Source organism: Homalodisca vitripennis, chromosome 5, assembly GCF_021130785.1.
Source record: "Homalodisca vitripennis isolate AUS2020 chromosome 5, UT_GWSS_2.1, whole genome shotgun sequence".
In the NCBI taxonomy this organism is placed as follows: Eukaryota; Metazoa; Arthropoda; class Insecta; order Hemiptera; family Cicadellidae; genus Homalodisca; species Homalodisca vitripennis.
In genome coordinates, this window is record NC_060211.1 from 170,070,866 (window position 1) to 170,191,801 (window position 120,936).

General features: G+C 33.0%; 6 protein-coding genes across 7 annotated transcripts; 4 read left to right on the forward strand and 2 right to left on the reverse strand.

Moving 5' to 3' along the window:
• Positions 1-21,455: 21,455 nt before the first annotated feature.
• On the reverse strand, positions 21,456-23,171 carry LOC124363140 (zinc finger HIT domain-containing protein 1-like). Its single transcript, XM_046818280.1, has 3 exons — positions 23,012-23,171; positions 22,703-22,793; positions 21,456-21,733 (listed from the first exon to the last, which is right to left on the reverse strand). The coding sequence occupies exons 1-3, from the start codon at positions 23,169-23,171 to the stop codon at positions 21,505-21,507; spliced, it is 480 nt and encodes a 159-aa protein (XP_046674236.1). The 3' UTR covers positions 21,456-21,504.
• A 3-nt stretch (positions 23,172-23,174) lies between these two features.
• On the reverse strand, positions 23,175-38,511 carry LOC124363141 (general transcription factor IIH subunit 5-like). The gene is made up of 2 exons (XM_046818281.1): positions 38,333-38,511; positions 23,175-23,361 (listed from the first exon to the last, which is right to left on the reverse strand). The coding sequence occupies exons 1-2, from the start codon at positions 38,365-38,367 to the stop codon at positions 23,175-23,177; spliced, it is 222 nt and encodes a 73-aa protein (XP_046674237.1). The 5' UTR covers positions 38,368-38,511.
• LOC124363139 (meiotic nuclear division protein 1 homolog) lies at positions 23,584-29,291 on the forward strand. The gene is made up of 5 exons (XM_046818279.1): positions 23,584-23,675; positions 25,316-25,452; positions 27,381-27,486; positions 28,532-28,678; positions 29,045-29,291. The coding sequence occupies exons 1-5, from the start codon at positions 23,586-23,588 to the stop codon at positions 29,180-29,182; spliced, it is 618 nt and encodes a 205-aa protein (XP_046674235.1). The 5' UTR covers positions 23,584-23,585; the 3' UTR covers positions 29,183-29,291.
• Positions 38,512-46,332: 7,821 nt separating the features above from the next.
• LOC124363142 (hydroxyacyl-coenzyme A dehydrogenase, mitochondrial-like) lies at positions 46,333-78,869 on the forward strand. 2 transcript variants are annotated; one of them, XM_046818282.1, is made up of 8 exons: positions 46,333-46,419; positions 57,519-57,682; positions 59,024-59,140; positions 59,859-60,017; positions 63,864-64,001; positions 65,095-65,257; positions 66,210-66,326; positions 78,115-78,869. In XM_046818282.1, the coding sequence occupies exons 2-8, from the start codon at positions 57,566-57,568 to the stop codon at positions 78,237-78,239; spliced, it is 936 nt and encodes a 311-aa protein (XP_046674238.1). In that variant the 5' UTR covers positions 46,333-46,419; positions 57,519-57,565; the 3' UTR covers positions 78,240-78,869. The 2 variants fall into 2 exon arrangements, with proteins under 2 accessions (XP_046674238.1, XP_046674239.1); XM_046818283.1 differs by lacking the exon at positions 46,333-46,419 and adding an exon at positions 52,165-52,235.
• Positions 78,870-79,035: 166 nt separating this feature from the next.
• On the forward strand, positions 79,036-100,678 carry LOC124363710 (probable Xaa-Pro aminopeptidase P). The gene is given in 9 exon segments (XM_046818973.1): positions 79,036-79,127; positions 90,325-90,560; positions 93,672-93,851; positions 95,707-95,752; positions 95,755-95,817; positions 95,909-96,022; positions 96,864-97,113; positions 98,388-98,508; positions 100,502-100,678. Coding segments are annotated over 9 exon segments (1,227 nt in total). The 5' UTR covers positions 79,036-79,087.
• An 11,115-nt stretch (positions 100,679-111,793) lies between these two features.
• LOC124363957 (yrdC domain-containing protein, mitochondrial-like) lies at positions 111,794-115,370 on the forward strand. The gene is made up of 3 exons (XM_046819227.1): positions 111,794-111,894; positions 114,240-114,504; positions 114,686-115,370. The coding sequence occupies exons 2-3, from the start codon at positions 114,252-114,254 to the stop codon at positions 115,213-115,215; spliced, it is 783 nt and encodes a 260-aa protein (XP_046675183.1). The 5' UTR covers positions 111,794-111,894; positions 114,240-114,251; the 3' UTR covers positions 115,216-115,370.
• The last annotated feature ends 5,566 nt before the right edge of the window (positions 115,371-120,936 follow it).

The window sequence follows — 120,936 nt, forward strand, 5'->3', positions numbered from 1 at the left end:
ATTTTTTTAAAAATCTTTTAATAGCCAGACTAAAAAATTAAAAAAATTTGATCAAAAACCCCTTCCACCGTTTACAACCTTACTTTCGTTATGTGGGGGAAAAAATATTTCCCCTTTCAAAAAAATTAAAAAACGGTTTGGAGGGGGGGATATCTTTTTTAAAAGTTTTAAAAAAAGGGTTTTAAAATTAAGTTGCAATTTTAAGGTTTTACCCCTTTTTTTCCTAAGGGGGAAAAAACTTATTTAAGGTCCCCCTTTTAAACCGGGGTTTTTAAACGTCCCCCACATTTTTTAAATTTTATAAATTTTAAACCAAAGTCATTTAAGGGGTTTTTTCGGGTTTTTAAAAAAAAATTTATAGGGCCCTTGGGGGTAATTATGGGGGGGGAAAAAAAAAGGAGGAAAAGGGGGGTTTGTTTGGGTTTAAAGGGGAAAAGGGGGGGAAGATTTTTGGGGAAGTATTTGGGGGGGAATTTTGGGAAAAGGGGTTTGGGGTTTATTTTTCCGGCCCCAAAAAAAGCTGCTTTTTGTATCACCTCGTCTCCCGGTGTGGGGAATTCTTTTAATTTTAATTTTTTTCACATCCCCCGGGGGGCCCCCGGGGCTCTCCATGTTGGTTTATAAAAACATGGGTAGGGTTGACCTATAAGGGGGGGCAAGATCCCCTTTTTTTTGGTTTTTAAAAAAAAAAATAAAAAAATTTTGGGAATTTTAGGTGTGGGGTTTTGAAAACAATTTGTTATGTTAAATTTTTTTTAAATTGGGTTTTGGGGTTTTTTTAATATTAGTTTAAAGGTTGGGTTTTTAAAAAATTTTTTTTTTAAAAAAAAATTTTTTTTGGGTAAAAAAGGTTTTTTTTGGGGGGGGTTTTTTGGGGGTATGATGGGGAAAAAATTTATTTTAAAGGGTGGTTTTTTGGGGTGTTTAAAAGGTTTTTTGGGTTTTGGGAGGTTTTTTTTAATTTTTTGGGGTATTTTTTTTTGGGGGGGGGTTTTTAAAAAGAGGGTGGAAATTTAAATTAAGATTGTTTGGGAAAAAAATTTAGTAAGGGGAATGAAGGGGGGGATTGGGGAATTGGGGGTTTTTAATTTGGTTAAAGGGGGTTTTGGGTTTTTTTGGGTTTAAAAGGGGGAAAAAATTTAAAAAAAGTGTTTAGTTTTTTGGGGGGGGGGTTTTTTTGGGTTTTTAAAGGGTAGGTTTTTTAAGGGGGGTTAAAAAAGGGGGGAGGGGAAAAAGGGGGGAGTTTTGGTGGGTTTTTGAAAATGGGGAAGGGTTTTAAAAAAGGGGAAATTTTTTTTTAATAAGGGGGGGGGAAATTTGGGGGTGACCAGTAGGGGGGACTTTTACAAAAAAGAAATGTTGGGGATTCGGGGTTTTTCCCTGGGCAATTCAAAAAGGACTTTGGAGGACGGCGTTGGGGTTGGGGGGGGTTTTCCCTTTTTCCCCAAAGGCCCCCTTTTTAACCCTCAACAAGGGTGGGGGCCCCCCCCCCCCGCCAAATTGACTGGAAGGCGGGGTTTAGAACTGGCCCCCCCTTCCCCTTCCGGGAAAAGATTTTGGGATGTAGGCCCTAATTTTTTTCCTTTTAGGGAAAACCGATAGGGGGGGGCCCCCCACCCAAAAACCAAACCCTCCCCCGAAAAAACCTTTTCACCCGGGGAACAGCGCAAAGGTTCTTAAAAAGGGTTTTAATGCAATTTATAAGCTTTTTGTCCAAAAAAAAAAAAGAGTTATCTGCACAAACGCAGCTCCGGTGGAAAGGGGTTTGGGGTTTGGGCTAAAAGGGAAAATTTTAATTTGAAAATCAAAATACAAATTTTAATCACCAAAAAAAATTTTCATATGGAAAACCCGCTTTTTTTTGGGAAAAACAAATACTGAAGTTGGTTTTTATTTAGCTATAAGTAAGTTATAAAAAAACGGGGGTTTTTACAAGCACAAGGAAAATTAAGATATTTTAAAAAATATAAAATTCGGGTAATTCTTTTTAAAATTTTGGGCTTTTTAACTTTTGGCCTCCAATTTAAAAGATAGTTAAAAATTTTTAAAAAATTTTAAAAAAATTTTAAACCCCAATTAAAAATTTCCTTTGTAACCTGACTTTTAAGCAAAAAGTCCCTACGGGGAATGACAAGGGGCTCATTCTCCTATAAAGAGGGGGCCTTTTTTTTCCCCCCCCAAATTTTTACTTTTAGAGTTTTGCGTGTATTACATACAAACCCCCGGGCTTTTTTTCTTTTTAACCCCTTTCAAACCCCCGCCGCTCTTTTCACCCTTTTGCAAACAATTCCCCACAAATTCTTCCTTGGGGAATAAGGAAAAATTTTTAAAAAATTTTCAAGGGGTCTAGGACCTTTTTTCCAAGAGTTTAAAACCAGAAAAAACTAACGGGGGAGGGGGGTATAAAAAAAATGCGATTTTGGGGGAAAGTTTTTCGGGTCATTAATAAACAAATGGGGAATTTTAAAGTAAAAAATAAATTAAAAAGTAAGACGAATTACCCCACCCCCTCCCCGCAAACCCCCAAAAGGAAGTCCAATATCCAATTTTTCCCCGAGAACATCTAGAATTGGTTTTACTCTAGAACAAAATTAAGCAATTTAAAATTTGAAAAATTAAAAGGAAAAATTTTCCCGATGTTGTCGTAAATGGTAGAAAAAAAAACAAAATATTGTGTTCTGTGAAGAGGGAAAAAAAAACAATACACGTAAAAAATAGTGTCAAATGCAATGCAGAGTGAGGGGGTTAAAAGGGAAAGATTTTTTTTTTGGGGGGCCCCCCGAAGCCAGGATAGGGGAAAACCACAACCCAAAATTTTCAGCAAGGGGGAAAGCCCAGACGGACGTTGGAGAAGAAAATTGGTACGGGCGAGCAAAGTACGGTAAAAGGGAAAAACAGGCCCCCAAAACACGAAAAATAGATTTTCCATGAAAACCACCAAAACAGGATCCCCCGTTGACCAGCCGGAAAAGGGCCGGGCCCCAATGGCGTGAAGCAGACGAAGCCGTTTTTTTGGAACCGAATGGAAGCGATCGGGCTCGCTTTTGGGAGGTCCGCATGTTTGGGGGGGGGGGGATCCAAGAAGCGTGATCACTTTAAAAACCCGAAGGCGTAAAAACGTTTTTTAAGGGGAAAAATTTTTAATCGTGTAAGAGAAGAAAACCTTTTCTGCAGCAAAGGTCCTTCAACCAGGGGGTCCCCAAAAAGAGAGCCCCCAAACGGTTTTTAATTTTTTTTGGGGGGGGAAAAGGTGGGGGGACAGAGCGTTCATTTTCCCACAAGTTTAAAAGGGGGTTTTAGAAAAGTGCCCCCAAATTTTGGGCCCTCATTTTAAAAGGAATTACCCTAAACAGCTTTTTCCTTGTTCAAACTGTGAAAAATTTTAGGGGGCGAACCGCTCTAGACCTCGGAGAAGGTCAAAACCCCCGTGATCTGTGCTTTTCAAGCCGCCAAGAAACACCATTTACGGAGGCGTAGAAGCAAGTGACAAAGGGGTTTCTCTTTTGGGACGAAGCCCCGGGGAATTTTTGTGCATCATAAAGGAGATCCCGACCCCGGGGGAAACGAGGCAGTGGGGGGAGGGGCCGGGGGTTTCCCTTTTTGCTGTATCCGGGGGGGCCTTTTCATTTTGAAAGAAGCTGTTCGGGGGCGCCCCCAAGTACACCTTTGCAGAAAGGGGGGGAAAGGGGAGGCCTTTTAAAAAAATTGAAAGTTTTGGGGGGGGGGCGGGGTTTGGGGGGGGGGGGATTGGGGGGGGAAAAAAAACATTTAGGGGGGGGGGGGGGGGTTTTTTAAATTGTTGGGGAGGGGGGTTTTTTAAAAGGGGGGGGGGGGGGGGGGGTGGGGGGGGGGGGTATTTTTTGGGGGTTTAAAGGGGGGAGGGGAGGGCTTTTTGGGGGGGGGGGGTGGGGGTGGATTTTTGGGGTTTTTTGGGGTTGGGGTTTTGTTTTGGAATTTAAAAAAATTTTTTGGGGGGTTTAAATTTTTAATTTTGGGGGGTTTTTTAAAAAAGGGAATTTTAAATTTTTTTAATTTTTTTTTTTGAATTTGGGGAATTTAATTATTTTGGGGGTTTTTTTTTAAAAATAAATTTTTTTTTGGGGTTTTTTTTTTTTTTTTTTTAAAAATTTTTTAAAATTTGGGGGGGGTTTTTTTAAAAATTTTTTGGGGGTTAAAAATTAATTTTTTTTTTTTAAATTTTTTGGGGAAATTATTTTTTGGGGGTTTAAAAAAAAAAAATTTTTTTAGGGGGGGGGTTTTTTTTTTTTTATTTTTTTTTTTATTTTTAAGGGGAAAGTTTTTATTTTTTAAATTTTAATTAAATTTTAAAAATTTTTAAAATTAATTTTTTTTTTTTTTATAATTATTTTAAAACCCCTTTTTTTTAAAACTGAATATTTTAATTTTTTTGGGTTTTTTTAAATAAAAATTGGTTTTAAATAACAATTAATTAAATCTTTTTTTTTAATTTTTAAAATTAAATTTTTTATGGGGATTAAAATGGAATGTTTTTAAGAAACGAAAAATTTTTTTTAAAAGGGGAAAGGCAACATTGTTAAGTATTGCGAACTCCATCCGTACATCCAATCAAGGGGAGCATTGACCAAACAATTATTACAACAATTTACTCATTTCATTGAAAGTATAAAATAGGGGTTTATAAGTGTACTATAAACAGTAAAATTTTCAGGTAATTAGATTCTGAGAAATATATTAATAGATTCTGTACGTACAAAAAATTAATAGGGCAAGGTATAAAGTCCCAGTGCTCCTCTTAATTTATATAGTTACTTCCTGTTACATATAACCTGTAATATATTGACTGCTTTAACGTTTATGCTGAAATGAGGAACCCAACATAGATCAAAACCGAGAAACCCCATTATGTAGTTATTGCAGTCTATGGGTCTTTACCGAGGCGCCAACGGCGAAATCCGAGGGATGAACCTTCTATATTTATTAGCCTGTCACCAGATAAAGACAATATGAGTAAAATCACTATGCTAAGGCGTAAATAAAGTTTTACGAGTTTTCGATCACTGCAGTCCTGTCTGCATCACCAAAGTTTATTAAAAGACTGTTGTTGTCTTATTTTTGTAGACCATTTACGTCTCATTTAAGAGGAAATAAAATTCGATTTGTATCATTATAATTCTAGCTGCTTGAACTCGTAATATATTTTGGTTTTCAGTAATAATTACCTATTTTTGTTTAATTACTTCTATAAAGTGGATTTACATAACATTTTGAATTCAAAAAATATGTAGAAAAGGCAAGGTCAGAGGTTGGATGTGCTTTATGAAAACAGATTAACCTCGAGTGGACGTTTTTTGTTAGACTCGAACAGTATCTGAACCAGACATCTCACCTGGATTCCTGGTCTTATCGATTTTAGGGAGAATGAACTCGTTGACGAAATTAGCACGACAATTTTTTGCTCAAGAAGAGCACTTTTTTTTGGACTTGAAACTTTGTGGTTTAAACCCAAATCACCTGTCTACGAAGCTATTAGGAAATGGTTCAGAGACAGGCCACTGTTGTTTGGTGGCATTGTTTTTCTGGACAATCATTTGGCAAGAAGATCATCACAGGCACTGACATCCAGTTTCATGAGCTGGCAGGTGAAGGTTTCATTTCCCTTATTACTGGACCAAGTTCAATTCAGAAAATACTTAAACACTTTAGGATTCTTTACTGAAAGGTCCGTAGTATTGACTATGCAATCAGCCGGAGGAGTCCGCTAAACACATTAATTTTGGAAATTTTATTTGGAACCTCGCACTAGGTGATCTCAGAACAGTATTGTGCAGAAGAAGCTCTTTTTTTAGGGATATGCAGGGACTCCACTAGTGGATTTTGTAAACCGTTAGGTTGACGGCGTTGGGAACTAAAGAGTCCTTTATATACCTCATATGTAATCTAATTCTAATCTAACAGTCTCTGAAACCTCAATTTCCGTACAAAATCCCAAGTGGCACAAGCTCAATTAGTTCGAAACTGGATTGTCTGTAATGGCCAGCGGGTACTGGCAGCGTCATATTAACATCATATGAAAATGTTTTTTCTGCACCTTCTGATATGGATTAGAGGTCCAGCGGCAACGATGGTGAAGTCCTGGTGAGAACACTATCGGTATCTTGTCCTTTGTGTAACCTTGTGGGTTACATCATGGAGAATGAATTGCATCATATTAAATGAGGTGATGATTGAAGAGAAGAATACATATATAAGAAAAAATGTATTTTGTAATATGCTATTATATACAAATTAATAGACTTTGGGTATACAGACCCTAATAAGTTGAAAGCCAAAAAGTGAAAAAAACCTGTGGCCCTATACATTGTGGGAAACGCAAATGTTAAACTAAAGCTTCAGGTTCATCGTTGGTATAACTTCTATTTTTCATGCCTTCCCCACAACTCATGGAAGTTGTATGACATTTGGAGTCAGGCTTTCTGACACGTGGTTCTGTCACTGTCCAGTATGTAACGTCTCGTTAGATGTACTGATGCTGAAACTCTCCCTCTGGAAGTTGTATGACAGTTTGGAGTCAGGCTTCTGACAGGTGGTTCTGTCACTGTCTAAGTATGTAACGTCTGGTTAGTTGTACTGATGCTGAAACTCTCCCACTGGAAGTTGGTATGACAGTTTGGAGTCAGGCTTCTGACACGTGGTTCTGTCATGTCAAGTATGTAACGTCTGGTGTAGATGTTAACTGATGCTGAAAACTCTCCCACTGGGAAGTAGTATGACAGTTTGGAGGTCAGGCTCGGACACGTGGTTCTGTCACTGTCAAAGTATGTAAACGGTCTGGCTTAGATGTACTGACGCTTGAAAACTATCCCAATGGAAGTTGTATGACAGTTTAGGAGTTCGGCTTCTGACCGTGGTTCTGTCACTGTCAAGTATGTAACGTATGGTTAGTTGTATGATGCTGAAACTCTCCCACTGGAAGTTGTATGACAGTTTGGAGGGCAGGCTTCTGACACGTGGTTCTGATCACTGTCAAGTATGTAAACGTCTGGTTAGATGTACTGGATGCTGAAAACTCTCCCACTGGAAGTGTATGATCGTTTGGAGTCAGGCTTCTGACACGTGGGTCTGTCACTGTCAAGTATGTAACGTCTGGTTAGATGTACTGATGCTGTGAAACTCTCCCACTGGAAGTTGTATGACGTTTGGGAGGCAGCGGCTTACTGACAGGGTGTTCTGTCACGGTCAAGTATGTAACGTTCTGGTTAGATTTACTGATGCTGAAACTCTCCCACTGGAGTTGTATGATAGTTGGAAGTCAGGCTTCTGACACGTGGTTCTGTCACTGTCCAAGTATGTTGGTAACGTCTGGTTGAATGGTTACTGATGCTGAAACTCTCCCACTGGATGTTGTATGGACAGTTTGGAAGCCAGGCTTCTGACACTTGGTTCTGTCACTGTCAAGTAGTGTAACGTCTGGTTAGATGTACTGATGCGGAAACCTCTTCCCACTGGAAGGTTGGTATGTCAGTTTGGAGTCAGGCTTCTGACACGTGGTTCTGTCACTCGTCAAGTATGTAAACGTCTGGTTAGATGTACTGATGCGGAAACTTCTCCACTTGGGACGTTGGACTTCCATACAAAATAATCTCTGTGAGTTGCACTATTCTACATCTTCTATAAGCTGTCCCTGAGGTAACACGTAACTTTTGGTATATGTTACATTATTATTAAGTGAAAATGTAAAATATCTAATACAAAATTAATAGGCCCGTCATTGTTTCATTCATTTTTTTTATTTTAACACATTGTTTGAAAATAAAGATAATTGTAACGAAAATAAAATAAATATTTCTACTCAATATGTTCAACCACGTTTTATATATAAATAGTAACTTAAAATAAACTCATCTGCGTCATTTAAATCTCCGTGCGTTATCAGTAAATTGACGAGTTATAACGCAATATTTGCTTTTGGACGGAAGCTTGAAAACACTTTTATTCTTCCTTTCAACAAACGCGTGGAGTCACGCTACGAAACTTTGAATGTATTGACGGAAGGTTACTAAAATCAAATCATTAATTATTTATCCCAGTAAGATTTTCCGGGAAATTTAAAACCAAATGTGTGTTTTAATAAGGCGGCGTTAACAGTAACACTTTTCAATGTCCGGTTACAGTAAAAACTAGAAGGTGGGCTTTACCAAAGGTTTTATACACACCAAAGTCGTATACCGAAATACAGGAAGGGGTGGATCGTTAATGAATAAATTTTAACCTGCAGATCTGATAGTAACAGATTTCATATAACTGAACCGATATATTATCGATGACTGAGCTTCTTTTTAACTGACGTATCCTTGTTAGATAGATAATGTAGTCTTAGTCCTGAACTCTTCCTTTTTGACATCGGCAAAGTATCACAAATCATTTTTCTATAAGAAATGCTTATCTATTAAATGGGAAGATGTATCTTGAACTCTGGGCATGCTGGTTACCACCGGTACAGTTTTTACTGGTATGAGAACGATTACGCACACTCATAAACCACACTGAAATCCGTTTAAATGCAACGAAACCAGGTTATCTTCAAATTAAATTATTTAAAAGAAATACTACTTCGTTTTAAAATGAATGAAAGTTACTAACAGTTTTATTGACCATGCTCCCAGACAGTGGTTTTCAGTGCCGATTTGTGAACCCTCAGACGGCTCAGGCGGGTTGATGAAATATGGAAGAGAGGTTACTTTCTCGGTACGCTTGTAAGGCTGAAGGATTTATTGTGCTTTGTAGTTTACCTGTGGTTACGAGTGGACGAAATATAGTTGAGCCCAGTTCTGATATATGTCTTATACCGTTTCTTACATGTCTCTAAAATATCATCCAAAAGTGCCACGGGAAAAATGATCATTACTCGTGTTGAGAATTGACGAGTAATATAAATCCAAATTTCAATAGTTTACAAAATTATAAAATTCTTGAATTGATGATAGGCGTGTTGTGATTATGATACGGGTATATTTTTATAAATGGATTGCCATGTTACTGTTTTATTTAGTTATAGTACGGGGAATACTAGTGTTGTTTTTTAACAAGTTTACACAAAGCGTTGGTTTGCCGCGTACGTGTTATCACCAAAATGAGAGTTACCCTCTAATGCGATTTTCCCGTGTATAGGTACGACGCGCAGTTAGTCCGACAAAGTAGTGCATTACATTGCTTGCGGAATTATTTTTGAACTTTTTCGTCCCGGAAAAACTGGTATAGATTACACTTCCAGTGAAGGCCAAGGCTAAGCTGTCTCGCTGTTTGGTTGTTGGAAACATCTATTAAACTTCAGCGTAGAATTGACATTCACAGTTACAATTTTATATCTAATTCAAGTAACAGATTAACTACTATTTCTAAGTCAACTGTGACTTGAATTCCATTATTAGTTTGCCAAATAAAGCCGTTTAACGCTTTATTTTTCAAACTAATAAATTGAAATTCAATCACAAAATACATACTTCGATAGGGGAGTAAATAAGTGCGTAAAGAGATTATGGCTAGAATATAATAATGATTTATCGTTTTAAAACTTGTAAATGTTTTCTTAGGTCTGTGCAAGGCCAGATGTGAGATTTGGGATATGCAAAAATGGTTAACGAACATGTTAGTGCACGCCAACGCTACAATTACTATAATTCAAAGTGACCTCGGGACTTAATGAAAGTTTACGTGTTACGCTTCCATGTTTGAGATGTTAAATCAATGTAAATACCAACCGTACGAGCCGATACTAATATTTGTATATACTGTAAAAATACCAAACTGTACGAGCCGATTACTACTATTTGTATATACTGTAAAATACCAAACCGTACAAGGCCGATACTAATATTTGTATATACTGTAATTACCAACCGTACGATCCGATTACTAATATTGTGTATATACTGTAAATAACAACTCGTACGAGCAGATACTAATTTTGTATATTCTTGTTAGATTACCAACATGTACGAGCCGATATCTAATATTTGTTAATATACTGTAAATACCAAATGTACGAGCCGTTACTAATATTTGTATATTACTGTAAAATTACCAAACTGTTCGAGGCCGATTACTAATATTTGTATATACTGATAAATACCAACTGTACGAGCCGATACTATATTTGTATATACTGGTAAATACAACTGTACGGAGCCGATACTTATTATTTTTTATAAACGTAATTTTTTTCAGGAGAAAAGTAGCCAAGTGCCCAACTATAATCCGTATCAATAATTAACTCGGGACTTTGGAGATTAGCTTGTAAAGTGTATCCTATAAATATAATTATTTTTTAGAACTGATTACTTTTTTAATTTAAAAGAAAACCATATAAAGAGACTGAAGCATATTGTCTTAAAAATAGAGTATTATCTTCTGGGATAAAGAATACATTGATGTATATCTAGTCTCGGGTTGTTTGAATAATATAATGAATAAAATCATATCTTCTTTAACCAATCGCTATCTTTCGGTTATATGTGTGATGCCCTACACGGCCAGCACAACGACGATATCAGCAAATTAAGTTAGAACATGGTTGGCAACCAGTACTGTAGTAAGCTATGTACATTTTAAAATTTTGATACGTTTTTATTTTTCGTGTCTGCATTGTGTTTGATTTACACGCTATTTTAACACCCATTGATGTCACTATGCAGAGGAATTTCATGTATATGTCTCCATACAACCTGGATGATCTGTTTAAATTGAAACCGGTCTCGGCCTGAAAACAGATAAGATAACGGGAAAACAAGGGTTAGTCACCTCTGTGTTATTCAGAAAGTTAGGGGTTAGTTAGTCTAGAGTAAAATTTATCTTATTATCAACATTTATTTTAATTGTTAAAATAAACAATAAATGGTGAGAATGAAAGAGAGGTTAGTATATAATGTTGGAGGTTTTATTTCTTGGACAAAGAGTAAAAACCTAATATATCCTCGACTAAAAATGCCCCACTGCCGAGCAGATAGTCACCTTGTGAACTAACACCTGTTTCTCTTCACAGTTTTACGTGAGTTCACTGTGTTAGTCAACAGGATTAATGATGATGTCGGTGATACTGAAAATTACAAAAGATAATTGTTTATCGTATTACACGGACGGTTTTATCGGGTTAAACGTCACAGTTCATCGGCTGACAAACGTCCCGCTTGTGAGAAGCTGTTTCCCGCCCCACTGTGAGTCAGGGAATGATATATCTTTTGTGTTGTCTGTGAACCATGGATTTGACAGCTGCGATCGAAAGGTCTATGATAAAATACGCGTATTCACTGACCTTAGGATTTTTTAATGCTGACTTTCATTTGAAGGTTGCTTTATAAATCTAATTGATTATAATGTTTACATAGCATCTTATTTATAGGAACTTTCCACCACCAGTAATTATTGTTCATCAAACTCCACAGAAAATCTTTTTAAGATAAAATACATGAATTGGTTAGATTTGGTTAGCAAGCATAAAAATAACATAGTATTGGTTGGCTTCTGATTTTAATATCAACTTGTTGAATGAAAAATTGTTAACAATTTAAAACTTTTTAAAAACATTTCTGACACAAAATGGGTTTTTTATATTGTTTCTGCACCAACCCGAATTACTGGTGTGTGGTTCCAACGGTGGGTTGTCCCCCCCCCCCCCCCCCCCCCCCCCCCGAAAGGGGCGGCCGGGGGGGGCCCCCCCCCCCCCCCCCCCCCCCGATTTCACAATGGTCATGCAATAGTAACATTTTCTCAAGTATGAACTGTATAGTAAATGGATAAATTAAATTTTGTCATGGAGTGGTCAGATCATAATTCTTTGTTTATTTCCATCCAGTTACCTGAGAAAACTGAAACAGAATCAATTTTAATAGAGTAAAAGACTTTTTTCTGCAATAAATGTCTACCAATTTTGACATCAAGAATAAAAAAAACTAAATTGGAATTTGGACCCGATCTGATAATCTGAAACAAATAACTTTAATGATTTTTTTCAGAATTCTTGTTTAATATTTAATGAATGTTTTCCACTGAAAACCATTAGTGGAAAGACGAGAATTACTAAAAAAATCTGGTTGTTATACGGGGATAAAAAATTTCAAGTATTAAGGCAAGAGAGTTTACACAGCTTAGTCGAAAAACAAACAAGATCACCATTGCTTTTAAAATATTATATAAAATTCCAGAGGAATATTTAGAAAAGTTGTTAAAAACAATTGCTAAACGAATGTTTAATGACGAACAAATTTCCAAGTCGAGAAATAAAATCTAAGGCTGTCTGGTGGAGTCGTTAACAATCTGAATTGGGATTCGGTCAAAAAGGACAAAAGTTCTTGGACAATTAATTATTGACAATGATGTGTACAATATCTGATCCAAATAGAATTGTTAAAAGAATTTTTGCTTTTAGGTTGCAGGAGAAACTTAAAACAAGATTCCAAAAGAATTACTCCTATAATGGAGCATATGATTTTTCATAATATGAAAAACAAAAACGCCTCACGAATTCAAATTTTTAACTGTAAACATACAAAGATGTATCAAAAGCTATAATGAAATTTAAAAATACAAATTCCACAGGATTGGATGATGTTTCTACCTTCTTAATAAAAAAAAGTGAATCCCTACATCTGCACCCAACTATGTACTCTAATTAATTTCTCTTTTAGGAAGAGCGAATTTCCTGTACATACGAAATATGCTGTGATAACACCGATCTTTAAAAAAAGGAAACCAGAGCTCACATTGAAAACTATCGCCCAATATCAGTTCCCATAGTTTTTTCAAAGATTTTTGAAAATGTTTTAAAATTCTCAGTTGCACTGGATATTTGGAACATTATCACTTATTTCATAAAAATCAATTTGGCTTCAGGAGAGGTCATGGCACTGAAGGGGCCCTGGCTCATTTGGTAAATGAGGTTTTTCAAGCATTGGTGAGTGATGAGTCGCGGGCCACTGCTGGTGTGTTCTGCGATTTATCTAGCGGCTTTTGATTGTGTTATACATAACAAATCTTATTAAAAAATTGGAATTATATGGTTGTGACGAGAATTAAAATGGTTTTAGGTCTTATTTACAATCAGGGAAACAAAAAACTTTGATTAAAATTGGAAGCTTATAATATGAATCTGATTGGAAGTCTGTAAGTAAGGGGGGGCCTCAGGGATCCATTTTAGGCCCAACCTTTTTTTTTATTTATATAAATGACCTACAGGATGAAACAAATGAAGGTTTAATATTCGTATGCTGACGATACAACAGCTATAGCTAAAAGACCTAAACTCTGTAAGTTTGCATTGTAAAATCTCATCACTTATATCTTAAAATTATAATAATTGGTTCAATCTAAATGGTTTCTTTATAAACAGCAAAAAATCAGAAATTGTTCATTTTAAAAACTCACCAAAATAAATTTATTCTCCAGTACGTGAATTTCCAATGATGATTCGGTTAGGTGTTTCTAATACAGTAAAGTTTTTAGGATTAAACATCGACTCGAAAAACATGAATTGGAAAACATCACATTGAAAAATTAGAAAATAAGCTGAGCTCTACGTGTTTTGCCTTAAAAGTTTTACCAAATATTGTGATGTGGTTGTTTTTCAAGTGATTATGTTAGTGTATTATGGGTATTTTTTTCCTCACATTGAAATACGGTATATTGGCATGGTGGTTCTTCCTACAAAGCAATTTCTATTATTATAATTTCAAATAAGAGCTTTGAGACATCATAACAAAATTAAAATTTTAGATCATTCCTGTAGGTCTATATTTAAACAGATGAAATTTATTGACCATTCCGTCACTTTATATATATGAGTTCTTAATGTATACCCATAAAAACTTACTTAATAATATCACACACAAAAGATCATGATTATAATACATAGGACAGAGAGACATACTTACGATTACCAATTCATAGAACTAAATTATTTTGTAAGGTCCCCTTATTACAAACGACTAAAATTTTTACAATAATAATTCCAATATCTCTATCCTCTTTGCCTCCAGAAAAATCCTCGATAAAATTAAAACATATTTTAATGACGAAAGAATTATTATTCAGAAACTGATTTTCTAAAATGATGAAACTTTCATTAATTTAACTTTTACCCCCCCTACCATATCAAAAACATTTTGATGTATATATATTATTTCTACTGTATTTATTTTATCACTAATTATTTTGTATGTGTTTTATGTGTTTTGTAAAATTATTTTATTTTAGCGTGAATAACATAGCTACATCTATCTTTATTTAATTATTCAATATGAATTATAACCTGTACTTGTACCATTAGAATTTGAATTATTTTATATACCTTACTGGAATCACTGTTTGTGCGAATAATTATTGATTATTTATCAATGAGTTGTTACTTATGTTTATAACTTTTTTTTAAAAATTAGGATTAGTATATTTTAAACTATATTGACGAGTCAACCTGGTCATTGTAGTATCTTATCTACTACAATTATGTAACGTTACGTGACAATAAATTTCTGATTTCTGATTTCCTGACACGGCACTCAGCAAATAATTGGCTGAGCGTAAGTGAAGCCTATCACAGCTGGGACTGAAAAAAGCTTTAATTTTTGTCTGTCTATTTGTCAATGATGTCGAGTGGTGACCGTAGCACGAGACCAAAGGTCGTGAAAACTCCGAGGCTTTAGTAACAACTGATCTCTTAGAATAACGGATTACTCTGACTTCCATTGGTACGTTATATCGCCAGGTGGTAGCATTATACATACACTCGTGTAATTTAGAAACATCGGATCAAAGTTGTAGAATATTATTAAAGGGAAAGAGCATACGGTCTGGACTACCTCATACCCTATATAATTACTAAAACCTACGAGTGTTTGTCGATACGAGATTTGTCAATACTTACCTTATTTGGAAACTGCGCTGGTCTAAGCCTATTCTAAATATTTATAATCTGGTATCCAGTGATTTCTGTGTGGTTGGTGATAACTCCTTCAGAATTTGACTCTTTAATCACAAAAAATTTGTTTAATTGTGATTTGTTTAATTGTGCCTAACACTTTAAAAATCATTTTGATTTGGATTTAGGATCCCTATACATCACAAACCTTCTTAACGAATCACAGCTCAGAATTATATTGCAATTATATGAAAGTAAAGCATAACATAATTAAGTGTGCTTTTAATTTTAACAGACATTGTGCTAGATTCACAGAGTGTATTATGTAAATTTAAATTGACGTTATGTTGTACGTTTTTGTTTAAAATACGGTGTCCCCCCTATTAAGCAAAAATTTTATACAATTGTTTGTCAAAATTTATATAATGTGACTAAAACTTATAAAAAATTAGTATTGTTCTATAATTCTGTAACAATCTAAAAACTTATTGTTGTATCCGAAACAACATATAATGCATTGATTTTTAATAAAAAAAGCATGCTTAAAAAAAAACTATTACACACTCTTATATTGTAAAACTTTGATCGCCCCAATATGTATAAATGTTGAGATTAATAAACAAACTACCAAAACATAAATTTCTTAAATTTCAAGGTAGTTTAATTTTTATAAGTGTTGTAAAAAATAATGTATAAACAAATTAATGTGTTTAATTAGTGCCGTTTTAAAAATGGGTAAACACTAGCACGTTTTTTCTGGATTTAAAATTTTGTTATTTACAGGAAGGTTTTAATTTTATATAGCGGTTACAGATCAGTTTAATTTTTAATCCTTGGGGAAGAGTTCTTGACCAAACGTATAGATTGAAGGACAATATGCGAGTAAGACTGTAGCTATAAACTGTTATTTTTGGCTGCTTTAAGAGTTATAACCTACAAATTAACTTCTTCATGCATCACAAAAAGGGTGCTATAGGATTTGTTGGTTCTCAGTTCGCTGACTAAAACAGAACACGCGTGCTACTGACGCTGCGAGGGTGAGACGACGGACAAGGGTCCTTGTGTTCCTGGGTGGGCTTTGTTGGTGAATGTGTGCTATGTTCCAGAATCTCATTTAGATTGCTGCTATCGACCGTGTTGAACTACACTAAGGGCCTCTTTGCGCGTTAATGTTTGAATTAATCGGGCAGCCTACTATGTCTTTAGTTTAACTAAAACCTTTGGTTTAGAATTTCGGTTCTGAAAAATTTTTTGTAAAATAAATGTTTTATGGATTTTAGTATTAATAGTGTTTGATTGTTACTAGTGTCCGTCGCGACATTCTGGCCTAAACTATATATCAGTGCATATGCCTACGTTGTCTGTTCATAAAAATCGCTATTTAAATACTGATAATACCCAATTGTATATATTTTACACATAAAATACTGTCTGAGTTTAACCACCATGGTACCTCTAGAGGAAAGCCAAGGCTACGCAAGATATAAAGTGTACGTCCTCTTCTTTGTGATGGTCACCAGCAAGTGAATATTTACGCACCACACGGGCCTTCCAGCCTTCTCCTTGACATATCTCACCCGTCTGGTTTGTTTATATTACTTAAATAACAATAGAAAGTGAGTATATATATTTTAATACGCTTTTCAATGAAAAAATACATTTGGGTGGGCGTTATGATACAAATTGGCAAATATGAATCGCCAACGAGAAAAAGCCAGAATAAATAAATATATAAAACAACTGAGAACAATCATACCACAATTTTAATATGATATAATTGTCTATATTATAATTATATTTCAAGCCTAGCATAATATATAATATATTATCAAAACGTGTTTTAATACCTTTTAAATTAAATGGGGGGTTAGTTTTCACAATAAAATAAGTGTACATAATTAATACGGGAAAAACAGAACTACTAAATTTTTTATGTTTTTTTTCTTATGCCACCTGAAATACAAGGCTACGATTCCCCTAACCACCTTAATTTTTTTTTAAAATATTTTTTCTCAATCTTTCCCTTTTTTGACACTCATTTCCCCTCTTCCCCCATAAATTTCCTAAAAGTTTCCCAAAACCCCGTCTTTTTTTCGTTTTTGATCCATTTTTTTTTCTATAATTTATCACAAATTTAATCCACTTTTGCCCCCCCTTCCCTTCAATATCCCCCCCCTTTTTTTTTCACCCTTTTTACGCACTTTTAAAAAAAAAAGGGGAAAGGGGTTACACGTAACTTATAAAATTTAAGTTTTTTTAAAAATTTTTTTTTTTAAGTACAAAAGTTCTTTATCAAAACAAAATTTAATTTTGTTTCTTGATGACTGCAGAAAATTCAAAATTTTTTAAAAATCTTTACGAAATAATAGTAGGGGAACCAAACTACAAAAGTGAGAGGTATAAAATTTTACTGTCTATATTCCCCCCTATTTGAACTTTTCATAAAGAACGAGCATCCATAACCTTCCACCACTTGTCAACATGATTGGGCATGTACAGCTTGCCCTCCTCTTACGGGACAATTAGGTCAATAAACGCGGAATTTCGATATTATATTCCGGGCCCTTTCCTTTTTTGTCTTTAAAACATGGACTTAAAATTACTTAATAGCAAATTCCCCCCCCCCCCCCACCCCCCCCCCCCCCCACCCCCCCCCCCCCCCACCCCCCCCCCCCCCCACCCCCCCCCCCCCCCACCCCCCCCCCCCCCCACCCCATAAACAGTCATTATTCCTAAATCAGTAAAAATGTTGACAAACAGAGTCATCAAATTTTAGATTCAACATGATTCGTATTGCCCTCTTTTTGGAGAAGGAGAATTCTATCCAAATTCTGTTTTGACGTACCTCCATATATTTCAATACCAAAACTTATTGATGATTCTATAACAGAGAGAAATAAATTATATTTTTAAAGTATTTAATGAGCAAAATTTTAGATATCCTATACAAAGCATACAATCCAGAAGTAACTTTATTAACTATGTGTTTCAGTATAGAGATTCCATGTCAAATTTTCATCTAAGATTTAAAACCAAAAAAATTTGTGGAACTTACTTTTTCCAAAGAGTGGTTGTTTATTTTTATTCCCGGATTTACTGAAGATTTCCTTTTTTCCTGCATTAAAAACAATAAAATTAGTTTTGCTGGTATTTAATTAATAGTTTATGATTATTAAAGAAATTATTTATGTCCAATAAATTAGAAGAAGCATTATTTTTCCAAATTATTTAATGTACCACTACTAATTTTTAAGCTTGCATCGTCAGCATACAGGACAAAGTGTTTTTGTTGGACTGTTTTGAAAAGAGAGCGGAATACCTTTTACGTAACAGCAGTGGGCCAAGGATTTGATCCTTGCGGAACACCATGTTGAATCTGTGCTAGTGAAGAATTATTGGTGACTATTTGATTCTTAATGCCTAACGTTTTATTTTTCAACAAATTGTTTTTCTATTGATTAAGTATGAACTGAACCAATTTAGAGTAATGCCATTGATTTCCAGGCTTTCAATCTTGTTTAATAGAATTTTGTGTGAAAACGCTATCAAAAGGTGTGCTATCAAACTATATCAAGAGATGTTTTTTTGTATGTCACCCGCAGTGTAGGCCACTACTGTAAGGTTCTGGCCGAAGTCCGTAATGATGGTCGGAGGCATTTCTGATCAGAATTAAGATTTTGATATGCTACTTGATAGATACTACCTCAAGGTTTTTTATTCACTACCAATAGTATAGTACAACAGACTTCCAGAATTGTAATTTAATTACTGAAAGGCTCACTCACTCTTCCTATATGTGAACAATCATTCGTTTTATATTAAAACAGCAAAACATTTAACTTGAACTGCAGCTTAACTCAAAAGACATATTAAATCAAGCCTCCCCACCATGGTTACGTTACGTGTAAAAAACTCGGTTGCTTCACCGTGCTTAGAGATTGTCAGTAAGTGCTCTAAATTGTGCAGTTGATGAGACAATGAGAATGCCAATTCACCTGGATTAACACTATTTTTGTAATTTTAGGTCCCTCTGATGTCGAAACAGTGTAATCTTTTTGTGCTTCTTCGTTCTCAACTGTTTTTTTTATCTCTTCAGTCAAACATGGCACTAGATTCCAGGAGTCAACTCTGTAACAGCATCAGATTCCAGACACTCCATTAAGAGGAAGGTGAACTGAAGCTAGACTCAGCATTCATAATAGAAGTATGTTCTGCTGAAAACAAAAGTGTCTTAAAATTGTCCTTTTTCCTAAGAGTCAACAGATAAATAAAATTAGCATATTCAGAAATGCAAATCAGCAACTCTAGAACATTGCAAAACCTGATACCTTTTGTTCAGCTTTTGATTGGCTTACATTACATTTTTTAGTTTCGTAAACCATTTGGATCAAACATAATTTTTGACAGTGATATATGACCTGGCAACTATTGATGGGAGTTGTATGCTGATCGTATGCTAGAGGAACTGACCTAAAACAGGCTTAGGATGGAGCCAGTGCCCTATGACCAATATGTACAAGTGATTCAAATTGAATATCTCAGGTTTAATAAAGAAAAATGCAGTGGCTGTTTTATACCTTTAAATGTTCATTTCCAGATTGATATAATCATCAATCCGTAGGCCTACAAGTCTTTTCATCGATCCCAAGGTACACTTTGGGATAACAATGTCAAAGTTGTCAGTTAGATTGAATAGGAATGTCATTCTCTTGTGGAGACTTACAGGCATGCACACAGTAGCTTACTTCTTCTCCAGTAAGAAACTATAATGCATACTGTACTTAGCAGGTAGACTGTATCGTAGGTTTCCTTTCAGTATGATTGTTGATACCTTTGACATATACAGTATTGCTAGTTTATTTCCTCAGTTGCCCATTTTACTGTAAAATACATTACAGTGAGGATACAGCTTTTCTCTCATTATGCATAAAGCAATGTACAACTCAATATGATAGGCTACTCACTCTCTAAGTCAAGGCACAGATTTCCTGTCAGGATTTTAACCAGCCAACAAGCAACTAAAACCGTCCCACAGTCACTCTCTTCTCAGAACTTACTTGTTATGACAGACAGTTCTTCCACTTACCCAGAGAAGTGTTTTCTATAACGACTGATGTTCTGCTTGATCTACTTTTTCTCATCCGAATCCAATAAGAACATAGTAATTTGGACACCCTGGTGGAAGAAGAGCATCACCATCCCACATTGACACATTATATAGACTTTGTCAACAACTCCTTTGGGCAACCAAGATCAGCATATGTAGCCTACCAAAAATAAACAAGTGTAAACCCTGCTAGAAGTTGATCACTGCTGGTTGATAGTCAATTTGCATGCAAGATTTGACAAACTGTCTAAAAGAGCCACTACTTCATGTTTTCCTGTGTGATTCCCCAAGGAGATAATTTAACTTAAATTCAAAATTTAGCCACCTTAAGAATAAGTGATATAATCTCGCTAAAACTCGCTGTCACAATTAAATCTGTAGTATCGACTCTGCTGTCATGTTAGCAATATAAGAAAACATCAAGCTACTCCATTTTCGTAATGCTAAATAACACAGAGGCTCTTAGCCACGGGAATATGTTCCACTTGCTGTCTCTATACTTCTCTAATATCTAAGGTCCACTCTATCCCCATCTGTGATTTCTGCATAAACTTCTCATCATGTCAGGCTGAGATTATCCTGGCTAAACAGGTCGAAGGGTTCCAGACGTGAAGAAGTCCCTCCACCGGTCCTCAAGTTCTGTGATGACATCTTAAAACCTAGCTTGATGCTCCTTTATATCACAAAAACTCTGAGTCTTTACCACTTAAAGAAGATTTTGTCATATAATTTCCCAATTTTTTTGGGCAAAAAGATTGTAGCCTACTGACTAATGTTATACTTCCTTCTTTGGCCAAGATGTTTGAGGAGCTTGTACTCGACCAACTGGGACCTGTGTTTTTTAAGTATGGGATTTTTTAAGAGCTACGTGGCTTTAGACAGGGACATTATTTGACTGACTCTGACAAACTCATTCTTTAACAAAGATACTTTCAGCTTTAATTCATGTGATACGATAAATCACTCTGTTTTACCCCCAAAAAAAAAATTATACTGAATATAAATTGTAAACTGTTACGGCCAGCAGCTGTCTAGCGTTCCCTCTAAAATGGTTAAAAATACAATAATTTATAATACATAACAAAATTTTTTTTTTTTAATTTTTCCTTAATATTTAGGTTAATTGGATCAGTGAAACAGTAAATCAAATCAGAACAAATATATAAATCTCAATGGATTACAAAAATCTGTGTGATTAAAAAAATATATATAAGGTATAAGTATTGCTGAGTTTAAAACAACTGTAGTATTTTGACAAATCCATCAACCCAGAAGTTCCTTAAAACAAATTATTAAAAATTAAATGTTTAGGAGCTAATAAATAATGCAACCATTTTTATTACACGTACTATGCAACATCCCTTCTACCCTCCCCCCCGTTTAAGATGACAAAAATCATTTTTTAAAATTTTTTAATGTGTGTATCGTAACATAACAGTATATTGAAATAAAACAAATGAGGTAATTGTAAAACATTTATTATCTTAAAAAAAAAACTAAAATAGAAATATTAAGCAGTCCATTTGAGACAGCGAGTATCAAGATGAGTACCCAAACACTTGACACTGCAGTAGCGAGCACCACACGGGATACAAGTATAGTTGCTGGGGAACCCGCAGACTGCGCAGAAGTGTCTGTCCGGGAACTGTGAAGGCATTGCCTGCGCAGACATGTAGTTGGGTGGGTCGGGATGGTACGTGCGGTCTTCTTCTACTAACTGCATTAGTGTTTTTCTGAACCTGTTGAGGTCAAAAGCAATATATATTGGTACTGATTTTTAAAACGCAAAGAAAAGTTACAATACAGATGCAAAAAATTCAATATCTGAATAGAATTTCAGGGATACAGTGAGGTTTACGGCCATCTTGATTTTAACTCTCAAGAACAATTTTAAACTTCTAACACGTAAAACCTTATTTCTAAGCTAAATACAGGAACACTACGTTTCGATACCTACAATCTGATTTCTTCTTCAGGTAGATAAATAACCTTACACTTAAAACCAAGCAATAATTCTGTAATGTTTATCAAGAAAATCTGTCAATTTTTTGGGATACTAATGGTTCAGTATAAAATTTATACTCTTAACCTAATAAATACGTTTTTTTAGCAACATTTGTTTATAATGAATGACTTTTGCAGAATTAACTATTGGCTATATATAGCAAAGAGGATAAAATAATAAAGATTCACGTTCAACCCTATTGATTTCTTTCAGACTTTTTTTGTAATTTAATGTAAATGTCTTTGCAGTATGTTACAAGTCTGATCTTCAATATTTAAGTCAAGATAAATAATGCTTTCCTAATAGCTTTAATGACTGTCTCTTCCCTTTTTGTGATACTGTAAACGTATATTTAAGTAGATCACATTATTTTACTTAACAGACCAATTCAAGAGCACATCAAGAGATTCCAGTAGTACATGTTTTTGTACTAACCTAATTACTCTTTATAATTTAACATTGATATGTGTATTTCAATCAACACTGAATTGGGTTTTCTCAGTTGTATATTTAGACTATAAAAATTAAAAGTGGGGTGTAACAAGTAGTAATTTTATTTAAATTTTTCTCTTGATTAAATTACAAATAAATTCATTGAAATAAACAAGGTTGAGTAATTATCAGACATAATCATGTGAAGCACTAGCTCATGAACACACAAACAGAAAAAATAGTACTATAGTGAATTGAAGGGAGCATTTACCTTTGTTTGTAATACTCAGCACTTTTGGTCTTTTTCTTTCTCCCTCTTGATTCTAAAGTTTCTTGGAATTTTGGTGCTTTTTTGCTCATAACTGAAACCAACAAAGCGCAACTTCAGAACATGTCAATGTTGTGTCAACCAGAACTAAACTCATATTTACAATTTTGCTATTACTATGTACAATAATTCTAATTTTTGTTAAGTCTAGTGTTACACATTTAATAATACTTACGTAAAAAAACTTGTTATAATCTAGATTTATTAAATGTAGATATTGTTAACAGTATATTCAGGGCACTTCTAACTTACCCAGATCAGCATGAGGATCATCATGAAAATTGTCTTGCTCAAGCGCTTCTAAAGCTTTTCTAGCTCGTCTTCGCCGAGTAGCCTCATCGAGAACTCGCTTCTGATTGGCATCTTTGATACGGCCGGATTCTCGGCCAGCTGTTGTCGCCTTGCTTGCCATTGTTTACAATCCTTTCTCAGCCAATGGGAAACTGATCTGGTCCATCAAATCGTCCACTCGGGCTTGTAACACGTCCAATATATCGGCAGAGATGAACAAGTGTGTTTCGTCCAAATCTTGAATGATAAACTTTCTCCCAAGAGCAACTGTTTCGTCCAGATGAAGAAGAAATTGTTTCATAGCATGATCGCTGTAAATAAATGCAAAGAATTAAAAACATTACTCAGACTATAACTATGTTAAGTGGTTCATTAAAGTAAAGTTTCAGTTCCCTTATGTCGAGACAGCAACATCGCCATCTACAACAGCACTCAGTGTGCGTAGAATTTCTTGTTATGCATAGTTAAAGAATAGAACTATAAAATTTGGACATAACCTGTACAAATTTAAGTAATGTTTATTTTCCAGAACAAAATGTCGAAACGTAAAGGTGTCAGCGCAGATGAGAAAAGAACTAGAATGCTAAATTTATTTTATGAGAAAAAGGAGTTTTTCTCACTGAAGGTAATTACTATTATAGTGTTTGTCTATAACTTAATCTACAGAATCAGATTTAATACATATCTGTTACATATATTACAATAGTAATGATGGTTAATTTTCAATCAACTGTTATGTGTACATAGTTTTATGATAGTACAACGATATGTTTAATTAATTTAACCACAATTTTCAATTTGTTTACAATGATAGTCTTGAAAACGTAGAGTAAGCTTCATAATAACATCGCTTCTTATATCCAACATTTTTCCAACCGCTGTTTAGCATATAGTAAGAAAATATCCAGATAAGCAACCATTTTTACTGGAATATTTAAAATAGAAATAGTCCTGTTCCACATATCCCAATTATACTGTTAGATACCACAATATCATTCAAAAGGCTTCAATTGCTAGTTTGATTAACATTTGTGATGACCATTAACAAATCTCAAGGCCAGACAGTGTCCATTTGCGGTTTAGATTTAGAAAATCCATGTTTCTCTCATGGTCAATTATATGTTGCATACTCAGTGTTAGTACACCAATTTATTTATATTAGCAAAAGACAGCTCAACTAAAAATATTGTGCACCAAATAGTGATTAATTGAATTTTAATTAATAGTTATAATTTAGAATAACATAATTGTTTGGAGTAATAATCAACCTTTTTCATACCAGATTGATAAAATTTAATTCATACATATATGTCAGAAATAAAATTTTGATATTACTTAAGCATCTCAATAAAATTAGTTTTTAAGTCAAAAGGAAAATTCATATTAAAAGAACAACATGCAACTGGGAAATATGAATACGTGACTTATTTCTTAGTTTTTACTGCATTAATTGCATTAGAGAGGAGTTTCTAGCAAAAGTTAAGCAAAGATTTGTAGCAAACAGCTGTGTCTAACATCTTATGTTGGAATGTTTATCTTTGGCATTAAACTGAAAAATCTGGTATAAAACATCAATATATGATGTTAAATGCTAAACGAGACCTGTTGTTGTTGAAAATTAAATCAACCATCATATTTTAAATAATTTGATGTACAATCATAATTATTATATGAAAAATTACGTGAGTTTGAATATATGTGATACAAATTTGTAATAAACACTTAAGTTTCTCAGGTCTAACACTGGTTCTTTCAATAACAGTTTTACATTATTTATAGGATCAGAATTTACTTCTAAGGATAAAGTAAACTTATAAATGGATAAATAGACAGACAATTTACATTTTACACATTGATAAATTATTATGCTTATAGTAAACGTTTTTTTTTCTCTCTAAAGGTAACATTTTATATCAAACTAGCTGACCTGATCTGATGCTTCACTGTGGCTTGGTTATTATACTATTAATATTGTGCCAAATTATGCATTATTATGTATTATTAAGTACAATAAATATTACATTTACAAGGGAGAAAATGTCAGATTTTAAAGTATCTTGCAAATTAGACCAGGTACCACAAATTGTTTAGATAGAACTACTCGGACACTGCATGCATTGCTTCCTGACACAAACATTAACCATTAAATGCATAAGAGTATTAGGTACAGTTATCACATATTAAATTTGTTTGTTTTTAATCTTATAAATACAACTTTTATGTATATATAATGCACATTATTGTCAAGGAGATCTATTGTTTCAGGAACTTGAAAAGATAGCACCTAAAGAAAAAGGAATAATTGCCCAGTCCGTTAAAGAAGTAGTCCAAAGTCTAGTTGATGATGGCTTAGTAGATACAGATAAAATAGGAACATCTATTTACTTCTGGGCTTTTCCAAGGTAAATTTGTTTTTTATTAATATTATTAATAATATTTTGGAATAACTGAAGATATTGTGTTTCTTATTTCAAACTTATCAACAACAATAGATACTTTCTATATGTGTGTTGACTGCTGTAGATATGCCGTTGAAATTTAGCATATACAATAGATAATTATCTAATCTTAGCTCTGCATGATGCCTCACTACAGTTCTGGTAAAGTTGGACTAAACGTCTTAAACCCCCCCCCCTCCCAACGTTAAGGCTGTTCAAAATAAAGACTGCAATATTATAATTTTTCTATAATACAGTAATTTATAATTAACTCCGCCTTGGACTTGACTTTAGATTTATCTTTACTGTATCTTGTAAGATGTAACCAAGAAACAATAGAATAATTTATATTTTGGCAAAGTTAAATAAGTCATGCCAATAGATAGTCAAAATTTTAAAAAATACATTGTTCTATAAACATGCAATGTTGTCTGAGACAACTTATGTACTGTGCATGTAAGAAATTATTGCTGATTTATTATTAACACAAGCAAATTTGATAAGATTAGTATTACATACAGGACTGTTAAGAAATGAAGCTATGAATGAATAAAACTGACACCAAGAGGGTATTCCAGAAAGCAATGTCTTCATGTAGAACTTGTAATAGTGGAGAAACCTTGTGATGTGTAGGATATAGTCCAGCTCAGTATGTGTTTTGTTATTTGGGCCTAATCAGTCAGTAACAGTGTTCATCCGTAATGTTCAGTAGTACATAAATAAAAAAAAGCAATATCTTTGAAAACTTCTGCTGACTGTGATGTAATCATTATAGCATCCAAATAATATTAAAGACAAACTGTGCACAATACAGAACAGCACTTTTCAGTTATGGGAGGGAACATTATGGGCAGTGGAGTTCAGAGTCAACAAACTTGTATTCATGTTTGGGAATGAAATAGTCGGTTGCTGTCATATTTGGATGAGATCTATGAAATATACAAGTAATGGAGTTCAGAATCAACAAACATTTGTTCATGTTGGGAATGAAATAATCTGTCATCTGTATTATTTGGATGGGATAATCTAAGAAATATATTTTTTTGTAAGAAGTGGTACATGGCAGGTTTAGTTGTAGTGTACATTGAATTTAAAACTGTTATATAATAAGATGGGGAACGAAAATTATATTTCAGAGCACAATACTCGGTAGAAATACATTTGCCTAAAGTCAGTCATGAGCTAGGGAGAAAAGTACATAGTTTTTGCCTGCATTATACTGTACAATTCAATTGCTTGTAATATATAAAAAAAGTGTGGTATAAAGTTTTAAGAAGAAATTCAGTATATCAAGATTTGTATCTGAAGACTAGTTTGTATGGTCAGATAACACTTGCGCCTTGCGTTCTTAGCTGAAACAAGGCAACTTAGGTCATTACAGAATAACCAAAATTTATAATGGATCAATATTTTATTAATCATAATTGAAGAAGAAGCTAAAACCCATTCTTATCTACAAAGCATTTTACTCTATGAACTTCTTATACTCTATTAATAAACATTAAAATACTAGTTTGCCATGTTATATTTATTAAAATGAAATATTTGAAACAAATTTAAAATTAACACTAGTTTTATAGAATGAAATTTTACTCAAATATGACAAGAGAAATACCTTGTTAGCAATTTGTATTTTGGAGCATCAAAAAATTTTATCAAATTTATTATGCTGAAAAACTACAAAATATAGGTCACTTAATTTGCAAAATGTTTTATTATATATTCAGAATTAGAGCTAATGTGACCATCAGCCTATAAATGCTATCAACAGTGTAATAGAAAAGAATATTTCAAAAATATAAACTGTTTTACAAAATATATGGTACATGAAATGTTATTTATCCAAATAAAAGGGGAATGACATTCTATTATATTAATCATTATTGTTACAGCAAAGCCAAACATACTAGAAAACGTAAATTTGATGAAGCCTCAGACAGATTGGAAGAAGCAGTAAAACGTTTGAAGAATGTAAAAGAACGCCTTATTGAAGCAAGGGTATGTACATATATTTTATAGTATACCTTTTGTAGGAAACCTGTCATTGCACATGGTTTTAAAAGGACTTCTGCACTGCTTCCGAGTGGACACAGAATATTCAGGATGGGTAAGCTTGGTGTAAGAGTTGCCATTCAAGATTCCATGTTACACCCACAAAAAAGAGCAGGTTCTATCTTGTCATGGCACCTTAGAATTCTTCCTTGAATCCAGAGGGAACTAAATGCCAAGTTTCAAGTCTATAGAACCTTTCTATCAAGAGTTATCGCAGACAGACAGACGATGACATAATTTTAACCCCTTGTTCTAACCATACCTTTTTATTATTTGAAACCTAAGGTTTCCAATAAGTTAATTAATGACCCATATTACTCAATACATTTCATTTATTGCAGCATTCCAATCTTGTTACTTTGTTCATTTAATTTTATTGATGTTCATAAAGTTTTGTAATTTGTAACATCTTTTTAAAATTACATTGTTTTACTTGTTACAAAACTAACAATATCAATAACAATAAATTTCTTGATTTTTGAGTTATCGTTCATTACGAAAAATTAAAATGTAGTTACCCTAACATAAAAGTACAATGGAATGATTAGAATTGGTGTATTACTAAAATTTATAATTTCATATGTTTTTGATAAATATATTATTTATGTTGCTCAATTATTTGGTTTGCCTCTTTCAAAAATGGTTAAAAACTTAGTTTTATGGTTAAATACTTGATTTTTTTAATCATAAATTATTTCTGTCCGGTAAAATTTTACAGATGTGTGTTTCTTTTGTTTTTGTACTTACAAATTAAATTTAATGTTTGAATTTAGGAAGCAGTAGTAGTTGGCAGAATAAATACAATTTTTATCGATTTACGATTTTGCTCTTTTTAGATTAGTTATGTTTTAATTAGTTACTGAGATAAAGTTTTAAGAAATCACAGTACTCTTTATGCTATATACAGTATTTGCCATGACTGTATTTTTTTAATTATGCCAGTTGGCATAAATTTTCTTTCAAGAGTATATAACTCAAACATTTTCTTTAGGTTGGTCGTGAAGACACAAATTCAAGACAGGAACTGTTGAAAAAACTTCAAGCAGCCAAATTGGAAGAAGGGAAGCTTTTACAAGAAATTCAGAAGTTCAAAGATTCAGACCCAGAAGTATTAGAACAAATGAAAAATGAAATGAAGGTAATTATTTACTTATAAGCTCAATATTAAAAGTTCAATACATCATTTATTAATGAGAAACCCTACAACTATAGCTGGTGATGTGAAATTACATATTCAATGTAGTACACAACCACAGTGATCCATGGATATTTCACTTTTATTGCAAGTCACTAAAATCAAAGTTTCCTCTACTAATCAAAGGTATCATGATTCAGACCTCAGATTTTAAATCACTTAATAGAATGTTTGTTGTTTCTTACGAGACTATTGATTAAGTCATTACTATAATTGGACTGGAAAGATAAAGTTATATATGAGAAAACTGTAAAAAAAATTTTTAAACTGACATGTCATAACATCTTGTATAAATTCTGTTTTTCACAGGTGTTAAGAGAAGCAATCAACAGATGGACAGACAACATATTTTCACTCAAGTCCTGGTGCAAGAACAAATTTAACATAGAAGAAAACACGCTTAACAAACAATTTGGAATACCTCCTGATTTAGACTACCTTGATTAAGCTTGTACTCATTTATCACTTAATTGTACAGTTAATCATATTCATTACAGTTAGTTACGTATTCATAAATATTTTGTAACTGTAAATAAAGTTCGAGTTTGAAAAACTACTGGTTTGTATAGTTTTTACACTTTAAATGTTGTACTAATATTTTAGTTATATCACAAAATATTTCAAAATTGCATAACTTCTAGTGTTGATCATAAGGTTGCTTTTAGATTTAAAATATTCTAATTAAGTTATATTACAAAATAGATGCAAGCCACACTGTGGTGTCGAGTACCAGACTTTGGTCAAGTTTATAACTTATTTCATTCTCAAGATGTCCTGTGGATAGAATCTGACAGAAAAGAAACTTTAAGAGACCTCTAGCAGATAGGAGAACATCTATTGGCCTTCTGAATGAAATATTTCAATGACACACATTCAAATCCCATATAATAGACATGCACCTTCATCAAACTAATTCTTGTTTATGTAAAAACGAAATTTTATGTAAAATTTAAACTCTACAGAGGAAATCGTTCTAAACTGAAATTGTTATTCTGTGGTTTCAGTGTCCATGAATATTTCGGGGGGGGGGGGGGACTACCTTTAAAACCACATGACCTCAGAGAGTCCGGTGTTTTTATACTATTTAATCTATAGGAACTGAAAGTCAAAATCTCTAAATACTCTCCACATTTAGCACAACTTGGACTACCTTGCTGTCGGGAAGATCTAGAAAATCTCTAGATCCCTCATCTGAGTATACTTGACTTGTTTGAGGTCTTTGGAAGTGTTTTTGTCTCTTGATTTAAGAGACAGGGCGTGCAAAAATATTTCTACTCCTAACAATTCTTCCAATCCATATAGAAAGTTTCCCATGATCTTATAGTACATTACAGGTTAATTTCCACACAACAAACTTGTTTGTATAATATACAAACATATATTATATGTTCAAGCATACATTTTTTTAATTACAGTTACCTCTTTTAGTTTATAAATATATTATTTAAGTAAATGTTATGACGCTATTCGATGTTTACAAATGTATATTCAATGAATAAAGAGATTTTCAATTAAATTCAGTACATCTACCCTAAACAATCTTGTGTTTATTTAAAAATTATTACTTGTATGAATTTTGAATTTTTTTAAATTTGAGTTGGGTGTCAAAACCAAAATACTCTTAAAAGTAGTCATGTGGCATATAAAAATGAAGCTGTCTCGAGAGCAAGAAATAGGAATCAGAATAAACAAAACTCAAACGGATAAAGAATACAGAATGTTCCGTCAATTTCAACATTAAAAAACCTCATTTAGAAACGGATTGAGATAAGTGATACATTTTGAAGGAGCCTTTGCCAATACGGGCACTCAGGCGATTGTCAATGCAGTCTCCAGACGCAGTATTGATTGTCAAATATGAGACTGGATAAGAACCTTACTCACATTCAGGGTGGTTGTTACCACTTATGGGAGCAAGTGTCAGTGCAAGGACTAAGAGGGGCTGTTCCCAGGATGGCGTACTTTCTCCTCTCCTGTGAAACCTAGCTGTGGTGTCTCTGCACAGGGGTACACAGATGAAATTGTGATTCTTGTGAGTGGCAAGCTCAACACAACATTCACGGAACTGACCAATTATGGTGCTCTAAATATGGTGGGAAAACTGGTGTGTGATGGGGTGGGCCTTACTGTCAACCCCACCAAGGCCGCTGTGGTTGCCTTTAACAGGAGGCGTCAGTTAGAGGGTATTGGTTCATTTCTACTCAGAGGCTCTTCTATTGAGTTGAAGTCCGAGGTTAAGTACCAAGGCGTGATCTTAGATAGGGTCCTAAACTGGGGACCTCATCTAGAAAGGGTTATCGCCAGAGGGAAATGGTCTTTAATTCAATGCAAACGTGTGCTAGGTGGGTCTTGGGGAATTGTATTGACTTTATGTCTCAATAGTCAGACTGGCAATAATGTATGGGGCTGTTGTCTGGTGGCCAAAAACGGAGGCCAAGATGGCGATAGCTCATCTGACTGGCATTCAAAGGATGGCTTGCCTTGCTATCACTGGGGCTTTTCCTAGTGTGCTGGGTACAGCCCTAGATTGTTGCCTCAACCTCGTCCCAAAAAGTAATCATTCCCGGACATTGTCATTCGGGCTATGGCCAGCAGAAGTGCCTACTGTCTTCAGCAAGCGGGACTCTGTTCGGGCTGCAGCAGTGGGCACTGTAGAATTAGCATCCTGATTCAGGGGGATGCTCTGCACATGATCTCTGATCAGATGCCACAAAAATTCTCATTTGGCATAACCTTTAAGATTGTGATACCTCCTAGGGACGATTGGTCGGAGGGAAGGAAACCTCTTCCACCAGCGGAGCTTGAATGATTTACAGTCAGCTCTAAAACAAAAGTGGTACAGGTGCTGGAATTGTGGGGGTGAGACCATGCAGGGAGCTGGTGGTCCCTCTGGGTCATGATAATCTTTGTCTGTGTTATAGGAGTAAGACAATCAATCTTTTCACAGATAGTCAGGCAGCACTGATGGTGCTTGGCTCTTGTGTGTTCTATTCTAAACTTGATTGGGATTGCTATAAAGTGATTTCTTCCCTTGCCAGAATCAACAATGTGACTGTTTGTTGGGTTCCTGGTCATGAGGGATCCCTGGGAATGAAAGAGCTGATGCCCTGGCCAACCGGGATCAGCGTCAATTATGACAGGTTCTTAACCATTCTGGGGTATTTCAAGGTGTGAATTCTTTGGGGCTGTCTCGAAATGGATTCATGCTGAACAAGAGAGAAAGTGGAGGTTGCATCTGGGTATGAGAATGAGCAGAATGGTACTACAGTCGCCTTCCTCCAGAGTGGCATCTGACCTCTCACTAAGTAGATCAATGACTTCTCAGGTTACAGGTCTGATTACAGGACATGGTCAACTGAGGAAGTTTGGACAGGAGTAGCCATCTTTGGTAGTTTAGACAAGGGCGGTGAATTTCCCCAGGAGGACCTGGTGGGTTGTTTTCAGCGGTTTGTGGAACTCAAATCATAGACTGGTAGGCCTCATTGTGTGCTTCCGGGGTGCGCAAAAGGCCCTTGAGGCTTAAGTGGATGGCAATAGCCTACCCCATAGAAGAAGAAGAAGCTAGTTTGTGCTGAACTGCAGTGACTTAAACATGGCCGCCTCAATTGATTCTACCACCAAATGTGAATTAAGGAATGCTATTTGTTTCCTGCAAGCTGAAGAGAATAGTGCAACAGAAACTCGTCGGAGAATACGCTGTGTTTTAGGGAGAAAACATAATGAGTGATGGTGTAGAAAGTTTAAAGAAGACCAAACTGATGTGCACATACAATGAAGGAGGTTGAGGACACAGGTCTGTCGCTACAGATAACCTTTTTGAACCATTTGACAGTTTTTAGAGAAAATCTTAAATTCACAATAAGTGTATTATTTGCAATTTTAATAAGAGTCAAAATCTTTAAAGTCTATTTTTACAGAACATTTAGATTACAAAAATATTTGTGCTTGCTGGGTACTAAAAATGTTTATACGGCTGCAGTTCAGCGCAAACTAGCTACTTGAACTCAGCAGTGATAAATGTTGCAGCGGGAATATGCGCCATTGACTAATGCCTACATCAAGGACCTGCCACATGTCTGACCGTCATGGCGTTACATCAGAGGTTGAAAAAAAAGGATTTTATTTGATTGCATCTTTTTTTATTGTTCTCTATGTGCATAGGAACAAACATACAATGTTTCAACAAAGTATGTGTATAACTAATTTTTGATTTTTTTTATATATTTGGTATTTGTAGAGTGTTCCTCAAAATAAATATAAACTTTTTCAAATATAATCATGATGGGATGATTATTTTGTTTTATTTAGGGGAAAAGGTTCACTGTAACTTATATTTACTTAAATAATGCAACTTTTTAACACAAAAAATACAACTCAGCCATTCTTTTGTTGCGGACGTGACAGTTACACACCTTCTCATTAGAATAAAAATTAAAGTTTTTTTTTTCTATAAATATTTAATACCAAGCAGATAGACAAATGTGTATACAATTTTCATCCTGAATATAAAATACATAACATTATTTGTTTTAATGCCATATCTAATAGAGTTGGTGTTACGGACGTGACGTGAAAAGCACCTAGGTTCTGACATAGTATGACAACTGTTTAAAAGTCTGTTAATTATTTGAGAAATATGCAATTTAAAATTATCTGTGATAGTCTTAAGAAAATTTCCTACTGGGAAACATTAATGTCTAATCAGAAAACATTGGAAATAAAAAATAAAAAAATGTAAACATTGTTACGGACGTGACTGGGGTTTGTTACGGACGTGACAATAAAGTAAAATTTCTCATTAAAAACCATTTATTTGACACAATGCACACTTTAACATATATTATATGTAATAATATAATTAATAATAATATAATCATGTAATATATGTGTGTGAGGGCTAAAATCGCCATGGGCGAGAGAAAAATCACCGTGAGTGGTGGAAAAACTTTACCTGATCTAAAACCTGAATAATGTAAAAAAATTACAAGAAGAATATTACTGACTAGTCAGTAACAATAAAATAATAATAATAAATAAAATAATGACTAAATTGTCTTAGTGACAGAGCTTGACAAAAGTCCAAGTCCTAACTTTTACAGAGCAACATCATTTTTAAACTGGTAAAGAATTCTACCTCCCTTGGTAATTATATCAGGTTTAGGCAAAATGCCAACGATCTGGTCACAAGATATAAAGCTTATGTCATTTTCATTAGGCTTAAACGTAGATTTGCCTCCATAAGGTTCCATAAACATAACTTCAATTTCACGATCAGGCTGTACTTCTCCTTGAGTTACTGCCACAAAATTCAAAGTCTTTTTACCCATGGTAAATGAGACGACAAGGTACACATCCAGCTTCAATTCATCAAATGTGTATGGAGCAGGTTTCGTTGTATTTTCTTCTTCTTCTTTAGAGCTGTCCTCAGAGTCAGTATACACATCCTTAAACCTATAGAAGCGGTCATGATCTTTTGTTAGAGTCATTGAACTAGAAGGGTTGTCTTCTTCTTCACTTGAAGGTTCATCACTTAAAGATTCTTCTACAATTGGAACTTTTAACATCAAATCAACCGATGTCTTACCAATGAGCATGTAGTTATCGTCATACCCCTGAAAGTGATGCATAGATTGTATTTTAGGTATCTCAATCAGGTTGTCCCATCTTTTAGTGAGGAGTGTTGCAACTGAATCTACTTCAGCCTGTGGGACAAATAAAATGACAGTCTCTTTGCACTTTACTTTGGCTGTCTCATAAAAATCATAAGGCGTGCTCACAAAACATTGCCTCCCTTGAACTTCCCTCCAGACAGTTCTCTTGACAGAACCTCCCACTCCATCAACTGCCCCTTTGCCGTGCCCCGAAGCAAAAAAATTCCACTCCAACGTAACTCCAAAATCTTTCTCAGCGTAGCAGACAATTGCGACATTATACCGGCTCTTAAATTGGCCTGCACAGTTGTCTGAAAAAACAATCAACTTATTTACTTGTGGAACTACTTCCTTAAATTTAACTATAATTGCCTTCATAAAAGCAAACACTGAGTTTTTGCTGTGTTTCAAGTCATCACTTATGACAGCAAAACTGTATACTTTGTCATTGTGCCAAATACAACAGGTAAATATTGTAGTTTGGTTATGAGCCCAGTGAGCGCTTTGAATTTCATCCTGTTGGATGATCGAATAATTTTCTGCAAAGTCTACTTGCATTACAGCACTTTTGGGGTTCTTGGTCAAAGATTTTTTACACTTCTCAAAGTATTGTGCCTGTACTCTTTTAATATATGTGTGCGTCTTAAATGCAGCTAGTTGACTGTTTAATGTTAAAACCATCCTCTTCAACGTTGTAGTATTTTCTACCAACTTAGGTCTATTATTTACTGTTTTCCACTCCTTCCACTTGAGCCTTTTATTCATATCAACATCAGAACTCAGCAGAGTCTCTAATTTTTGAATACAGTTTTCGCATTCATTTGTCATACAGGTCACTGATTCTGTATCACAACAAACTGACCCTAAAAGCTCATTATGAGTTTTTGGGAATGCAGGATGAAATTTAGATATTGGTTCAATCAAGAACGAGAAGTTGGCGTGTTTAATGCAAACACATACTGTATGGGGCATCTCACTTAAGGGCAGGATGTGTTTAGGCCGCAAGCTATAAAACTTAGATTTTGAAATCTTCTCGTCTGGATGCGAACTTTTAAACTGTTCATAAGCCTCTCTAATTCCCATAACCATATGGCGAATTTGGATCAGGCCCCGTTTCCCAGTAAGAGGGTCCTTTACAGATTTGACATCCCTTTTTCCTGGAGCCTGACGGCTAATCTCATCATTGTTAAAAAATTCAATCACGCTCTGTTTGCACTCTTCTGATAGTTGTCTTGATCCAGATTTTCTTGTTTTAAAAATATTTTTAACTATCTCAGGACCAAGGTTTTCATACATTAAACGCTTAAAAACTGCACTTTTTTTGACGGACTCTTAGGCAACAAAGCTTTTACCTTCTTCACAGCCTTTCCTAGGGTTCTTGGACTTTTGTAAGAGCCAAGATCAGACCCAGAGACTTCAACATTAACATTTTTCTTTCTCAACCTGCAACGACGCTGTCTTTCCCTATCTTTTTCCCTTTTTAGGAGTAAAAGTTTATTATCACCATGTAAATCTTCTTTTTCCTTAGCTCTGACGGCTCTCTTACGCAACTTATCTTTCTCAAGATGCTCTTGCCACTTAGTTGGATTTTCCTTCTTCTTCGCTCTGCATTTGGCAACACGATCTCTACTCGACATTTTCTGGAAAAAATAAAACAGGTTATATTAGTTTTAAATAACCACTCCAAAACTATAAGTTTAAGACTATAACATAACTAGAAATGTAACCTCTTTGTAATCAGTAGGCCTAAGCGGTGATCACATCTGCCCACTTCATCCAGTTGCGGTGTGGGTATGTCCAGTAACTCAGTAACTGGCGAATAGGAATGCCCAATGAAGACAAGTGAAGGTTTAACCTTTACTGTTGTTTAGAATCCATTAAAATTACAAATACTGTAGGCTATCTAAGGGTTTGATATCACCACTCACCCACAACCTTAATTATATTGGCATATTTTACTCAAACGAAGTTTAATGTTTAGCACACATTTTTTTAAGGTTGGAAACACAAGGCACCATGTAAGCCTAGGCTACTGAAATCACTGCAAGGTACAAAAACAAACTTCAAGTAGGCCTATAGGTTTTAAAAGCACACACAAGCTGTTAAACACTGCCTTTTCCATATCAGACAAGATAGTATCGTGTTTAACAGTACGAGATGTCACGTCTGTAACACTTATTTTTTGTCGAAAATATTTTTATTCATTCACATAAAGACTACCAATTAATTAAAAAAGGTACACTCCTAACTTTTATAAAATTTCATGTTGATTAACCAACTATTACAATTGGTATTTAAACTTTTAGTAGTTTTTTGTTACGGACGTGACATCAAGAATTGATTTTTGTATTAGTTAAAAAAACCAGCAAAAACTTACCAAATCAAAATGAAAATTTCCCCAGTTGAAGAGAAAACTTCAATCTTCTTGAACATAACCTCAATTTGTTTGGAGGGAAACTATTAACAATGTATCAGCTGTCCAAAAAAAACATATGTTTGGTTACATCTAGCCAGTAAGAAAGCTACAACTTCAAAGCTAAAGAAAATGACAAAATAATTTTTTTTAATGCAAAATATTATCAGTTCTACTTTTATTAGATGTTTTGAAAGGCTTTATTAACGGTTATATTAGGAAATTCAGTAATTAATTTTTATACCCTTAGGTGTATGTTTGAAAAGAATGGCTGAACTTTTTAATTTACATTTTTATATACAAAAATTGTAATTTTATGTTCTCATTACACTTGCATGTACTTTTAAATATTGTTGTTTCCTATGTAAATAGGAAAAAGTATGTTACCTAGTTTCAAAAGTAAGTATCTGTAGTACAGTACAGTTGATTTTTCTCATATACTAGCTTAGTACAAAACTACCATAATCATCATAAATTACCATCTATAACAAATTATCTCAATATAGATAATCTATTTTTATTGGATTTATTGTGAATAAAATAAGACTAAGCACAATGCCACAGCCTAGTCAACATTTCATAACAGAATTAAAAATAGGCTATTCGGAAAGTTAATCTAGTCAGCCCTCAGCACTTCTCGGAAATACTGATGTGCTGATCTGAACGGTTATATTACTTAATCATAACCATTGATACTGATTAATTATTTTGAACAATTAACTTGATCTATATCAACAGCTGTAAACACTTTCAAATAATACACGTAATTGTATTTTATATATATATATATTATATATATCGTACGTAGTTGGTAGACGAATACAGACGTATTGTGACCTGTATTCTGTAGTTCAGTTTTAATGATTAGTGTTGTGTATAGTTTTTTATTAAGTTTATGTTTTAGAGTTAGTGAAGTTGAAACACAACATGGTGGTTGTGATTTCTGACTTAGGAGTGCTACGCTTTGGTATGATTTGTTTATTTTAACCTAGTTTGTAATTATGTACTAGGTTAGTTATTTACCTGAAGAAGAGATCAGATTGCAGATCTCGAAACGTAGTGTTACTGATTTTTTCTTTCACTGAACGATCACAAATGTCCGGAAAAATCCTGTTTCCTTCACAATCCTTCCATCGTCAAAAATAAACTTCAAACAAAGAAACCATATGAATTGTGGCTCATTATTTATGAGTTTTCCTGTTTGATCGTTCTCGTTCTAGTTCATTAATTATTTATGAGTTTTCCTTTATTGCTATATATTCATATCTTAACTTAAATATATAATTGTTATTTAGGACTATAGATACCTTTACATCAATTGACAGTCTAGGATTCAAATATTGGGTATCGATGATCATATTCTTCGATATAAAAAACCGGGTCCGCTTATCATACCCTACCCAACAACATGTATATAGAGTTCTTAGAAACAAAGGAGAGAAATTCTATTTAGATAATCAAAAATAATGTGAAGTGAGGTTTGTAAACTAAAAATGAAATACTCAAGCTGACTTAATAATGTTTATAACTCACCATTCAACAAGGATTCCTTTCATAACATTAACCATTGTGAAGAATGAAAAAACATAATAGTAATTAATAACTGATCTTCAAAACCTACTATTTATGCATAAATATTAAATGCTCAATCAGAAATTAAGCACATAACCTCTTCAGGCGAGGACTTGCAGAATAGTTTACGGCTGACGACGACGCTACGGCTACACTGATCTATAAGAAAAACAATACTATACCTTAAAAACTCCGATGTTTTGCTACAGCAAGTAAGGTACAAAACTATCCATTCAACCTATCTGTAAAGTGATTTATTATTCATTTTAAGTATTTTTTTTTAATTTATATTCTGCACATTTCATATTTTGTTTCTTTATTGATTGATTAAATCAGGACATCTTTACATTACCAGCATCATAAATGGGAGTAATGTATGTATAAATAGAAAACAAGTTGATTGGCTGGATGCTGTTATTCACAAATATGACTTTGTTAACTCACCTGCCGCTATACGTAGAAATTGTAATAGGGATAATCTGAAACTTATTTTATTTTTATTTCCAACGGAAAAATCATTATTCACATATGCTGGACAATCATGAATAATATGTAAACTAATATATGATAACAATAAATATACATGAATAAATAGTAACAATAACAAATTCAACGATAAGTTAATGAAAGTTTAATAAATATGTGTTAAAATTAATAACAATTAGTAGAGGCAACAAACAAACATGTATTTTATTTTATTTCCTTTCAACGGTCAACGACCACTTTATAACAATACACATAGTGCAAGGTAGCTAATTACCATTATAGTGCCCAGACATAACAGGGACAAGCCAAACATGCGATTGGACTCTATACTCCTAGACATGATTGACAGTGTACATAATAAGTATAAATTATAATAAATATAACAGTAATGATAATAATTGTTGAGCAGATAACAACCTAGAAATAAATAACAGTGCAAAAACAAACTATCCATAAAAAGTAACAATGCATAAAACTATAAGTGGATAACAAGAACAAAAAAAAGAAATATATAAATGAACAACAATGTTAATAAAATAGTTTTAAATAAGTGACAATGCAAAAAAAACTAAGAATGAATAACAAGTAACAAGATCCATAAACACCAACAAAGTAAAAAAAAAAATAAATAAATAAAACATTTCACAATACAAACTACCATCCTTAACAGTAACGAGTGAAAAACACATACAAAACAAATGCCAAATATAATAATAAATAAATAAATAACAAATGCACAAAGCATGTAAATAAATAAATACGAACAGCTACAATTATGGCAAAAGTGACAACTACATAGCGCTATGAATAAATTAATTACTTCTTAAAAAAAAACATATTTATGCCATGCCCACATCACTCAACAAGTCCCCTATCTATTCTACTGTATACTGGAAAGCAGCCAGCACACGTCCTCTAATAATTGCTGCCCTATCATTGAAGACGTCGAAACCTGTCGCAGAAACCATTTCCGAGCCTGACCATTCTGGCGAGTGGACCGTGGAAGACGTAGGAACGCTGGCAATGGCGTCTACTGAACAAGTCGCGTGATCGAGTCCTTGCCAAGGGAATACGGAAGTCCACTTGTGATAGGAGCATCGGACAATCCAGTTGTCCACTAACCAGTCTCGTCAGGAACAGAACATCCGCGACGCACCGCCTCGCTTGAAGATCAGGGAGAAGAAGATCAGCCTGCAGTCCAGCAATAGGGATTTCCCTGTAGAGCAGCCCCTGTCGAACGCCCACCATTCTTACGAACTTCCTCTGCACAGCTTCCAGTTTCTCAATAAGACCCAGCTGGTAGGGAGACCAGACTGGGCTAGCATACTCCAGGAGTTGACGCACAAAGGATGAATAGAGAGTCTTCAAGACAAGGGGACTTGTCATACCGCGGGTTGACCTAGTGATGAAGCCCAGCATCCTGTAAGCTCTTCTACATAGGTCGTCAACATGCTCATTGAATGAGAAGTCAGATGAAAATGTAACACCCAGATCCTTTATTGAGGACACTCTTCCCAGGGGTTGATCCCGCTCAATACTGTACTGAAAATGGTGCAGGTTGTGCGAACGACCAAAGGTCATGACAAAACACTTTGAAGAGTTTAACTTCATGTTATTGGAAACGCAACAATCCAATACATTATGAAGACTTGTCTGTAGACGTGCAAAGTCCTCATCGCTGGAGACCACGGTGTAAATCTTCACATCATCAGCAAAGAGTAGAGCATCCACCAGAAGAACGGAGGTTATATCATTAATGAAAATGATGAAGAGGTATGGGCCAAGAAGCGATCCTTGAGGTACACCGGAAGTTTGCAGAAATTCCTGGGAGAGCGCATCAGGTAATTTTACCCTTAAGTGCCGACCAAGCAGATAGTCGCGGAACCAGGAGAGTAACGGGCCATTGATTCCATATCCCTCTAACTTATTGGTGAGGATGGAGTGGTCAACCTTGTCAAAGGCCTTGGCAAAGTCAATAAAGGCAACGTCCAGCTGTTTACGTGATCCCATTGCAGATAATATACTCTCTTCGAATATCATTAGGTTGGTGACGGTAGATCTGGAGGTGGTGAAGCCATGTTGACTAGGACAGATTAGGGGTTTCAGAAAGGCTCTAAGACGAGAGAGCAGTAGCATTTCGAACACCTTCCCTACCGCTGATAGGATTGTAATAGGACGGTAGTTCTCGACTTTCGATAGAGAGCCCGCTTTATGAATAGGAACAATATGCCCCATCTTGAGAATTTCAGGATATATTCCTTTTGAAATGGACAAGTTGAATAGTTTAGCCAGAGGTTGGGCCAGGGTGTCACTGCAGTGCTGCAAGAAGGACGGTGATACATTATCTGGGCCAGCACCCTTCCTGACATCAATTTTCCTGAGGACTTCCAAGACCTCTAATACAGAGAACGAGATCATCGACAGGGAGGAGTTGGCATTAAAGTTAAATGGTGGTGGTGAAACTACGGGCTCCGAGAAAACAGAAGAAAAGAATGCTGAAAACATATTAGCTCTCTCTTGTGGATCATTTGAGGAGTAGCCATTAAAACTAATAATAGATGGAATAACAGGAGATTCGCCAGAGGAACGAACAAAACTCCAGAAGCTTTTAGGGTTGTGCGGAATTGAGTCCTCTATGTGCTTCAGATAGTTTCTATAACAAGTGCGACTAAGATTCCTGCAGATATTACGCAACCCACAAAACCTTGTGTAGTGTGCAGGAAGGAATGTTTGCTTGTAACGTTTGTGGGCTATCTTCTTCTGAATGACCCGATTGATAAGCTCCACAGAAAACCACTTAGGGAAGGGTGAAATGCCGATCCGTTTAATGGGACTGCATTTAACGCAAATTTCACCAAGCAATGAGATCATCCTTCCAAAGCCCTCCTGGACGTCAGACAAATCACGTACAAAAGAAAGATCTACTGCTGAGAGCATCTCAGAAGCAGCACATAGGTTACACTTACGAAGATTTGGACAGGTGTAAAATCTAGCAGGAGGGAGACCTCGAGTAACTGGCAGCGAGAAAGATAGAGGAGGATGATGGGGATCGGCTTGAACCAGATACTCATCTGCAGCATGGACGGGGACCGACTTTAGGCTGCAGAAGACCAAGTCCAATGTTACTTGTCTAAAGTTCCTGACGTGATTTATTTGGTCCAAGGAGTGGAGTTCAGCGAGGCTTTCTAGGAGTTCCTTCTTGGGTCGATCAGTGATGGAACGTTCGGAGGTAGTGCAGTCATAGGAGGCGATGTTAAAGTCACCAGACAGCAGCAAGGAAGATGATGGAGGTAAAGAAGATACTACTTCATCCACCAACTCACAATATGCTTTATATATGGTGATAGGTTGTCCTGGAGGAATGTAGACACAATTCAGCACCATTTTGTAAGTGGGCAAGGAGATGAAGAGGCTCTCAATGAAAGAGTCATGAATGATTTCATGCGACTGTATACTATTTTTGATTGCAACTAAAACACCCCCACCAGACGTTTTGCTACTTGAAAGAATGCTTCTATCCTTCCTATAGATCGTATAGTTATTGTTTGCCTGAAGTTCTGAGCTGAATATATCCGAGGATAAGTTTGTTTCACAAAGTAATAGTACATCATATGTGTTGCAAGCCAAAGCATTTTTTAAGTCCAGCAGTTTGGTTCGCAGGCCATTTACATTTTGAAAGTATAAATTTAAGTGGTTATTGCCGTTGAAAAGTATTAGTTTTTTTGCACGATCTTAGGGATTCCATTTATGTACTTTATGGTCAGGTCCTGCTCACCAGATTCCGTACGGGTTTTAAGAGTGTTTCGCAATTCAGAGAGATACTGTCTCTCTTTCAAAGTTCGATCACGGGCAAGAGAGACACCATTGAAATCCTCATTTGAGCCTTTCTTCGAGTCGAAACTTCGGAAGAGTGTGGAGGCATCAACCTCGGATGAGAAGCTAAGCTTGATAGCTCTAGGTTTATCATTATTAATCTTGCCAATTCTAAAGAAGCGGGCTCCTTTCAAAGATGATCCAAGATCGCAGCAGTCCAGAATTTGCTTGATGAGACCACTGTCATGTGTTTTCACAGATGCCGGTGCAGTTTATTTGCACTCTTTAAGCCCATGAATAATGACATTGCGTGCCCGACGTTGTCTTTCATTAATTTCTTCCAAGATGTTTTCAATTGGCACATCACTACTGGCAGCATTACTTTTTAAATCAAGAAGTTCACCCTCAAGCTTCTCAATGCGTGGCTCTAAAGAATTTATCTTAGTACTCAGTATGTGTATATCGGATTTTATCTCTTGCAAGGCATCAGAAATCCCCTCAACTTCTTCTTTTGTTGCGAGTTGGGAGAACTTATTGAGTAATTCATCCATTTTATTCATAAGTTGATGTGATGGATTAGCGTTTGTAGATTGACAGTCGACTCTCTGGCAGTGCCATTTTTTATTAACATTATTAGCATATGTAGAATACTCTGATTTGGTTACGCCGACGCATTTTATATGGAACCATCCTTGGCATTCCGAATCACATTGAAGTCCATCCTCGGTATCAAATACCTTCCTCATGCACACTCTACAAGTAATAGAATCTGCCATGATGAACGCAGGATCAGACACAGATATCCGGTACAGTATGGTTTTTATGGTGACGAGCGATCCAGATGGCCGTGGAAAAAATGATGCGCGGGTCTGTCTGTGGATGCTTTGCAGTGCAGACACAGGTAGTGATGGGATAACCGAATGGATTTTATAACCGACTAACCAGTCAGTTATTTTTCTCGTTAATCGGTTATTTTAGTCGAATGAATAACCGATTACCTTTTAAATTCAATCCACATTTTAGTACACAATTTCAGAGTTTATTTACAGATAACAATTACACCTAAACAATTAGCCTAATGCTCTGCTTAACTTACTCTCAATATAACGCATTTCATTTTTGTATTTAAACAAAACACTATTATTCACGAAACACCTTAACCATAATACCTACATAATTATTTTATTTATGTCTTATAAAAAATCAAACATCAAAGTTTGATAAAAGAAGATCTTCTATTGGAGATAAGTAGGTGCGAACTGAACTGATTATTTAAATTCTTTGATAGGTATGGAGAGTCAAAGGGATGGGGTGGTGGGGGAATGAACCATTCCTGTTGAGACAGGTACGCGGCGCGGCCAATTTACTCACGGCCGTACTTAGCTTTGGCGAGCCCTGGTAAAGATATTCGGTCGGGCCCCGTCGTGTCCCCCCACCAGACACAGTCCCTTCATATAGACGTGTGACTGGCTCCGGAAGAAATTGTACGAAAACCCGGTCTGAGTTCGGACCTGAATATACAAACAAAAAATTCCAAGCAAACCCGCACTGGCAGAACCGTAATTGAAAACGAAATTCTGTAATTGTATTATTACTTTTTTCTGTGCATACGTTATAGTCATAACATTTTAAAATGTTATATTATCATATATCATCTATAACACTACAAGATAATTACCGTTCAAATTGCAAAATTATAATTTATTTTAATTACGAATCACCAAAGTTAACCGAAAGTTAATCGCTAAAGAACGATATTTCAGTAATAAAAATAACTTATTATAATAAACGAGCAATTCGAGTATAGACTGTCTGCACAACCAGTTAACTTACAGAAAATTATTATTCGGTAGAAAAACTAATCTAAAGACTAATTTAAAATAACCGATCAGAATCAACTATTAATTCAAATATAGACTAAGTCTTCACAACCAGTTAACTTAAAGAAAAATTAGTCGGTAGAAAAACTAATCTAAAGACTAATTTAAAATAACCGATCAGAATCACCGACTAATTCAAGTACAGGCTAAGTCTGCACAATCAGTTAACTTATAGAAGAATTAGTCCGTAGAAAAATTAGTCTATAGACTAATTTAACTGGATTCAGCAAAAATAACCGACTAATCGGTTAAAATAAAATAACCGAACTAACCAGTTATTTTCATTCAGTTATTCCCACCACTAGACACAGGTGGGTGGTGTAGGTTATTGACAACACAGACGGCAGGTTATTGTTTAATCTTGTCAAACAGACCCAATGAACAAGAACAAGAGCGTCTGTAATTCAATTATACATCAAGGTGGTGAAAAACAATTATACCTACATATAAACTCACTGATGGGCAGTGTGGAATACGAGCTGCTTGAAAACGGGAAGCAATAAGAACGAGATAAAAATTATATTCTAGCCAGAGCTTCTATCACACCAAATCAACAATCAGCCATCTTGCACAAAAAAAAATTTGTTGTGTAAGGGAAAGAATGTAAAGGGAAAGAAAGTAAAAAGATAATAAAGAAGATTATACCATATTATATACTCCAAAATATGTCTGACCAGAAAACAAAAGTGCTTTATGGCATGTAGACTATACAGCCATCGTGTAGATCTTTAGATAAAACCCAGTAGTTCACTTACTGCTCTGCAATCTTAATCAATAGTTTTCAAAATTAAGATGATTGTCAAAAGTAACACCGAGCTCCCTGATATTTATAACTCATTCGAGAGGCTGTCCAACTAAGTTAATGAAAAAGAATCTTGTTTTGTAAAATGTGATATTTGGGCACTTGCTGATGTTGAGGCATGTTGTTTGTGCATCACCATTCTGTAACAGAGTCTAGGCTTGACTGCAACCGGACTTTTGGTGAGGATACTTTAACAAATTTTTACATCCTCTGCTGACATTAATATGTCTGCTTGTAGGTCTTTCAAACAAGTTAAATAGATAAGAGCTAATGTGTGATAACTGAGGCACTGCTAAAGTATCAATAAATTCCTTAGAGCAGGGGAAGGGCAATCTTACTCTCATGCAGCAACCATCGATATATCCCTGAAACCAACTCAAGAGTGGGTGATAATTCCATACCCATGCAGCTTCGAAACCAATACATCCACCTTGTCGACGGCTTTTGCAAAGTATTTCCTTACTTGCCCGCCCTCTGTGCTCTATGTGCCCTCTCTTGCTCTTATGTGCTCTGTGAATGCTTGAAGAATAAGTTCTTAAAACGCAAGAAGGCAAATAAAATCGTAATGGGTCGAAAGTTAAATTACTATAACAGCCACTCTTTGGTACAGGGACAGGAAACCCAGGGAGGAGGGAATCCAGCTTTAAGCTCGTCCGGGAATGTTCCCTTTATCAATGATTTATTAAAGATAACTCTCAGGGGTTGAATTGAGCACAGTTTTATTTATTTATTTTTAATAATTCTAGTTACTAGATTATGCATGTCTACTGCTTTCCGTCTCTTGAGGTCTGCCTTGGTTTACACACCAGTTTATGTCGTTTTTAGTAATATTTTTATCTTTAACATCATTTGTGCTTGTTATATTATGTTATCTATTACTTATTTTACTTGGTACTTGATAAAAAACCTTATTTTGTAATTATTTTAAATTAGCTATGCCATTGGAAATAAAGATATATTAAACCTCTTGTATATTTAAATCCCACCAACCCCCCTCCACAAATTTTGCATGACTACGCCACTGGTACTCTACACTTAGCTTAGCTTAACTAGTCTTACCAATTTAGGTTAGTACAATGAGTTTCTAATTAATAATAGTTTATTGTATTAAATTAAATTATTTTTGTCCTGGATTGGGATTTGGTTTATTTTCTGGCTGTGGCAGTTGCCTTGTCCTCTTCTAGGTGAATTTTATTTTGTCACTAACCAGTTCAATTAATGGGGTTAGTGATTGACTGGATTGAACCGACGTGAAACTGGCCATAGATTCCATCCATAAAAAGAACGAGTACCGGGAACTAGTTCCTAAATGAATCCTAACCTAGTTCATCAACTCAAACCATACAAAATATATATTTAATTAATAACGTGAAGATAAATACTACAAATAAAGATTTTAAATGAACAAACAGTACTTTTATGATAATAATCCCCTTTTATAGCAGCAATTTTCAAGACTATACTCAATTAAAAGGCAAGTTTTGAGAAACCCTAAAAAGGGCCCATACCTTAAAAACGTACGAACCAATTTTGATAAAACTTTCTGTACACATTCACTACATGGTCTACTATACTAAAATACAAGCCTCATTCTTAGGCCACGCCTATTTCCGGAGCCACATCGATTTTACAGGCCAAGTGCTGACACAAACCAATCTATGGACAGCCATATCTCAAAAACGTACGAGCCAATGTTGATAAAACTTTCTGTACACATTCACTACATGGTCTAGTATACTAAAATACAAGCCTCATTATTAGGCCACGCCTATTTCCGGAGCCACAATAACTTTATAGGCCAAGTGCTGACAAAAACCAATCTATGGACAGCCATATCTCAAAAACGTACGAGCCAATGTTGATAACACTTTCTTTACACATTCACTACATGGTCTAGTATACTAAAATACAAGCCTCATTCTTAGGCCACGCCTATTTCCGGAGCCACATCGATTTTACAGGCCAAGTGCTGACACAAACCAATCTATGGACAGCCATATCTCAAAAACGTACGAGCCAATTTTGATAAAACTTTCTGTACACATTCACTACATGGTCTACTATAGTAAATAATAAGCCTCATTCTTAGGCCACGCCTATTTCCGGAGTCACAATAACTTTATAGGCCAAGTGTTGACAAAAACCAATCTATGGACAGCCATATCTCAAAAACGTACGAGCCAATTTTGATAAAACTTTCTGTACACATTCACTACATGGTCTACTATAGTAAATAATAAGCCTCATTCATAGGCCACGCCTATTTCCGGAGCCACATCGATTTTACAAGCCTAGTGCTGACAAACACCAATCTATGGACAGCCATATCCCAAAAACGTACGAGCCAATTTTGATAACACTTTCTGTACACATTCACTACATGGTCTAGTATACTAAAATACAAGCCTCATTCTTAGGCCACGCCTATTTCCGGAGCCACAATAACTTTATAGGCCAAGTGCTGACAAAAACCAATCTATGGACAGCCATATCTCAAAAACGTACGAGCCAATTTTGATAAAACTTTCTGTACACATCCACTACATGGTCTACTATACTAAAATACAAGCCTCATTCTTAGGCCACGCCTATTTCCGGAGCCACAATAACTTTATAGGCCAAGTGCTGACAAAAACCAATCTATGGACAGCCATATCACAAAAACGCACGAGCCAATTTTGATAAAACTTTCTGTACACATTCACTACATGGTCTAGTATACTTAAATACAAGCCTCATTCTTAGGCCACGCCTATTTCCGGAGCCACATCGATTTTACAAGCCTAGTGCTGACAAACACCAATCTATGGACAGCCATATCTCAAAAACGTACGAGCCAATTTTGATAAAACTTTCTGTACACATTCACTACATGGTCTAGTATACTAAAATACAAGCCTCATTCTTAGGCCACGCCTATTTCCGGAGCCACATCGATTTTTACAGGCCAAGTGCTGACAAAAACCAATCTATGGACAGCCATATCTCAAAAACGTACGAGCCAATTTTGATAACACTTTCTGTACACATTCACTACATGGTCTAGTATACTAAAATACAAGCCTCATTCTTAGGCCGCGCCTATTTCCGGAGACACATCGATTTTACAGGCCAAGTGCTGACAAAAACTAATCTATCTAGGTTATGTGCTAAAAAGTCTAATCTATTAAATCAACACACCTGGAAAATCGTAGAGCATATTTAGGTTAATCCTCGCATACATATTGTAGCCACTTTATACATTCTTACATTCATACTTTACATTCATTTGAAGTAACTGTAAGATAAACTTACTTGTAGGTAAACACTTTTTAACACTACTTTAACACACTAACTTTTACTTTTACTTTAACACACTACTTTTACACTTTTTAAACACTACACTAAACAACTATTCCATACGGTTTCTTCTGCCAGTTTTCATTATAATATATTGAATGTGCAGAATAAATTGCATTTAACCTACGCCAGGGACGGTTCACTGCTAAATGCCGGAGCTACCGAACCACTGTCCACTAGCGTTGAGACGGTATTTCAGTAATCAGTACTTTGTAACAGTTACTTTTCTACAGTATCTGTAACGGTTACTGAGAACTAAAAATACAGACAACAGGTACTTTGTATCTAGTACTCTGTTACAAGGTACAAATATTTTCTCGTACGGATTACTTTACTAGTCCTGAATACTCATAAACTGTGTTTAATTAAATAAACAGTGTTTATTAGGGAATATACTCAGTATTTTCAGCGTTAAAAATACTGATTTAAAGTCTTCTAGTATTTAAAACGTTACAAATATGAAATACTGATTTAGAGTTCTAGTATTTAAAACGTGAACAGTAAGGAAATAATGCTGGTTTCAAGTATCCAGTGTTTTTTCACTCAGTATCGCCGAGTAACTTGATTTATTATGTAATACATTAAATGATAAATTCAAGAATATTATCATAGCCGGAGATTTTAACATCAATGTTTTGAACAAAGACAGTACATATAGGAATTTTATATATAGTATAAATACAGAATAGCGTCAACTATTACATTACAATATCCATTTAGTGACTACATAAATCATTAAATAAAGAAGTTTGCCTCAAAATGTTATGTAAATGACAACACTGATTTTACAATTTTGCTACTATTTATAATATGTCATATTAATTAATATATTGTTGGATGAGCTAAGTTACCTCATAATATTCTTTAAATGGGTATACTGATTTTTCAATTAAAAATGATTTTAACTTTGTTAAATATGCAAATTTGTGAAAATTAAGAAATAACAAGAATTTGGATCCTATAGCTGTGGGTTTTTTTTTATTAAAAAGTTCTAAGTTATGTATATTATCTTCATTTGATTTCACAAGCATGATAGTTTGAAAAATATATAGACCATATACGGTAAGGATTCTTAATTTAGAAAAATGCTGTTGGTAAGCGGTAATAATGGTTTGGAGATTAGCGGAAAAGACTGTTTAATGAGGGTAATTGGTAGGCTATATCATCAATTCCTGTTGAGAATTTGTTTTCAAAAGCCATTACAATCGTTTTAAAATTCTTTCATCAACCTCTTTAAATTTGAAAAAAATGAGGCTTGAGGCGGTTTTTCATGACCCGATTGATTAACAAAATCTTTCTGAATATTTGGAAGCACAACTCTATCAACAGCACTTAAAAATATCATAAAAAAATCATTAAATATATTTCCAACAAGAATTTGGTCTGATATGGATGTGCCATCCCGGAGTAATTGTATGTTATGAGTGATCTTGGTGCCATTGTTGATTTCAGATTTTATAACTTTCCAAGTTGATTTTGACTTATTTGTAGATTTCTTAATTTTACTGTCAAAAAACCTTTTTTTTGTCGTTGTTTATTTGAATTTTATTTTCAATTTTCAGTTGCTTAATTAATTGTTTTAAATCATTAGTTTTCCAAACCCTATATGTTTTCTCCAATTGCGCAATTTTTTTCCTTTTTAATTTTTACATAATCTGAAATCAAACTATTTAGGTTTTTCTCTTTTTCAACAGATATTAATTTAGGAACGCTAATTTAAAAAACATGAACAAATATTGAGTAAAAAAATTATACTTAGTTTCTACGCTAGCCTGGTAAACTTCTAACCAATTTTCACTAGCCAATAGCCTTAAAAATAAATCTGTGTTAGTTTTTGAAAACTTTCTACAATACCTTAAATTCACATAATAAAGAGTATTTTGTACACCAAGAATTTCAAATAATTGCCCATCATGGTCTGATATACATGTTATAAGGCCAGATGTTTTTAATTTCTCAGTTGTAATATTAGTGAGGAAGTTATCTATGCTGGTTTCTGACTCGGAGGTAACTCTAGTAGGAAAATTTACTTTATAAACTAAGTTATAAGAATTTAAAATACTAAAACAATTCCTATATGTACTGTCTTTGTTCCAAACATTTATGTTAAAATCTCCGGCTATGATAATATTCTTGAATTTATCATTTGATGTACATAACAAATCAAGTTACTCGGCGATACTGAGTACAAACACTGGATACTTGAAACCAGCATTATTTCCTTACTGTTCACGTTTTAAATACTAGAACTCTAAATCAGTATTTGATATTTGTAACGTTTTAAATACTAGAAGACTTTAAATCAGTATTTTTAACGCTGAAAATAGTGAGTATATTCCCTAATAAACACCGTTTATTTAATTAAACACAGTTTATGAGTACTTCTGTAAACAGCTGTAGTGATTCCTTTACATAAGAGTGGCCTAATTACCGACTGTAATAACTACAGACCAATCTCTTTACTTTCTACCTTTGCTAAAGTATTTGAAAAGTTAATGAAGAAAAAGCTAATTAAATTTCTAGAAAAAACTAATTTTTTCAGCAACAATCAATTTGGTTTTAGGAAAGGTTTAAATACTGAAGCAGCATTAAAAAGCTTCATAGATAATGTGTATACAGGAATAAATTCAGGGCAGAAAGTTAGTGGTTTATTTTTAGATATTAAAAAAGCGTTTGATACTGTAGATCACACAATTCTTTTACAAAAGTTATACGGATGTGGTATTCGGAGGAATATTTATTATTGGTTTGTTAGCTATTTAACAAAGAGAAAACAATGTGTCAAAATTAATAATTCTTTTAGTGACTTCGGGTTTATACAATGTGGCGTACCTCAAGGGTCAGTTTTAGGCCCCAGTTCTTGGCCTGTAAAATCGATATAGCTCCGGAAATAGGCGTGGCCTAAGAATGAGGCTTGTATTTTAGTATAGTAGACCATGTAGTGAATGTGTACAGAACGTTTTATCAAAATTGGCTCGTACGTTTTTGAGATATGGCTGTCCATAGATTGGTTTTTGTCAGCACTTGGCCTGTAAAGTTATTGTGGCTCCGGAAATAGGCGCGGCCTAAGAATGAGGCTTGTATTTTAGTATAGTAGACCGTGTAGTGAATGTGTATAGAAAGTTTTATCAAAATTGGTCGTACGTTTTTGAGATATGGCCATCTATAGATTGGTATTTGTCCAAAAATAGGAGAGGTCTAAAATGAGGGTAGTAATATAATACAGTAGACTATGTATTCAAAGTAATGTATTAAGTATAATCTATAGATATTTTTGTATTTGTTCTTTTTTTAAATTATAAAATTTAATTTTAATAATATAATTTAATCCTGAAGTGATTAAACTGGTTCAGGAACTAGGTTAGTTGTAGTTCAGGAACTAGGTCAGGAGTAGTTCATGAACCAGGTTAGGATTCAAGTCAGCGGATTAGTTCTTTTTATGGATGGAATCTATGGCCAGTTTCACACAGCTTGGATTGAGTCAATTGACTTCAGTGAACCCAGTAAAGTAGAGCCTTGTTTATGTTGTGTGGTTTTGTTAGAGGTTAGTTGTATTGAAGGGTAGTGTATGATTATTATAAATTCCATTTTTTAGTATCTTATGTCCATGGTATATTAGGCTATGTTCATGTCTCACAGGTTATTTAGTTCTTGATCAGATTCTTATGAACTTTAGGCATAGTGTTAGTTTTTCTATTCTTTTATTCTCTTTCAGTTGTTCATAATTAAATTATCATTGAAATTGGGGTGCAGTAAGAATCAAAACTAGGGAGGAGGAAGGCATGGTCGTTGAGTTATAACATTATTACCACAAATTTTGGTAGGGTACGATAAGCGGACCTGGTTTTTTATATACATTTTGATAATGATATTACTCAATTATAACTTTCGATATAACAAACCAATACTGATTTTGAACAATAACTAGATTGTATCAACTATAAACATGAAGTTTAAAAGTGGCATATTTGCGGACCTGCTTGCAGATCATCTGTGTAAGTATTTTTGCAGAAGAGAAGTACGGTTTTCTAGAAAAGATGATTCAACAACTTCTCAAAAACTTTAAATAATTGCAATACAGGAGAAAACATGTAAATAGTTACACATATTTCGTATTTCCTGTTATAAATGTTTTTATGTTATCATTTCATTATTATTTATGAGTTTTTCTTATTTCCAGTTTTAATAGTTTGTTTTATCGTTAGAGCTCATTTATTATTTATAAGATTATCACTGTGTGCGTTGTATTAGTTATTTAAATGTAAAATATGATTATGGCTGTAGATAAGTTGATATGATTTATAAACGTGTATTTGATAAATGAATATTAAGTATTGATGATTGTACTAATCTATATAAAAAAAACCGGGTCCGCTTATCATACTCTACTCCAAATTTTCTTCTTTCTGAGAAAAGAATGAAAAATTGTCCGAATTTAAAAAAAATTTTCCCAATCAAAAAACAAGGAACTTGGAGTTTTGGTTTTAGGTTGAGGGATTAACAAGGATGGATATTACGGTTGAACAATATGAATAGGCTGCCAACACAAAAAATACAGTAATGAAAACGTGCATAACCTACTATTTGATTGTCTGACCTACCTGAGAGTTGAATTGAATTGAATTGGAAATAACTTTATTCATAAAGTATACAGTGGTATACATTGAATGGCGTCATTAGAAAAAACTAAAAAACATATATATATACAGTATTGATAAAATATATGATAAAAGAACTAAGTTAATTATAGTTCAGCTAACCCATACAATGGTTTCTCTGTTAAATACAATTTTAGCTCTTTTTTAAATTCTTTAAAGTTGTCAATGGTTCTCAATTCCACAGGAAGCCTTGATAAAAATTTTGCACCTGCGCTTGATGTTTTTTTGTTAAAAACTTCAAGCCTATGGGAGTCAATGGCAATTTCGTTTCTATGTCTGGTAAAATATGTATGTCTGTCACCTAGTCTAGGAATTAAAACTATTATTACATAATTGTTTTACATGTAGTGTGGTATGAAACACATAAAGGCTGTAGACAGTCCATAATGCCCGAAGTTAGAAAAATGTTCGCGAACTGAAACATCAAAATTTAGATTCAACATGGTTCGTATAGCTCTTTTCTGAAGAAGAAGAATTCTATCTAAGTTCTGCTTTGATGTACCACCATAAATAGCAATACCAAAAGCGACAGATGATTCGACCAGTGCATAATAGAGTGCCTTTAATGTATTAATTGAACAAAATTTGGACATTTGGTAAATAGCATATATTCCTGAACTAACTTTACTTACTACATGGTCAATGTGAAGATTCCATGTCAAGTTTTCGTCTACAATTAGACCTAAAAATTTTGTGGAAGTTACTTTATTCAAAACTTTATTATTGATATTTATAACTGGATTAATGGGTTGTTTACTTTTCCCTGTTGAGAACATGATAAAATTGGTTTTACTTGCATTTAATAATAAATTATGGTTACTTAAATAATTTTTCATACCTGTTAGACTTAATATTGAATTATTTTCTAAATTATTTAATGATTTTTCACTAATCTTTAAACTAGCACTAGTTGACTAGCCTATTTGTGGGCTTGCTAAACAGCGTACATAAGGGCCAACTGGGCTAACCTAGCCATTGCTTTCTTATTTCATGTTTCCTCACCCTCCATGTTCCTTTTTAATTGTCTAGCACAAAAAATTGGGTTATATCTATTTTTCGTAGCATATTTAGGCTATACTGTAAGTTAGCGTAGCTATTATTTGGCTACATAAAAGTATCTACATCATATTAACATTTTTTGTAAGATATTTTAAATATTCAATATAGCCACACTGTAAGAAGTTCAGTTGTGAACACTAAAACATATAGAATTAAATTGGGTTCAGAAAAAAATCAATTTTTACGTTTATAAAAAATAAATGCAGAGTGGCAAATTATGTGTGTATCTATTTTTAGTTACTAATCAAAACAATAAAATTAACTTTCATGTAAATTAATGTTTTTCTTTCCTTTTTATTAAGTTAGCTGATGTAGAACACTGAGGAAGTTAGTGTTTTTCTTCAAAATTAAAAAAAAAAAAAAACCAAGAACTTAGAAGTAGACTCAACAGTCAGTGGCATCAGATTGCATTATAAAGTCATGAATATCACTTGATCTACACAGATCACCCATTCTGAAGTATTATAATCAACAGTGTATGATAAAATTTACACGATTTGAATAAACAAATTTTTAAACGGAGAACAAAACTATTTGTTAGCAAACAATAATCTACACTGCACACAAGTTAATAAAAAATTATAGGCTGTCTAGGAAAATCACACAGATTTGTAACGTAAAACAGAAATTAAGAAAATCAAATGCTAATAAACATTAAAACCCATTCATAGAGTTACAATTTTATTGAAGTATAATTTAAAGCTCTTGCCTTGGAATGATTAGGACACTTTGGCAGTTAACTAATCAGCACCAAACGGGTTGCCCAACATTTCCGGGGTTAATGGCAATGCTTTGCTTGGACTAATTTGACATTTTTATTATTATTACATGTGTTTGTTTTCTTATAGTAATATCATAACTTACTTTCTTTGGGTAGAAGAAACTTGTTCAAAACTTTTGTTTCAATCCATTCCTGATTTTCCTTGAATTTCCAATGCACGGTCATCAAACCAATTCTGTCAGTCTGCCCTTTCCTATTGTTTTTCTGAGCCAGATCTTTATCCCTTAAAGGGGTATGTATTGACAGATTGTTCAACTTTATTATGTTGGATGGGAATAACTTTAAAAATAAAGAGTAGCATTGTTGCAGGGTAAATTTGTAGCCTTCTCATAAATTGTAGCTTGTCAATATCATTTTATTTGCCTCCTAAGCCTTTCTTTTTTCACAGATTATACCACAAATCCAGTTCTGCAGACATATCACCCAGAACTCATCAAACTCAATAAAAGACTGCAATTTTTTCAAAATATTTGAAAGCCATTTTTTATTATTTGTGAAGGATTAAGATAAGTCTGAAGCAGGTGTATTTTCGTGAGAATCTAACATTCAAAGATACATTTAGGTAATCAAGATAAGGGATGATCAACAACTATTTTCAGTATATCTCCATGTATATGTATTTTTATATGTTATATTCTTTTTGTTACGGTTTGGGGTGGTTTGAAATTTTTCTAATATTTTAACTGTAAAATAAATTTTTTTATTAATACAAATATGAGCTTATATGTTTTGCAGATAAAAGGAATTTATTCTGAAAGTCTCTTTGTTAGAGGATATGGAATTAGTTCTTAAAATATATAGCCATTTCCGTGAACCTCTGCAAATCCCTTTTACAGTTAAACATCATGGACACTGTTGTTCATTTTTATTTTCATTTACTTTGAGCAAAAATACATGGCTTTAACAAGTTGACTTTGACAGACTCCAATTGCACAGTGGTCGACTACTTAAGATCGCAGTTTTAGCTATGTAATTGGAATTTTGCATGCAACTTCATTTTTACCTAGACAACATTGTGTTTAATGGTGGTGTACTAGTATTTATATCGCTGTAAGGAATTTAGCTGAACATGAGCATAGCCCAACTATTCACAGAATATTTCAAGAATGATTTCATCTGAAGATGTTAAATGTTGTAAGAAACTTAATTTCTACATGGACAAGATTTGAGTTCACTGATTGTGCATGTTCCTGCTTGGTTTTTGTATGAATATCGCTGAAACCTATCACTCAGGGGCTGGAAAATTCCTGTTTGTCTTCGGAATGTTTCTAGAATTAGACTTGAAATTTTGAAAGCAACTTCAGTGAAGCTTGTTATGGGCCATGCACGTGGTCTGGAATACTCCTACATTTTTTATGCAGATAGCAGCACACTATGAAACTGATTATTTATAAGCTTTATGTAAACCTGTTAGTTAAGCTGAAAATTTAATCAATAGATATTGTAGCTGAAATGCAAATTAAAAGTTAAATCATTGGTTACAGGATTCTCGAAGAACAACAATAATAATAACATATCCAGATTCCTATTTTTTTTTTTTTCTAAACAATAATTGTTAGTTTTTGAAAATGTTTTGTTTTGTTTTACATTTTATATTTGTGAAAGGTTTACATTAATTGTAAATGGTAAAATAAAGTTCTGTAGTATTTTATATAGATTAACAAAATATTTGTCTTTTTCATATATTTGGTAACAATGTTTTTTGAAAAATAGATAACTTTTAAAAATGAGAACTCTAGATTCCCTCTAAAAGGGAAGTCGTGGAAGTACTCAACATAGCTGTTTATTTTTACTGGACAAATCAACAAAACAAATTTAACATGAAACAGATTTGTTTAGTACAGGTTTTTTTGCTAATTGTACATTTTTAATATTAATATATTTCTGCATAACATTTTTAATAAATGGATGATATTAACATCGCCTTTTTTGCTTGTGAGGGTAACCACCAGTGGAATACATTTAAAATAAGTCTAGTCATTAGTTCAATATGTAGCAGAACAAATTGATGTTTGAACTTTGATAATAGCTCAAGATAGTGAACTGAACGTTTTTATTCTAAACAAACATTGAACCTTAGTATTTGAAATGTTATTATCAGTCAGTGTTAACTGAGAATATTCTTATCATGGAATAAGTCACGGATTTATTAATCATTTTAATCAAATTAATAGTAATATTAAGTGCAGCTACTGTACAATTTTGACAAACAATCATAATGAAAAACTCAAATATGAGGAAGTGGAAGTACTCTAATTACTCACTTTTAACTTTGAACATTGAACTCTATCTTGTTATCTCATGATTACATGTTTAATTTTTGTTTCAGAATTTCTTCCACTGGGATTTTAAACACATCTAACCAGAGTTTGTGCCATGGCTCTCCAATTTTCCACTTGTGTGCGAAGATTTTCTAAATCTGCTGCCTTTTCTGCAGCCATAAACAATGTTACAGTTATTGGAGGAGGGCTTATGGGATCTGGTATTGCACAGGTATTTGGTTTTATGTTAGACTTTAAGATTATATCATTTAGAACATCAGTAGTGTATTTCAACCTAATTACATTCTCACCTCAGATGTTTATTTACAAATACATATATCATCAATACAACAGTTTTTAGCAATTTATATTTATGCTAAAAATACATCATCCCTGAAATATGTGGTCACCCATAGATTTCTAGGCGCTTTGAGTATTTTTTGAAGTCATAACTCAAAAACTAGTTAAGGTGTAAAAAAGACAAATTGCTGACATCTGTGTTTTCTTATTTATTACAACGTACAAATTAATATTTCTTTTTTTCAAATTATTATAAGCATACAAAACAATTAAATACCACATTTTTTTAAATGTCAGCAAATATTTTTATACAAGTAAAATAACTATCTCTTCTTAAAATATTTTTTAAATGTCTATTTACACACAAGACAGTATACATAATGGCATAAAGTACAGTTTTATTGAAGTTTGAAACTTTTTAGTAAGAACAGACGAAAATAAACAAACCATGCAAGCTGTCATATGTTACTTTTTAAACAAGCTCATATAATACAGCATGTGTATTCTAGTGGAGAGTTGTGTTACTAACAACACAATAATAGACATTACAGAGTGAGTGTAGTCTGTTAAGTTAGTGTTTACGTAGTACACTAATGTTAAAATATCAATTACGTGATCCTCATTCTTTGGGAGTTTCAGCGTTCCATGAAATTATGGGATCCTCACTGAAAAGTACTAAACATGTAAAAATATATTTATGTTATAAAATACTAGTTTTATGTGTATTTAAGTCTTAGGACATTTGCCGTCATTCAGTGTTACAAAAAAAATCAGTAACACTACGGTTCGAGATCGGCAATCTGATCTTTTACCCAGATGAATAACTAACCTAACATAATTACAGTATAAGTTTTTTTGCTACCATCATGTTTGCGGCCATTTACTATTGGCCTCCGGTCAGTTCTATGTGGTTGGTCAGTGAGTGCAGACCTATTGTGACCTGTATTCTGCAGTTCAGTTTAAAAAATTAGTATTGTGTTTTTGTTTCTATTAAATGCATGTTTTAGAGTTAGTGTACATAGGATTGACACACAACATGGTTGTGATTCCTGAACATTCTGGTATGATTTGTTTATTTTAACCTGAAAACATTATTTTTTTATCACTAAACTGTGGCAAATGTCCTAAAAAATATCCTGTTTCCTTCACGACTTCGATCATAAAAAACAAACAATTTAAGCCTTAGTTTTATTAAAACCTATTATATTGATCTTTAAGATCAGTGAACTTATACAGAGAAAACCCTCTTTAATACAATTTAACTTTGTCCTAGGTGGCAGCACAGGCCGGCAACAAAGTAACCCTAGTAGAGGTAAATGATGCTGCCTTGCAGAAGGCCACGAGTGGTATCGAAAACAGCCTCAAGAGGGTTGCTAAAAAGATCTACAAAGTAAGTTATTTTATAGTTTCTTAAAACATGTTATATGTTTTACTAAAGTGCCACATTTTATTTGAATTTGATTTTTTTTATAGGTCTCTGAAATAAGTTGAATTGATGACTATATAGCAGTTATTGAAATATTTCTAACCTTAAAACCTTTATGTGATTATGCACACCAATTTTGTTATAATTTTACCTTGAATAAATGTTATGTTAAAACAATACGTACTGTAATTTTCAAATAGACATATTTTATATTGGTAGGAAGGATATTTTGATGTATCAGACCATCAATATACTTATACTTGTTTTTATAATGTTATATTATAACTTATCAAACACTTACCTAATTTTTTTAATGTCCAGTTTTGTGGAGGTAAGTAATGTAGTAGGAAGATTGCCCACTCTTGCCAAACAGTGTAACCAATGTTTACTCATGAAGATGGAAGTGTACTTGTGGAGTAGGTGGTTTTTTTAAACATATCACACAGTTATGGTGATAATATGTTTTGTTAGTAGAAAAATATATCTATTGTTTTAAGTTTCATAAAATAATATTATATATGTTATATTGTTTAAATTCAATTCATACTAATATATGCCTAATATGTTAAGAAATTCATACAATATGTGACTAAAGACAAATAGGATGATCACAAATTTGTGATCAAGTAATTTAGTAATTTTTTTTGTAATTTGTTTATTACTAATGTTTACTTGTTTTTAGGAAAAACCAGCAGAAGCAGAAAACTTTATCAAGGATATAACAAGTAGGATTACATACACCAAGGACTTGCCCGCTTCTGTCAAACAGAGTGATCTTGTATTAGAAGCTATTGTTGAAAAAATGGCAGTCAAACACGAGCTCTTCTCGAAAATTGATCCGGTTGGTAAACATTTTAAAATAGTTTGTATTGTTTTAGGTTAATCAGTTTGCGTTTTCAACAAATATTTGTATAGTTTAAAAAACACTTACACCACAAATGTAGGTTCCATCCATTTATATTTACATTTATCTTTGTGGTAAAAGAATCCTACAATTTTCATACAGCAAAATTACTTTTACAGCTAAATACAAGACGTATTAACTTTTTATAGTTTCCAATTTACGGGACAGAGCAATTTTAAGTGAAATCCCAATATTATGTTATTAGGCAGTATAACAAGCTGCATTAGAACTTTTAAGTTTTCATATAAATTTGAAGCCTTCAAAAAATAAGTCTTATAATACTCCAAAAAACCTATGTTTTATTCTCTTGATGAATATTTTGAAAACATAAAATATATTTATACTTATTAGAGTTAAATTTGGAATCTTAATAATTTATTGTAAATATAGACTATTTTACTTTAATGTATCTAACTGATCTACAATCATGTTTGTACTCTTTTAATCCATTGTCACATAGTTTTTAATAACACTTTTACCACATAGAAATTTCAATTTTGTTCGTGATTTGGCTGCTTTCACAAGCAAATTGCAAAAGCTTGAGTACTATCGGACATATAGACATGAAATTTCACCAAATTACTCTGTAAGTTATAAGTGAACAGCAATAAAAGAAAAAGCAGTAATTTTAGACAACTTTGCCAACCAAAGATTAAATTTAACCATTTGAGTGCTGCTGCATCAGCATATCAGAGGCGATGTAAAAATGTCATAAATTGCCGGCATTGATTGGCTCGACAATCTGTATTTAGACAATATTTAATACAGTACACAGTTATATCAGTGTAAACATACAGCTGTATGTGATATGTTGCAATTTATTGATTAACCCATTGAGGAAGCAATTAACGTAGCCTCTCTAGGACTGAATGTTTGAATTAATTTTGGCAAAAATGCATGTGTGTACTAAAATATTAATAGAATGAGTTTGGTTACAGATAAATTATTACATTTTTCAGTACATTTTAGTCTTATTTGGTTGCTCTACAATAGTGTTTATTGCTTTCTCCAAATAATTTTTGTTTTATTTTTTTAGTATATATTAAAAAAAAATTAGTGGAAAAAACAAAAAATCAAAAGCAACTGTCAATATTTTATTACTTATATGTTTATCTGTTTGCTTCAATAATTTTTTATTCAAAACAGCACAATGTTTTTTTACATGGAAACCCAGTTTTTATTGGATTAACTAATTATAAGGCATAATTACAAAACAATTAAAATTCACTTTCATTTTTCACTTTTTGATGATTTTATTACAAGCTCCTGAATTAGTTGTCTGGGAGATGAGATAAAAGTGTTTGTTACATTCAATTGTTATTATTAAAATGATAATTAAAATAAACTACTTACATTACATACAATGATCATTCATTTACTTTTTATAATTCTTTTTTGTGTCAGTCTTTGAGCATCTTTGATATCTCAATATCACTGTCCAAGTATCTGTCTACTTCTGAAGTACAAAAATTGTCTTGTTCCAAGAGGTAGCGGAAGAACTGAAAACTCATTCAACAACTATAAACAGTTAAACACTAAACATTGAAAAACATGATACATATAACCCCCCTCATATAACTTTTCCAAAAGAATTTTGTGATCTACTGTGTCAAATGCCTTTTTTATGAATTCGTCAAATGCGAATGATGCATTTGGCTAGTAGCACTGTGTACTATGTTCCATAACTGTGTTTTGATGTAAAAACAATCATAAAACAGTGTAATTCATATTTAATTTATTATTGTAATTTGTCAAAATTGATATTTGGATGTTTCCATAGCAATGAGCTATTGTTGACATTAGTTTACTTTGGAAAAATATAATATTGTAAAAGAATCTAAATATATAATACATTATATGGACAACTTTGAATGAAACTCAAAAGCTTATAAAAAAAGTTACAACAAATTTTGTACTAACACATATCCTGGAGCTGGCAGCTAAAAATCCTGTAATGGCTATATTTGACTATATTAATTAGGCTATATGTGTTCTATTTATAAGCACTTATTCTAAATTATCTCTACTCTTATAACTTGATTTTAAATGTTATAACAAATTAATCATTTGATGATGTCATGACGTTTAATTTTGAACGACTGCCAACTCCAGGGTTAAAATTATTGTATTTTATTTTTATCAGACAAAATTTGTTGTATATTCTTAACCCTTCTCACGCGGAATTTATCTTTCAATTTTGACTCATAACGCGTAATTAACTTTAAATTTTTTGTACATTTTACCAACTCTAATTTTTTTTTTAGTTAGTAGTGGCTATTAGGAATAAAAAATAATACAGTATCACAAAATAATCAGACACATATTTTTTAACAAATTTTCAAATTTTACGAAAAATTGAAAAAACAACCTTTTTAATTGAATTTCTAAAAATATTTTCAACAAATAAAGTAATAACAGCAAAATAAAAAGATAATATAATGCTAAATACAACAGGAACACGAACAGTAAATAAGGAAATATGGCAAAACAGCGTTAAACACTAAAATATGCCGTGCCGGGATATATCTGTTTACCGCGTAATGGTCGTCGCAGACTGAGGCTAAATCACGCCACGTGGGACAAAGCCACACCCTCCCACCACTGCGACGCGCCAATGAGGTTCAAACTGTAACATCTGCTTTTCGGAACAAGTATTCAACACTCCCTTGAACCTAGCGGATTCCACGGCAACTACAATTTATTAAATAACACAAAATAGACTTTGAAGGATATACCGTTTGCCGCGTGGGAAGGGTTAATTATATTGGCAAAAAAAATGATGAAAATCTGTCAAGTTGTTATTAAACAACAATTTTTTCTGAAAAGCTTACAAGTATACAACAATTAGGCTACCAATTAAGTAGGAACATAGCAATATAGATATGTCACTCAAATAATAATACTGTATATGATGGATAAGGTTAAGAAGAGTTCATCTGTTCAGTACTGCTATCTAACAGGTAACAATATAGCTAAGCAGTCACGTTTCATAACAAGATTGTAGTACCACTTAATCTGGCATTTAATTAACACTCATCGTAGCATGCCTAAGAGTGGTGTAATTGACAATGCATGTTTGTCCAATATTAGTATTATTTCAGTACTTTGGTAAATATGGAGGCCATGATTATGTCCCTATCTACTACTTGTTATTACGGGATAGAATTAGGTAAATATATATGTACATATTATAAATAGGACTAAAGTTAAATTTATCCTTTATGAGTACTTACGTGATCTGAGCTTGGATTTGGGTACTATCTCAAAGGATGTTACTTTTGCCAGAAGTGCAGGGTGGCGCCACTGAAGGACGTACTGACAGCCAGGGGCATTTACGAACAGTACTTTTCCGATATCTGACAATGTTGGAGGATCTGTCATATGATCTGAGGTCGGGAAAGTAATGATCAGAAATGCCCCTGGTCACCAGTGCGGGGGTCGGTTTTGCACCTCCTGCACTTCTGGTCTGAAAAAACATCCCTCAAGATAGTACCCAAATTCAAGCTCAGATCATGTGAGCACCTGTAAATGTTAACTTCTTATCCACTTCAGGGCACTGTATAATAGTGGCCTCCATTTAACACTAAAGTACCATTATTTCAAGTGTTTTGTGCAATAAAGATCTCCATTGTAATTTGATTTGATAATCAGTCTTGAGATAGCATTCAAGAGTTAATCAAGTACTTCCCATTGATGTGAAAATATGAGATAGATGATGTGTACTATGACTTGCTACCATAAAGTGTTAACTTTTTTCACTTACAATACATCATATTGTTTTAGATTGCTCCAGAAAGTACAATATTTGCTTCAAACACGTCATCTTTGTCTATTGGGGAAATAGCTTCTGTGACTAAACGGAAAGACAGGTTTGCTGGACTGCATTTCTTCAACCCTGTTCCGGTCATGAAACTATTGGAGGTAAGCATCTGACCAGAGTATCTTCAGTAGGGTAATTCTGATGTTGTCCATTACATTTTCATAAGTGCTTAAAGACAATAAATATTTCTTGATTCTTGAATGTAAGTGCAGAACCAACAAAGCTGTTATGTTGTGAGCACTGAATATGAAAACTATTTATGTGATAGTTTACGAATATTTGATATTTGAATGTGTTCTATTACCATTAATAAAACTCTTATTATACTATTATATCGATGGTCTGTCTGTTAGAAACATTACATGTTCAATTTTGTAGCCGGTCGACTTTCTTGAAATCGATAGTTGTTTACCGTTTCAACCGTTTGTTTGAATTAGAAGCCGTTTTAGATAGCGTTGCTGCATGATGCATTCTGTCTTCTAAGTTTAGTAACATTATGGAGAAAATACTCAATGAAAGTGATAATGAAGTGAGAGATAGTAACTTTGATGATATTTTGAGTGAAAGTATTAGAGAAAGTGGTGATGAAGAAATTCAAGAAAATGATGTGACCAGGCAACTTGGGAGTGGGCAAGGGAAGAAAATGGTCCATATAATTTTATTTTTGGTGGTAGATCTATTGTATAGATCCAATATGTGAGTAACTTAAACTGTAAGGTAATATAATACAATTTTAACATGTCATATGGTTGCTAAATATTTTTAATGACCCTAATCACCCACACAATGATTTGCATCGAAAAATCCGTACTGAGGGTAAAAATATTTATATTTTAATTGGTAGCCAATGGGTTAAAATGATGGGCAGTTCTAATGATTAAAAATTCCTAAATGCTTTTTTTAGTCTTCATTTAAATAATTAATAAAGGACTCATCAGGAACAAGACATTTATAAATGGTTTACTTGTAAAAAGCATGCATGCACAGGAAGAATTACTGTATTATGCATTCACTAATAATTTCCTCTCGTCAAGGTATAGATGAGAGAGAGATCAAGAGTTGCATATATTGTTTGAAACTCTTTGCTTCTCTTCCCTGATAAAGGTAGAACCCAACGAGTTTATCTGTGCCAATGATGTTTAGAAGATTTTTGCATCTGCATCTGTCATAAGGTATATTGACTGTGTGATTCAGGTGATCAGGATCCCAGAAACATCAGATGAGACCTATACGAAGCTGATGGAATGGGGGAAGCAGATAGGCAAGGTGACAATAACGTGCAAGGACACTCCAGGATTTGTTGTCAACAGACTGCTGGTGCCCCTCATGTGTGAAGCCGTCAGGATGATGGAAAGAGGTAAAATTCCTAGCTTCAACATAAGATCACTTTAGTGTGAAAGAACTGCTTCTAATAGGGTTAGAAGTTCAAAACGTAAAACTCAACTGATGAGGTTTAAATATGCTTTGTAACATATCAACTATGAAGTTACGCATGAAGCCACATAACTGGTAGTAAATATATCATTTGGTTGGAAAGACTCAAAAAATCCTTTTTATCTGAGAAAATAAGTTTTTTTGTATCTATTTCATATCTTTTTACTAGCAAAAAAGTAAGGTTTAAATTTTTTATTTATCCTGAATAATACTTAGTCACATAATAATTCTATTACAAACAGTTTAATTCTGTTTTTCAAATTTGTCTCACATGGAATGTAGAAGTATATCTCCATCTCTACTTTGATTGTTCAAAATCACATAAGTAATAATTTCATTGTTGTAATTGTTTGAAAATAGAACCAATTAAAATACAACAAAAATATATTCAGATTTCACAATGATTTCTTTCTTTTCTTTAATCCATTGCATAACAACTCACTAAACACGGATTATTTTAGAAACTTGACAAGAAATCTGAACATTCAACATAGCATAGACGTAAGCAAGGAATTAGGAAGCAACAAAGCTCATTGATGGGATATAACAGGAGTGAAGCGGCTAACAATGTCAGTTTTGAGTTTCTTGACAGTCACAAATCAATACATTTATGCTTTCCTACACCTTTGTGAGTTACAATGTACACAATAAAGTAAAATAAGACAATACAGATATACCTGTTTGCCGCATTTACCACAATTCCAATGGTACGAAAATATCTGTATGCCACGCTTCAACGGTTAAAACCAAGTTTCTGAATCATATATGTGATATTAAATTCTTATGTAAGTTAAAATAGCACAAGTAAATATTGATTTTATGAATTGTGACTTTGATTTGATTCATTGTAAGTTAATGTTTGAATTGTGATGTAGGGGATGCTTCTGCCAGAGATATTGATATCGCCATGAAGCTAGGTGCTGGCCACCCAATGGGACCGTTCGAACTGGCCGACTATGTGGGACACGACACAACAAACTCTATAGTTACTGGTGAGAATAATCAAAATGTTTTAAAGAGCTCTTCAACAGTGGACTGTAAACACTCTTGTCCATTTTTCATAGTCGATTATAGCTATATTTTATCATTCATTGGTTGGGTTGGATAACGCACTCCATTTTTATGAAACAACTGTAAAAATGACTCTGGATGAAAAAGTTGAGACGTTTCATAGGCCAGAACCATTTAAGCCTAAAAACCCTGGTCTTCTACCTTGAACGCTTCCCTCCATTCCCCTGTGAGGAAATAGCTCATGGCACTTTTTGTCGTTAAATCTGGACGTAGAACAATTTCCAAAAAGAAAATTTTCCTCAACGCGTATCATGTCCGAGATCCACAAACTCCTCGGGGCCACCATCTTGAATTGTGACAACGTACTGAACGTCAGTCACCTTACACGTCTGTACTAGTTAGGGCAAAAAGTGTAATCAATCTGCAAGTATTAGGCTAACTTACTGACCGTTGTATCCCTTTATTTCATAAACATATTTCCTTTTTGTAAAGTTTGTTATTGACGATGGATGGTTTGTAAGGTTAACATGATTATATACATTTGCAATTGTTATATGCCATAACAATGGAAACACAATGCTTCGAGAACTGGTGTATGCCATTTTCTTCAGTTGTAAGATCTTATAAGGTTAAACTTGTGGAAAAAGAAAAAAGAAAATCAATTCCAATAGCAGTCAGACTGATCTGAAACCACCATTTGAAGTATAAAGAAACCAACATAATTTTCTGGTGACGGGTCTTTTACACTACTAATCGTTGACTCAACGACCCTTTCTGAGAAAATAACAAATAAGACAGGGTCATTTAGTCTACAGGTCGTTGAGACAACGACCCCATTTTGATATTTAAGATTTTCTACATAGGTTCGTTGTGACAACGACCCAGTAAAATGAATGAAAAGGGTCAATTACTCAACTGGGTTCGTAGCAACAACGCCACTTTTTGCCAGTTTAGTTTAATATTTCAAAAGATGGGTCGTTGTCTCAACGACCCTAAATTATATTAAATGCTTATATTGAAAGAACCAGGTCTTTTACTCAACCATTCTTTGTGTCAACGGACCAAAATGGAGAAATGTATAAGCAATGTGAAGAAGGGTCGTAGCGACAACAACCCATTTTTAACTCAATGGATAAAATATAGTAAGAGGGTCGTTGAGACAACGACCTACTTTTAACTGTTCAGAGGTTCTTTTAGTCTACTAGGGTCTTTGTGTCAACTGCGTGCAGCCGGACATTGTGGTGAGATGTTACTGCGCACCAGTCGTACGGCGCTGAATGTTGCGCTCGTATTGATGTAGCGTACATTATTCTCTTGCCACTATAAATTTACAAATGTAATAATTTGTTTTGTATTCATTTAAAATTATATTAATATAAACCCCTTTTACCGGATACAGATATACTTTATAAGCAGTAATGATAAGACATTACCAAGTAAGAGTGATAAAAATGGAATGCAAATAAATATTAAAAATGGAAATTGTAACGATAAATAGCAATTCTAAATATCAAGAATATAGATCAAATTAATAATAGTAGATAAAAACCTGGAATAACAAAAACCTTGTTTCTTTTATTTATGGTTGGTAGTTGTTAAAATAGCCATATATATATATATATATATATATATATATATATATATATATAAACAAATAAATATATATACACACATATATATATGTATATATATATATATATATATATATATATATATATATATATATATATTACATACATTTTTGGTCTGTAGTGGTTATGGATTCTGGGGGTTGTGATCGTGAAAATCCTAAATATCTCCCGGAGATTCCAGCATAAGGTAAATTGCAACTGTTTATTATTACATGCACCTAAAAGTTTCCTTACCACCATTTTGTATTCTATTATTTTGTATCAAATGTTTGGTCAAATTTTCAAACATTTGTATCTGGTTTGAAAATTTTTAAATTTTGAAATAAAGTTTACTGTGCTGTTGGTAGAACACTTTTGCAAAAAGAGTTACGGGACAATGTTTATATGCGGCTTGATAAAAATACAAATACAATTTATAGGGAGATAAGAACTTCCCAAAATAAAAGCATTGCCTTATTATTTACAAAGATAATTATATTAATCTTTTAAATGTACATAAGTTTTCGAGTTTTATATAACTTCGTTACAAAAATACTTTCTGAATGGCAGTTGAATTGAAATATGGCGATATTCAGAGATACACTGACATTGCGAGTGACATTGGGAGTACTCAAAATAATTTAGTATATTGAAGGTAAAGGTTAGCAACTTGTAAAGGCGTGCCTTTGATCCGATTGTTTGCTTTATATGAGGAAATATTAATAAACTATCAGAAACACTCTACAACTAATGATATAATGCTCGGTGGCTCACACTGGATTTAAAATTGTAACATAAAAATCTAAAAATACAGACTGAAGGTCGTTCGGACTAGCGTGCGTTCGGATTACTGTGGACACGGATTCAAAGTGGACAGTTATTGAACGTTTAAAATGTTGATTGTGGGTGACACCATAGTGTGTACTGGCTAGCGATAGTACTAAAGATTATTTAGCAAGCAATTGGTATAAAGGTGCTAAAATTAACAGGATAGTCAACTTCTTAATTTTTTATTGTTGACATCAGTAACTATGGTTATGGAAAGTGAAACATAATTTCATTCAAAATTTAAAGTCAGACCAAGCTACTGTAAAATTTTCAAAACTGCACTTCAATAATCATCATTTTAAATAAAAACAGTGGATCAATGTATTATCAAGTAAAATTTCATGCCTACAACTTTAAATCTTGTTTAAACAAGAATGTCATTCTCAATAGTCATAATCTTCAGTAGGAAACAAAACTATGATTAAATCCGTACCGGCTGCCACAATGCCTTCCAAGGACCAAGTCATCAGTGGGAACAGAAGTTTTGAAGGATAAAATTCTCCGAATCCTTGTCGGTGACCAGGATATCTTCCTAAGTACCTGAAACCGTAAGTTTAAATAAACGTTTTCTGAAAACTAATAGTTGAATATTTTGCTAGCTGTCTGGATTTCATTACAAGAACCTAAACTCAAAAGTATGAAAATTTTAGTGGAAGAAAATAGTTGTGATGGATTGTCACAGCAAAATTCCTTGTCGACGGTCTAGATCTCAAGCCTGGACCTGAAATTCTCCGAGGCGGAACAACCCTGATGGACTGCTACAGCAAAATTCCTTGTCGACAGTCTAGATGTCAAGTCTGGACTTGAAATTCTCCGAGGCGGAACAACTCTGATGGACTGCCACAGCAAAATTCCTTGTCGACAGTCTAGATGTCAAGTCTGGACCTGAAATTCTCCGAGGCGGAACAACTCTGATGGACTACTACAGCAAAATTCCTTGTCGGCGGTCTAGATGTCAAGCCTGGACCTGAAATTCTCCGGGGCGGAACAACTCTGATGGACTGCCACAGCAAAATTCCTTGCCGACGGTCTAGATGTCAAGCCTGGACCTGAAATTCTCCGAGGCGGAACAACCCTGATGGACTGCTACAGCAAAATTCCTTGTCGACAGTCTAGATGTCAAGTCTGGACTTGAAATTCTCCGAGACGGAACAACTCTGATGGACTGCCACAGCAAAATTCCTTGCCGACGGTCTAGATGTCAAGCCTGGACCTGAAATTCTCCGAGGCGGAACAACCCTGATGGACTGCTACAGCAAAATTCCTTGTCGACAGTCTAGATGTCAAGTCTGGACTTGAAATTCTCCGAGGCGGAACAACCCTGATGGACTGCTACAGCAAAATTCCTTGTCGACAGTCTAGATGTCAAGTCTGGACTTGAAATTCTCCGAGGCGGAACAACTCTGATGGACTGCCACAGCAAAATTCCTTGCCGACGGTCTAGATGTCAAGCCTGGACCTGAAATTCTCCGAGGCGGAACAACCCTGATGGACTGCTACAGCAAAATTCCTTGTCGACAGTCTAGATGTCAAGTCTGGACTTGAAATTCTCCGAGGCGGAACAACTCTGATGGACTGCCACAGCAAAATTCCTTGCCGACGGTCTAGATGTCAAGCCTGGACCTGAAATTCTCCGAGGCAGAACAACCCTGATGGACTGCTACAGCAAAATTCCTTGTCGACAGTCTAGATGTCAAGTCTGGACTTGAAATTCTCCGAGGCGGAACAACTCTGATGGACTGCCACAGCAAAATTCCTTGTCGACAGTCTAGATGTCAAGTCTGGACCTGAAATTCTCCGAGGCGGAACAACTCTGATGGACTGCCACAGCAAAATTCCTTGTCGGCGGTCTAGATGTCAAGCCTGGACCTGAAATTCTCCGAGGCGGAACAACTCTGAAGGACTGCCACAGCAAAATTCCTTGTCGGCGGTCTAGATGTCAAGCCTGGACCTGAAATTCTCCGAGGCGGAACAACTCTGAAGGACTGCCACAGCAAAATTCCTTGTCGGCGGTCTAGATGTCAAGCCTGGACCTGAAATTCTCCGAGGCAGAACAACTCTGATGGACTGCCACAGCAAAATTCCTTGTCGGCGGTCTAGATGTCAAGCCTGGACCTAAAATTCTCCGAGGCGGAACCACTCTGATGGATTTCCACTGCAAAATTCCTTGTCGACCACAATTTCTTATCAAAGATCTAGATGAGTAGCCTGGACATTAAAGATCTCAGTGGAAGAAATCAAATTTTACGGATTGCAACAACACAGTTCCCTGTCAACGGTCGAGATGGCAAGCCATGACCTGAAATTACTAGTTGAAGAAAATAATTCTTATAAATAGAAATACCGCCATTCCTTCTTATTGGCTTGAATGCCATTGTAGGATCTGACATTCTCTTGAATTTATGAATTGATCCAACTTACAGTAGTTACAAATTCTATAACAGCTTAGTAGTCTCAGGTACTGTCTGTACTTGGGGGGGTGGCGGAGGGTCAATTGTGAAATAAAGTTGTAAATGAATATGAAAATATTTCTTTTTATTTCAATGAACGATAAAAATCCTTAGTAATAGTTTAAAAAGATAACACACTATTGTGAATGAGCTGGTTTTAATGTTCAATAAAACTTACAAAACATTCTTATTCTGGCTGCATTTCACAAAGCTAAAATAGGCTGCATCTTATAATTTTGTCTTTTAGGAGACTTAAAAAACTCTATTGCACTTAAAGAAATACTGTAAAATATATAATCTCCTTTTCACCTATAACAAAATTATGCAGTGTTCAATAATATTTATCGTCACTGTGTTAAATAGAAGAAAATAAAAGAACCATTTTTCACTTTTATATTTCAGGGGATTTAATACCGTCTTCAGGAAGTTTTAAATTAAGTTAATACAAATCTATAAAACGTAAACAAGAATCATGAAATGATAAATTTAAACACAGTGCATAACATTTGATAAAGTCCAGCTGACGTAAAATTTTTCTTATTTAATCTTGTTCGAACAGTTGATTTTTAGAAAGGATGGAATAAAACTTTTAATTTTTGACAAATTTTTAATCTTTAACAATAATTTAAATTTATGTCTTTAAAAATTTGTATTAAATTTAGACCAAATGGGTTTTTTTGTCTTCAACATGATTTAATGAGTTTGCTCTACGTGCTTTAGTTTTAATCTGTTGTAATTTTCATCAGGGAATGGTGGTAGTTGGTGTATTCCTTTTAATGTAAAACACTCTTGTTTATGTTCTAGAGCATGTCTTGCTAATGGTTTTTCTTTATTTTTATGGAATATATCAAACCTATGCCCTGTCATACGGATTCATAAATGGTTAGATGTTTGGCCAATGTATTGTATGGAGCATTACTTGCAATTTATTTGGTATATTAGATTTTTAGAATTACAGTCATTGTTGTCAATTATAGGATGGCTTTATATGAAAAATATATATCAAAGGGAGATGTTGCGGCAAGCCAATCAACCTTTTCACCAAAACTACTTCCTTTTAATATTAGTATTTTTAAATAATTTGTTTAACTATTTTGCTACCAGGCAACTTATTTATAGAAAGGTGTGTCTCTGATGTTAAATTTCCAAAATATACATGTACGTATATTTTATATACGTAAACTCGAGACCGGTTGCAATAAAACTATTGCATTGTCTGCTAACGACACCATTTTGAGGAAGGAACCACCTCACCCGAGCCTTTACCTGAGACTACCTCACTGTTGTTTCTGTAGTTGTAGTTAGAATATTTAAGTTTCATTCCATTGATATTTGACCATAGATTAATTTAAACTGTTAAAACTATCCAATGCAAACAAACCTCTTTTAACAACTTATACATGTAATTAACAAATCGATTACATGGTATAGTTGATACGCTAAATATTCTACAGTTACACGATGGGATTAGCTACTGAGTGGTAAGAAAGTTTTGATATCAGATGATGTATATAGTGTCGACTACAGTAACTCACCTAGACTTATAAATGAACTCAATCAGATATAATACAAATAACATACGGGTAGTGGAGCGCACAGAATTCAAGTACGTATATGTTACAATATACCTAATATATTACGCTCAGCCGAAAAAATGAGTATACATGCGCCAAAATGGAGCTCCTTCTTGTCTATGTATAAATAAAGATTCATATAAAATTTAAAGCACACAAAAAAGACATTTTTAGAAATATCTTGCGGATGGATAGGGTACTTGTGTTACCATGCCACATCTAAAAATGTCATATGACTGTACACAGTTTGCTTACAAATTTATTTCTTCTGCGATTTTCCCGTCACTGTACGGTTAACCGCAATAGCAATTTAAAAGTGATCGCTATAAATCAGTAACCATATATAAGTCAATTCGTTTTCGATATATTGTGCGGTCATACAGACATACAGAAATTAAATCTTTCGTCCTTCTCAGATGAGTGGCTTCGGCACTGTCAATCGAATTCCTCATAGTGCATGTTTGGAGTTGTAGTTGTCAAAATTTAGTATTAGTGTTTTCATTTGTTTGCAATGTTTTCATTTTAACTTTAATTTGAACGTTGGGTACTGTTTGATTAACCATTTAATAATAATTAGAAACCTCAACCTGTTTCCGACAGAAGTAGAAATATGAATGACAGTTACATTATTTCAGTTTATGTACATGAGTGAAATATATTTTAATACATAAACAAGAAATGGGAATCATAACTAGAAATGTATGTCTTAAAAATATTTCTTATATTTTATAAATACAACTGTTACCAGACTTTAAATCTAGTTCAATAATATATACGTATAATAAACAAAATATTTAGATATAATACTTATACAAAGTATTTACCCTTATATCAGATGTTAGGACTAAACTCGGCACAGACGCAGCGCCTTCATGCCTACCGGGCTAGGAGTTGACTGATTGACCCTGTTTCGTTTGAAAGTGCTTGTTTGGGACGGAGGGGCGTTGAGACAACGATCAGTTGAGTAAACGCCCTAGAATGTCTTATTTGAGGTTAGATGCATTATAGGGTCTTTGAGTCAACGACCCCTTAATACATATATTTCAACTTATTCTGAAACTAGGTTGTTGATTCTACGAACCTTTTTCTACTTTTCAACTTTTAATTTATATTTGGGCCGTTGATACAAAGATCCGTAGTGTAAACGGCCCAATTTAATGAATTAGATAAAAAATATAGAAAAAGGGTCGTTGTGTCAACGAACCCACTTGTAGTTCTATTCTTATATTCGGTATATGGGTCGTTGTGACAAAGAACCATTGGATTGAACTTTTAGTTTTCTTAGTAAATCGGGTCGTTGTCACAACGCTTCGTAGAGTAAAAGACCCTCTGTTATTTGTTATTTTTTCAGAAAGGGTCGTTGAGTCAACGATTAGTAGTGTAAAAGACCCAACACTGATATTGCAAATATAAAAATAGGGTCGTTGAGACAACGATTCGTAGAGTAAAAGAGCTGCCCCCAATTTTCTCATAGCAATTTAGCGATTTTGGTGTTGGATGTTGGATACAACTCTGTCCTATCATTTCGCTTATTTATTATTACTTACTATCAGTTACTTAAAATTTATTTATTTAATCTTAAAACCCAGTATTTAAAAATAATTTACCATAAGCCATTAGTTTGATCACCAGTTTAAAAAATGCTAAGCATTGTCTTAATTGTTTAATATATTTTAGTCTGTTTATGTCTTTAAGTCTGAAATACCATCTTTAACAACATTTTCTAAATCACTTCTAGGTTTTATCTTAACAATAGTTATATATTATTTCAATCTCATCCAAAGAATTTTCTTTTTCCAATAGTTATTTATTTGTTCATCATGATTTGTGTCCATTTTTACTTAGATTGGGAAATACAGGTTGTCATTTCTTTACAAAGATCCCTTTTATGTTGACAATTTCCCGTTTTTGGCTGTATTGCTCCCCTTTATGTTTTTGATTTTGTTCCTTCAAAGACTCAGATATATTAAATTAAGTTAAAAATTGTTGTGTGCATAGGAAGCCATTAATGTTATATCAGGATGGATTTCTCCAATAGGTTTGATATAAAAAGTTTATCCGAAGTTGAACGGATGCAAAACAGCAAATCAAGAAAACTGCCAAACCATTTCTTTGACTATATAAACTTACTACCAGAAGAATAGCTTTGAAAATATGGGTGTAAAACCAAAGGAATTAATATGGTTCCAGAGATTTCTTAAAAAGTCAACTATCAAACCCAATCTGTTGAAATAAAAACAACTCTGAACAACAAGACCCAAAATATCACATGTATAAAAATGGCTGTAACCACAGGTATGCCACAAGGATCTATTCTGAGACCAATTCTTTTCATGATATATTTAAGTAACCTTCCAAGCTACCTTAGTGGATATTGCAAATCATTAATCTATGTGGATGACATTGTATTCCTTCTCCAGAACCAGACACTTGAAATACAATCATGCATTGCAGTTAGTATGACCCAACAGTACTGTAATGAAAGTTCTTAATGAAAGGAAAAGTCAACAGATTGTTTTTGGAAGAAGGTAAAACGAGGAATCTGAAATACGTGAAGAGATTAGCGTGTACTAGGCAAAATATCTTGGAGTACTGATAAAAGACTAACTATCCTGGAACCCACATGTAGACCGGATTTGTAAAAAACTATGTTCCTCTCTATATAAATTAAAAAAGACATAAGCAGTTCCAAAACAGTTAAAACAGTCTACCATGCTTTGTTCAAAACCCATTTAAAATATGATCTTACTGCTTGGGGAGCTCCTCTAAAGGAAACCTGCATACTCCAGAAAAAGTCAATACGCTTTCTCTCTTACCTAGACCTATATCTCAATATCCTAACTGTTATTGGTTTCATCCTGGAGATAGTTACTTTTGCAAACAAGCTAAATCTAACAAGAGTAGCATAAATCCACAATCATGAGACAAGGAAAGCTAACAATTATGCCATTCCAATCGAACACCTAACTATCTTGGAAACATAACCTATTTGGTGCCCATACTGGATCATCCTTCCTGATGAAATCAAAGCTCATTCCTCCCACCAGCAATTGAGGAAGAGCATCTACCAACGGCCGCTGAACTGGCCATACTACAGTCTGGTGGAGTTTGTACACGGATACCATGAATTTGGCACTTTAAATTAATTGTATGGATATGACGTACCTTCAATATTGTATTGCCTCACGAACAGACTAAAGTCACTTATGTTAAGCTGACTCATCTGTTCTCAATGAATATGTGAATAAAGATTTAAAGTTATGACTACATTTTGGGGGTTTGTCGTTGTTTACCATTGGTGTATCTAAGACTCTTAAGGTAGTGTCATCAGTTTTGAGTTTGGGTAGTATTTTTATGTTAAATTCGTAGCTTTTAAGACAACTTCTCTGAATACAGAAAAAGTAGAAACTTTCCACATGAAACTAAAGACTTTTTGGAAGATTAGGAAATTTGTAATTAATCTCAAATAAAATCGGCTGAAGATATAAATGTGAAATGTACATTTGAGTGTACATTCACTATAGCTTCAGAGAATATGTTTTTATATTATATAAACAATTTAATTCCATTTAGAAAAAAATATTTGAAAATGTGTGATATTCTTAAATTATATTTAATTAACAAAATATAATTTCTCTAAGATATACATAAAAAAACATGTTACTCCCTGAATCTAACTCATCTACACACTGAACATATTTCACATTTTTATCTTCAGCCATTTTGATTTGAGCCTGATTACAAAAGCTCCTACTTCAAATATTAATTTAACATATTGTGATTTCATGTGATGTGATGAAATAAATTGTTTCTATTTTTTGTATTCAGAAAAGTTAACTTGAACTAAAATTTAACATAACAAATATTTTTGATACTCTGTGCTCAACAGCGTTGTTGTCAGTATCAAGCTAACTCTATGCTTTGACTATAAATGTAAACAAATTGAAAATAGTGGTTACATTAATTAAACATATGGTTGTACTGTGTCATCAAACAATATTTACACATAACAGTTGATTACATTTAACAGGCTCTTTCAATTAATATTTCACAACTTTAGAGACCAAGATGGGATTTTTCACTACTTTAGAGACCAGTGGAGCGTAGCCTGTTGGGATTTTCGAAATAAAAACATGCCTATATTCATACCAGGGACCCTAAGAATGTAAAATTTCAGTACAATCAGTTAAATAGATTACGTGTGAAAGCAAAATGAACAAACAAAGACACTTTCCCACTCATAATATTATTAGGATTATTACTATGCATACATTTTATTTTAAAAATTATAAGCCTTTTATTGTATATCTGTCAGGTTGTGTCTCTATTGACCACTGACAAGAGAGATAAATTTTAAAGATTGTTATTTTTTTGTAACAAAAGTAAAATCTAAACCCAGCACAAACAATTACATAGTGAGATAAAAGATGAATTCCTGAAATACCAGATTTTTGCTGAAAGCATTTTGTCAAGGTCTGAACTTTTCCTTAAGGCATGTGTTAATTCCCATTTTTCCAGGAAGTGGGGAGTAGACTGTAACACTATAATACTTATTTAATAAACCGATACAGTATAGTATCTAATGACCTGACAGAACCTAACAAGTCTTGCCAACTAATGCAACAAAATTAATTTGATCACTTAAATTACTATATCGCAAAATAAAATATTGATATATGAATAATATGATTATACTCAATTTGTTTACAAAATCATTTATTCTTAAATTCTGTTTTTTGTTGTTGCTATCATGATTACCAGTATAAAAATATTAAAATTTGATTTTTTGTTTAACATTTAGGTGCCAAAATCAATAGTTTTTTCTTGGGACCATGAGGAACCTATGTACCAAGTTTCCTTGGACCTTTCTAGCCTCACATAGATGATTATAACGTTATATAAATAACTTAATTCAAAATATTAACATTTTATAAATTGTTAACATTTTTTATCTTTTATCATTTGCATATCTCCAAAACTATTCTTATTTATATTAAATTTTATTGTATTAAATATTGACATTGATAACTTAACATTGTTATATATATCAATAAAATTCATATTATATTTATTATTATTATTATTGTTTATTTATTATTATTTATATTAAATTTTATTGTATTAAATATTGACATTGATAACTTAACATTGTTATATATATCAATAAAATTTTCGTTATTGTTTTGTTTGTTAGACATACAGACAGACAAAAAACACGATTTTAGAATTCCCCGTCAGGAATTAATAGTGGAAATACAGAAAACATGATATATTGTACACTAACGGTACGACTGGCTTGTGTGACAGGTTGGCACGAGAAGTACCCGGACAACGCTCTGTTCGAACCTCTCAAGTCCATGCAGGAGTTGGTGAAGCAGGGGAAGCTGGGAGTCAAGACGGGGGAGGGCTACTACAAGTACGACAAGAAATGAGTCACTCATCAACAATATCAGGATGTGTAAAAATATAAGACTGATACTGCTACACTAAAATTTTCTAAACACAGTTACCTGTTACATACAAATTGGAACAGTTTAGTAACATTGGTCACTGTTCATAACTAGGTATGGGGTAATTGTGAGTATTGTATTGTACATTTTTAAAGTACTGAAGGGATGTTTTATTGTTTTTTCGGTGCTATTCTAAATTTTTAATAGATTTAAATTCTCTCCGCTGTCAGTCCATTGCCTTTCACTCATGAATTGTTTGTAGTTTGTTTAGGTAGCATTAAGTTTATTGTAATATGTTTTTTTTTTATTTACTTATATTATATTTAATTATTAAGTGGAGTATTGTGTCTGTTTTTACAACATTTATATTAGGTATTTTAATGAAAGAGTTTTTTTCTACAGCAGTTCACATTTACAGCTAAATAATATTGTAATACATTAATAATTTACTATCAGGTAATTAATTATTATTAACATTATTATATAGTATTTATGATTTTGTTATTATGCTTATATTTTATATTACTGTTTATGATCATTACCGAATTTTGGTCCGGAGTTGCGGTTTTGTACCAAATATTTTTCTATAAATAAAGGTTATTTTGAATTATTGATGGTTTAAGTTTTCCCAACCTCGTGCCCTAGGGGTACACTAACCCCAGTGTTATTGTCCTGAGACTGAGATATGAGATACAGGAAGATTGTTAACGACTTGGGTTGTCCATTGCCCTGGTGAGACAAACAAAGCACTCACAGTTGTAGTCCAGTGCACTCAGAGTTGTAGTCCAGTGCGCTCAGAGTTGTAGTCCAGTGCACTCACTGTCCTCACCATGGACTGGCTGCTCCACCTCCTGCTGGTCGTCTTTCTTGGTAAGATTCACTTTACAAGAAAATAGTTATTGTTGACAGTAATGTAATTGACAACTACTCATCGTACAATATCAATTTGGACATAATTATAAAAATTGTATTCTATTGAAAATCGCTATTCATTGAATATACATTTTGTATACATTGAATACCATCATAAAAATTACTTACCTAATATACTCGGGACCATAAGAAACCTATGTACCAAGTTTCTCTAGATCTTTCTTACCTCACATGGATGATTATAACGTTATATTAATAGCTTAATTCAAAAGAGTAACATTTTATAAATGTTGAAAATTTTTTTTATATTTAATTTTATTGTATTAAATATTGACATTGATGACACAACTTAACGTTGTTATATACCTATACAATTTATGTTATTGTTTCGTTTGTTTATACATACAGACAGACATCACGATAAACTGATAAACTAAGAGGTTATAATGTGATAAAGTACCCCAATCCTATAGTAAATCTAATCACAAATGCTGTAATAATTGCAGCTTTAGGCATAACACAGATTGATTATTAAAAATACATAAAAAGTTAACAATATTATAATAATTAAAGAGAATAATTTTTAAACAATGGAACTATAACAATAACAATATATTTTAGTAATCAACAAGTTAGCAACAATGATTTAAATAAATACGCAAAATAATCCAAATAATACATAAACACAAACTGATATGTTGCAATTGTTTAAAAAAACTCAGCTCTACCCAGAATTAAAAAACTCGTCAAATAAATATAAAGATTAAAATATAAGTATGATTTCAATTTTTTCTTATTCTTTCTTGCATGAGGGGTGCAAACAATATTGTAACCAAAAAGCTGACTTCTATTCATTAGCAACATTATCTCTTGGACCAAAATTATGAAATGTATAACTAAATAATTTAAGATCTGCCATTTGTTATATTCAAAAAACAAATTGGCTTTTTTTGGAACTCCTATTTTATGAAATGGATGAATTTTTTGGAACTACTGATGAATTAAACAATTATTGGTAATCTTAGGAAATTCTTTTATCAATGTTGTAAAGAGGTTTAAATTAATTTATTGTTTTCTTTTAATTTTTTTTTTATTTAGTGAATTGCTTCTTTTAGAAGTTTGGACAAACTGGTGGATTACATTGAATTGTATACCAATTTGTTCTCAATGTGACAACGTATGACAAATTACCATGCAATCTTTACCAGTAATAAATGAGTATCATTGAAAAAAAAAACAATAGCCACTGTTTTGTTTAGAAATCTTGCTTGCACACCATTTAAATTACAACTGTAACCCACGCCTACTTTATAATATAATTAATTGCATTAATAACGTAGGATTTATAAAATAACTAGGACACAATCTTAGTTGTAGATCCAAATACAGACACCCATGTTCACTGTTCAAAATTTAACAATGTCCAAACGTACATTTTGAGCAACATTCAATAACTAATAGACAATTTTTATGAATAAATAACACAAGTTTTGTAGTGTCAATAAAAAAGGAGATTCTAATGTCAGGTTGAGCATGTCAACCCGCAGTTAATGAACACAGTATATAAAAGAAACAAAGAATGAATGTTTTGCAGAAGTCATTTATACAGCATAATCTCTGATTGGCTCATTTACAAAGCTATAATGTAGAACTGAATCATTAATATTAACAACATAAAGATAAGTTCCTTTTCTTTGTGTTGCCGCAAAGTGATTTCTTCTAGTAGGAATACTTTTTGTTTTACAACCTTCTCTTGTAAACAATGCCTACAATAAAAAAAAGCTTTTTGTTGATGGCCGTGAGTGCAGCACCAACATGAATGAAAATATAAAAACAAAATAACATATTGATCAACTATTGTTTGTTTATTATTTCCGTAGTAAATTGAACTTCTGAAATCTGCAACTTTTTGATATGCTGGTGTCATCTGGAAGGCTTTGCGTTATGGTTTATTGTTTATAATGGATGCTCTTTGTTTGACTCAGGAAATGCTCTCAGTAATAGATGAACCTCAAAATTAACAACAATTATTAAGGAATGCAATACTGATTTTGATAACACTTCAGCAAAAATAAGTTTTATTAGACTTTTTCTTTATTTTTACTTCACAATCGCAACATTTCTTGAATTTTATCCTTAAAAACTACTATTATTAGTATGCTGGAAAAACTCATTAGAAATGTAAAATTTCAAATAGACAATGTCAATTTGTAGGCACATTTTTATTTGTAATGTTTCAGTTATGTGATAAATTCTTATCAATCAATCAATAATATCTTTATTCAAGTCATACATAAAATGTACATGAATGCGTCATTCTTAATAAATAAATTCAAGGTGATTTTATATTAGTTGTACATATATACAATCCTTTTAATGTAAATTATTTTCAAAATCTTAACATAGTTTTTACTTTATACATCTACTTTATACTTAGCATTGTCTAGTAGCTTATAAACAACAATAAATAATGCAAGAAAATATAAATCTAAAAATAAATGCTCTAAAGTTGTTTTCATATTTTCCCAAAATAAAGTCTTTTTGAAAAAATAAAATGTAACGAATGTATTTTTTATGTAAGAACATATTATTGTGTACATACTAGCGAAGGATTGTACAGCTATTGTAGAGAAATATAAATTCATCTTTCATATTTACGCTCTTGCGTTTATAAACATCTCCATACTAAAATTGTACCTGCAATATACTGTATACAATACTACTATAATGTACATCTTCTGACGAAAAGGTGTATAATAATGCATTATTTGGACAAAGTTTATATTTTTGGCAATTTAAACGTTATTTAACTGTGGTGATTATACTTTACTTTTACTGTGGCAACAGATCCAAGGTTGAGTAATCAGTTTATAGTGATACTCATCACATAGGCAACTTTTTTTGTCTCGAGTGTTCTACATTTCCTCAAGATGTACACATACTAAATAGGCTGTAAAATACTTGTAGATAATCAAAAATAGGTATTGATAAAATAAAATTGCCAAAATCAAGTGTCTCATTCTTTGACAATTTGCTATTCAGAGTAGCTCACAGTGTATTAAAAGCCGTCTTTACTGGTGGCCAATTTGATTTGTTGTTATGGGTTTAATCTGTGTGGCAATCTTCCAGTGAAAAACATTGATAAACCTCAAGCACGTTTACAACCTTACTTTTAGTCACATAATTCTAGGATATGTAGATATAATCAATATACTTCAAAATGCTTTTCGATATTTTTATAATTATCCAGAAAAAAATCTCAAACTTTTTTTAAATTCATTATTTAAATATTCAAAATTATTCACCATGCAAAAAAATCTTAAATTTGTATGCGTATTGTATCTTTAAAATAAGTTATCAAAGAAAGTAAACTTAACTGAAGACATCATCATAATGTATTTTTTTGGAATATATTGAATTGTATAATTTCAACATATTGGACACAATTCTCTCTATTTGATGTTCCAAAATAAAGCATTATTCTATTCTATCCTCCACAATGCTATACGGTTAAAATCGTAAAACTGCTCGAGGTTGAATATTGTTCTTATGGAGGAAATAATTCAAGGTCGTTTCACTACAATAATAAATGCAATAACATTTATCTATTACTTTGTTACACAATGCTCATTAAATCTTTTTTTTATAAGCTATCATTCCTATTCACTCTCAATGCCTATTTTAGAATTTTATTATAGAGCTACGTTGCAGCCTTTTTATTCTCAATTCTATTTATTAAAGTTATTAAAAAGTAAAAGTTTTTGTAAATATATAATATGAGAAAATACTGTGGAATGTTATTTTAAAAATACTATGTAAAATAATTAAAACAATTTTTTAAAATAATAATTTATTTTTAAGTCTAAACGTATTTAAAATGTATGTATTTTATTTGTTGTTTTACATGTTTTTATGTTGTAATTTAATCTTGGTTTTTGGAAGTTTTTAAATAAATACAAGAGTTTAATTTTCAATCATTAATTGTTCAACATGGGGCTCATTGACTAACATTCTTTGTTTGAAGTTTTTGCTTGACAATGGAAGGATTTTGAAGGAAACAGGATTTTTCCGGACATTTGCCAACATTCAGTGATACAAAAAAATCAGTAACACTACATTTCAAGATCTGCAATCTGATCTCTTCCTAAGATGAATGACAAACCAACACAATCCAGGTTAAAGTAAACAACATATCAGAGCGTTTTGACACGCATGAGGCAGGAATCACAACCACCATGCTGTGTGTCAACTTCACCAATTCTAAAACATGCACTTATTAAAAATAAAACACAAAACTAATTATTTAAACTGAACTACAGAAATACAGTTCACAATATGTCTGCATTTGCCAACCAACCACATAGGACTTAGTCTCGAAATGTAGTGTTACTGATTTTTTGTATCACTGAACAATGGCAAATGTCCGGAAAAATCCCGTTTCCTTGACTAACATGATAATCAGTTTATTATGCATCTAAATTTACCCCTACTAATTATAGAACACAATTTTAACCCTTAAACTGCCACACCAAAATTATTGACAACATTATCACTGTTTTTCATATGTCTGCTAAGGGATATGGTAGTTAAAATTGTTTATGGTTGGAGATACAAATAGTGATAATCTGACATGTTCCTTAAAAATATAGTTGCATCCAGCGGTGTAAGTAGATATGGTGGAAAGGGGTGATTTAATATGAATGTTGAGTTTGGCTCCAGTTCACCTTCCTCTTAATGTAACTTCTGGAATCTGATGCTGTTATAGACTCATAATTCTTGGAATCTGGAGTCATGTTCATCTGAAGAGATCGAAAAGAGTCGACAATGAACAATTTAAATAGTTTTGACCCCTTAAAAATTTCAGTGTTAGTTAATTTCACTCAGGGACCTGAATTTCAGGTGAAATCTTGACCCTGTATAAGTTGTCAATGGAGCATATTAATTTGTGTACAATTTGACTTTTAGGTCTAATTAAGAAAAATATAACAAAATCAAATTTAGTAGATTTTTATTAGAGTGACACATGTTATTTTTAATGTTAAAACTGTTTAGTAGAGTTTTAAAAATAACACTTCTAGGGAGTAAATGTTTGAGAACTAAAGCAAGAAGTAACATACAAGTTACAAATCTACATTCAACAAAATATAAGATTTGTTTCCTGTACGTAAAAAGTGTATATCATTAATAATTTTAACTTTCCTCATAATTTTGTTAAATTTATTTTACAATATTGACCTGTAGTTGACTGTGATTAACTTTTGTTTTAATACATCGTTGGATGCTAGCTGGTATTCAAACTCAACTGAGTTGCCTACTTTTATAATGTTACATATAAACAACTGATCAAATCTCTTTTGTTTACGATTAAATATCAAATCTAAGGCATCATTATAATCCACTCCAAAGACAATAACTTTTGTCTGTCCTTGTACTTTATGGTAAACAACTTATTTGCTTAACAACAATTTATACTCTTGCTGCCAGATGGCTTGAGATTATCCATATTTAACTAATTTCTCTTTGGGTTTTCCTGTAATCATAATAACAAGTATTTGTCATTGACATCAAGACATAAAATCAAAACTAGTATATTTGAGGTTACAATACTTTTATTTGTTTTAACTTAATATTTAAAACTTGTGAAACAAATGTAAATATTTGCAATAATTGTACAACAAAAATCTATATACATAGAAAGAATACATAGAAAGACATTATTCTGACAGATAAGTAGCCTTCCAAAGGCTGTTCTTTTGCTGTGTTCGTTAACCCTCAAACTAGCAGTCATTTTTACCTCATATTGTAGGCAATTTTTCAGTGATTTGTGCTTTATACATTTTGTACCTATATTATTTAAACAGGTTGAATATTAAAAAACAATTATCTTTACTGACTGAAAGTTTGGTTTTTTAGACCTAAGAAAGGTACTAGTCTAGCCATTTCTGAATATTTTAAAAGCTGTATTTATGGTCTGGACAGCAATAAGAAAGTAATTGGTGCCTTTTATGACATGTCAAAAGCATTTGATACAATCTCACATGACAAACTGCTATATAAACTTAAATTTTATGGTTTTGATAGTTTTGCAGTTAAGTTTGTAGGGTCTTACTTGTCTGAAAGGCTACAAGCAGTTATTATGAAGGCCACTTTTCTCAATACTTAAATGTAAGAACTGGTGTCCCACAGGGTTCAATCCTGGGCCCAGTATTTTTTATTACCTGCATAAATGATTTACCTGATGCTGTTGCTACTAACAATACGAGCTCTTATATGTTTGCTGATGACCTAGCTGTACAAGAGTGTAATAATATTTTATTTGCTAATGATGTTCTTTCTAACATTAGTGACACTATCGAGGACTGGTCAGCTGCCAATTCACTCTGTCTTTATAAAGATAAAACCCAGACTCTAGAATTTTGTTTAAAACCGTCTAGATAACAGAATGTTGACTATGTTAAATTCTTAGGAGTTATTCTTCAGAGTAACTTCAAATGAGATAGGCACGTTGAAATGTTATGCAATAAAGTGTCTAAGGGTATTTTTATATTAATTAGGCTAAGATATATTGTAACTACAAACATCCTCATTACTGTCTACTATGCCTACCTTCATAGTTTCTTATCTAATGGAATTATTGTATGGGGCAATGATTGTAACACAAAAAAATGATTAATTTTTCAAAAACGTGCTATTAGGATTATAGCTAATGTAAACATAAGGACTCACTGTAAACCTTTATTTAAAAAGTATGGTATTCTTACACTTTATATTTTAGACTGTCTATTGTATACAAAAAGAAATTTACATGCCATACCTACAAATAGATCTGTACATAACCATATGACTAGAAACTCAAATTCTCTTAGAATATCTCAATGTAGTCTTAAAACCACTTTAAATTGTTTTGCCGAAACAGGAATTAAACTCTACAACTCTCTTCCTTCTCATCTTAAATCTCTTGAAATTAATTGTTTCAAGAAAAGTGTAAAAAAGCTATTGATTAATATCAGCCCATATGACATCAGTGATTATTATGCTGTAATTGGATAGACACTTGTTACTAAGCATATTCAATGTATATCATAGATGGTTCATGCTGAATTTGTTTCTGACACTGCTATACATTGTAAAGATGTTCACGCAATAAAGAATTTGAATTGAATTTGAATTTGTAAAAAATACATCTTTACTGTAAACCTATAAGTTATATGTAATACATCATTTTTTAAGGAAAATGTGGAGATAATTATGGTATAAATACATTATACATAATCCATAAAAAATACTACACTAAAAAATGTTTTTTTGAAACATGGTGGGACTGCCCTTGTAAAAAAAATGTTTTTTTTGAAACATGGTGGGACTGCCCTGGTAAAGTGTGATAATATTAGAATCTGAGACAGCCAATATATTCTTCATTTTATCTAGTTTCAGAATATATAATGCTATTCAGGTTCTCTTTGAAGAAAAATTGTATATATTGTAATAACCACATATAGTACACAAAGGGCTAAATTTTGTTACTATGGATACAATTATTTTCAAAATTTTACAAAAAATATATAGTTTTAACACTAAATATTTCTAAAATATACCAAAATTTAGAGAATTATACACACTACAGAACAATAAATAAATAAGAACCAATTTCCAATTTTTCTTATTTTTGAAAAGTATTGAGACATACCTAAATTTGTTACTATGGATACAATTATTTTCAAAAATTAACAAAAAATATATAATTTTAACACCACATATTTCTAAAATATACCAAACTTTAGCATAGTATATTCTAAAACAAAGCTATAACAAGCTATAAACCAACATAATAAACCATAGCCATGATATATCACCGACTTTAATTTAGCTAGTTGGACGAGTTTTCTGGCTAGTTTTATGACGTTACTGTGATATCATTGTTGCCAAAACGGCAAAATAAATCTCACCATTGAAATCAGTAATTCTTTCTGTTTGAAATGGTATACAAATAGTGGTGGTATTGTTGATTTATAAACTATGAACACATGCATGTCAGGTCGACATTATAATGTCAATTGCCACCCATAAATCAATTCAGATCGACATAATGTTGATTGCTATTTTTAGGGTTAAGTTCTTTCTACAAAGGGTCATTTTTCCACTATTGTGTTTACAAAGGGTGAAAATTATATCAGCTGATTAAGTGGCTACAATTTATCACTCATATTTTTATCATTATGATTAATTCATTTCTGACTGTAAAAGTGCTCCTTTTGAAAAATGTTTATTTTGATATTCATTATGCATTTGCCTCTAAGCCTAATTTGGGTAAAAGTCAGTTGATTTGTTTGGTCCCTTGGATGCAAATGAAAACAACATTTTTTAGCAAAAAAGGATATTTCTGTTGATGTAACACATTTAATATCTTTAACTATTGGAATACATGTTTTTGGTATGTGTATATACATCTTAATGGCCATAACTAAAATTCTTTGTTTTTTCGTATTATTGACAATTCAAACTTATTGTAGATATTATTTATGTTCATTAAAATTAAATCCTTTACATTTGATCAATTATTAGTTTTGATAATCTAACAAATCTTTATTAAACAAATGTATTCATTATTACATTATTTTATTACATACACTTCCTATATAATAAATGGTATTGTTCTAAAAAGTATATTATATGTGATTAAACGAAGTATACAACGTATATGAACCATTTGTTTGTTTCTTTACAATTTAACACAATTAAAATAAACATTTTTGCAATTTTCTGATTGAATTCAAACAGCTTATTCTTTAAGTACCATAGTTATACTTAATAGTGTCATAGTACGAAAGATAGATATATATGTAACACATTGTAAGTTATTGTAACTTTTATATGAATTTATACATATTTCTTACTGAAGACAGTTATATTTAAGACTCATTCTGCTGATTTAAAAAGTCTTCCTTCAAAAAATTGAAATTTAAGTATAGGCAGTGAGTGTTTTAAAGAATTCTTCTCGTGGAATTATCGTATGGTTTTTAGAAGGCAACTTTTGAATCACTTTTCTTTTAACTGCTGTAATTATTGCTATTATAATTTAGCTAGAAATTTGTAAAACTTTCTGTATTCCAATTGTTAATGCTTTTGCTTCTAAACAGCAAAGTGTCTGATATTGTGACAATCACATAAGTATGTTACTGTAGAGTCTGTTAGTAACTGAGTTACATTTTGTTAGTGGTAGATAAAAATACACACAAAATAACAAACCGAACTATTTGACGGTTGGATAGATTTTTTCTAAAGTTCTCAAAGCCAATTATATTAGCTTTCTGGCTGAGCATTAGTGAAGCCTATCACTTGAGAGGATGGAAGATTTCATTTCCGTCTGTGCGTCTGTCTGTCTGTCTGCACAATACCTCTAAAACGAACTGAACTATAGACTTGAAACAATAGACAAAAATATAAATGTATCATGTGGAAAAATATTTCGAGAAGTTAAAATTTACATAAATCTTTATTTTACATAGACAAGAATGAGTTGTGTGATTGTGCATGACGAATCATGGAATTTACCTGAGCGTCATTGAAGCCTGTCACTTAGTAGGCTGACAAAATTTCTCGTTTATCTACCGGGATGTGTAAAAATATTTTCCTGTATGACTGTCTGTCTGTCTATTTGTCAACAGGACATAACGAGAATGAAATGAGCGATAGACTTGAAGTTTTGCGTGCAACTTCAGCGAACCCTGTTACAAGAACATTTTGGCTCCTATCTTGCAGAATAATTATAGTCTTTGCATGTCTACCCGTAATATGTACGAGGGTCAGTCAAATATAAACAGGACTTTTATTACTATACCCAACGTCCAGGTTGTAGCAGGTAGCCATGTTGCAGTAGTGGTAGGGGGCAGCCTGGGGGAGGGGGAAAGCTGCAACAATGCGTTCTCACTGCTGTTTTGTTTGTCATTGTAGCCATGTCTGAACAAGAGGTTGTACCTGCAGTTGCGCAATGAATTATTGTTAAGTTCTTGACAAACGAAGGTGTTAAACCAAGTGAAATTTTTGTTAGACTGAAAACAAACACTGACAACTCAGTTTGGGGTTAAGACTTTATCACGTTCTCAAGTGTACGATTGGGTTAAAAAGTTCAAAGGCGGACGTGAAACAGTTGAAAATGAAAGTCACAATAGGCGTCCAAGGACCAGTTTGACTAATGAGAACATTTGTGCTGTTCGTGAACTTCTTGAAAATGTTCGACGCTTAACGATAGATGAAATTGCCAGTGAAGTGGAAATTAGTCATGGTAGTGTGCATTCCATCGTCACAGAGCATCTGGGTTTTCGGAAAATTTGTGCAAGATGGGTCCCTCGGCTTCTGACTCTCGATCAAAAACAAACCCGGAGAGACATTTGCCAAAGGCTTTTGAATCGGCTTGAGAGAGAGGGGAATGGTTTTTTAAATCGCATAATAACCTGTGATGAAACGTGGGTCCATCACTACACTCCTGAATCCAAAATGGCGTCAATGGAGTGGCGAAGGAAAGACGAAACTCGCCCTGTAAAAGCCAAAACACGGTTGTCTGCTGGGAAAGTTCTTGCCACCATCTTTTTTGACTGCAAAGGCGTTTTTTTTATTGACTTTTTACACGAACGTCGTACTGTGAACGCTGCTTATTACTGTCAACTTCTTGAGCAAGCAAAAGCAGCCTTTCTGAACAAAAGGCGTAATCAGCCAATCAGAGATGTCATTTTGCTTCATGACAATGCTAGGCCTCACACATCTGCCTTGACCCAAGAGAAATTACGCCAAATTCATTGGGAAACATTGAAACATCCTCCCTACAGCCCAGATTTGTCTCCATGTGACTTTCACCTCTTTGGTCCTCTCAAAGAAGCACTTGGTGGAAACCGTTTTGGAAGTGATGAGGAAGTACAGGAATTTGTGTGCAATTGGTTCAAAACACAACCTCAAATCTTTTATGAAGAAGGGATCCATAAGCTATCCTCACGCTGGGAAAAGTGTGTGAGAGTTGAGGGAGACTATGTAGAAAAGCAGTAACATGTAATCATTGTATTGTTTAGCTTTAATAAACTTATAAGTTAAAAGTCTTGTTCATATTTGACTGACCCTCGTAGTAGATAGTATAGTTATCTCTACCCTTTTATAGTAACTCAATATTTTTGTATGTGTACATCTCACTATTTTTTTATCGCAGCTCAAAGAGCTTTGACCATGACGGCACCACAACCACCCCACCCTCAGTTGAGGGTTTTCCTCACAGATGGCAAATTCGTCGGTGTGACCCTATCCGAGAGAACAGGCTGTGTCGGTGATCTCCAGATAAAACCTCCTAGCAGAGTTTCCTCCACGGCAAAGCTCACCAAGCTACGGGAAATGATGGTGTCAAAGAATATATCAGCATATATTATACCGAATTCTGACGATCATCAGGTAACGTTATTGTACATAGTGTCTCATCTATCATATCAATATCAAACGATATCATCAATATGAAACCAGAAACAGAAGCAACCATACCTACCCATAGGCTAACATTCTTTGAAAAAAAGCATTTTATGTATGCATGAAATGTTCTAATAAATTGCCTTGTGATTTAAAAAATGTTAGCAGTATAAATTTTAAATAAATTAAAAAAGTACATGTTGTTAAAACCTCTATATTCAACAGGTGAATTTTTTAAATAAAAATAATGATTATTTTCTGCTTAATTATAAAAATTGCTATAGTTACTCAGATATAAGTATGAAATGATAACAAAAATGAATTGATTGTCAATACAGTATTTTATTATAAACTGTTAACAAATGTATATTTTTATAATTTTAAGTGTTTTGCTATTTATTTATTGTATGTAATGTTTTTATTTAAATTTTAGGTAAGTAACTCATCTTATCTTAATTGTAAAAGAATGCTAAATTGTAATAATCATAATATATAATCAGTAATACTCATCAATGTATTTCTTTTTTTTATAATATTTTTATATCAAATCTGAACCAGGTGAAATTTGTTGTATATAACTTGTACATCATTTCTTTGTTTGAAGGTTATTTTTGACGATGGAAGGATTGTGAAGGAAACAGGATTTTTCCGGACATTTGCCATCGTTCAGTGAAACAAGAAATCAGTAACACTACGTTTCGAGATCTGCAATCTCTGAAGAAGAGATCAGATTGCAGATCTCGAAACGTACTGTTACTGATTTCTTGTTTCACTGAACGATGGCAAATGTCCCGAAAAATCCTGTTTCCTTGTACATCGTGCTAAACTAACTTTTATTAGATGTAGAATATCTAACATTGACACCATTTTTTTTTATATGAATATGCAACATATGAATACCGATTATTTTCATTTAATCTATTTTGCAGTTTCTTATAAGGTAATTTGTTCATCAACAACTGGCTTGACTATGACTATATGTAAAATAAAACAAATGTCCATGTGGAATTGAAAAACGACTAAGACTTATAAAACCCAACAACAATGTAAAGTGGAGAGGTAAAGTCAATCTGTAACAATCTTCCTCCTTGGTTGGTCACCAGAGGGTTATCTAAGATAAGACATTATATCAATAAGCCATTAAAAGAGTATTAGTACTGATTGCTATTTCCTGAACTTTGTCAATCTCAAGCTTGATATTGTTGAAATCATATTTAGCCTAAAACCTAATAGTTTCATTGTTATAAAAACATTGAATTATTGACTTTAAATAGTTTGTTAAAACAAATCAGTTTAAAAAAAACAATAATTTATTAGAATAAACTAATTTTGTAGTCTTTTAATAGTGAGATCTTCTGTTTTCAGGAAAAAATAATCAGGTCCACATAACTGAAACAAAATTATTGTTATTGTAGAATAGGGCATATCTAATTTATTAATATGTTCAATATGTACATATCTTTATTCACAAGTTTTGAGAACTTCTTCATCAAAAGTTATAGCAATCGTATTGTGTAGACCTCTGGAAAGGAAATCACACTCAAACTGAATCTTGAATGTTGGCTGTAATACTTTTTGTACCAAGCTGGAATTTGTGGCTAGGGCGGATCCAATACTGATTTTTGGGAGGGGCTACCTTGGTTTTAGTTTAAAAATATTGTGGAAAGAAATTTACTCAAGTTAAAGTTTAGTTCATTAAGTTATTTTTTTTATGGTTACAACACAAGAGATTAAGTAATTTCATTATAATGTATTTTTTCAAAATATCGGTGGGGCCCTCCTCTGGACCCGCCACTGATTTCTGGCGGACTTGTAATGTGGCTTATTGGGATTTAAACATGGAAGCTTAAGAGTTCAAATTTCACTCCTACCATAAGTCCACCATTGAAAGACTTTGGACCTTGTTATAAAATTATACCAGTAATAAAAATATGATGGAGAGTTAATTTTGCCTTTTCTACTAATACAGTGAAAGCTAAAATTTCTATGGTTTGGACTCTACATCTGAAAGATTTTAGCCAATTTGTGTGCATAAGAGGTGGCATAAAAGCACTTTCACATTTACTTTTTTATTATATATGATTTTGAAAGATCCTGAGATCAGTTTACATAACTGTCCCTTAGAGTATAGTAATTTTAATAATCTGCGTATAAAACTTGTCTATGAAAAATATGCTACAAGTACACAGGAGCAAATTGTACTTTTTAAGCATATAAATAAAGAGTTAGTTTATATTTAAAACTAAAATGTGTCTAATGATAGAACAGCATATATTGATTGTACTACAAATTTTAAAATTTGGTCTCAGGATATATTCCCAAAGATATTTTATATATATATATATATTTTTTTTGGATGCAGAGGTGTATGTATTTGAATTATATAAAAAAAAAATAGAATAAAAGACTAACAGATCTTAAGGTCATGTTGAGAAATATAATAGAAGAATATAAGATGAGCTGCCAAGCTGTTAATACTGTTAGTTACAAAAATATTACAAAATTATGCAAAAAGAAGAGAATAGAGTCAATGGGTAGGCAAGCTTAGATTTTAGACAACAGGATTTTAGGAGCTTAGATGACACCTCATCTATTCCAGCTGACATTTTGTTTTTGAGAGACGTGACAACTCTTTTTATTTCAATTACTGTAGCAGGATACGAAAACAAGTTTGGAATCCCATAATATGATGTTTGTATAATTCTGTTCAATTTTGGATTGGATGCGAGGGCATTGTCGGCTAATTTTGTAAAAGTGGCAGACCATCGAGGGTTCAACTTATTGCATGTAAAAATGTTGGTATTCACTTGGTTGTTGGTCCTTCTTGGCCTGAACCTCAACTTTATATAATTGGATCATAGATTAATGACATACTCGATAATAGTTCTTAGTTAATCTTATTTATAGAACAAGAACACCTCTACAAACTAGAGCTGCTACAATTAAAAGGTTACATATCATATGTATTTCATAATTCATCCTTCAGCTAAATTAATTTAGATAACGTAAAACTCTGTGTAATTATTTTTTTATTAATCCAGACTTAACTTCTGTATTAATGAGTATTGCTTTCCTGTGACAAAAAATCAATTTTTCCAGAGTGAGTTTGTCAGTTTACCTGACCGGAGGAGGGAGTACATGACAGGGTTCAGCGGCAGTAACGGGGATGCAGTGGTGACTCTGAATTCGGCTGCACTGTGGACTGATAGCCGATACTACCTCCAGGCCGACGAGCAGATGGACTGTAACTGGCTCCTGATGAAGAGTGGGGACAGAGCTGTGAGTTCTCCTAATACATTTTTTCATTCTTAAAAAACAAAAATCCATCAAGTGTTTTTGCAATTTACAAAAACATTAATTTTGAAATTTTTTTTGAAGTCCATTTATAATGCTCGAAATAGGACCTTTTTAGGGTTGAGAAAATTATTGGCTAATTAGGTGAACGTATAAAAAGCATGTATAATTTATTGAAGAGAATAAAGATCACTGGCCTCAAAACATATCCTTGTGGAACACCTTGACAAAAAAGTTGAGAACTGGATCTTGCAAGTTTATATATTCCATTTTCTGTGTGTTGTAGCTTAACTAACTGTCTCTGTCCTTCAAGATTAGTCATTAGTCATTCTTTATTTGCACATCACATATTATATGGAGTACAAGGTACACAATACAGGTGCATCGTCAAAGACATAAAATATAAACTATACTAACTAAAGCTAAAATACATGTAGTATATCAATCTGCACTTACAACAGCCTATAATATAATATGCTAACAGATAATATAATACAAATGAATAAAAAATATGAGTTAAAATATTAAAACCTATCAAAAACAGGAGTGTGCAGCGAATTAGTTCCAGCTATCAATTATTTCCAGGTACTCATCCAAGGAGTAATATGCCTCCTTCACCAACTTATCATTTACATCCTTTAACATTTGTTTCTCATTTAGGCAAGCGATATCTTTGCAGTTCCTGTTACTCCCAGATTTTCCAATTTTTGAATAATATGATCATGGCTGAGGTATTCAAATGCCTCACTAAAGTCAAGAAATATTTTGGCGTCAATTTTTCTCTTTTAAGCTGTCTATAAGAGTTTCAACCATTTTGATGATTGCATAGGTAGATCTTCCTATACTTGGTGCTGAAATTTAGATCTGGTGTGGAACCTGATATTTAAACACTGTGATGTTCGATAGTTGCAGTTTTAAATTTTAGTTCTATTAATATAATGTGTTTGGTACCTATGGTTACAATAGCAATCATTTATGCAATGTGTTACTAATACCAGACACTGTCACTCTTTAACCAAAGAATTTTGCTAGCAGATGTTAACGTAACGTCTAAGGGTAAATTTAGTGTTAGTTTATAAAAGAAAGATTGTGGAAAAAAGAAAGCAATGCATGAAATGGTTATCATCAAATGCTTTGTTGATTCCTTACAATGTGTGATTACTTGAAAAGTTTCTCTGTTTTCTCTCTCTTAATTTTTGTGTTTATAACTTTGCTGTCAGATTGTGAGAGGCAGTTGTAGGTTGATTGAAAATTAAATGTTGAGTATTAAATACATTCTTGTTTATGATTTGACGGATTTCTTTGATAAAGGTACTGTTAGAATGGGTATAAAAATGGCTAAATAGATGGTATCCTATGCATTTTTACGGCTATACCGGTTTTTTGTTGTTTGACTTTAAAAATTTGTAACAGACGCCATTTTGAAACGAGTTAAAGAATTTTGTTAATATTTAATTTTCAGAAAGGTTTATGAAAGCTTAATACAATTCTCTAGTTATATAACTTTATCTTAACTGGTTCAAAAGATACAATTTTTTAAATAAAAAAAACACATACAGACAGGTTTTAGTACATACCTTCAGTTGAACTTTTTTTGCTCATTTTTATGTGTAGAACAAAATTCCAAAGTATTAGAACAGTTTTACTGAACACCCTGTATACAACACTTTGTAAGTACTATATTTAATATCCAATTAAAAACGTTTACCTATTTCTTTAATGACCATACACAGTGATATTTTTAAGATTTTTATTTAATGACAGACTCTTGATAGTGATAGTGATGTATATTGAACATCCATTGTTTTGGATTGAACTTATTTAATTGTTTTCGTTTAAGGTCCCATCTATTCCAGAATGGCTCTCTACTGAATTGAAACCTGGCACAACGTGTCTGTGGATAGCAAAAAAGTGACTTTCAGTGAGTGGAAAATGTATCAAGACTACCTTGGTAAGTTCCTTCCTTTTGATCAGAAAATATTGGTTTGATTCTTTCACACTGTCATTGAAAATCATACTACAGTATATTCAATTTTTTACAGCCAAATTCCAGATATATGTACTACCATCAGTTGAAAATCTGGTTGATAATATCTGGGAAAACCGACCATCCTACCCTCCTGAGCCACTGAGAGTACACGAAGAAAGATTTACAGGTAACTCTCCAACAATAATTCTGTAACGGATTTGAGTTAATAATAAATCATTATGTGAGAACAATATTACTACCTCTGATAAAGCCCTAATGTGATGATGAAAAATACTCACATCCGTCTAAAACTAGCTCTTGATGTCAATTTTAAAGACAAAAGTTATTTTTAACTAGAACACTTTTTATATTATTTTTATTAGAGAAAACACTTAATGTATAAAAAAGATAACATAGCGTAAAGGTTAAGGTAAGTAAAGTTAGCACGATGGTACTCTGCCAGTGGTTTGACTAGGACTGTTTTTTGAGGTGGGATGAAACTGAATTAAGTACATACCACACCAGGGGGTGGGATTAGTATAGGATAAATCTCAGTAAATCCAAATATGAATAAATGTAATAAGCCTAATTGAAAATAAAATATTTAACTGTTATATTTCAAACAAGTTGGATCACCGCTATATAAATATTTAGAGTTTGTTTTAAGGATTATTGAAGAGGATTCTAGCCCTCTCATCCCCACCGTAGTTACGCCACTGTTGTAAACTTTAAAAAGATTTTTAACTACTGGTAACTAAAGAGTTTTAGTAATTTCGATAAGGGCTAAACTATAGGGCTAAAAGTATATGTATAGGAGAAAATAAAGAAATCATGAAAATAGTATTTGGTTCATAAACATTAAAGGCAAAGGATATATGTGTTGTCTGAAAAATAACTTATAAAAACTATGTAAACATTTCAGGCGTAGTTCTGGCTGAAATGTCATATCCTAAAATTGTAAGTTAAATCATTATAAATAGTTGTATTCTTTTGCAAATAATTTCATCTCTATTAAACACTGAATGCAGGCGAGAGTTGGCAAAGCAAGTTGGCAAGACTACGACAGAAGATGAGCTACGTGGGTGCAGACATGATCGTGTTGTCAGCCCTGGATGAGATTGCTTGGTTGCTCAACCTGCGTGGTGGGGACATTCCTTACACACCAGTGTTCCGCTCTTACTTCATTGCTGGACCCAACTGGGCCACTCTCTACTTACCTCCGGAGAAGGTCACACCTGCCATCAGGAGTCACCTGTACTCGCCTACTGATGCTGTTACGTAAGAAAACGTTTTATATCAGTCAGAAATACGTACTATCTTCCATTTTATAACCCCTTTAGGATGAACAGACATTTTATAGTCACAAAGTTTGAAATCCAAGAAGATGATGTAAGCTATATAAGTAGCCTGCACAAGTCTTGCAAAAAAAAGTGTGATATCGTAGCCCAGTTCTTTGTTTTAATGTTTATGAATCACTATACACCGAGAAATCATGATTTTCTATGCTACGTTTCGAGATCTCCAATCTGGTCTCTTCATCATGAGAATGACTAACCTAGTACATAGCTACAATCTAAGTTACAGTAAACAAAATATATCAGAACGTTGTGACACACGAGTCAGAAATTACAACGACTATGCTGTCTGTCAACTTTATTAATTCTAAAACATGCACTTATTAAAACAAACACAAAACTATTTATTAAAACTAAACTACAGAAATACAGGTCACAATAGGTCTGCAATCACCGACCAACCACCTAAGACTTAGTCTCGAAACGTAGTGTTACTGATTTTTTGTATCACTGAACAATGGTAAATATCTGGAAAAATCCTGTTTCCTCCACAATCCTTCCATTGTTAAAAACAAACTTCAAACAAAGAATTAACTTATATCTTATGAGTTTTCTAAGAATATTATTGCAGTCACGTTGTAATATAGGTCATCTATATCTTTTTCACATCATGTAACATCAAGTCACTCCAGCTGTGTTGTCATAAAGGCGATTGTGTTGAGTATTTTTGTGTAATTGTGTTTTTATCTTTATTTTCCAACTAATCAACATCAAACTTTGTGTACTTTTGTAGAAAATAAAGTAAGAAACTGAACAATTTTGTTTCCGAGAGATGTTTTGTTCTTATAGTAACCTAAAAATAATGAAAACATTTTTAAAAGTACAGTAAAATGTTTTTTTTTTTTTAACCCAATCATTATTATTAAATAATGTTATATTGTAGACAATTTATTATGAATAATAGGAAACAAAATATATGTATGTCTTTTTTAATACTATAGTTATAATATATTTATAAAACGTTTTCATTTTCTCTATTTTCACCTTCGTCTTTTTCAAGACATCCTTCAGAAAAAAGTAGTTACATGAAAAGTATGTACCAGAAACAATAACAAAAAATTTTCACCATCCTAAATGGGTTAAATTAACTTGTCTTTTCTCAGACCTTACAAATGTTAACTAAATATTTGTCACTTTTTTGAAACAATAAATTATAATATTATTAATTAGCATTGACTAACGTCTGTATGTCTTCAGTATAATGTACTATGACTGGATCTGGTATGAATTGGCAGAGAAATCCAAGAAAGCCACGAGGGTGTTGGTGCCGAGTAGTATCAGCTACTCTAAAGGTGCGAGCTTTCTAGTTCAGCAGCTGGTAAGTGATTACATATAATTTATTATCATTAATTTATAGTAGTGCAGTCCCTGTTTTTGGCATACTTAACACGTTCACGACGTCAGTGTTTTTCTGGACTTTTTTATTTGTCATAGAATTTTTCAATAATAATGGTAAAAAACCGTAAATGGTTTTTTTACGTAAAATGTCTAAGAATAACGAGAAAAGTAAGTAGGCTTCGCAATTTTGCACAAAAACAATGATTTCATTATGTTTTTTTTTTCAATTTTTCACCGTGTACCACAAGGGGTGCATAAAAAACTAATTAACTTTATAAATTAAGCAATCGTGTGTCTGATGGTTGGTACATGATAGTCAGGTATTTATTTAAGTGCGGGATCAAATTTAGAAAAAAACCACCAAGACAGGCAAACAATAAAAACATAGTAACGAAATACGTAGCAATATGTACCCCATTGAGCGCATGACGCTCTTTACAAAAATCCGGTGTGTACCCGTTAGGGTAAATGACAGCAGTTGTGAAAGATTGTGTGTACCCGATGGGGTACAGGTCATCGTGAACATGTTAATTAGACCCACTTACAGATTTAACCATGGCTTTTGACGTATCTATTTCATAAAAAGAATACATCTACACAATTTGTTTGTGTATACACCCAATTACTTCAAAGCATATTTAATAACAAATATAAAAAACTCATATTAGTTCTTCAATTCATATTAACACCTTCACTGCGAGACAAGTAATGTACCAACTTTAGGAGAAGTTCAAAAGATCCATAGGAAACCAAAGATAATCGAGACCAATAGAAATGGATACAAAGACTGAAGAACATTTTGGGTTATTTTTGTGAACATCTACTCTATTAATAGAAATAATGCATGTACAAAACCAAAAAGGAAACCAATATGGCAGTCTATGGAATTAAGAATGTTTATTTTTTTCCATTGTCTTGAAATGTCATAGTTAAACCACTGTGTTCCATTATATGTACAAGGACAAAAAATAGTGTCACTTTAGTAAAACTCAATACTGATATTAATTTAAATATATAATTTGTTTTAATGGTAACATGAGTTTATTTAATAATATTATAATATCTTACATCTTTACAATTTCTCATCTATTCTTCTTAAAATTAATTAATACATTTTTATACTAAAAGTTCCTCAAAAGAATACAAAGATAATTTAGTTAAATAATCCTGTACTTCTTTTTAAAATCTTATCAGACCTGTTTCAATTATAAATTTTGTTGGTAAATTATATAAATATCTCACACTTCTGTAATATGTTTCCTTTTTATACAATTCAAGATTGTGTTGACTGATACAGTATGTAGGTTAAAACTAGTATTATATGTATATGTATTACTTTTTAGTATAGGATCAAAAAAATGGTTTTACATAAATTATTGAATCAAATATGTGTAATCAATATACTGTAAAAAGGCCAAGTTCAGAAAAAAATATGTTTAACAGAATCTGTATATCTTAAATATTTCATAACTCTCAAAGAATATTTTTTAGGACCAATAACCTATCTAAATTGCTTATCATTGTTGCTGCATAAATGCTTATTCCTTAAACTAAATGTGAGTGGATTAATGAGAAATATATTAATTTGAATGTATTTGCCACTTTGTTGCAGTGCATATATACCAGTAAAAATTGTATTAGTAATAAGATCTACATGTTTATCCTAATCTAAATTCTTATCTATTATAAGTTTTAGAAAATTTGTGTAGTCTACTTGTTTAAGTCTATCATTGTCTAGAAAACTGTCAGGGTTGAAATTTGTTCTGGATTGTTTCATAGAAAAATAGATATAATTGGATTTGCCTGAATTTAATAAAAGATTTCTTGTAAAAAAAATCCTACCCCACCAATATATGATGAAATTTCAATATTTTCATGTCTATTTTCAATGTGTTTTAGAAATGTTTAATGCTAAAAACATTACCATTGGTGACAAGTTTATGTACGCTTCTACAAATTTATTGCCTTTTCAGGTGCCTCCTGAAAAACTGGTATCAGTGCCTTCCCCAGTGATAAATATGAAAGCATACAAGAACAGTGTGGAAGCTGAAGGCATGAGGAATGCTCACATCCGAGACGCTGTGGCTTTGTGTCAACTCTGGAGTGATCTGGAGGAGGGGGTGAGTCAGATTATTGATAGTAGACTGTAAAAAATATGCAACATACAGTACATGTATAAATAGAAAGATGAATAGATAAGCTATATATGCTTCAGGAAGCTGTTGGTAATTGAATTGAATATTTATTTCTAAGAAAATCATGTTTTAAACGGCTGAAATGCAATCATGGAAATTTACCTACACTGATTTATTGTTTAACACAATACAAAGGTCTGTGTGACAGAAGGCTAACTATAAATTTGACATGTAATTAGAAGGTATTTGCTTCAAGCAAAGTTAGTCTCCATAGCTCTATGGATCATCCCACACTAAGAAGGCATTTGCTTCAAACAAAGTTATTATCTACTAGCTGTTTCCCGCGGCTTCGCACGCGTCTCTTAAGCTTTGCTCGTATATTTCTTTGCCTTCAAATAGTGTTTGGCTATTTAATATACGTAACTGTGTGGTAATTGCAGTTTATAATCTGCAGGCGCTTTGATAACTTTTATATCTTGCAGTACAGCCTGGTGGTGAGTTACATCAATGGGCATTGCATATAAAACTTCTACATAGAAAAAATACAAATAAATACAAATTTTCATAGTGATCGGTCCAATAGTTTCTGAGTCTATAAAGGACAAACAAACAAACATTCATTTTTATATATTACTAGCGGGCCCGGCGCGCTTTTGCTGCGCATTTCAATAATTTTTTGCAAAAGTTGCCCGCGGCTTCGCACGCAATTTCCCGTTGAAAACAGTACACTATATTCACTTATTCTTTTTCTATCACATTCTAAACATTGCTGAGATAATTGATAGTCGTTCCATCGTGAGCCTCTTGGGCGTATTATGAAGGTATGTACCATATTCCTGCCTCTATCTAGCTGTTACCCACGGCTTCGCACGCAAATCTTAAGAACCGAAGTCCTTATATTACTTAGTAAATTTTTTTTTTTACTAATAATAAATTTTAGATTAAATTAGTTTATATCTCCGATGCCACGATTGAGCTTGCTTTGTTGTCTCGATCGAGAGAATATGTACACACGGAGTTTTGAGAACCATACTTCTGTCAAAAAAAAAACAACTAAGGTTGATTTTTATAACATTCTTTATATTTGTAGCCAACGTAAGATAGTAATTATGATATCTGCATTACTCTTCTGATCAAGCATGAGCATGGTTTTATATTAAATAAATATTGCAGTTAAAGGTGAATTTTTACGTCAAATTTGAATTGTAATTATCTGGATAGTAAAAGTCTATGTTTAACAGTGATTGCAAAAACAGTTTAAACAAAATTTGTCGTTTCTCTTAAGCTTTACTCTATGCTTTAAAACTATAAGTGTAATATATGTTTACAAAGAACAGCTGATTAAAAATTTGAAAAGACGTTAACATATGTTTGCTGCAATGCATTTCTTATGGGGTATTTCTGTAACCAGTGGGGCGGAATCCTGAATCGGGAAAGGGATGGGCATAGCTTATAAACCTTCTCCGTGGAAAAAATACATATACGTACAAATTTTCATCATGATCGGTCCAATAGTTCACGATTCCATAAAGGACAAACATACAAACATTCATTTTTATATATATAGATTATTGATCATCGGTGCAATCTGAATTTAAAAATTAGGCAATGACGTCTTCTATGCAACCTGCATTACACTACTGATCAAGCACAAATGTAAACAAATGTTTCTGCCTCTTTGATGAACTTCAGCTGAAAGTATTAACAGCTGTTAAGTATCAGTTCACTTTGTATTATGTGTCGTAGCGCAGTCTGTCGGATCCAATATAAAACACTCCAACATCAAACAGACGATTTATAATTAACCAGTGGGGCGGAATCCTGAATCGGGAAAGGGATAAAAAGTATCCTATAACCTTCTACAGATCAAGTCGAACAAATTTTAAAAAAAATTAGGCGAATCCTCACCCCCCCCCCCCCCCACCCCCCCCCCCCCCCACCCCCCCCCCCCCCCACCCCCCCCCCCCCCCACCCCCCCCCCCCCCCACCCCCCCCCCCCCCCACATTAGATTTCTTTCGGATTGCTATTTCTTTTTCCAAACAAAAAGTATGTCAGTTCTGGTGCGTTTTTGTTGCAATTTAGACAAAATGTTAGACGCCAAGTAAAACTTTAAAAGCAAAGGATGTATTCAGAGTAGTGTAGAGATACGAATAGTAAAAATCAGACCATTTTTAGTTTTTTTATCAAAACGTAATAAACGGCATTTTAATTAATTGATACATCTCATTGGTGTAGAGCCTCTTAATGCATTGTTCCTAAAACAGGTTACATGTTATATATTGCATATGGTGTCTATTTTTACAGGCTTAAGATCATTCAATTTTAGTTACGGGTTTTTGATTTCCAGATCACAGATTCTTTAAGACTTTCTTCTCTAAAGACAAAAAGAACAGTTTTTATCATTCCTCAGGGAATTATAATTTAAAGTAAGACATTTGGCAGTATCGTAACCAGGACCAAATACATACGACAGAAGACAAAAACCGTAATTTATTCACTACAGTTAAAGCTTCATTGAGAGACAAGTTTAATAATCTATGGCGAAAATTGCATTATTTATTAAAATAAAAATTATATGTTTCATAATAAAATATTTTTTAAGATGATTACATTTTTCACAGATAAACACGCCCAACTCGCTCCAGCCATGGTTATAACTCAGTAAAATAAGGCAAAAATAAGGATGCAACCTCGGAATGAAAGATAATAAGGCTATAAAAAATTTGCATTCGTCTTTATTTTGATGGTATAAAACTTACCTCAAAATCTCATATAATCACTTGTAGGCCTACGCGTCTTTAGACATTTAAGGTCAAAGTTCATGAAAATCAGTTTTTTGAAAATATCTCGTTTCCCTTACGCTAAATGACTTTGAAAGGCAGTATAAGAAATTGTAGAACGGAAAAATTCTCTTCAACAACTTTTGTCTGAAGTAATTTTATGTACGTTCAACCCTTTTTGAGATACAGCGCAAAGAGTAGGGGACCGCTTACCTGTATATACGATAATGCGAGGTCAGCCAGTAGAATACAATAAATAAATGAGTTATATTGTTTAATTATTCACTTACTATTATTATTATTACTTAATACTATTATTACTGTTAGCATTATTATCATTATTATTATATTTTTACTATTATCATTATTATTAAATTTTTATTATTATTTTATTATTTAATATTCCATATTTATAGATATTAATTATAAATTATATATTCTCTAAATAATAATTATTATATTTTTTACCAAACATACAATATTAAAAGAAATACTTTTCTTCCATATTACTATATTACTATGAATATTTTTACGTATGAATATTATATCATCGATGGTTGATTTCTCTTGCATCGCGTTGTATGGAATAAAGATGATACTATCTCTCATATTTTGAATAAATACGTCAAATATTTACAAACACATTATGGGTCAAGTATCGTTGTTGTATTTGATGGTTACTCAGACTACACTAAGAACATTAAAGCAATGGAACAATTAAGAAGAACTGCTGGTGTTTCAAAATCTTACGAACTCCGCTTTGATGAAACAATGGAGGTGCCAATTAGCCAAGAAAAGTTTTTATCGAATTCATCTAATAAAAAAAATATTTATAGACATGCTTATCAACAAATTAAAAACTGTTAATATCACTACAAAACAAGCCAGAGATGATGGTGATGTTATCATTGGTAGAAACAGCTATTGCAGAGTCTGAACTTTAAAAAAATTACTTCTGTCATTGTAGGAGAAGATATTGATTTGCTAGTTATCTTGATAGGACGTGCTCAATCACATCAACAAGAAATTTTTTCAAAAAAAAATGGGTAAGAGTAATGTGGAGACATAACTGTATTTATCAAAAGTTTTGATATAAATACCCTCATTCTAAGAAATACATATTATTTTTACACGCGTTTAGTGGATGTGATACGACTTCTTCTGTCCGCTTTATAAAAAAAGTAAAATATCGTTTATGAAAATGTTCGAAAAACATCACGATTTTAAATCAATCAGCTGAACTATTAAAAAAAACTGCTCTGTACAAGAATTATTTGAAAATGGAGTATTTTCTTAGCAACGTATAATGCTCCGAAATCAGAAGACGATATAGACTCTTTTCGATACACCTAGTTCATCAAATCAACAATACGCAAACAAACCAGTGCAGTTATCAAGTCTTCCACCTTCAAGTACAGCAGCTCGTCAGCATATCCTTCGTGTCTATTATCAGACCCAAATTTGGTTGGGAAATGATTTAGAACCCCAGGAATTCGGCTGGGTACTGCAAAATGGAACCAATAACAACATTATTACCACCAGCACCAAAAGAACTGCTGAATACAATATTTTGCAATTGCAAGAAAGGTTGTGGTTCTAATTGCGGATGCAGGAAATCAGAATTGCGATGTACTTTAATTTGTGGGCAGTGTAATGGACAATCATGCCTCAACGCTTCATCAACTTCAGATGGTTTCAATGAAGGGAAGTGAACATGCACCTATTCTTGAATCTTTCTATTCTGATACTTTCGTAAACGAGAATGATGATAATGAATCCGATATTGAACAGCCAGAGGAAGAAGAAGAAAATTAAAAAAAAATATTAATCATTAATAAAAAAACAAATATTTTATATTTGTAATTTTAATAAATTGATTATTGGATCAATAAATAAATATATAATTAAAATTCATTTGAAATATTTCTTTTAATATTGTATGTTTGGTAAAAAAACAAGTATTATTTAGAGAATATATAATTTATAATTAATATCTATAAATATGGAATATTAAATAATAAATAATAATAAAAATGTAATAATAATGTTAATAATAAAAATGTAATAATAATGATAATAATGCTAACAATAATAATAGTATTAAGTAACAATAATAATAGTAAGTGAATAATTAACAATATAACTCATTTATTTATTGTATTCTACTGGCTGACCTCGCATTATCGTATATATAGGTAAGCGGTCCCCTACTCTTTGCGCTGTATCTCAAAAGGGTTGAACGTACATAAAATTACTTCAGACAAAATTTGAAGAGAATTTTTCGTTCTACAATTTCTCATACCACCTTCAAACTCATTTAGCGTAAGGGAAACGAAATATTTTCAAAAAACTGATTTTCGTGAACTTTGACCTTAAATATCTAAAGACGCGTAGGCCTACAAGTGATTATATGAGACTTTTGAGGTAAGTTTTATACCATCAAAATAAAGACGTATGCAAATTTTTAGCTTATTATCTTTCATTCCGAGGTTGCATCCTTATTTTACCGGACTATTATAAAATTCCTCATTATACGATTGTAAAAATTGTTAATATTCCATAGTTTTTTTTAGGTCTGATTGAAAGATGACCCTTTTATAATTGACATGCGTCGTAATGGAGTACACAAAAAATCCCAATTTGCTCTTGTTTAAAAAAAGAATCTTCAAGTTTTGTAACCATGTTTTCTTAATTTATACAACTGTTACAAAAAGAACACCGGTTGCACCAACATACCTTAAGGCCAGCGCCAATTAAGAATTATACGATCCACGTGCCTTATATAACCTGTTGTATTCATTAAGGTTGATAACTTGATTATAACAATCATAACTTAAATCTCACTGTAGATTGCATGAAGTTACAAATAAATATTACCAGTTCGATGTTATTGGAATTTATTAATTTGTATGGTAATAGTTCCATGTATATTGTAATAACGATTAAAAATATAAATTATACAAAAACAATATCAGATAAATTAATACACATTTTTAATAGTAGTTTTCTTCTTTATTGTTTAAAATAAAACACCGATGTGGACTACGTTTATTTTTTAAAACCAACTATTTGTATTCCAATAAAGAAACTAAGCGTGTGTTTTTGTCATATTTGTGGGGGAAAAGTAGGCAACGTTTTCACAATTATTCCACTACAATCCCGGGTCTGAAAAATCCGCGAAATATAGGGCAAATTATAGAGGGTAGGGAGATCGATGAAATATCACCAATTCTTTGCATACCTGCGGGTTTTGTCGACAAACAATACGATCAATACTTCAAACATTGTTTCCACTTTTAATTTCAGTCTACACTGTGTTTGGTGCACAATTTCCATCGTCAATTGTTGGATTTAAAAATGTAAAAGAGGGTTTACTTCTAATGGGAAATCTATGACATAAAACCCTGTCTAACACAGTGTGAACCAACAAAGGCATGATCATAGGACATAGGGAAAAAATGGGGAAATGTCAAAGAGTATGTTCCTTGACATAGGGATGAAAGAGTTGATCCTTCCTAGACCACTGGTCATTGGCGGGTACAATCCCAAAGTTCTTCACAGGTCCTTGCATGTTCTAAGGTTAATTATACGAAAAAATCTGAAATCATTGACTATACAGATTAAGAATTCGATTTTTAAAAACGCATACATGGATGTTGCTTAAGGTTCGTATTTGAATATTTTGTTCCCTAAGTCAATGGTACCTAAACATCGTATAGGTAAAACAAACACATCTAACATATATTTTTACAAATAAATACCACTATTACAGTTCAGGAGCACTTTATATTTGTCAAGTTTATACGCGGATCTCCTTACAAGAGAATAAATGATCGTATGTCATATGGAGCGAGGTTGAAGTGGGAAAAGGTTTAATATGAATACAAGACGCAGCAATATATGAAGTGCACTTTTGCATGCTTCCACTTCTCCTTTTATATCAGCTGGAGTTTTATGATAACACGTTAAGTATCAGAATATGTCAAAATTGATTAAAATAGTACAAACAAAATACATCTGTGACAATTTGTAAATCTTTAAAATTCTATTGATCTATATATATATTGTTCCTACTGGTAATTCTAATTAGCATTTCCTAGTAGGTTCGGGAGGAAAAGATGAAAAATATAAATATTTCTTTCATAAAACTTTGTATTTACACTATTGGCATTTTTAATTTATTACATTAAACTAGTTTAAATCGGTTTTCAAATTGTTATTTATCTACCGAAAAATATAAATCGTGACTTCTCGATTATAAAGTTATTGCCCCATTCTACGGTGAATTTTTCTCTATTAAACTTTACTCTTCAGAATAATTATTTTCAAAATCGGCGCTCCTGTCTCGTATACTAAATTTACAAAATATGAGTCTTATATAACGATAATATGATTTCGGACATCTGCCATCGTTATATGTTACAACATGTACAGCACAACGTTTCAATATTGTACCTTTTCCATTCCCCTACTGATCATCGCCTTCCTGTCTCATTGCTTCAAATGACACGCCGCGAGGCCGCAGAAAGTACCGACATTGATTTCGTTGTTACTGTCCCACTTTCGCCTGTGCTGGTGTGACGTATGATTCTGTTCTTGATCCTCGTCCTCATAACTTGCAACCTGTGCAGTGACAACGCAGGGGTTCATTTTCTCCTGTCTGGCTCAAGGCAGTCTGCGAGTATGTTTGGTCTCTTTTTTCCTTTTCCATTCTTTTTTTCTTTTTTAGTGGCAATCCAATGCAACACTTTCAACATTTTATGTACTAATAACCTACTCAACCGACAAAGATGGTGGATTTCAATCCTCTAAATGTTGTGTTATACATTTTGTAACATATAAACTATGGCAAAAGTCCGAAACCCTATTATCCTTTCAAACCTTCCATCGCCAATAGCAAACTTTAACAAAGACAAGTACTGTGTTTTGACCACCATGTGTATGAATTACAATTGTTACATTCCTCCCAAATCGGTAAACTCGCGAAAATCTTAAACCCACCGTTTTGGCAGACTCATAATACAATAACAAAGTAGCAGTTCAATATTGTTCACTGTAAAAATAATTTCTTAGGAGAATAAGAAGCAAATTTATTTAGCTTTTGGATGATGAAGAATAACAATTAAAGAGTTAATTGCTGCGTCAGCTTTTGCGTAGAGTTTCATTAAACTTCCAGAAACTCAGTGTTCAGTTTTGTTACGAGGAACAATTTTAAAGTTCCCTCTTGTTTTTGTTTACTTTCTCGTCGTTCCAAGCTCGTGTGCAATAACTCTACAAGAGCACGCTATGTGTGTCAAGTATACAGTTTTAATATACTTTGTCACAAATTTTTTGTCACTATTATATACTCAATAATTGTATATAGTGTTCATTGACTGAGCGTTAGCATAGCCTACCACACAAGGGGTTGGCAAAGATTTCGGTTTAACATAAATATTGTCTGATTATTGCTCTCCACAGTGAGGCCGTAATATTTAAGAATTTTACCTTGTAATAAGTAATTTGTCGAAGCCATGTGCATCTGTAACTCAGATGTTAGATGTAAATTAGAAGCCACTATACGTACAGCTGCTGGAATGAGTGGAGTAGAAATAGTTGTAAAAAATACAGATGCCGTTATGTTAAAATTTAACATCCTCCTTCTACTGTTGAAAAACAATATTAAAATCACTATCCCTAATTTTGTTTGTATGCAAATAAGATCTCCTATGTCTACATATTAAATCTTATCAACATCCCTTCCTTCGTATTCAAAACAAAATTATATTTTTGAATATTGCAATCAGCTTTTTGATAATTTCAGGAGGAAATTTATTAAAACTTTCTAATCATTACGCATACATGGTAGAGATTTGAATGATCTCGCTTAAATTCAAAAACTTTATTGAAACTGGCTACATATTGTAACTGAAACGTTGCTAAGTGATAAGTATGGTAAGTCAAATATGAAAATAAACCTTGAGCATATTATGTATTTAAATAACAATCCACAATTTTCTTTTATCCAAAACAATCATGTTAAGAAATAGATGTTACCACTATGTTTGTCCATTTCCCACAAATTAGATTACACAGGTTTACACAGTATGTGTAAAATTGACCAAAATATGTCACATTTTAATTTAGTATACAATTAATAATGAATTCACAATCAGAAATACCCCAGCAGAAATCCATAGATTTTAACTTTTTGCTGGAACTTAGTTGGCAGTACTGCAAAGGAGTGAGGGAGAGTCGTCTTTGTGTCTGCTGGCTTTCAGTAGTGGGGGAGATATAGTGAAGAGATGTTATGTGTACTGTGTTTCTTTCTAAGTTATTAAATTTAGTTCGCTTGAAAATGTCAACTGTGCATCGCAGATCGTGTAAAAACTCACCGGATATATTTTGTTATGTTTGTGGAAGGTATATTATGAAATTTCAAGGAAGACAAAGTACAGATGAAGTGAGGAAGGCTTATTTTATGTATTTTAGCTGTAAAATAGTCGGTCAAGATAAAAACCGGGCACCTCATATTAGCCGTTATGTGAATATGATTCAATGAGCAAAAGGAAATAGAAGCCTTTTGCTGTGCCGATGGTTTGGCGTGAGCCTAGTAACCATTCTAATGTTATGTTTGTTTAACAACCACGGGTGCATTTTCTAAGAAGCAAAAAAAAATAAAATAAATTATCCAGATGTTTCATCCGCAATCAAACCTGTTTGTCATGTAGAGGCTTTTCGATTCCTGCCCCTCCAGTCAACTAGGAAAACATTGTTATTTCAGATATCAATGAAGACGAAAGTGTTCAACCTGAATACAAATACAAAACTGTGATGATCCCACTTTTGTACCTCAAAGCTCAACCTCACCTTATCACACAAAATGAACTGAATGATCTGGTCCGAGACGAGTTTGTCAAAGCAGAAAGCTGAACTTCTGGGCTCACGACTACAAGAATGGAATCTTCTAGCGAAAGAGACAACCATTACTGTCTTCAGAAAACGAAATGCTGATTTTTCAGAATTTTACAAAATAGAACATTTTATGTGCGTTTGTTTTGGTGTTGCCGGATTGATTGCTGAGCTTGGGATCGAATATATAGCAACAGATTGGCATCCATTCATTGATTCCACTAAATATAGCCTGAAGGCTGTATTGCTCTACAACGGTAATAAACCTTCTGTACCTGTTGCCTATTCAGTTCTGATGAAAGAACCCTACGAAAATATAGCCGCTATACTAAATGCAACCAAATACGATGAATTTAAGTGGGAAGTGTGTGCAGATCTAAAGATGGCCGCTATTCTAATGGACCTCCAAGTGGGTTTCACGAAATACTGCTGTTTTTGTGTTTGTGGGATAGTAGAGCGACAAATAAACATTAAGTGCAGAAGGTCTGGCCAAAAAGAACAAGTTATAATCCAACGTGGAAACAACGTTTTAAACACCCTCCCTCGTAGATCCTGAAAGGATAATTTTATCTATGCTACGGATCACATTAGGACTTATGAAGAACTTCGTTATATCCATGATTAAAAAAGGAGAAAGATTCAAGTATTTATCAAGTCTTGTTCATGGGCTTAGTGAAGCTTAGATTTTTTCATTAACATCTCTTGTTTTCGTAATTCGTTTCGTAAGTTATTTTTCAATTTGGTCAGCTTTACAATTTCACTGTTTCTCCAAGCTGCGTTTCTTTTTGTCACTCTCTTGCAAACGATTGGAGCATTTTCGTCAAAAACCTTATTTATAACTATGACTAAACATTTCCATTAGATATTTCTATTCCCGTCAATTTCCATAATGCTGATAGAATCCCATGAGCTATGATACAACTTAATGCTGATTTAATTATTTGTGTAGTATCCGGTTTAAACTTTCAGAATAATTTGTGTAATGACGGAGTCAAAGCACGAATAAGTTAGGCGGCCACAAGTTCCACCATTGGTTAGACTAAAACAATCAGAAGGTAATCGCATTAGTCAATGGCCAGGCTCTAGACTAAACACTGCCCACTTCAATACCAGTTCTGGCACCAGTACTTCCATTATGACATCTGCACAGATGTTTGATTAATACAAATAGACGATTGGGTTCGTTTGTGTAATGCTTACACGGACATACGAGTAGATAGCGAAAACTACTTACAGGTAGACAATATTTATAAAAAAGACACTACAAATAACTTTACTGCACAAAAAAGAATACATCTAGACTCTAAAAAACCTGTCTCCGTAAAAGTAGCAAAAAGATTAGCAAAACAACATAATTTTAGGAACGAAAGTTACAGGTAAACAGTTTTAATGTTTATTTAATTTAAGATTTAGTAGCAGTTGTGAGTTTACGGGCTTAGTCGAGACTGCAGTGATGACCCAGTGAACATTTATTTCTGACATTAACATGGGAACTGTGCCATTAACACTCTGAGATAAGACAGAGTCCCCACACACTGTGTCAACATTAGCTTTTACATGTAAGTATGTATGTATGTTACAATACGTGTCTCAAGGTTTTGTTTATTTTGATCTAGATGGTAGTTACGTGTTAGGTTAGTTACCCACCTGAGGAAAAGATCAGATTAAAGACTTGTTTGTTTGTACCACTGAACAAATGCTTGATGTAAATAAACCAAGACAGTTTGGTCACACAAGTGTTAGTTTGTGTAAAAAACACACTTCTTGTTACTTTTTTGCATTTAAGTATTAAAACAATTCCTTGTATTGTATGTGTGTGATGGTTGCTAGTATTAATTAATATTTAGTTCACATTAAGTAAATTAATTTTTACAATTAGCTTTAGAAATAATAGATACATGTTTGTTAGTGGATTTAGTTCTTAATTTGTATTTATAATTTAGGTTCGAGGACGTAGCCACCTAACCACAAAGTGTTCAAAATTTTCAATTACTTTTAGTTAACGATTATTATTATTATTTAAATAATTCAGTATTACTGATATGTACTGCTGAAAGATCGTTCTCAACAACGATGTGAGTGAAGAACTTTTTAAGGAACAAAATGGGGCCTTCCTCTCTGTCCACTACGGGAAAGTATTAGTTGTCTGGACCGCCCAAAATTTTGTTTTGACTATGTTCTTGTTTAGGTTGATTTATTATAATTCTTTTCTAAAGTCTTTCAAGTCTTTAAACAAAATCTTTTGCATTTAAAAATCAGTTATTAGTTGGAGGAAGTAATAACTTAATAATTATTATTAAACTTAGAATTAATAAACTTGCTATAAAAGGCAAGGGAAGGTTGGTGACCTAACTCGCTAAGGAGTATTAGAAATAATACGTGAATTGTAATTGTAAAAATAGATGATTAGGATTCCATACAACTAAATTCAAGCAATGCGAATTTTATGCAATGAAAACGACATTTCCGTACACAAGTAACCTCCGTCAGTAAGAAATGGATTAAATACAGTTTACATAAATTTTTTAAATAAATTTAATCCAAAATAAATTGCTTACAATTTGTAGTTCATATGAATAAAGAAAAGAAAGTCGTAGACTTTGAATAACTGTACCTTGTAAAGTACTGGTAATGGTTTAATTATTTATTTATGTATTCAACAAATTTTGTGTTTATCAAAAAGTAACCTAGTTTGGTTTACAATGTCACTGTTTCCGTTTCCGAATTTTAATTTTCACTTCAATGCTTCCGTATTCAATAAATGGAATAGCTTCAATCTTTAACAATTAAATTTGCGCCAAGCTGGTACTTATGGAGCCAGCGAACGTTCAGTTTTATTGCTTCAATTAAATTTCAATCAGGCCTACAATGAGGAGGGGACATTAACCAGTCTTTATGACAGTTGATTGTTTTATTAATTTTGAGTAAAATGTAATTAAGATAAGAAATATCGGATATTATTTGCCATTTAAGAACACTATTAGCTGTAAATTTAAATTACTGTTTTAAGAGGAACTATGAAGAAAATAGTTTTCTTTTTTCTTTGTTTATAAATGGAAACAAATTTTGCAAACTTAACACTATCTTATAAATTCAGATTATAAGATGTATTTATTGAACTTCCATGTCGAGTTTCCTAAAGGGCTGTTAAGAATTACGTAACTTTTATGATATAAATAGACATTGGTTTACACAAATACAGTGAAATTTACAAATTGAACATAAAATAAAAGCACTTTTAACATTGTACCGTATAGTTTAGATAGTTTTACACAGTTCTTGGTCCTGTCCACCAGTCTCTGGAATCCAAGCGACGATTGTACATTGCAGAATATGCGGTCGTCTCTTGCATTAAATCGTCCCTTAGGGTTCAAAGGGATAAGTGATTTATCGTGAACAACCCTGGCCAACTGGGATAAATAGAACTGTAATCAATGCTGGTGTTTAGTCCAAAACAGGGCTATTTGAAATATAGTGCATTAAACTTTGATGGTTTGATTGATGACAGTTTTATAATCATACATTTAAATTTGAAATTTGGCTAGAGGATCAAAACACCAAACATGAACTCCATTCTTTTGATTAAACTTGTTATTGACGATGTCACCATCGTTATGTTACAAAAATGTATAACTCCGTTTTGAAGATTGAAATCTACTCTCTTCTTCAAGCATAAACAAGACCTTGAGACCTTATAGAAACTGTGGCAATGGACAGCCAATAAAAGTAAAAATAAATAAGTGATATTTGATGAACTGTATAAAATAACACTTGGAGAAGAGGGTAGATTTCAATCATCGAAACGTAGTGCTAACCTTTTATTTAACATATAACGTTGGAAAATGTCCGAAATCCTATAAAACTTCATGCTTAAAATTAAAATCAAACAGCGCTTATGTAACAGTTACAGCGAGTTATGTCGCATCCTGGGCTGACCGTCGCTGTCTCTTTGACCTTAGTACTACCCCTAGCGTCTGCCGGACAAGTTCAGAAGATCGAATGGAACGTGGTAAAGTTGGGCGGCAAGGACAGAGCAAACGTCAACGTGCTGGTGGCCCTGGACACTCTGAGGGAAGGCAAGGTCGTGGGCCTGCCCACGGATACAGTGTACGGCTTCGTGGCCGACGCTACCCGCCCTAGGCCCATCCAGAGGCTCTACAACATCTCAGGTCAGCCATCACAAGGTTTAGTGTAGAACTTGCTAACAGCAAATATAATACCACGTCGAGTATATTTAAAGGCTATGATAAGAGTTTTTGCTGAAGAACTTTATTTACCAAATGATTAATGTATATAAGAGAAAAATATCAAATACATAATTTAATTCATGCTGACGATTATATGATGTAGGATGGCAGTACTTTCATCAACCTATAACCATCGCCTTGGATGAGCTTCAGCAAGTGTCCATGTATGCAGACATCGATCACTTGGACCGCAGCATGCTGAGTCAGCTGCTGCCCGGCAGAGTCACTGTGGTGCTGAGACGGCGGAGCGGAGTACTGCCCCATCTCAACCCGTCCACAGATCTTATCCCCATCCGCGTTCCGGGGAAGAAGGAAAAGATCTTCATCAGGAAGCTGACCCACCAGTTGGAGAGGCCCCTGGCTCTCGTGGGGGCCAGGAAGGTGGGCCGTCCTCACAGTATCTGCATAGACGACTTCGAGGACATCAGGCTGAGAGCGTACGTGGTGTACGACGGTGGCAAAATGGAGAGGAAGAAGATGGAGGGAACGACTGTGGTGGATCTGACCACGTCTGGGAGGTACAAGATCCTCTGGCCGGGATGTGTGTTTAGTGCCGTCGTCAGCATCATGGAGAGACACGGCCTGGAGGAGTGGACTGACGGGCCCAACATTACAGTGTTCAACCCGACATAGTCCCTCTCAATCATAAGAAAAGAAAGAGAGAAGTTCGTAATCTTACCAAATGATCTGTTTCCTAAAAGACAGAACAGATGACTGAGCGAGTAACGGGCTTTATTATCTGAGCTTACCGAGTTCCTAGGTCTAGTTTAAATAATCGTATGGCTCATTGTTCTAGTTCTTTTTTTATATTTATATAATCGTATTTATAAATAATTAAAACCCAAAATATAACTCACTAATATTAATCAAAACACCTCTAGAACTACCTAACGAATTTATAAGACATTTTGTGCGCAGTTTCGTTAATTATGACAAGAAACAGCCTAAAGTTTTGCAATCTAACTATGAAACTCGTTACGAGCGTTTGGAAAAGAGGTTTTTAATGCATTTAATTTTTTATTTAGTGTTTCATAACCAAATACACGTTATTATATATATGTGGAAGGCTACGCTGACTATATTGGTATGCCTCTGTATTTTTTTTTAATTTATATTACAAATCCACAAAATATTATAAACTTCCCATAAAATTACAATCACTCGTCTGATATATATATATATATATATATATATATATATATATATATATATATATATATATATATATATATATATATAGAAGAAATATATATATTTCTTATAATACGCTATTTTCAAGAAGAGTATTTAACCTTTAACTCTTGCAATTGGTACCACTGCAGTTCGCGACTTTGTAGCTTCATAACAATAATCTTTGTCCTCCTCCGCAGACTAATGGTTATAGTCTCGGCTCTCTAACTGAGAGATCACGGGTTCGAATCCCGGGGAGGTCCAATCAGGCAAAGACATGAATGATAGAGTACTTTGCAAAATACCAGTGTAATAATAAATTAGAGTACCTTGCAAAAATAAATAACAGTTTAATAAATCAGTGTACATCGAAGCCAGCATAGCTTGAAAGCTGAGGCTTAAAAGAGATAACAATAATCTGGTTTGTGATGATATTGTATTATGGCTATTCTCTGTATATTTTTTGTTTGTTGAGGTTACATAACAAACTATCAAAGTAGCATAACACCTTAATTATAAAACGTTAAACGTTTTTATTGGTTTTATTGATTTGTTAACATTTGAGATATTGAATTTTATATAAAATAAAAGTTTATTATAGTACGAAGTAATACCATAAACCTAACTGTTGACGTTACACTTATGTTTACAGACATACATACTATACATTTATATACATATGTACAAAATATTCACAAGCGTGGCTAATGTATGTGTATATAACTAGTATTTTCTATAATTTAAAATATTTGCAGCTTCTCATAATACGTAAAAATCTCGTTAATTCATTTTTCATTTGTTATTGTACAAAACCTTTTGTTTTTGTTTACATTTATTTCCTTGCACACAATTAATTGCACAAATTCATTATTTGATAATGAATAGGAAATTACAATGAAAGCTTATTAGATTAAACCTATTTATTCAATCTACTAAAAATCATTGTCACCAAAACTAATGATAAATTGTTATTGTTAACTGAATGAAATAATATGTTATTTTACTTTAATTTTTATTATAACAATTAAGATATTTTCTTAAAACTTGTGCTATTTTGTATATTTATAATTATTAAGAAAATAATGGATTTTAAATGTTAACTATACAAACAATATTTGTATAACTTTTTCATCATTTTCAGAAAGTCCCGTTTTTACAATTGTGTAAGCTTTTACACATATTTGTGTAAATTATGTAATTTTTCTTATTTTATCCGGCAAACTTAGTACTATGAAAACAGAACAAAAGTACTTGGAGGAAATCATTTAGGAGGAAGATAAAGTGCTTGTTATCTGAAAAGGAATATTATAGTACTAATTGTTTTCTAATTGATAAGGACCTGTAGTTATTTTAGAAACTAGGCTAGTTCATTTTTAATGTACACTGACGATTGTTATGCATGTAAATGTCTTCAACAATAAAAATAATTTGATTTGATTTGATTTGATTTGGAATTTATTGGGATATTGAGTTAATCGTTAGGAGTAAACATGATCGTGCAAGTAAATATCATTAAAACATCATTTGAATCCGTTTATGATAATATAAAATTGTAATTTACACAATTTGTTTTGTCTTGAATGGGCTTTTTATATATCTAGTATCATGTATATGAGATATTAAACTAGAGATATATATTAATACTTCTGGCGTCTCAAAATCTAGCTGATTTTCCGACTAAACCAGAAAGACTATTTTAGCACAATATTGATTTTATGTTATTATACTTAAAACTACCGTCGCATTAGCCTACCTTTATCAATTGGTTGACTTATTCTAGTTCCACCTTCTTTTAAAGCACAATTGTATATCCTCACCATGTAGATAATTGATTGGTCAGAATAATCAGCCATAGAATACAGAAACAATCTAAAAAGAATATAGAAATAAAAAGTTTTAAAAATAAATTATAAAAATATTTTGGGTATTTGTATCGAGTGTACGTGTTTACGCTTGAATTTATGAATTCATATTAATATAAATATTATAATAATTCACTCTGTAAATTGAATATTTAATTGTATAGCAACTACGTAGTTATTTGTTTTATATACAAATTTATAATTTATGATAAACAACAATGAAAGCAGTGAAACGGTTGAGTAAACCTGGAATATGGTAATTGGGGATATAACGGATTTACCGTTTAACAATGTAAATCACGCTCAACCAGACTGCAATTAACATGATTACATTGATCATACAAATTTCCAATAAAAGTTTTGTAATTTTCTTCTTTTATGTTGCTTAAAAATCCCTATACAACTTTAACAAATGCTTTCCACACTGTTAGTTAATTTCTATCAAGTAGTTTTTTGAAATCTGGATCTTAACATTTATCAATTTTCTATTTTCAGGACCCGTAAGTGTATTTACGTCGTTGTTTAGTTCCAAAAACTTATATATATATATATATATATATATATATATATATATATATATATATATATATATATATATATATATATATAGTTATATATATATATAACTTATATATATAAGTTATAAAATAATATATATATATATATATATATATATTATTTTACTTAAATTTTTATTATAACAATTACGATTTTTTCTTAAAACTTGTGCTAGCTTATATATTTATAATTATTAAGAAAATAATAGATTTTAAATTTGAACTATACAAACAATTGTATAATATTTCATATAAATTTTTTACATATATATTAAATTTATAATTTATATCTGCATTGCAATACTTATAAACAATGTAAAGTTTATATTTTGTAAAATTTAAATGTAAACAGATACTTCAGTCAATGTGTTGAATTTCATCTGAATGTGTTAATAGCTGTTTAGTGCCAGGTACATCTGCATTATGAATCATAAATATTACGTTTTTTTCTGAATTCCTAAATATACAAGATGACTTTTTTATTTCTATTATTATAGTCTCCTTCGGATTTCGACAAATAGTTTACCAAAAGAATTAGCAGAATTGGTCCAACCATTCTCAAGATGAACTGATGAGTAATCTTGACCTCAAATGTGAGAGTAGAGCTCATTTGCACGCGGGATTTGGTAAAGGAATGTGCACACTAAAGTTTCAGTTCTCGGTGGAGTGCGTGCGTGTAGTGTCGCCATATATATACAGGCCGCGGGGACTGCAGGCGGGGAGGACCGATGCTACTAGGTGTCGAAAGGGATTCACTTCTCTTCCTAGAGATTGAGTCCCTACCTTAGTTAAGTCGTGTCTACACCCATACAGGACCTCACTAATGATGTATGGCAACCTGTATGGGACACTTACACCTCAGTAGCGGTATTTGTTCTCCTTTTTATTTTAGAAGATATTTTAATTACTACACACATTTTAGTCTATATACTCGTATATATCTTAATTTTCAATGTACACTGGGAAGTTTATTTTTATAAAGTGTAATTTCCAATTCGCAGAAGATTTAAATTTCAAAGGTAGTGTATCAAGTCTTCGAACAATTATTAAAGAATTAGGATTCAAATGGAAAAAAATTGAAAACAACAGAAAAATCTTAATTGAACGGAATGAAATAAGAGCTAAGAGGATTTATTATTTGAAAAAAATAAAAGAAATCAGAAAAGAAAACAAACCAGTCATATGTATGGACGAGTCTTATGTTTTGTCTACTCACGTTACTCGAAAAGGTTGGTGTGATGGTAGCTTAGAGGGTTACAAAAGTAATATATAAGTAAAGGCGATAGAGCGATTATAGTCCACGCAGGAGGGGACATGGGTTTCATTCGCAATGCATGTCTAGTTTGGAAGGCTGGAACAACCGAAGGTGACTATCACATGCAAATGAACCATGAAAACTTTGTGACTTGGACAAAAACACAGTTAATTCCCAACCTTCCACAAAATTCGGTCGTTGTCATTGACAATGCTTCTTATCACAACGTACAAGTAAATAAAGCTCCAAATTCAAACTCGAAAAAGGCTGATATGACTAAATGGTTGGATGAACATGAAATTGAATACGACTCTTCATTACTAAAACCTGAATTGTACGAACTAATAAAACTCCATAAGGACAGATACAAAATTTTTGTTTTTGATAACCTCCTCCATCAATTCGGTCATTCAGTTCTTCGATTACCGCCATACCACCCGGACCTTAATCCAATCGAGATGATTTGGGGAATAGTTAAAAACTTTGTAGCCCAGAAGAATGTTACCAATAAAATAGCCGATACAATTCAGTTGTGTAAAAATAAAATGGATGCTATATCTGTAGAAGAGTGGAAAAAAGTTTGTGATAAGGTATAAAAGTGGAAAATGAGTATTTGGAGAAGCAAAACGTAATAGATGGCGCAACCGAAAGTTTTATAATAAACATCGGAGATTCTGAGACCAGCGATAGTGAAGAGGATAGTGACGCCAGTGATGTGGAGGAACTCGCCGCTCCATTGTAAAAAAGTACTGTAAGTATTAAAGAATATTATTTTAATGCAAAAAAGTTCAATGCAATCATTATACTTGTTGTAATTGCTCAATATTAATAGTTAGTTAAACATAGAATACAAGTGAGTTAACACCGTTGTAAATAATACAGTTATTGCTACGGATAAAGTATATAATTCCAATAACAATTAAACCCACAATATTTTTAAGACTAATAAATTAGTTAAATTAACTTGGTTCTTTCGTAAAGATATTTTTATTGCACAATAAACTAATTTATTGAGTTAATACGGTATCAGTGAGCCAATGCGCCAACTACAGTTCCGGCAGAAACGTTCACTCATCACTTCATATGCTACTACAGGCTAAACTAAACTTCCATTAAAAAATGATAAATTACAAAAAAAATATTCATCTATTTTCACACAACTTTCTCGCTGACAAATTTTGTCTGACCAAAAAATAAAAAAATTATCGCTTACTACTTTTTTCTTGTCATTGTAAACGCTATGTAAAATGTAAACAATAATCAAAATTATTTCGAAATTTTTTTAATATTTAAAAATGTAACCAATAGATTGCCAATATTAAGAGCTTAAATTTGACGCATCTTACAGAATTGTACGACATTGGCTTCACTTTTAAATCGCGAGAGGAAGCGTTAAAGGTCACTGATTTTTGCAGTCCGTTTTCATACTCCGCCGGGACAGTTTTAACACAGCGAGACTGACTTTTTCATGCAGGTTAGTAGTCCGCGGCCAAGTCTACGGTTAAAAAAA

What these genes read in the sequence shown, in the direction of transcription:
- LOC124363140 (XM_046818280.1), bottom strand. Translation starts at nt 23,171, where the DNA reads ATGGCAAGCAAGGCGACAACAGCTGGCCGAGAATCCGGCCGTATCAAA. An exon ending in TGATCCTCATGCTGATCTGG is followed by an intron (nt 22,794 to 23,011) that starts GTAAGTTAGAAG and finishes TGTTGGTTTCAG; the next exon opens with TTATGAGCAAAAAAGCACCA. An exon ending in GCTGAGTATTACAAACAAAG is followed by an intron (nt 21,734 to 22,702) that starts GTAAATGCTCCC and finishes TGACCTCAACAG; the next exon opens with GTTCAGAAAAACACTAATGC.
- LOC124363139 (XM_046818279.1), top strand. Translation starts at nt 23,586, where the DNA reads ATGTCGAAACGTAAAGGTGTCAGCGCAGATGAGAAAAGAACTAGAATG. An exon ending in TACTTCTGGGCTTTTCCAAG is followed by an intron (nt 25,453 to 27,380) that starts GTAAATTTGTTT and finishes TTATTGTTACAG; the next exon opens with CAAAGCCAAACATACTAGAA. An exon ending in AACGCCTTATTGAAGCAAGG is followed by an intron (nt 27,487 to 28,531) that starts GTATGTACATAT and finishes CATTTTCTTTAG; the next exon opens with GTTGGTCGTGAAGACACAAA.
- LOC124363141 (XM_046818281.1), bottom strand. Translation starts at nt 38,367, where the DNA reads ATGGTTAATGTTATGAAAGGAATCCTTGTTGAATG. An exon ending in AAAGGAATCCTTGTTGAATG is followed by an intron (nt 23,362 to 38,332) that starts GTGAGTTATAAA and finishes ATTTATTTACAG; the next exon opens with CGATCATGCTATGAAACAAT.
- LOC124363142 (XM_046818282.1), top strand. Translation starts at nt 57,566, where the DNA reads ATGGCTCTCCAATTTTCCACTTGTGTGCGAAGATTTTCTAAATCTGCT. An exon ending in TTGCTAAAAAGATCTACAAA is followed by an intron (nt 59,141 to 59,858) that starts GTAAGTTATTTT and finishes ACTTGTTTTTAG; the next exon opens with GAAAAACCAGCAGAAGCAGA. An exon ending in AACAAACTCTATAGTTACTG is followed by an intron (nt 66,327 to 78,114) that starts GTGAGAATAATC and finishes CTTGTGTGACAG; the next exon opens with GTTGGCACGAGAAGTACCCG.
- LOC124363957 (XM_046819227.1), top strand. Translation starts at nt 114,252, where the DNA reads ATGTCGCATCCTGGGCTGACCGTCGCTGTCTCTTTGACCTTAGTACTA. An exon ending in GAGGCTCTACAACATCTCAG is followed by an intron (nt 114,505 to 114,685) that starts GTCAGCCATCAC and finishes TATATGATGTAG; the next exon opens with GATGGCAGTACTTTCATCAA.